General features: G+C 42.8%; 1 protein-coding gene across 9 annotated transcripts; it reads right to left on the bottom strand.

Moving 5' to 3' along the window:
• Window positions 1-55,740: 55,740 nt before the first annotated feature.
• Window positions 55,741-109,277, bottom strand: tjp1a (tight junction protein 1a). Of its 9 annotated transcripts, none has more exons than XM_078282646.1 (30): window positions 108,898-109,277; window positions 88,600-88,656; window positions 87,301-87,425; window positions 86,967-87,069; window positions 86,402-86,729; window positions 85,543-85,649; window positions 84,603-84,771; window positions 84,286-84,421; window positions 79,615-79,754; window positions 78,744-78,849; window positions 78,161-78,311; window positions 76,524-76,632; window positions 76,155-76,374; window positions 74,127-74,311; window positions 73,320-73,415; window positions 71,798-71,824; window positions 68,843-68,925; window positions 67,796-68,006; window positions 66,417-66,517; window positions 65,871-66,221; window positions 64,663-64,920; window positions 62,506-63,354; window positions 62,204-62,286; window positions 61,754-61,930; window positions 61,217-61,326; window positions 60,782-61,041; window positions 60,038-60,192; window positions 59,727-59,944; window positions 58,804-58,947; window positions 55,741-56,153 (listed from the first exon to the last, which is right to left on the bottom strand). In XM_078282646.1, exons 1-30 carry the CDS (start codon window positions 108,919-108,921, stop codon window positions 56,059-56,061), a joined length of 5,178 nt encoding a protein of 1,725 aa, XP_078138772.1. In that variant the 5' UTR covers window positions 108,922-109,277; the 3' UTR covers window positions 55,741-56,058. The 9 variants fall into 9 exon arrangements, with proteins under 9 accessions (XP_078138772.1, XP_078138789.1, XP_078138793.1 ...); XM_078282663.1 differs by having other exon boundaries at window positions 58,843-58,947; XM_078282667.1 differs by having other exon boundaries at window positions 58,864-58,947.
• Between the last annotated feature and the right edge of the window lie 25,597 nt (window positions 109,278-134,874).

Below are 134,874 nucleotides of genomic sequence, written 5' to 3'. Positions count from 1 at the left end.
AAACAAGTGTGTGATTTCTACTCTGACATGATAGGACACTAGTGAGAAACACTTGTGGGTATATCACTTTAGATACACATTACAATGATATGCATGACATCTAATAGTTCAAGAAAAAGTCACTTGAATATATGAGTTGGCAAGAATCAATGGCTTCAAGAGAAACCCTTTGTAGATTTGTTGGATGACTTTGTTTACTACCAGTCACAGCTGGCACATTAATCTCAAGGGAGCTCTCCTTTATTCATCACCACAAACAATCAATTCAAGGCAAATAAAAAACAACCTGAGCTCTGGTTCATTCACTCTCAGGGCCTTAAGCCTCACATTTCCTCCTTTTGATGATAAAGACATAGTGAAAGGTGATGTTGCTGATCATGTAACTGGTGTGTTGGACTAACTGCATGTTCATCTGAGATATTCGCCTGTGTATCCTTCGCCTTTTTGTGAGGATGGATGAATCAGCATCCTGCCTCTATCCCCAATAGAGGCAGGACGCTGATTCAAACATCCATACACTCACAAAAAAACAGCATGCAGACACGAACGCATGCATGCACACACTCAAACTCACACATTCATGAGCACAAACATATCCACACACACACACAAACACACCCACACTTCCCTAGGCACACCTTCAGTCAATAGCAGCAAACAAGCTACTCTCCAAACTTCACCTCCCCATTTGCCATCTTAATAACAGAGGGAGCAGAGAATCCCAGGACAGCCATATTCCTCATAACTGTGCTCCATGTGTTTCCTCCTGAAGGCAAAGGGAAAGTCAGAAGTCTGCTCAAGGTGGTCTCCCTCCCCGGCCGTCCCGCACTGGGTGATTTTTCCGCAGCCCAGCCGAGCCTGTTGGTGCTGTGAGGCAGTGGCAGCAGTCACGCTGCAGTATCAACTCACTCAGCTGTGAAATATGGCTGACATGATTGTGTGCAAACCACAATTACTGCTAAAGTCCCTGACAAGAGACCACAGAGCACTAGGTGTTCAGTCAACTATGGAATATGAACTGGTGAACCCTGCATGTAATGCCTCTATTTGCGCAAAACACAATCACTGCAATGTCACACATAGTTCTAACTGTTTGCTATAGAAAGAGATTGGCATCAATGTGACGGAGGCAGAGGGGAGCAGAGCGGAGCCTATTTGTGTTGTTAACAATAACTGGAGAACAGCTCCGGGAAAAGCAGGAAATGAAGGGAAATGTACAGCACCATTTCGCTTGTGGTCTGAATGCCTACATTTCTCTGCAGCTATGTTTTCATTATTATTGTATGTGCTATTACTGTGGCACTTGAAACTTTGGGAGAGTTTATTTTTTGAGAGCAATTTTGGTACTAAACAGGATAAGAAATAGGGAAATGTTTTTCTCCATTCTAAAAACGTGTGTGTGTGTGTGTGTGTGTGTGTGTGTGCAGGTAAGTCACAGATAATGTGGGTGAATTCACATCATGGGTGATTGGGGTTGGATTCACCATGAGTTGCTACATTATTCCATCACATGTTATAGCTTCAGGACACAATATTCTGTCATTATGCTAAATCATATATTTTAATGGTTAGATTTGCACCTACCTGTATTCAGTGCTGTAGCTACTGGCCACGGATGAACCGTTTTTGCTTAGAGTAGATTTTCCCCACACAGTGGCCTCAATCTTTAATTGGATTATGGTACTTTCTCATAAAAAAAACTGCTTGCACCTCCTTCTTGCTTTGTTTGAAGAATTCTTTTACTTTTAAAATGAAGCTTTTAACACAGGGAGAGACAGTATGTGACAGTATGTGACAGCTAAACGTGAGCCTTTCATATAATTTTTATGTTTTACTGTACCATTTTAACGCTAATTTAAACTGAAGAGGGACAGGAAGGATTTGGGAGAGAGAGGAAGGATGACATGCAACAAAGGTCCCAGGCCGGATTCGGACCCAGAACTGAGCCTCCAGACTGCCCTAAGCACAGGAACAGGCGGTTATGAATGAATGAATAAATGAATGAAGTAAAAGGTCTGTATTTTGAGCCCCATGCATTATGAAATCTGCACAAGGCTCAAAGCTAAAATTTATATTTAACTAGTGGCTATGAGCACAGGCAACACTGAGAACAACAGAAGAGACCAGAGGGACAGATTCATCGGCTTGATCACTGTGTTCATCAGGGCTGGGACCGGACTCTCTCCCTGTCTGGCAATTATCTTGCTCTTTCTGGGAACTGGCAAAATGCAGCTCATCAGCCTGACATATAAAACTTGTTTACAGATGATGGGCATATAAATAACAGCATTAATAACTTCTAGATTATCATATTTGTACAAAAACAATAACTTTGTTTGTTTGCCTGATATCTCAGTTTGTGTGTGTGTGTGTGTTAAAGTGGTTAGCACATGTGCTGGTTGTGATATATGCACCCTACCAGATGGCGGTGGTTTCTGCAGTCTTATGTGTGGATGTGTGGCTTATCGTCTTGGGGGAGCTGATATTTGCTAATGATGGAGGATGGAAAATTTCTTTACTTACTTCCCGTCAAGACACACCCAGCATTAAATGTTCCAAAAGTAAAAACAAAAAAATACAGCAGCAGTAATGATCATCTTTGCATTATACACACACACATAAACACGCATGCACACAGAAAATGGAAATACAGAGGCAAAAAAATCTTCTTACATGTGCACTGCGTTATGCCCCATGTCACCCCCCCCCCCCCCCCCCCCCCCCCCCCCACAACACACGGCATATTTATGAACAACACTATAAATTATCCGCTCTGAGACCATTATGATCAAAAGACCACCAAAACACTGACGCCTAAAAGCTGCAGTTTCTCATCATTGTGCTTTGTTTCCTATTACCTAGTCATGAATTAAAGATTTGAGCCTCAGAGGGCATGATGGTGGTGGGAGTGGAGAGCAGAGGATATTCCCTTGTCATGCTCACAAATATCCACACAGGCCAAGCTTTTTGTGACCCCAGAAGGATTCTTAAATATTCCCTAAAATGTACTTTGTACCTCACTGGTACCTGTTTGTGTTAAATCTAACACCACATTGCACAATTATAATTTTGTGGCTAGGTTAAATTACTTCCTAGAAGTCATAAATAAAACATTAAAAAGAGTATGTGGTTTGATGAGGATACATGGAAATAACCAAGGGAATGGGGGACGGACTTCAAAAGTGATTTAAAATTAGGAGGCACTGAATCCAGCGTTCTCTGGGGTCAGCAGTCAGGGGCCCAAAGCAATAAGATATGCCACTTATAGCTGAGCCAGGCTCTGAAATACAGTGTGTAAACACATGCACACATGTGCACGCACACACACACACACAGACACAGACACACACAACACACACACACCAATCCCTGCTGAAACACTGGCCACAGAGCAAGGAACTGAGGCTGCTAATGGGCTAATTTCACTCCTAATTAGAGGATTAATTTGTCCATTTAGGTCTGTATGAGAACTGCTCAACTAGCAGAGGGCAAAACTGGGCTGGGTGCAGCCAACACACTGCCTCTGTGCTGGTCCGATTCACCGCTTTTAAACCACTTTTAATTATATAAACGATAAAAAATGGCACTCCCAAACAAACACACAAACACAATTTTGATTTTTTGTTGTTGTTGTATTGTTTGATTATCAATCTCTGTTCCTGCATCAGTCAGATGTCTGTTTCTCTGTCTCAATCAGCCAGTGAGTCATCTCTCTCTCTCTCTCTCTCTCTCTCTCTCTCTCTCTCTCTCTCTCTCTCTCTCTCTCCCTCCCTCCCTCTCTCATCTGCTACAGTAATATTTACGGCTTGTCAGGGTCACAGGATTGTCACACAGAGGGCCTCATAAACCCTTTCTCTGCTGTCCTGCTGTCCTCTCTCATCCTAATGGAAAGTCCTGGGGTATGATGTGAATGTACCGTCGCTGTGCATTGTTAGTTAGGTGTGTGTGTGTGTGTGTGTGTGATAGGGCACAGGAGGCCCGCAGTTAAAAGGGGCAGCTGCTGCCCTCATGACCGCACAGTGGACAGTGTGTGTGTGTCTGATAAGCAGGCATCAGTGTAGAGCTGTGAACAGATCTGCCCCGGTGCTCGGGGAGATTTATCCCCAGGAAGTCTTCAGCCATCAGCATGTCACTGAAATGTTATTGTAAATCACACACACACACTTACAATCCTACTGCTAGGAGTCACTAGCCTAGCTTTGACTAACTTGTCATAAAATATGCAGGTCACTACTCTTTATATTACCCCATATTGCCTTTTCAAGCAAGTCTAGTGAAAGAGTCAGGCAGTGTTTGGTTGCTTCACTCCAGAATAAAAAATCTTAGCTTACCTACATAACTTTATGCGTCAGGGTTGCCTTGGTGACTACGGACTATTATTTGACAGACACTGCAGCCATTTTATTGGTGCCACAAAAAGCTTTTCTGCCTGCTAAATACCTTGGTGTACACGTTCATTTGATAAATGGAATCACTAGATTGAGTTCAGTGCAGTCAAGAACTCTCAGAGAAAGTTGCTGAGAAAACATTATAGCAAATAAAGTAGTGATTCTGAAGCAAATGGGCTCGAATAAAAGCAGACGGAAAAGAACGAGTAGACTATTTGTATCTTTGTTTGTATTGTATTTGTATTTGGCTCTTTGTATCGAATTCACCGTGCCAAGTGGAAGTCAGGTCCACCGTAACACAAAGGCAGACGCACACACACACACACACACACACACACAAATACTGAAGCATTCTAATGACTGTCACTGCATAGAAAGACAGTCATGTTGTGTTTTTTTAATCATCGCCTATACATACGGCTGTGTGTGTGTGTGTGTGTCAGCGCATGTGTATGTGTATGTATGCAGCTGTCTAGAGCACCTATACAGTAGGAGATAGCTGTAGAGACGGTGATAAATGGTCACTGTAGAGGAATACGAGGGCAATGACAGAGGGCACTAGAACATGATGCCAGGCTCTAACCAGAAGAGCATTATCTTTATGGATCAGACTTGAAATATTGTATTTACAGAGGAGTGTCCCGGCCGGGCCAGAGAGATGAGCGCATCCCTCGGATCAGGCCAGGAACACGCCCTGGGTCCGACTTGTCACCGCAAAGGTTAATGGATGCAGCGGGGAGTCGCACCACTGTGAAGCGGCTGTGATGTGATGGTGGAGATGCTGCACCAGCCCTCTCCGTCCACTTTTTTTTAGCTAACAACGCAAAATAGATGCATTTAGGAAGCTCTGGTCATGGCTATTGTTTCTGAAAGATTTATCGTGAGCTAGTGCTTGGTGAAAACATACTAAGCTTTAAAGGGGAATGCCGCCCATTCTCAATCGTAAAATATGTCTTTCTCTACCCTTCAGAGAGTATTATAATCATCTATCTATCTATCTATCTATCTATGTGATCTACTGTAAGACATGAACCTGAGATTTGAAAGCGAAGTGAGAAATTAATTGAGTGTGTACAATTGAGGCAAATAGTTCTTACAGTAAGTGCTATTTGTTTTGCAAAAGAAAAAGCAATTATGTCTCATGAAGATCCAATGCTGTATGTGCCGAGGCAGACAGCCGTGCACGTCTCGCCGCCACCAAGGTAATGTTCATTTATTTATTTTTATATTCACTTTTTCACCCCACCTTTTTGCATCTTTCAATGTCTGAAGTTGGAAATCTGTGAAACTGAACTCCCTCCGCCTTAAACTTTTGACAGTCGGTTTGTTGTTGTTCTCGCGGTCGATGTCATTTCCATCCTCAACCGTACAGTGTAGCAGTGAAACAGAGAAAGAAAGACATTTTATTTCTGAAAATGGGCGGCATTCCCCTTTAAGCACTCTTGGGAACGTACAACCGTGTCTCATTTCCATTGAAAACAATAAGAAAAAGAACTCCGGCTCTGAAAAGAGAGCTTCCCGGCAGCCTTAGTATTCTCAAGGCGTACAGTATAGGTCAAGCACGAGCTGGCACTGAGATAAACCTATCCTCCGTGGCTCGGTTGATTAATGCATCAAGGTGGAAGGCAAGAGCAGCCATGGACTTGAATTCATTTACTGACATTACTGACAGTAATTCAATGCACAACGAAAGACTTCTAGGTTATGGAGAGTATGATAAACAACTCACTCAAAGAAAAATACTTCCCCCGGCTCTGCTCGTTCCACATGCTCCAAGCGGCCGCCTACATCCAGCTCCCAACTGCAGTGCTGGACTTCAAGGATACAGGGAAGGCACCCTGCATCATTCAGGACCGTGGTTCAGCTGCACATCCTCGCTCCCCCCCTGCGCTCTAACGCTACTGGACAACTTCCACTCGTCTCCCTCTGGAAATATGACCATAGCTCCAACTGCAGGAGTGCAGCTTGTTCCACCTTAGTCAAGACTGCTGTCCCTCTCTCTTCTTCAGATCTGCTCATGCTATACTGTTAATAATTGTTAATTCAGTATGGCATAAATAGTGTTTTCTGTTTATAAATGAAACAAAAGACTTTCAATAAATGATACAAAAAGACTGCAAAAAAAAAGTCTATCTTAACCAGTGTTGGGGGTTACTCGTTACCACAAAAAAGTACTCTGATTACTCCAACGCGTTACTTTGTAACACGTTACCCCCAACACTGGTTAAGATAGATTTAAGATAGACAAGTTGATTTGTATTGGAATCAAGTGAAATCATCTAACCCCATTGGCAGATTTTGTTCACTTATTTTAAAAAACGATTTTAGGACTCAATAGTAGACTAAAAGACTTGTTAAGATGAAGATTTGCAGTGAAGAATGTAGAACTACAGCTGATGTTATTGTGCCACTGACTACAATGACTTGACTTTTAACGAAATTCGTCTGTTGAAGTTTGTCTTGCTAGGAACATCAACAAACAACACAGCAACAAACAGTCCAGGCATCCTGTGCCAGATATGCTGCCGACTACCAGACGTTTTGGTGTCTCCTGACAGGTCAACCAAGGACTTACTGCTCTGTGTCTCTGTCTCTCTCTCTCATTGTCTCTCTCTCTCTCTCTCTCTCTCCCTCTCTTTCTCTGAACACATAATCCATCACAGTCACAAACAGCATAGCATTGCAGCCTGTCTTGTCTTTCCCCGGCTCCGAGTATTAGAGCTGATAAGGGTAAATTTGCTGTAGTATTAACACAGCAGACTGGACTGGATACAAAATTACATTGTTATTTCAGACAGGGTGAAGGAAGAGGATTTACTTCAAACACTGTCACAGTGTATTATCTCATTGCAGTGAGCACCTGCTACACATCAATACATCTTTTTTTGGGGGGAGTTTACAAGGAAAGTTTGGGGTGGAGAGAAGTTCATATTCTACACATCTACTCTCCCCACAATGGTGCACACTTTTAACCACAGCGCCCCAAACCTATTTTTCCACCCTGGCATGAAAACTCACATCAAATCTCCTACCATCCACACACTGCACTCGGTGTCGAGGGCTGACTTCACTCCACCGCGCCAGAGCCAAAGATGTTGCACAGTCTATAGCCTTTTCTATTTATACCTTCTATCCTTCTCACTCGTATTCCAAAAATCTCAAAATATTGAAATATTGTTAAAATGACAGGCTTATTTTAATATTTTACAGTTTGTTAATCGTTAACTGTCCAACATTTAAGATTAGCCCCTCGGCTCTCTATTAAACACATCAAAGAGACCCATCCCGATTAAGTCAGCCAAGAGAACTAAACATCTAGTCTTTCAGCCGAATACACTTACTTAAACCGTTTGAAATAATGCAAACCCCAATTATTATGAATCACGACGCAGTGCGTGGCCACCCACAGTTGGCAGATGGGTCGGTACAGTGGTGCCAGGCCTGAAAGAGTCCAGCTGGTGTATTAGTCACCTGCCAGTCAGTGCTGGGTCGAGGCCAGAGACAGAAAGCTCGCTTGTCAGGACAGAACGCTGCATGCTACAGTAGCAGCAGCACAAACCGTATCAGATATTATCTCTTGGATCTCGCTAAAGCCAGGAAACAGGGGCCATGGACCCCGTATTGGGGGTAACGTGTTACAAAGTAATGTGTTACTGCATTACTTTTTCCTGTAATGGAGTAAAGTAAGGCATTACTGTTCCAGTTCCAGTAATCACACTACAGTTACTGATCTAACACAGTGATTTTCAACCTTTTTCATGTCAAGGACCCTAATTTAGTCCACATCACGGACCCCCATTTGATGAGATTTTGTCTCTCTGGCCCAAAACTGAGAATATTTTTATTGTTAGATATGATTTTGTCCAGAACTCCATGACTATCTGTATTGTAGGTAGAGAGATATCAGTGAAACTATGATCAAAACTGTCATTCTTCTACATTCTCTAATTGTATTAACTTCTATGAAATAATGCTGAAGTTTAACAATTCATCAGTTTGCTGGGGACCACCCCCTCAAGGACCCCTGGTGGTCCCCGGACCCCATGTTGAGAACCACTGATCTAACAGACAGGTTGTTACTTGCATTTGTTGCATTCTTTATCCTCTTTAACCTCTTTACTGGCGTGATATCTATCGAAAGATTCCCCTCAGTCTTATCCTGCCTTCAAGTCATGTCGGAAATATCACAATAGTAGAGCGAGCATGAACGAGGCAGAAAAAGTTGGAATTTAATGCTGTAGGCTCTATCGTTATTAAACCTTAAAACAAAGGTTTTGTTTCTGTCACTATGTAGATACTTCGACTGGTAATGTGGGCTTAGGTCTGCAATATTTATTGGCCCAATGAACGCAAGTAAGCCTAGCACAATCCTTTTTAGAGTGTAACGCAAAAGTAATGTAATGAGTCGTGTAACTAATTACTTTTCTCAGGGAGTAATAAGTAGAGTTATGTGTATTTTATTACTTTTTTCCAGTAACGACCCCAACACTGCCATGGACTGACACAAATGTCTCTGCACACTAGTAGACTAGTAGGCATAGACTATTCCCTTATTAGTCATGCTTATTAAGGAGAGATAGAGGTAAGAGGATTTAACTCTTATACAGTGCACAATGTATGACCAATTTCTCCTCATACCTAAATGATGGAATATTTCCTTTGATCCCCAAGAACATGAATGTCTCGGATCTCCTTCTCTAGTCTATAGGTGCACAAAGGGGAAACGGAGAACGGGGAAAAAGGAGAGAGTATAGAGAATAGGGATGTGAAGGGAGAGGATGGAGATACGTGTAGCAGGTGGCAAGGCGTTAAAGAGAGTGAGATGATGAGTGATACACAGTGAGAGGAGAAGGGGGTACACACTGTGGTAAAAGCAGTAGAAATGAGGCGGGATTATTTATGACATTAAGAGAGCATGAAATGGATTGGAGGGGGGCGGGGAGGGGCAGTGGTGATAGTTAGCATGATGTCTCCTTTCTCAGTGGAAATTAACATGGGACCCCCCCCCCACCCAAATCCATAGAGGTGTACGGGTTAATAATCCACTACCATCCCCTGCTCTTCTCTCCCTCCAAGAATGACGGAGAGAGAGAGAGAAACAGTGAGAGAGAAAAAGAGAGAGAGAGAGAGAGAGAGAGAGAGAGAGAATTGGATTTTAAAAAGCTCATTTATTGACCTCTTCATCTTACAAATCCATTCAGAAACCAGTGCATAAGTCACTGTAAGCAGCATTTAGATTGCACTTCCTCCACCCATAAGTAAAAAGCAAAACGAAAACACAACCAGAGAAAGAGAGAGAGACAGAGAGGGAGAGAGAGAGAGAGAGTGTGTGTGTGAGAGAGAGAGAGAGGGAGAGCGAGACCTGTGTCATGTCATGTCATGTCATGACATGTGTCTCTGGATTTCTTTTCATAGTACAAAGGAGGAAAAAAAAAAAAAGGAATAAGGTAAAAATAAATAACAGATATAAATAAGTGATATGCTGTCATCTATCCTCCGTCGAGTCCCACTGAACCTCGCAGAGCAAGAGGAATCACAAATTCAAACAGTGGCTCTAAGGTCATGCTGCTGCTGCTGCTGTTATGTATGAGGACAATGCATGGCTGAACACTTTTGTCTACCTCTATCTACACTTCCCAATGCATCAGCAGCGGGGCCGCACACACACACACACACACACACACAAATACTCACACACGTAAGGGGAGTATGAGCTACACCATGCGCTACATGACAGTCGATTTAAGGTTTTCAGGCTCTATTATGGAGGACGATTACTGCCTGCAACCCTTGGGAAGGAGAGAGACATTCCACCGCTGGGATGTGAAACAACGCTGCAAGACCAAGTCTAACATCCTGTGATCTGAGTTCAGAGAGTACTGCATACATGACAGCCAAAGGTTTCTACCCAGAGTGTTATTACGTGTGTTTGAACTGAGCAACAGCTCAATGGGTTTTCATCTGCTCACACAGAGACAGGAAAAGTGAAAACTGCTAAGACTTCTAACTGACTTTGGGTCCTGTAGTTTCCAGGTCAGTGGCTGTGAAAACACGAGACACCGGAGTTGTGATCCAGTGGTTTTATCACACTCTGAACATGCCCCAAAGCTGGAAACACATTCACGGACAGTTACGGTTTCTAGGCCTGTCAACCCACAAGTGTGACCGGCAACAAGGTTTAGACTTACCAGCACATTGTAAGATCATGTTAGCGTGCTGAGATGGGACCTAAGCACTTACACAAGTTGCAGATATCACTAAGTACTGTAAGTGATCGTTTTTTCATCATTAAATAAGTAATAATTTGGACATTGTTTGACGTTCTGCCTTAACAAGAGGACAATGCAAGAATAACAAGAAACGCTGATCCTAAAACTTCAATCCTATACAGCAAATAGTTTCAAACAATATAGTTTGAAACTCCTCTATAGTTTCCAACCAATCTGATTGGTTAAAGACACATTCCTGTCATGTTAATAATGTCTGTATAGCGCTGATCTTTATCAAAAATGGAATTGCTTCTCTGTTGTGGTAATCAGGGAGTTAGTTAGCAATCTTTTTTTCTTTCTCATGTATGAATACTACTCTGAAGATCACACCTAGTCGCTTCATCATACCCATTATCATCGTAAAGAACGCCCTCTTGGGTATCATTGCTATCTTTGGGGCTGTCAGATTAGCAGTGGAGAGTGGGCGGCCTGAGGATACTCACCACAAGAGAGAGCGGTCTTTTCCATGACACCACCCCTATCAGTCCAGACAGCAGCACCTGGGATGGGAAACACAGAACAGATACTGTAAATGTTGAGTGATACGGACAAGTGTGTGAAAATACAGACAAGCACACATTCATACAGAGTCTGTTCTTGTGTTTGCATTAATACACACAAACACAACACAAAAAGCACACAGATATCAAACATTTGTATACGTTATGGCCATGTCGCCTATCCAAAATCGTAAAGTTTTGTCTCACGAATATAGCAAAACTGCTGTCAAAACCTGGCTTGGCTTTCAATATGGGGATCACTTCTCTTTCGGTTTCTCTGACAAATACAACCTGATTCAAAGGATCATCCTCTGCATGATGGATTATGTTGACATAATATACAGATCAGGTGGTAATTGTGGCCTTCTTTAGTGGTTCGATCCACTCTGCCATCAGGTTTGTCACCAGTGCTGCATACAAGATTCACCGCTGGAAATAATTTCTCTGTAAAATGGCTCTTCGCTCTTCTTACCTGCTGAAATATTCACTGACTCACTCTTTATAATCCACTAATATAATTCACACTCATTTATTACTTCACTAACTTCTTATAAGCGGCATTCACCTCTTACATTACCTGATCTTCCACACACATCCTGTTCAACATCCCCAAAGCGAACAACCTCTCAGGTCACTTCTCATTTCATTTGGCTGCTGCCAGTGATTGAAATGAGCTGCAAAGGCTGCAGAAAAGTGGACACTTTCATCTCAGTGTCAACTCCATGGACATGCTGTTTTATACTTCTTCTAAGACCGCCAGCAGTAACTATGACTAACACGAGTCCCAGTCTAGCCAGTAAACAACATTTTTCAACAACTGATGGTAAGTGAAAATATAAAAACAACAACAACTGAGTTGTTTTTTATCTTGCTAGGAAATAGGAATAGAAATGCAAATGCAACATCAAAATGTTTCCACAGTGCGCAAATAAATGGTATTAACTGATATTATCATAACTGCAGCTGTACATTGTATGATGGAATAGTTACTCTATGTATTTTGTCTATCTAAAAACAATGAGTGAAGCTTTGTTTTTGTATAATAACACGGCCTGTTTTCCCATCTAGTGTAGACAGGGGATTGTATTTTAGAGTATGTTGATGTCATTTATAGACATGCACTGGTCTCCACTCTTAAGCTAGATTCTGTCTACCATTTGTTTCTGCCTATGGTATGGTATGGTATAGTATGGTATGGTATGGTATGGTATGGTATGGTATGGTATAGTATGGTATGGTATGGTATGGTATGGTATAGTATGGTATGGTATGGTATAGTATGGTATGGTATGGTATGGTATGGTATGGTATGGTATGGTATAGTATGGTATGGTATGGTATGGTATGGTATAGTATGGTATGGTATGGTATGGTATGGTATGGTATGGTATAGTATGGTATGGTATGGTATAGTATGGTATGGTATGGTATGGTATAGTATGGTATGGTATGGTATGGTAGTTTTTTTTTATATCAAAAAGTGGGCTGGTCATCTCTTTATGTGAGAAGCGATTAGGTCAGTTTTTGCTTTATATCATAATATGAAGCTCTTCTGTAAAAGATACCCTCATAAGTCGTTTATTGGCCGGAGAGCTGGACTGCCTGGTGCTCCAGGTTTGTCACGTTAGCGCTGACCTGGGATAGACTGCTTTTAGATTTTGTGCTCCATTTACCTGGAACCGAATACACTGAAGCTTGAAGCTTTGGTTGAGATGAGGCAATTCAGGAATCTGATGGAGAACCTGATTCATTTCAAATGTGACTGTTTTGATTCATTTAATGTTTTAATTGATGATTGTAAATATTGATTGCACCTTTCTCTTTTTTGTGTTTCTCTCTATGCGTGTAAACTCTGGCATAAGATGGCCCCATCCCTCTTTGTGTTTTCTGGGTATCAAATAACGTTAAATGAAAAAATGAAAAATCTCAATGCATGGATTTTTATGGCTTCATTATGTCTGTATCTGTGCATTAGTGTTGCAGATGTGCCCACGTCGTCTCGGGACTTGCCATGCTGCCTGCAGCTTGGTTCTATCTTGTTGTACCGTCTGTTGTTTCCCAACTGTGGTTACTCATACTCCTATCTATTATTGATCAATGCCCCTGGATTGATACTTCATTTCAATCCAAACAACTCCACCTCAAAAGGTATTTCTTTTTTTGCATATTTGCCAGGATGTCATTGTAAACAGCAGTTGTTTTTTTAATTGACCGGCCTGACATACCTGGCAGGATCAAAAAAAAAAACCACACACAGGCAGAAAACATGTATTGGTTTTCTCAGCATGGCTCACCGGGGCGTGGTGCTGCATTTTCACAGTGTCTGCATGGTGTGAACTCACGTATCATCAGAATGCATGTGAACAAAGGGTACTCATAGCCTCCGGCGCTCTATTCCTCCATGGTCCCTCTCTGCCTTTCACCCTCCTTCACCCTCCATTAGACACCAACACTAACCCTCCCCGTTTCCCCCATCTTGCCTCCCTCCTTCCCTCTCTTCTCTTCACTGACTTTCTTGATATCTACCTTCTCTCTCTCTCTCTCTCTCTCTGTGTCTTTTGCCATCTTTCCTTTCCCAATCTCTCCCCTGTATATCTCACGCCGTCTCTGTCTCCGTTTCTTGCTCCCACTCTGCTCGCCCACTCAGCCACTGTCTCAGTATATTCCTGCACTTTCACACTCGCTTTCACTCTCTTTCCAAGCCTTCTCCTTTTCCTTCTTGTTTCTCTTTCCCTCTTTTTCCACTTTCCACTCACCACTCAATTTTCCCACTTCTTCACTCACTCTGATACCCACAGGAACAGAAAAGTCAATATTTCATTTAAGCACACACACTCATGTACACACACACACTCACACACACGCATGCACAAACATGCACAGTACACAAGCATGGATGCATGCTTGTGCATATACACACAAACACAAACACACTTTATTTGGTAGAAGTTTGGGAAGCCAAATAAATATAAACCAGGATTAACTATGGAAATATGGTGGATAAGTGTATTAAATAAGTTTATTTCACACTGTGTTCCTGATTTCAGATTAGAGGCTGAGTGGAGGCAGACTAGCACATCAATTACTATTCAGATCTACAGGATTAACATTATTTTGTTTCATCTAAACTAGCTCAGAGGATTGGTGACGGTAGATTAGGAAGCAAAGGAAAGTAGAGCAGCAGAAATTAACACACATAACAAGTCCTTGCTCAATCTCAGATCCAAATAGAGACAGGCACACAGAGGCACACACACAGACACAGACACAGACACACACACACACACACACACACACACACACACACACACACACATTGTGCACATGTACTTACATGCACTTATATACAACCAGAATTTCTCATTTTTACGTGTTTAGCATCAGCTGCTGCCTTGCTGCTGCAGTAAATCTGCATCTCCACTCAAACTCCCATCAAAATAAAGAAGCAAAATAAAACCATATTACAAAGACAGTGTGTATTCCAATCCATGTAACTGGTTTCTTGCTTGGCAAGCATGAAACCAACGCTAGACAGATTTTAGCGTTTCAGGTGCGTAAAGAAAGGCACCTACAACATGACTTAAGTCAGAGTCAGGATCTGCGTATGCGATTGTGAACACGCCACAATTTACATATTCATCACCGCATCTTGCAATAGGACTGGTATCCCCACATGTATCTGTGAAGTGTAACAACTTAAGTCAATGTCTGAATCAGGCCTAAAGCTGTCAAGATGTCATGTCTTGTCCTGCCCTATCTTATTATCTCCCATTTTGAAGCATGGACCACCATCACTTTTCACAACTGGTCATACTAGTGAAGTATTACGCAATTTCAATCAGGAAGACTACCTAAATCATTCATTCATTCATTCATGCTTTCTCTTTACCCAATCAGAGTTGGCGAACACTTTCCCTCTTTTTCCAGAGAACCAATCAGAGTTAGCCGTCCCTCTCTTTTTCAAAGAGCCAATCATCTAAGTGACGGGAGTATAAACACGTCATCTGCTACGCTGTTGTGCTTCTCTCAGATCTGTGCTGTATGCTGCTGTCATTCCAGTCGCTGTGCTTTCTTTCGTCCCTCCTCCCAGTCTCCATCATGTTTCGTGAATAAAGTTTTTCATTTGAGCATTCATCCTAGTCTCTCCTGGTTTAAATACTTGACTCTGCATTCTGTCGCAACATAAAGTGAGACAAAGATTGAAGAAAGAGATACATACAACTTACAAGCGTATTTTTCCTTCAGCCATGCCATATATTGTATGAATCAATTGACGGATGAATGATCATTGCTGCTGCAGTAGTGACGCAGGACAGATGCAGGATACTCTAACTGAAAGGCAGGGAACTTTTCAAAGAACCTCTCTCTCTTCTCCTGACTTTTCCCTCACAGCATCCTGTTCCTCCACCTCTGGCAGCTTTGCCACTATGCAGCGCATGTCTGTGTGACCATGCATGTGTATGTGAAAGTCTGTGTGTGTGTGTGTGTGTGTGTGTGTGTGTGTGTGTGTGTGTGTGTGTGTGTGTGAGCGCCAGTGTGTGTGTATGTCTGTCTGTGCTCTAAGGAGAAGTGATATGAAGGCAGGAACCATGTGAAAGCTTTATGTCAATCAGTGGAGGCTTTTCCTCTTGGCTGCTCTCTGAACAGGATTAACATGCAACACTTAGCAGCATTAGTCACCGAGACCTGGGTAGCTGATCAGCTGACATTTCAGACCTATAGACTGATGGTCAGTATAGTATTGGTAAAACACACGCACACGCACACGCACACGCACACACACACGCACACACACACATATGTATGTACGCACAGATGCACGCACCCAATTAGCTCAAACCAATACTATACTCTATAGGAGCAAGTTATACAAACATCCATCTTAACAAGTCATGTAGTCTCATATTCAGCCTTCAAATATTACTAGACAAAAATTCTAAGATGAGATAACTCTAGAAATGAGTGTCAATATCTTGAAACAATTCAGAATAAGGCAGATCACTGCACTACTATCAAGAAAATGACACTTGATTCTACAAAATTCTTGAAACAAGTTGATTTGTATTGGAAGCAAGTGAAATTATCAAACCCCAATGGCAGATTTTTTTCACTTATTTTAAGAAAATTACGATTTTAGGACTCAATAACAGACTAAATGACTTGTTAAGATGGAGATTTTTTTGCAGTGTACGAATACCAGTGAATATCATAATATAATGAATGATGCTTCAACATCATATTGTTATGTGGAACCATGAAGATACTCTCTCTGTGTCTCTGATACACACACATCCACATACACAGCCACACAGAGACACACACACACACAGAGAGAGAGAGAGCAATGACACATCTGTTAATGAAATGGAGAGATAAAAGCAAGGTCTGGCTTTTCACAGGAATGGATCAGATGGGTCAGTGTCACAAACATGAAAGAATGCATTATTCTGATACTCTGACAGTGACAATTAACAACCACACACACACACACACACACACACACACACACACACACACACTTAATGACTTGCAGAGGCAACATGCCACTTAAAGCCCACCACAAAGCAAACATTTGAGATTGCAACAATTTACAATTCACTTTTTACAGTTCAACAACTTATTTCAAAGGCAGTGTGATAAGGTAAAAGGCGAAACTCAAGCTGCTTTTTGACAGACAAAGCCAAGTAAGCCCTGCTAGATCCCTTGATGGGAATGTCATTTACTCAGAAGCCCACTAAGCGGCAGTTCTGTCTAGCGGCCCCTGCTAATTCCACACACACACCACAAAAAAAAAAAAAACATTCACAACCAAATACACACCTTCACTAGAACAGATTCCCAACCAGCCTATGACTGCAATCATAGACCAAAAAAATACAATTTACTATGGAAGTCATCAGGGAAATAAAACAAGACAAACATTCTGAAAAGTGCAATTTGTGGACAAAAACTAAATAATAGGAGTATTTAATTGGTACTAGATTAGCCACCGATGTACAATAGATATCAGTAAACCAACAAACATCATATTTTGCTGAAGACTTTTGTAAGGTATGAGTTCATGTAAGTAATTAGCCCATTTTTCTTTATTTTTATTGTTACTTTTTAATTTTATTGTTGTAAGGTGATGGGGAGGCTGGTATCTGAGGGGAGCGATAAGAATTTCTTCTTGGCCTTTTGAAAATATGTTCTCCCTCTTTAATATGGGTGTACATACTTTACACTTTGAGATAGCTCTACCACCTATTACCAGTACGACCATTTGCTGCTCACATGCCCATTGTTTATCGCCTCCTCAGACTTAATTGTAGGATTTCATCAAAACTCATTTTGTCTCCTTGTTTTGTTTCTCTTTAACAATAAGAGCATTAAAATACATTTTGCAAAGAGAGCATTGTCTTAAAAAATCAAGAGCTTTTGTTCCCGACTGGCAACTCAAGTTGCAACCCAGTCTTTCTCTTTCTTTGTCTTTATCTCGTATAATAACTTACATGCATGCTTTGCTTGTACTATAAATAGTTTGCCAAGAAGATTACTCATAGCAAGTAAGTAATAGTGTCAGAAATCCATATGAAAGTTGTCAGCAGCAGAGGGTTGATGTGTTTTATCATAGGCTGAGTGGATGTTGCAGCATCAATTGTGCTATGGTGAGATTCACATTTTGCACACTGGCTGCAGTGAATCCCTCTGAGCTCTACTGCTGTTACATGTAGCCTCATTGCTGCCTAAAAAATTGAAATAATTGACAGGAAAGTAGCTGAAAAACAAAAGCCATTTAAAAGCTATTGCCTTAGGATCATTACCAGCTTTATCCAACAGTCAGGATTACATTTTAAATCCTATTTATTTGGCAACATTGTGAGCTTCTTTTCTCTGCGTATAGGCACAAATTCTTTCGGTGGTACAGAGTATCAGATAGTAGACTACTGGCTTACATTCACATCTAGTTAATATTAACTAGTTGGCTGCCTAACATGCATGCATGTACTGTAGGTTTGCTCTGTTAAATGACATTAGCTAGGTAGCTTCATGATGCCTCAGTAACACAATATGGCAATTCAAATGGCTCAGGTAACATCATTTAAAAGTTCTATTAGACAAACACAGGAGAGTCTGACAGTACTTGGTATGTTCAGTGCATACCTCAGTTTTGAGATTATGGTTTGCAATTTTTTCACCACATGAAAAAGGTTGCTGCTAATGTAAATATATTTTTTGTATTTGGTAAAGCAAACATAAATGTCTAATTTTAGCATTTTCACCTTTCAAATAGGTAGATCTATCAACACATTTCAAACTTTGGATTTATTGAAGATGTTACAGTTGATATGAAATTCCCTTTGAGAAGCCTTTACTCTGAGTTTTGAACACAACCAGATGCTTATTTAGGATTTACTGTTTACCTCTGTATTCCATGCTTCAGAGAGCACATATGAGTTTTTAGCAGCTCAACTGATTTGATATAGAATGCAGGAATACCCTTATCAGGCTAAGTTAAAAGAATATATCTTTTGACAAAGCTACCCATTGTTTATGTACTTTGTTGTTTTATCTATTCAAAGAGCTTTCAGGAATGTGAGGTGGCATTTTTGAATAAGCAAGCAAGCGAAGGCAATTCCACTAAACACGTTGCGTTGAATCGCTGTCAGTATCACGTTAATGTGACACTCTAGTTGTTCCACAGAGAGCGTTGTTTTGAAAGAGGAGCAGAGGGTAGCTTTGGTTATTTGTTACGTGCACCAATGTAAACAAAAGCTGAGATCAAACAAATTACATTACTGCCAGAAACTCCAACCTGACTAGCATAGTAGGTTACAATTATCTGCTTTTTAGAAAATGCTTGTCACTTTGAAAAATAGATATTGTATTCTTTTTTTTAAATGAACATCATAGCCTATGAAAATTGCCTTTCATTGTATGATATGATTTGTTGAGTCAATACACTAGAAAACAACCACTATCAACTTTATTTCCCATTACTTCAATGGACTATATGAGGATGAGTTTGCAGCCATCGAGTTTGAACCTCAGCAATTTTTGAGCATGGAACGGCTTTCATCAGTTTCAAAGGAATCGTTCCCTCGATGGCTGATGGCTGATGGTAATGTCTGCGGCTCAATGGCTGTAGTGGAGATTGTGGTGAGGTTAGATTCTGCACACACTATTTTCAGTGGTGTATGACAGTGAAACGTGCCCACCCACGATATAGCCAGCGATTGGTTTAGCCATAGCATTAGCTTGTCGTTTTTTGGTTGTTGTTCTTTTCAAATCACAAATAATGATTAACCCAAATATTGCTTATGTGTTTGTGCATCCTAACCTGAGGCTGATGTTCCTGTCAATGGCAGATGCAACATTAGTTCTGTCTAATTTTATTTTTTTTTTAAATATTCATTGGGCTAATGGGATTTTCACTGACAGTGAGAATTACTTATTTACAATTAAGCAGACAGGCCACATGGGACGGCAGTCTGTGCCACTCCTGACCTCCTCTTGTATTCTGTCAGTGATAGTCTTGAAGCTTGAACACCAGTGTCACCCCTGTGCACACCCTTTGTGTGTGTGTGTGTGTGTGTGTGTGTGTGTGTGAGCGCGTGTGCATGCATGTGTGTGTGTGTGAGGTGATTACATTAGCTTCCTACAGATATCGGCTCATCACACAGAGAAGGCACCCTGCAGTCACTTGGCCTCTGTACGGTTCACTACACATATAACACAAATGTCCACACTCATGCACACACGTCTCTTCCTAGTGCTGATCTCTGACAGACAGATGTGATACCAATTAAGCTAATTCAAAATCACGCAGTGTATTATTTGTACCAGAGGAGCGATTTATCTCCATTGCATAGGCATAGAGAACAAAATATGCAGTACTGCCAGTATACTGTAAATACTCAATTGGTGGAAATTTCTTAATTTATAATATAAAAATCATTCAAATTCAGATCAGTAGGGTCTTTGGACATTTGTACTTTTTTTTAACCCTTTGAAAAGGTATGAGCATCACAACACCGTTAGCAGAACCAGGCTTTGTCCAGATCTACAGATCTCACTCTTACATTAATGTAGAGATACTAAGGTTTCCTATTATATCAAATGTCATGCAAGCTAAGAGGGAAATGTAGATAACAAGGGAAATATGCATGACAATGACCAGTGATGCAGGTTAAGGTGTTTTTAGCACCATTAAAGCTTTTGAATATGAAACTGAAGGGGAAATTACATTTACAACCTTTGGCCTGACATTTTTTTGTATTTCAATAAACCAATAATTTTCCCCCCGAAAACTCCATTTCCAAGGGGAATAGATAAACAAGGTCCTACTCTATATCCATAGAAAAGACTTCCACAATCACCAGGCAGTGAAGGTGTTTATGACTCCATACAACTGATAACCAAACAGATACGCAAGTGCTGAAACTGCTATGGATTCTACCTAAATTACAGGCTTGACCTATTCTTATTCATTTATGCATGGCGCCAATCAAAGAAGCCATTACCGAGAGTGAGGGTTTAGAAAGCAGGCCGTTTCTCAAACATCGTCACAGCCAAGATGGATGGAGCCAGTGTGGTTGCCGTGGTAACCACGAACTGGCCATTTGCCAAGACCCATAATGATTTCCCATCAGCTGCTGCACTGAGAGCAGCAGGGACCCTCACTGGTTCAGACGCTTGTATATGACACAAGAACCTTCTGTAACCTCATCACACAACAGCACACATGCATGCATGCTCACACACACACACACACACACTTCTGTAGATATTACACACTCACACACACTTTTGTAGACATCACACACTTATACAGAGTCCCTGTCTTGTAATAAATTCCATGGTAAAACCTAACATTGGAGCCTAAAAAGAGCTATTTCCATGTGATGTAGATATTTCTTTCACATCTCCTTGACTATAACAGATACACACAATAAGATAAAGACCTCCCCATCATACACACACAGACACATAATGCACAAACTGTCTGTAAAACCCCTCTCAGTCAGTTCCTCTGCTGCTTTGTTCTCTTTCAAGTGAAACCGTTCCTTTCATGTCCTTTCACTCTTGGTTTATGTTGGACAAGAGAAAAAAGTCTTCCTACAGAGACAGCCTCTCTCTCCCAAAGCGCCTTCTCCTCTCCAGTCTTTTAGCACACCGTAATCTCACAGTGTGTCAAAGCATACGTGTGTGAGTGTGTGTGCATGTGTGTGGTTCTATGTTTCAAGCTCTGTGTGTGTGTGCGTGTGTGTTCCTGCCTCTACGTGCTGGCATGTGTAAATCTGCAGAATATAGCTGAGCCACTATCCTGAGCTGAACAGAGTGTGTCAGGGGAAACTTACCGTCCTGGCCTTTAATGAAATGGAGCGCTGCTGATTAAATGGGTGTCTAAAAGGGAGCTCTCTTTTAAAAGGGGCTGACACTGGAATTGACGTCTGCTCCATGTGAGTGTTTGGCGGAAGATCTTTTACTGTATCTCCTGCTCAGTCAGCTGCAGAGAGGTCATTCGCAAAATATGGCAAAATATCAAGCCAGCTTTTAGTGAGACCAGCGCTGATTGAGATTGTCATTCAAGGTGTCTAAGTCTTGGATCAGCAAAATGGTCTTCTCTATACAGCTTGAGAGACTACGCTGTAGCAAGTAAGGCACTCAGGCACTGATAAAACATTTCAGAAGATCTGGGGCCCAATTATTAATCACATAAATACAGCAGAATAAGAGGCTGCCTCCCTGCTATTTGATTGAACTTATTTTCTGCTTTACGTGAATCATTCCTCATAGTATTATATAGGCTGACATCTTGGTTGTGGTTTAGTCTGGCTGCGTTGATTTATTTTTTAATTTTTTTTTAGCTGTTTATTTATTTACTTCTTTTTTTCTCTCTCTTTCGTTGTTGCTTGATTGTTTTATTAATTGCCTTCTACATGTGTCCATAGCCAGGTCATTTATTTTTGCATATTCCTATGCATTTTCTTTTTTACTTTGGCTCATGTGTTACAATATTCTTGAAAATAAAAAAATATATATATACCGTATAAGGTGTCTAAGTCTTGCTTATAAGAAGGAAAAGGCCTGCCTTGTGTCTGGTTCCATGAGGCCCCGTCACATTCACATTCCACTTGAAAAACACAATCTAAAATATGATGATACTCCAACATTGGCATAACAGGCAAGTTCAGAGAAGGGCAGAAAATGAACAACCTTAACATGGATATGATGGAATTTGATACGTCACCTTGTGTTTCACCTTGTAGAACATTTCTTTGTGCTAGTGTGTGTGTGTGTGTATGTGTGTGTGTGTGTGCATGTGTGTGTGTGCATGTAGATGTTCCCAAATGAAAGAGAGATGAAGGTGAGCAGGAGCATCAGGGGAGCTGCTGCACTCCTGATGCTTGCGTGACAATTTCTGCTGTGACCTTCAAACCACCTTTCCTGGCCATGAGTATGCGGTAAAAGATGTGTGTGTGTGTGTGTGTGTGTGTGTGTGTGTGTGTGTGTGCTTGTATGTGTGTGTGTGTGTGTGTGTGTGTGTGTGTGCTTGTATGAGTGTGTGTGTGTGTGTGTGTGTGTGTGTGTGTGTATGTGTGTGCATGTACTGTATATGTCCATGTGCATGTGACCTGTCTTCCCCACCAAGCCTGAGACACAGCGTACATACAAGAGAACACTGCAGGTATCAATGAGGCATTTAGCACTGATGTGTGTGTTGGTCCATGGAGGCTCTGCGCTGCAGCCTGTGTACCTGTGTGTGTGTGTGTGTGTGTGTGTGTGAAGCTTAAGGAAACACAGCTAAAGGACACATGCAGCAGGCCTCTCTGTGTTCCTGGTCAACAACACCAATCCTCCCTAAACCCCCCTTTTCTTTCCTTACATCCGTTTTCCTACTATTCCCCTGTTTTCTCCACCCACCACCCCCCGCTTCTCCCTCCCAACCCCTCCCCCACCTCGTACATCACTCCTCTTTGGAGCGCAGCACTAGCAGCGGCACCTAGCCGCCGTTGCCATGGAAACTAGTGGAACAACAGCAGGTTGGCTGCTGTTGCCTGGGGGCGTGGCGTCTCAGCCGCCTCGTACTCTACTCTCCTTCTCTTCCCCCTCCTCCCCTCACTCCTCTCCTTCCTCTCGTGGAGCCTCTCTTGTACCTGCTACATCTCTGTCCTAGTGTATCCAGCTGAATCAATGTCATCATACTTCAGCAATATCATACGACAGGGAGCGCTGTATCGGAGTTACCGGCACTGGGTGTGCTGCAGTCATGGGAATCAGGCTGCGGGCTGATATAACATGACTTGGAGTATGTTATAGCTTTTATACAACGTTTACAACATGTTTACAATTCACATTAAGCAAAGATACAAGCTTTAGGTTTCAATTTAACAAATATATTTTGGCCCTCTACCAATAATAATAATAATAATAATAATAATAATAACTGATTACATTTATATAGCGCTTTTCTAAGTACTCAAATCGCTTCACATATCGGGGGGGGTGGGGGGGGACTCAACTCATCCACCACCGGTGTATAGCACCCACCTGTTTCCCAGTTGCTAAGCAATAAACATCCTCGCTTGCTTCTTTACATTCCAATATAAACAAGACGGAGTGATATGGCACAAGTTCATATACTGCGGTCATAAGCACAAATGGAATCTCATCCAATTACAGTGCCCGGTTGGAAACAAATGTTGTATAAAGGGAAGTATTGGACGCAGCTACTTCACCACTCTAAACCTGAAAGTAGGCACTGAGGAGAGATGTTATCCAAGAACAAAACAATCACCAGCGAGCACCATCACTATCATCATTATCATCTTCATCAGTAAATAGGAGGGGAGTCTCTGGGAGGGGAGTGATGAATATGATAACAGTTGTTTGATGCTTATGCTTCTCTGCTTGGTCGGTGACAATGTGCTTCCGGCAAATTTTCATTCCAGACGCACTGATTGAAAGGAGAAAGGAGGGTCTGGGGAGGGTGTAGTGGTAAAAAAAAAACAACACATAACCCATGACCTGTTCCTCTGCATCTCAAACATCATGAGAAAAGAGCTGACCGGATTGGCTGGGAGTCCAGATAGTCTAAAGGTCCAATGTCCAGAGAGAGAGAGAGAGAGAGAGAGGGAGAGGGAGAGAGAGAGAGAGAGAGAGAGAGAGAGAGAGAGAGAGAGAGAGAGAGAACAGAGAGGAGAAAGAAAGAGACTGAGCCATGCTCAATTACTCCCTGGGTCCTCTTTGGCTTAGATCGCAATCAAACTCTCTCCGTATCTTGCACAGAGGCCTGTCACACACGCACACACACACACACACACACACACACACCAACAGGCAGACTCACACACACACAACACACACAGACACACACAATTACACATGGACAGCCACTCTTCATTTCACCAGGACTTTTCTTTGATGCCGTGACAAATGAATATAGCATACGGAAAAAAAATTGCACCAATGTTTCCCTTTCAATTATCCAGATATCTCTGCACTGCGGGACCTCGCTCGCAGCATCAGTGGAATGAAATTCGAGGCATGACAGAATCAATGTCACATTCTACTGTAAATTCCTCCGAGCAGAGAACAGGAGGAGGACAGAATGCAACAGATTATTTATATGTATATGTATATATTGTGACTGGTCCTTGTATCTAGAACCATGGGATAAGAGAAGTGATTGGTTCCTAAATAATTGGGTCCAACTCCCAGCTGTGTATTAACTCTGCCCTTGTGTATATTACCAAATTGAACCTGTATAGCTCAAAAGCTCTGAAGAAGGCTCTGTGCAGAAACACGTAAGCGTTTTTCTATTGTGATGTGAGCCAAATAAATAAGTGAAATGTTAGTATTTTGTCCTCCTTGACTTGGAAATTTGAGATGTGCTACCTTTTCATATTTTTTAGATTCTTTATATGTTTAGAGAGGTGTAGTAGAGTCATAGTTACTGTGTATTAGTGAGGTCCAGAGGCTCTGGGTTTATCCAAATTGCCCACAGATGATGTACATGTGCAAGTGTCCCTGTTTGCGTCCTGATGCTACAATATATTGCTGTGCTGGAGACCGGGTTTTGTTTTCCATAGCTCACTTTGAGTGCCAGTGATCAAAGAGTGACGAGGGTTGACACTTGTTGCTACACTTCAGAGCCTAGTAACCATTGAAAATGATATAACACGCTCTAGGGTCATGCATACAATTCAGTTCACTTCAAGGTGCTTTGTTGGCACAAAATACAAAGCAAAGTCAACAAATTCAAATGACAGTAATCAAACTTGGCCACATGACAGTGACAATGAACAGTAAATATACAATTGATATGCAAATACGACAATTAATTATCTCATGCATACACTGTATATGTGTGTATGCATGAGTATTAGTGTCTGTGTCAATGTGTGTGTGCGTGTGTGTGTGTGTGTGTGTGTGTGTGTGCACGAGTGTGTGCGTGCACGAGAGAGAGAGGGGGAGCATTGATTTGTATTATGCTGGAACTTAGTTTCCTTGAAGCTGAGTTGTTGTGACAGTTACTGTTGGAACTGACCCGACACACTGAGGTCACACAAACTGTAGATGCACACAACTCACACACTGGGGGATGTGTGTGTGTGTGCGTGTGTGTGTGTGTGTGTGTGTGTGTCTATGAGCATGAATGTGATTGAGAGAGAGCCAGAGAGATAGAAGGAAAGAGAAACAGAGAGGGGAAGCATTGATTTATACGAAACTTAGTGCCTGAACTTCTGGCTAGAACTTCTGCAGAAAGTTCTGACGGGCAATTTTGAGCATCAGTGGTCGTAATTCAGAAGTAAAGGGCCAAGGTCTTCAACAGAGTGCAGCAGCAAGCCAGCCAGACATCTATTCTGGATACGGCTGCAGTGACACCAACAGCTGAATCAGGCTTTCAGTCCTGTGCTGACAGGATAATCTAGCCCCGCAGCCAGCCAGCTTTGACAGGAGTTAGAGAGAGAGGGTGTCTGCATGTTTGTGTGTATGCGTATGTAAGTGTGTGTGTGTGTGTGTGTGTGTGTGTGTTTGAGAGAGAGAGGGTTGGTGGCTGGGTGGGCCGTGGGTGGCTGGGTGGGGTGTAAATTGTATCCTCTCATCTACATCAGTCTGCCTCTTTCAGAATGAGGCCATTGCCACAGAATCTGAGAAAATACCCCCTATCTGATTCATGGCTATATGCTTCAAACTCCCTCTAATAAATACCTTATAGTGGGCATAAGATCATGTTTTGATGTCCCCATGTTGCCCTGTAAACACACACTACCACTTAAATGCAAATTCGGAGCTAGACTGATTCTAAAAACAGCTGAACAATCAGGGGTTACACACTGAACAGATACGCAAAGGCTATCAGATCTGAAAGCTTTCCATCTGCCGTGAACTCTCCATCCCCTAATGAGGCCGTCTCATCAGAGGCTTCATTCTTATTCTTATTGTTAGTGGGGAAGATAGCAAAAAAAGAAAAAAAAAGAAAGAAAGCTGTCTCTCTCCACAGCAGCCCCGGCCACAAACTCTGTAAGTCATTAGAACAAACTGCTCAGAAAAACAGCAAACTGTCATTCACAGGGAAGGGGTTGAGCGACACGAAGCAATTAACGCTGAGAAAAGGCCTCAGTGGATGATTATAACCATGCATTGCATTCTGTTCCTTTCTAATTTCTCACAAAGAAACACACACACACACACTCACATAAGATGATAGATCTTTGTGAAATACAGCGATGAGTGCTCAGTGACTTATCCCAAGCTTGTTTAGCTAAGCTCATTCTAAGTGCCACCAGTCATGGATTCAAAGAAATTAACTAGGGTGACACTTCAAGGAAAGCTGATGCATTTCAGATGTGCATTCACTACTATTTCTGGGCACGAAATTCCCACAACAGAGTAAACACCATCTAAATAGTGACGACTGTACTGAGCTGAGGCAGCTGGCATCCGTTGGTTTGTATAACCGTGATTAAAGCCACAGGCCGTGCCACTGTGACTCAGCTTTAATCAGTCAACCAGGTCTTTATGAGTGTAGATGTGCGGTGTGCTGGTTACACTCCATTATAGGTAATTGCTTATACGCTGTAGCCGAAGCTGGAAGCCAATCTTCGGGTCTTGCCGTCCTCCTCTGCGTACTAATTCTACCTGTGAGACATTCGAGTTCTCCCTCCATCTATACTTTCATAAAAGACGGCTGTTTAAATGATATTTCCCCGCAAAGTCTTTTCCCAACTCAGCTCCTGCCACTGGGTAATGTTCTCGCTTACATATCAGCCGGGCGCTGTGGCCTGGGGTTGAGAGGAGTTCACATGGTGGGACCTTACACGAGGTTTGAAGAGAAGGGAAGAGACAGGCGGCGGCACCCACAAGGCATTTACAACTACCGCTTCGCCTCTTCTCTCATCTTCTCACTTCTCCTCTCTCCTCCTTCCCTCGCCTCCCCGTAAAGCTATTTAGACAGCTCAGTCCTGAATGTCCCGGGATGGTTTCAGTTCAGCACAATGACTTAAGAATATAGCTCAAGCCAAGTGGTTTAATATTCCTGCAGTGTGAATGAGGATGAGGTTTATGCAGTGGAACTGATCCTTCCTCCTTGCTTGCCATATTTACATGGCGAAAAAGTGAAAACATAATCGCTTATGACAGTGAGCAAGCGTGTATGTCTGTGTGTGTGTGTGTGTGTGTGTATCACCGATGAGTGTGATTGTGCTTCTTCATGCATGTATTAATGAAAGTGTAGTTAAGTTGTTTTTCCTGCAGTAATATCATAGCCACTACCTATGGCAACCATCGCTTAATGTGCTCATTGAGTTCATCTGGATTAGGATTTCACGCTATTTCAGAAGCTATTTTCCTGAGCAGTCAAATTGATTAGTTCTAAGAGAGATTTTGCACCTGGGTAGGCTGTTTCCATGCTTAAGGCTGTTTGATCTTCACACAACCATTTATAGACATGAACACGTGGCTGTTTATATATGACGATGATTCATATCTTCTCGCCTCTGTGGCAAATTAGATGCACATATACTGTAGGTATACTCCCCTGGTTAATCACACTTATCTATATGTCTGCCTATAGCATTAATTTCTCTAATACCAAACATTTTGACTCCACACTTTTTAACCTAATCTAGATTCTGGACCTTCATCTCCTGGCCTATTTGTAAAGCCAATGGCCATCTATTGATTTCAGAAAGGCTGTATACATTGCAGAGTCATGTTTTACATTATCACATAAATTAAAGCAGCGGTCGGCAAGTTTGAAGGAAAAAAGGAAGACTAATGCACTTCACCCCTCTCTTAATTTCACAGGCAAAGAGACAAGTCACATGGGAAAATGTCATTTTCACATGGGAAATTTTACATGTTCACATATGGAAACCAATATGTGACCAAAAATCACACGTGCTTTGAATTCACATGATGGTTTTCACATATGTTTTTTGTAAGGGGCTAACTAGAGCGGCTTTAAAAAGGTTGTCTAGGATCAGCAGATTCATTTTCCCTTGCATATGACCACACCTCTGACAGGCATAAGGGCTCAAATCCTTTATACTGCCACAAGTAGCCTCACTGAGAGCACTGCATATATGCATGTTTAGAGAGTAGGTGGTTGTTGTGTTTTATTCTGTTATATTATTTAGTTTGGGTTAAATCAGTGGGAAGAGACGGAGACAACAACCCTGCACTTAAGACATGACTTGGTTGTGCTATTGTAGTGTGACATGGTTTATGGGGCTTGGGAAAGATCTTTTTGGTGGGTTTGGTGTTTGGTTTTGTCTTAACATGGGAAATTCCAAACCAGAAGTGGCAATCTTTAGACTCATGCCCTTAATTTTGAAATATTGTCATCTAATTCAAGCCTGGCCACCCCAAACCATTTAGTATGCATATTTTAAGAGAGGCACATAATATACACTTCAAAGATACAAGCCATACCTCTCAGTTTTACCCAAATTTACACAGAAAACTGTCTCAATTATCAGAAAATCCAACAACATTCAATTACTTTTAGTCACAATAATCACAAAGAAACAACCATTGGGACTGGTATAGTGAGACAGACTGTAAATGATCTACAATGCAGACACAGAGAAAAGAGAGAGTGGTTTTTTTGTACTAGTTTTCACGCGTCACTCTGACTGAGGAGGCTGTGAGGCGTTTCCCAGCCCTCTCATTACCAGAATGGTTGTATGACAACGCCCCGGAAAGGCATGTATCACACTAATGAACATGCTCAGCCTCTTATGACCACAGTTGTCAACAACACATTCATCATTTCATCAATGAAAGCATAAGAGCACTGCTGACTCCCATCTCATAAAAGTTGGCTAAAATGCTTTTTTTTTTTTCACAGGACCAGTAATTGCAGCATCTTATTATGCAGTGTTATAATCCTCAAAAATGTGTTACAGTTGGAAGAAAGTGAGGAATGCAAGTAAGAGTAAGAATTGGTAGAGCGAGATTATCTTAAATGAGTTGTCTCAATATCTTCTAATTCAAATCACTTACACTCTCATTGCAAAACATTAAATAGTATAACTGACAATTCATCTTACTACACCAGGGTTAGAAATTAACTTTTTTTCAGGGGTTATTGTTTGGCCCCTTGATCTGATTTTTAGGGGCCGAAATAAAACATTTGCATTGCATATGGGCAAGTAAACACTGAATTTGTAGAATGATTTAGATTTGTTTTATTTTAAATTATAATATACCACATGTCCCACACACTTCTTTGCCACCACTGAAATCTCACAGCAGGCCACACCAGTCCATCTTCCTCCTCCATTGTCTTTTTACGATACTGGTTGTTTTATTTTTTGTTGACACAGTGGTTTGTGTGGAGTCTGCATTTTCTTCCACTGCCGGCTGTGTGGTGCCAACATTTTCAGGCTGTGTGCTTGGTTGTTTTCTGATCAGAAAATGCTCCATTTTTCTTGTCCAGAATGCACTGGAAAGAATCCCCTGGTCTTAGGCTCTTACTAATCATGTACAGTGGCCCACAGGGAACAAAAGTCACATTCACGTGAATTTTTGACAACTCAATGAAAAAAATGAAATCCAGAAAAGGGTAGACTACTAATTACTGAGGCCTTTTGTTTTTTGCTTCCTCATTTTTATTTTACAGGCATGTAATGAACTTTCAAAGGCATTTTTGCCCCAAGCCCACATTAATTTCTGAACTACATTACCTGCAAAAATGCCTGAATAAGGTATTATTGAGCGTATGGTAGAGCTCAGCTGACTTGCAAAGCTCTGTATTTTAGTATGAGAACATCTGCATTCTGTCCACCAACACACAGAAAAAAATGCTACTGGCATGGATGATAGATTATCCTCCCTGTCTCCATCTGAACAAGGCCAGTATCCCACCTACAGGAGGATGTCCAGATTAATTATTGCACAAAACTTGAATAATTAATTAGCTAACATGCTACTGCTACTGGGATGTTGTGCAAAGCAGAATTGCATGTTGCAAATTGCCACACTTGTATAAACATGAAGAGGATTTGCGTCCACACACTGACAATCAGCATAACAGAATAACTGGTCAACAGTGACAGACAAATATCACCAAAACAAAACAGTTCTTTAGGTGGTGGGAAACTTAAGTCTCATGCAAGCAGTGCCTTCAAAGTGTTTTGCATGACTTTTTTTTAGTTTACACTTTCAATTAGGTCAGAAAACTTTAGTTGGGGCCCGGAGGGGTTTATACTGTAGGCAGACTCACCTAACCATTTCAGCCTATAAGCATCAGTTCAATGAATCACACATTCACAGAAACACAGAAGGAACTAAGCACTGTGCAATGGACCAACACAAAACCTAAACCCCCTCAATTTATCAAAGTGGCCCCACAAATCAATGTGGATTACTTTGGGAGAAAGCATTACTCGTGTGGCTTCCATTTCCATTACCACACACAGCAATATTGGCCTTTTGGGAGGCTGCTGTAATTTTGTCTATTGATCAAAACACAGACAAAGATCACATCGCCGTATCTTAGTTTAGGCAATAACTGAAATACTGAGAAAATTCAATCGCTTGAAAAACCAAGACCATCATCTCTGTGTGGATAATAGCATACACAAGCACACACACACACACACAGACACAAGCACACACCAACACAGACACCTACACTTACACACGGGCACACACACACGCACACACACCATCCCCTACACACACATGCGGGCCCGGGTCACACAATCACATTACCTTAGAGGTCACAACAGATACAGGTAACATATTGTCAAGTAATAAAGGGATTATCCCTGTAATCCAAATGGTGACAGCAGTGTGTGTGACCTTGTCTGATATCTACAGTATGTCCGTCGTTCTGCAATGATGAGAAAACTTGATGCAGCTTCTATCAATCCGTATGAGAACTTCAGATAATCCGAACAATTCATATATATATACACCCTTCACTTCACAGCTTCTGTAGGGGTTTTGCAGGTGTCTGTTCAAAAGCCTGGGATACAACTGGCTTTAGAAGCAAGGGAGGGAAAACTAAACTGCTAATCACCGTCTAAAGCCAGGAGCCGTATTGAGTACACATGAGTCTAACATTCGGCATCTTGAGGTTTACTATAACCACTATAACGGTGGATGCACAACACATTTTCTTTTCCCAAATATTAGCTGCTTGCCATTCCAGACAGATTTTCACGATCAGGTTGGTTTGAAAAAGCAGATTTCTATCCCAAACAGCATTGTTTGGGACTGTCTGCTTAGGGCTGAATTTGATTAAGTTCATTACTGATACCGTTCGTTTGCTTTGGTCCGAACCATAGTTGAAAAGTTTACCTTGTAACATTTTTGTATTTGGTTAGTTTAGGTTCATACTATATGGATCAACTGTTGAATAACAAACAACATACTCATAAAACTATATGTTTTAGGTCGTTTCCTGTAGTTGGTACGATTATGTTCTCACTTCTAACAAACCGCACTACAGTCTGTTTGGAAGCGGATCAAGACCCGCTTTGATTGAACCGGTCCAAACATGCTTGGTGTGAATGCACCCTAAACACCCTCAGGCCTGACCCTCCTACGGGTCCGGCCTGCTGGAAGGTGACTGGCTGTCTGACTGGACTGAGAGACCTTAGCACCATGCAGCCTTGGATGAAAAGGAGTGATTAACACAGTCAACGCCACATAAAGAGAATCGATGCAATGAGTTGAAAGGACAGGTAGCCTTCTTGTTGCTCGCTGGAGACCAGGGTTCAATAAAAAAAACACCGCTCTGTTCTCTGTGTGTGTGTGTGTGTGTGTGTGTGTGTGTGTGTGTGTGGACGCCAGCCTCAGCTGACCTTGGAGAGCGACACAGCAGGGCGTTAGAGACAGACACAAACTGTGAAGCAGGATGCTAATAATGGGAGTCCTGTCAACACTTCTCCTTACTCCCTCCTGCTCTTTCTCTCCGACACACATTCTCTCCCCAAAACAGCATGGATACTCAATGTCACCCCTAAACATTTCTTGCAGTTTTAAGAAGGAATAAATACGACACATGCGGCCGCCATTTGTATCAACATGAGGCATCAAACATCAACAGAAGCGTGTTGCCAAAGATAAGATGCTGTTTCACTTGTTTCTTTCTTGCTTCGCGTGTGCGTTTAAACATTTGCACCGCCTCCACCTCTCCCACACTGCAGATACGCAGAAAAAAAAAAAGCAGAAATGGGCATAAGTGACAAATAACTGTGGCGCAGGCAGAAGAAGGCCCGTCCTGTCCCCTGGGTCAGCCCTCCTGTCCGGGGCAACACCAGCCTGTCCATCAATGTCACTTGCTATCTCCCTTTTTTTTCTTCAATCTGTTGCTAAAACATGCTGTACGTCTCTCCCTAGAAACACAGAAAGGGGGAAATATGCTGGAGGGGAAGTGAGTGACACGCGCACATGTGCACACCCACACTAGGGACACACACACACACACCAAATCAATACATCTCCACCCACACCCCACCTCCATCACAATAAGCTGTCACACACACACATACACACAGAATGCAGCAACAAAAGCTTTAGGATCTAAAGTGTTTGTCTGTGTCAAGGGAGTGAGCAGAGGTCTTTTCGTTGTGTAATTTGTCCTGTTGGTCGCCTAATTAAACGTGCTGAAGCATGATTGTTCCGTGTTCTGTGATGTCATGGGACTCTCAAGCGACCTGTTAATGCCTCCCATGTGATTTTTGAACAGGCTATAGTCAGGTGAGGGAAGAGGAGAGCGTGTAAGATTCAGAAAGAGATGACAGAACGATGCAAACTCTTATTCCCCTCATATACTCAAAAAGATAAACCTTGCACAATTTTGCATGGGATGGAAATATGACAGGATATTCACTTTTTCACATTTTCAAAGGATTGCTTTCCTTCCATGTTTGAAGCTCCCTTTCACTGTGTACAACACACAGGTTTTATATATATATATATATTTTTTTAACCCTAGCTGTTCAAAGACACGTTGTCATCCCTCTTTTGACACACACACACACGCACATATACAGTCTCATCAAACATGCTTCAAGGTCTCCTTTCATGTGTTTTGATGCAGTGTCTCACTTCTAACGAAAACGCGACCCAATTTGATCAGCAGCACTGCGTTGCTGGGGGCAACCAACAAGGCCCTCCCCGACATCATCGGTGAATAAGCCATAGCAGGGACATGGTGGGTGGGGGAGTAGGGGGAGCAGGGGGGCGAGGAACAGAGGAAAGAGACAGACAGAAAATTGGGGATTGAAAAAGAGTGAGTCATAGAAAAAAACTGGCAGGGGGTGTAGAATTCAGATGGGGAAACAAGCTGGCCTCACACACATTAGTCAGTCCGGTCTGGCCCTTTTCCATGTTCTGCAGAAAGTAGAAGCCTTGGCTGATGAGCCCTAATTGCTGAAGAAGAACTTTGGCTGCCATATTAAAGCCAAATGTCACAGAATTTCACTGATGTTTGTGGGCTGGGGAGCTTACTTGTACTGCACCTCTCTCTGCCTCTCTCTCTCTCTCTCTCTCTCTCTCTCCTAAACACATACTGTGTACACACAAACATACATACACATGTTGCCAAACTAGAGTTGTCAAAACAATGTTTTTGTCCGCCAGTGCCAGCTAATGAGAAGGATGCAGCGGCACGGGGCAAGGCCAAACTCATTACTCCACAGAAGCTGGGCTGTAATTGACTTCATCTAAAACATTTCACTCTCTTTTCCCCGCTCCTTTTATAGAAGTCAGTCAGTCTCTCCAACCCTTTGTTGTTCCTTTGCTTTCATATTTCCTGTTCAGTCTCGCAGTCCATTCTTCCCTCGTTCCACCCGACACCCCTCTCCAAACGCTGATCCTAATATGGTACAAGCTCTTCCTCTGTCCCTTCTTACGCTCGCTCCTCTCTGTGATCCCTCGTTCAGCTGCGTCTTTCCTCAAAGCTTGCTTTAGTAGGCGACAGAGACACCCCCCCCACACACACACACACACACACACACACAAACACACACACATATACACACACAACTCCCTGGAATGATGCTGACTGGCAAGAAGCCATAGTAACTGTCTCTGGTTGCCATAGTAACCAACCTTGACGAGGTCCCAATCAAAGTCGACAATGAAGCGGAACAACAATAGTGTTTCTATTTTCCCCATTATAGATCATTTGTCATCGTAGCAAAATACTCTCATTTCCATCCTACCTGGATAAATAGCTTTTTTTTGGAAGAATACAGCAAAGATCAATGCATAGTGGTTTCCCTGTGGGTGTAAAGCAGCAAGTGTAGTATTAGCAATGTATTAAATTCTGTGGGACGGCAGGCAAGATATTGTGCTGTAGGAGTGCACCATTCAGTATACATGTCTGTAAAAATACATTATTAATCTTGCTGTTTTTTTTTTTATTATCCTGAGGCTACTTTGGGGATCATCGTTATCCTACTCTACACTCCCCAATCCCCTATGCCTATTAAACTGTTTGGATGTCCCTTCAAGGGTAAGGTTCTTGATTAATTGATCATTTGCCTCTAATCTGTATCAGAAGTTTTCATAGCACGTAATGTAAATCATTCTGTTATTTATTTTCGATGGCCATTTGGGCATTTCCTCATCAAGAGAGCAGTGGCAGACAGCATTACAGACTCATAACAACACCGATTCAACAGATTGTGTTAAACACGATTTATTATAATGAAACACAGCCAAGTGGACAGCATGAAGAAATTAAAGTTTTGTTACTGTGTACAAGTATAAGCAAAGTATTTAGGATTTAAAATTAGGAGTTAAAATTTTGGATATAGCTTGCTGACAGAAATTTAAGGTTGATGTCATTGTCAGGAGAGAACAAATAGGTGAAACGGCAATAAATTTCAACCTGTCATTAGCAAACTTTACAGTCAGATCACCTGCACTGTGATTCCCTACCAGACTTGATCACCCTTTCTCTTCCATCTGCCGGCACATAAAGGAAAGTAAATGGACCGAGTCAAACATGTGACACCACCCACAGTTGATACCTCACCGTTCTGCAGGTCACCACCTCCGCATTCAGCCATCCAGAAAAAAATAACTAGATCTGTGGAAAGTCTCAAAGCATCAAGAACAGCAGAACTGTTTTGAGGTTGATGCCTCTGTGTTGCCTGGTGACAGAAGCTAAGTGTAAGGCTCCTATACTGAGAAAAAAAGTTGAGTCAGACCTAAGTGGATTGTCAGTGTGAAAGGGTGTACCTGTGAATTAGCCAATATGTTATTGTATATGCATTATGTATTTCTTTCTAATTGCATGGAAATGGGAAAGATAGGCCTATAGTTTATACTGTACATGTGTAAAAGGTTGAAGGGGCGGTGTAGCCTAATTAAAGTGAGCCATGACTCATCAGGGGGCGGGCCAGAGTGATTCAAGGGAGGTGCGGAGACATGTGGGAGGAGCGGTGGTCAATCTCTGGGAAAAGACTCTGGGTCCTTCTCAACATGTGTTCTTGTGCATTCTTGTGTCATCCATAAAGCATTTAATGTAATAGCCTACTTAACGGCCAAAGCACACTTATAAAACAAAAGAACAAGGATGGAGGACAGATAAAGAGTTTACTTGCCAACCAAAGATGCATCAGATGGTGAGGTGGCCAACGAGAATGAATGGAAAGCCCCAAGATTAATTGCGAGAATGATGCATCACGTCCAACCAGCACTACAGTCTATAGCACAAAGCCGGGTGAATCAGCTGGGAAAATTAACACCTGAGTGTCTTAATTGATGATGCGACCTCAAGCACACACAGTCTTCTCTCCAAGACAACTTGGGAAGGATTTGATAATCACCTTCTTAGTCTTTCCTACCATCTCTCTAGCTCTCTCTCTCCTTTCCTACTATAGCATGTCAGATATGCAAAATGATGCTTTCGTGTTAATATTTTATTGAAAAAAAAAAATAGCCGATACAACAATTTTGCTGTACAGCCAAGATGGAGGCTCTTGAGGGAGGCGGGGCCTTCCCACAGTGCGAACTCTACTGCCATAGAGCTGCCAAAAAGAATGAAAGAATGAGACTATAGCAAAACCTAAAATGCCAACTCAGACTACATATACAACATATATATTGTATTTCATATTCATACACAGACACATGCACACAACCATGCATGCATTGGTGCAGCCTACATAGACACACACGCACACACACGCACACACACGCACACACACGTATACACACATACACACATACACACACATACACACAGATGGCTGCAGTTTTTATGCAGAAGGCTCTCTGGCTCTGGTCCTCCAATACTACTCACATTAGGTGGATATTGATCAGTCCACAAAAAAGCACATATACAGCATATTTTTAGTATTAGCATTTTAGCGCTATGGTAGTGATGGAGACCTGCATGTTTGGAATGGATTCCAAAAGAGTTTGAAAAGTAGAAAGAGTTAGGCGGTGTGGTTCTGTTCAGCGCCTGAGGAGCCCCAAGGAGCAAAAGAGTACACAAGAGTTTTATTGAGGATAAAGGTTTCTAAAAGGAATATGCACTTTAATTAGTTCATCAAAGCATGGAGTGAACAAGCCATTTTAATTCTAAAGCCTTGTCCAGACAGGATTAGTTTTACTGGAGGGGGTCAGCTAATGTAATTTTCATTGGCGTAATTCAGTGATTTTTAGTCCAGTGCTGAACAAAGTTCATTTTGATTATTACAGGACAAGAAAGTAGTGGTAATAGTTACAGGACAAATAACTTTATGTTTTGTAGCAACACATTCTCTGTTAGTTCTATTACCATCTGAACTGGAGAGTCTATATTTAATGCAAATTACAAATAACTTTGTGATTTTTTTTTTTTTTTTAATACCTACCATTCTTGGCTTTGTGAAGCATTCAGAATTTGATCACACAAAAAATGGTGAGTTGTGTATTGTCATTGACAATGTTTTATCTATGTTGAGAAGTGTGCAGAGGTAGTGTGTCGTATTTCTGAAAACCAAACACGTATTCCTAAGCAATTTTGGGAAATGCAAGTATAATAGATTTATTTTATGTGGCTCATTCACTGAAATGAGGGATGTGCAATGTAAAGGATTACCCACGTTGTCCTGTAATGCTAATCCCATCCGGACAGGCTTAAGTCTACTGTCATTGTTAATGGCAACATGATTGAAAAAATGCATTAATTGGTATATGCTCCGGGGTCCGGGGTTCAAATTCAGAATCAGACAATATATCAATAACCATAATGGATCACTGTTAAATGGATGGCTTATTATGTCTAAAGTGTAACGAGCCAACAAACACTCGCAACTTTAACAGGTTTTTATTTCTTATTTTGTTATGTATGAAGGAGATAGGATGGGACATGCACACAAGACCTCTTCGAAATGTGTTTCTGTTTATCCTTTACCACTGCTAAGGTCCTTCGAGGAGGACAAATCATAAAACGTTCCTCTATGGTCGTGACAGACATGTGCACTCTGCTGAAATCCAAAAGGGCACTGCCACAAGCATGCAGACTCCTAAAGCGATGACTGAAACACAGGATCCTACAGAGACGCACACTCCAGGGACAGGGACGGGCAGTGAGTCGAATCAAAAAGAGTGTGGATTATGAGAGAGAGGAGCAGGGGGAGGGGGGAGGAGAGGGGTGGGGGGGTTGCTAACCAAGCTGAAGCAATGCCAAGAGAAACAGTGAGAGCTGGAGCGCAGCACGGAGCTGAAATATCAACCTCAGGGTGGAGCCGGGGGCTGGGGAGCTGCAGAGAAGCCTGCTGCCCCCACACTAAGCAAACAGAGACAGATGCCTCCACCCCCCTGCAGCCCAGGACGGAGATCAGCAGGACCGTCCCTCTCTCCGTCTCCTCTCTCCTTTTTTCAGCACAAATCCTTTTCATCCTCTCCTTCTTCTTCTCCCTTCAGCGCTCACATTTTATCAGTCTGAGCATGTCCTCCGTCGCTTTCGCTTAAAACATTTTTTTTTTAAATTACCAAACAAAAAGACTTAAAAAATTTAGTAAAGACTTCTGAATTAAGGGAAACCATTGAATGCCACAATTCAAATATATTATTCCTAGGACCCAACACAGTTCAGGATAAATGAGCATTCAGTACTGTCCACCTTAGCCAAGAAACAGGGAAAAAAAGGATTTGTTTTTCCCCAAAATCTGTGATGCCATACATACTAATGCACACCTGCAGAGAGAATGGATAAAGAAAGATGCAAAAGGTGGCTATGATAGCACCTAAAATGATTTTTCTAAGGATATGCGTACATTTTCTTGTTCTGAACAGATTGTAGCAGCACTGTAAGCACTATATATTATGTAATAATGACATAAAGTGAAGGTCAATCCTGGCTGCACATGGATATAACATCACAGATCAGAACCATGGCTATGTTCTCATACACCAACTGGACTATCAAAGGCCATATGAATAACTTATGTAAATTCAAGAATTGAGTGTTATTCCCCTTTAAATTAAGATTTTGTCACTGTCAGGGCGATTTCAAGGCTACTACGGGTAATTTTCTGAAAACTGCAATTATTCTGTGGCGTCATTGCGAGTAATGCGTTGTGACAGGCTAATGGTATTGTCCAGGATGTCCCGAGGAGTGGGAGGGACTCAAAAACTACAAAGGAGATGTGCCAGGAAAGGGAGAATGAGACAGAGACCGACAGAGACGGGGGGAAAGACAGAGAAGCGGAAGCAAAAGAGAAAAAGCAGACAGGCCGATGCTACACAGAGGAATCCAACCTAAACTGTATGGAGAAAATAAGCGCTCCAGTCTTGCCTCTTCCCGAGGCTTTGCTCTCATTAAACTCCCGCCAAGGTTCCTCTAAAAGGCAGATATGTTATGTCAGATCAATCAGTTCGGTTCTTTCTTCTCCACCGCTCCACCGTCCCGACTCTCTCTTTTTCCCCTTCTCTCTCTCTCTCTTTCTCTCACACAAACACACACACATACACCCACAAAGTCTTTGGAAAACTTCCAGTACAGACAGAGATGAACTATATGGCTTGTCTCCCTGTTACCAATCCCATCTGCATTGATTAAATAACATGTATATCAGGAACCCACAAGGAAATATATCATTCAGGCTATTATCAATGAAAAATGACTTTAAGATTATCCTGTTGGATTCCACTGAGAGCGAATGGGGACTACATTACCGGGTGACAAATTTGAACACTCTTTGGCATTACATTGTGTGTGTGTGTGTGTGTGTGTGTGTGTGTGTGTGTGTGTGTGTGTGTGTGTGTTGTCTGTACTGAAAAAGCATCACTGCCTCTGACACGGTGACCTTCTGCACACCATTAACTGCTGTTAAAGGCTTGACCTACGACCCGGAGAATTTGTCCTAAGGCTCATTTTTTCCAACCGGCAAGATTTTACCTTGTTAGCCTCTGTTACTTCTCATTATATTTTGTACCCTGTGGAATTTCTCACTGTATTTATAATAAAAAACAAAAGCACAAACACAAGACCAGAAACTGCATTGTTATGCTGCTGAGTTAAGATTCCAGCAGCACACAGTGTTTATGTAAGAGCTAAAACACCTCTCAGGGCTTCTTGAGCTCTTTGTTTTTCCTTCTTGCGGCCCGACTAACATCCTAAACCACTTTCAGCGCGCTGGTCGGCTGCTTTCAGAGGGAGTGGGGGAGAGCAGCAGAGAACAACATTTAAAAAGAAATTCTTTCAGAGCAAAGAAGTGATGCTACATGTTCTTTCTTGTTTGCCTTCCTTTTGTCAAAGAGGTGTACCTGTGGCCTTGAGTTCAGAGGATGTAGCACTGTGCCTCTCTGAAGAGCAGCGGTAAGAGTTTAGTGGAGCGGGCTGACAGAGGGAACAGAGACAGCTTAACTCCCTATAATGAGCGCTCACCTGTATATCTGCACCTGTGTATCTGTCTGTATCTTGTGGTCTGTTTTCAAACAGATAGAGAACGGGATGTACAGTATACTACCAGCCTCCATGTCTCAAACATACAAGCTTATCGCTGTTGTCATGTGAAAACCCTCTAACTCCCAATTTAAACGATTTTTATGTTTTCACTTCAACTGAAGGATTACATGCTTCTCTGTGGGTTGAGAACATTTTCCAGCCTCTTGGGCTTATGAAACCCTTTCAAAACCCACTGAACAATGTCAAAATACATTGTTATCAAGATCAAAACAAAGCTGCTTTTCTTAGTTCCTGAAAAAAATTGATATTTTGGAGACACACTCAACAGCAACGTTTCGCGTAGACACCAAAGAGAGCAATGTAAACTCCAACATACACTCCTCCATAGGCATAGGCACACACCCTCCCTAGCCTACCAAACTACACACACACACACACACACACACATAAAAGCACCATCCAACACATCCCAGTTGCTAATCATAGTACAAAGGGAGGTTCCAGTCAGCAGGCGTTTCCATTGATCTGCCATAGTAGGCAGCAGGGAGGGACAACAGTCAGCTTTGTTACATCAGGAGGAAGTTACAGCTCAATAGCAGGTTCAGTATAGAACGCATCAATAAAGCTCCATCTGTCTGTCTGTGAACACCGGACACTGGTATCAAGCCTTCACACTCAGCCAGCCTGGTGATTACAGCTAACGGCTTGTTCCAGCATGCCATTTAAGTTCTCTGTTTCTAAAACCTCTGTAAACATCCTCGCCACAGCCGCCGCCACCGCCAGGACGAGGGAGTGGATGTCTGTCACTTCACTGGAGAGGAAAACTCTCCATTCAGTCCAGAGAACAGATGAGTCCACATCGTAAAGCCTCCCTTTCCTCTAGGATTTGACGGGAACAAAGTTGAATGAAAAATGTAAACACAGGTGCCGTGCGAGCGTGTCTTTGTGCATGCATGTGCGTGTATCTGTGTCAATGCAACACACTGTCTACAATAAAAATATCTAATTCTCATAACAATGAGTCGCCTCTGGCCTCCGCCCCCACACTATCTCATTCTCTTCTGTGATCTGTCTGCGCTGGTGTCCTCTCTCCCCATGAGCTCAGTTCAACCCTGCTGGCCTTTTCTATTCAGGATTCTGCAGGCAGACCCGCTGGCGGCCTGGTTGAGGCTGTTTGTAAAGAAGTGCAGCATCAAGCATTCTGTCAGACAGCCTGGTGTTATCCGGGGCTGAGGGTCACAATAACACACAGGCGCGCTACAAGCGGCACCAGACGTCGCAAAGAAAAGGAGTATTTATGGGAGAGATTTGGATGTATGCACGTACAGTTTGTCATGTATTCCAAATATATGACAATTTCCCCAAACACGTGTACAAAAACGACGACGCGGTGTCTGTCTCTCTTTCTCTCCCTCTTCTCCCAAAGTGCAATTCCACAGTGCAGAAGCCTCAGCCACAGCAGTAAAGAGTCAGCTCTGGTATGAAATAGCATCCAAAAAGAGGGTAAATACTCTGCTTTCATCACACATCAGGCTCTTCAAAGACCAAGATGATGCATAATGGAAGCAGTTTGTGTGTGTGCATGTGTGTGTGTGTGTGTGTGTGTGTGTGTGTGTGTGTGTGCACGCGGGCATGAATAGGTGTTTTTGATCATTCTGGGGTTTTTAAGATTATTTTCACAGCATTTTTGCTTTATTAGGCAGAACGTAGTGAAGAGTGACAGGACAGAGGGGAATGCATGCGACAGAAGGACTTGAACCCATGGCGCTACAAGAACACGGCGTACACCAAAGAGGTTCGGATCATCCTGTTTCCAGTGTTGAACAGCCTAGCGGGTAGATCAATGTGATGGGAGAAATTAGGAATGAGCACCCCATGAATATCAGAGAGACTACAAGTGGATGGAGGAAATAGAGGAGCAGGCAAGACAGAGAGTCTGGATGTAACAGCAAGGCACATCTAGAACGGGAATTGACTATTAGAGGCTCTCTGTAACACTGGTGTGCCTGTTTGTGGAGTGAAGTGGTAGCAAGGACAAACTGTTCTTTCCACCATTATGGCACTCACTGGTAGCACTGTAGTGGGAGCAGGACGCACTGGAGGGTCCTTGAAGTAATGACTAGCAGCAGGCTGAGTGCCTACTTACTTATTATGGGAAGGTGCAGCAGGAAAGTGAATTACTACTGTTCAATGACACCTGGGGACAGACCCGGCTCTGAAACTACATGACATCATCACATCGCGAACCTGCTTTAAAGACAAGACAAAAGTGAGGTCACTGTGTTGATGATTGATCAGCATGGCCAATGCTAAACCAGCGGCAGGTCAAATAAAAATGAAAGTAAACAGAGGTCTAATGATTGATGGGAATCCATCTAATTAGTGGATCAATATCAGATTTAAAACAGGCTGGTCTGGCCGTGAGTGGTCTGAGAGCCTGTCTGCTGACCACGCTCCCCATTTAATCTGAGCAGACTAAATGAGTAAACTGGCTGAGGAGCCACATCCTTTATTGGCAACGAGGAATAAATGGTTGCATAAAGAACAAAAAGCCAGGTTGAGCTGAGCCCACAACACTCAACATGTGTTGAGTCCAAGAATAATCCTGTGTCCCCTTGCTTAGAACTGGATGGCCATTAAATGATAATAATAACTTGATTTTTATAGCACCATTCATACATAGAATGCAACTCAAAGTGCTTGGACAAAATCATAAATACAAGCAAGAGTAAGACAGAATTTGTCTGGTAAAATGACGAAAGAAAGAAAGATAAAAATAGGTAAATAAGGATAATACTCCAGTGTAGCAACAAATCTCTATACTTATACGACTTATCAATCGGCGTTTTGGAACATAGGAATGAACCTCTGTGTACCTTAAAGGGGTCATACTGACAGGAACGACACATGATAAGATACTGTAGCTGTCTGACAGATTAATAATGACATTGTGTAATGTTGCTGTAACTTGAATGTCATATCATAAAATCTAAAGACTAGTTTTCTTCTTTACTGGGTGTCAAATAGCATGTGAGAGGAGGATTACCTCTGTATTTCTTGTATTATTATATTTTATTTATTGGTTTATTTGGCAGGGACAATGCAGCTTTTCATTGTTACAGGTTAGAAAACATGAAACAGATGCACTGCATGCCGGGTTTCTAGCTAAAGCTAATTTCCAACCTATATCCCTGGTTAGGCTTTGGATCTTTACCAAAGAAGGTATATTAATGCAGTAGCTCTTTACACAGATGTTATAGAATAAAATCATACATTTGCTCCCACACTTAACATTGTAGATTCTCCCTCTGAAAACAGCAGCCTATGCTAAAAACTGCAGTACTAGTATTTTCATCTCACAGATTGTACCAGCCATACTATCTCCCAAGCCCTCTGGTATCAAAAGCCACATCTCAGCACACTGACTGAATGAATTTTATGTGAGCCCAGCCTGAGAGAGCCCAGCATGGGTAATTTTCCAATTAGTATGCAGAAAATTAAATCCAAAGGAAAGGCTCATGCAAACTTCCATGGATGGCACCATAGTCTGCCACCCAAGGGACTGGAATTACTTAATTCAAATATAAATCAATGTGTATCCAAGCTTTAAAAGACGTTCATTTACAATATTCAATCCATTTAGTGCAACAAAGTATCATATTACAATAACTTATAGCATTCAGATTGAACACTTTTATTTAACAATAAAAAGCTGAAATGATGTCAGGCTGTTCATGCATTATTTAAAAATTACTATCTTTTTCATTGGTCCTGAAATTATTGCTTTTTCCATTCTTTTTGTAAGATCGTACTAAAATTGCTCCCTAGAAATCTGCTTCACAGCCACTTGACACGGGGGTGACGGGCAAAACTTGATGGACTCTTAACTGTAGACAAAGTTCATTCTGAAGGCAGAAAAAGATTGTTGATTCAATGTAATAAAGTTAACACTAAAGTTTCTCTATTTACTTTCGTAATTATATGAGTCATGATTGGCTCTTAGTCATAATTGGCTCATACACAGGCAGGAAATTTTGATAGAAAAGCCCTTCAGTGTGCCTCTGAGAACAACAACCCCATCTATATTCAATTCATTCATATTCAACAGATAAAATGCCCTTTCATCAAAATGATGACGTTATCCAAACCAACAGTGGCAGACTACACTGTGAACTATGTGTGTATATAAATGATAAATGTAAATGCGATTATAGACAAGTCAAGAAATCGTCATATTTCCTGACAGCTCTGCAGTATAAGGCCTGTTGCCAGGTTACTATATTCGCTTTCTAAACCAATTAATTAATGCTCATTCACAATCATCATTTATAATCCTCTGCTACAAAAAAGAAATAAAAGTCATCACCCAGCAACTAAACACTGGGGACGGTACAAGCCGCAACCAATTTTAAAATCAAAGACCATCAACTAAAAATAAATGAATTGAAATGAATCAATGAAAAAGCCTATATTTCAGATTATTGTTTATATATAGCAATTACGACATTGAAATGTTTTGTCTGCCGATCTCCATATGAAATGGCCTGTTGCCACCAATTTTGGGGGGAGATAAATAAAGTAGTGACCAATCATCCCATGGTGTAAATGCAGCATGAATTATTTTTTGTACTTCTTGCACAAATATCAAGATAAAGCATTTTGCTGCAGCATGTAGGAGCTGCTCTCTGCACTGCGTGGTGACTGTAGCATCTTTAAAAGTATTATAGCATATTGAGGGTCCAGAGGCAAAATATTTCAACCAAAATCATTTATTGTGAGAAGCTAAATACCATTTTCTAGAGGCACACTCCTGCACTGGATGAGATAAAAAAAAAAAAAGAGGGGGTTCTGCTGATCTGTGGACCCCCTCCCCTTCTGTATGGTCCTAACCCATCACTATGCTTCCAGTCTCCAGAGGGCCATGCTCACATATTCATAGAGCAAAAATTATTCTCAGTTATTCTATTTAGCTCTTTAGTGCTGTCTAAAAACTTGGCCTTGGCCAGGGAAACACTTAAGTTCCTCCAAGTGTCTCTGTGAAGAATCAAGTGTCTAGTCAGAAATGTAAGGACTCAAGCCCCCCCCCCCCAAACACACACACACACAAACACACAGCACTTGCATGCCCAGGTGAACACGCACTACAGTGACAGTCCCAGTCTAGCACCAGGCGCTGCTCTCTGCCGGCCCGCTCATCCCCAAAGGAGCAGTAGAGCCCATGCAGATGTCTGGCCAATACCCAGCAGGACCCAATACATGACATTCCCATCGATACCCCTCCCTTTACACACACACAAACAATCACACACACACACAAACCCACCATATGTACAGACCTAGACAGAAAGAGCTTGAGGGCTCCTCCCAATATGCTCCCACGCCACCACAAGCCCCCCAACCAAACTGCTTTTGAGCCTTCTGCAATTCAAACACACACACACACAAATGCACACACACACACACACGCACAAATGCACACTAGGGGAGATTAGTGTAGAATCTGCTGACGGCTGAAGCTTGAAATGCGGCAGAGAGAGCAGCCTCGCAGCAAGCCCGCAAGAATACCGTCTTAAGCCGTCTTCGCTACAGCACAGTCTGTGGACTTGGGGTATTGGAGTACTACTTTAGAGACCCTAAACATGAAATTCTCAACGCTCCTCTTCTTGCCCACAACCAGAAGAGTAGGGGGGGAGGAGAGGGTGTATGTGGGGGGGGGGGGGGGGAGGGGGGGGGGGGGGGGGGCTGCAAATCCTGCTCTAGAGCTCTCTAGTCTCCAGAGCCTGTGTCTAATTAATGCTCTTCGAGGAGAGGAGACAAGAGAAGAGGGGAGGAGAGAGGAGAGGAGAGGAGAGGAGAGGAGAGGAGAGGAGAGGAAGAGGAGAGGAAGAGGAAGAGGAGAGGAAGAGGAGAGGAGAGGAGAGGAGACAGGGAGAGAGGATGAAATGAAGCTTTGCATCCTCTCTGGCGCGGTTTGAGGTATAAAGGGTGATTCTGTAGAGATACAATGAGAAAAAGAGAAAGAACATAGTTTGAATTTCTAGATGATGTCAGCACCAGCTCCTTTTGAGGTATTTACATATTCCTAATATAAGTCTTCAGTCTGCATGAGAGAATGAAGAGAGAGAGAGAGAGGGAGAGGGAGAGAGACAGAGAGGGAGAGAGTGTGTGTGTGTGTGTGCGTCTGAGTGTGTGTGTCTGTGAGTGTGCGTGTTTTTGCATGTGCGTGCTTGTATGTATGTGTGTGTGTGTGTGTGTGTGTGTGTGTGTGTGTGTCCGTTCGGATGCTTGGATCCGTTCCGAGCTTAATTCATGGAGATGGGAGGTGGACGGTAATTTGTTCTGCATGTCAGCTGCTGACAGCTGCAGCGGCCCTTTGGCTCAGTCGGCCGCGTAGCCTCATTTATTCACCAAACCCAGCACGGCGGCGTGATTCACACACACACACACACACACACACACACACACACACACACACACACACACCTCCCGGCCCCGGCACCGAGCCCCACGGCAAGCAGGTAAACCCGTCCAAGACAGCAGAGAAGAAGCTGTGATGTGCCTCATTCAGCCTGTGGGTCTGAGCATCATCGTCAGTCCCTCGGCGGAGCTCCACCTCATCTTTTGTCACCAGTGTTATGTCTGCAGGATGCGATTACGGCTCTCTGCGTGTTAGCCAAGCTGAAGAGCTACAGCAGGGGTGTGGGATGGGTACGAGCTTTGGTTTGGGCGTGAGAGAGAGCAAGAGATACATAAGATTAGTCTCTGTCGGCCTGGCGCATTTATGTGTGTGTGTGTGTGTGTGCGCGCGTGCGTGCGATAAATTAATATGCTGTCAAACACATGACTCTGAACATCAAAGCTGGGAAAAAATGTCTGTTTGGACTGTGGAGAATTGGGATGAGGGAGACAGAACGATTGATATGCGCAAGATTGAGGTGGGACATATCTGTCTGTGTGTGTGTGTGTGTGTGTGTGTGTGTGTGTGTGTGTGTGTAGGAGGGAAGCCCAGGCAGAGCTCAGACGTGATTGCTCTATGTAGGAAGCAAAGATTACGCCTTCTTTCTCAGCGACCGTGATGAGCTCCCACAATTTCCCGTCATCAAACGGGGATCTTTAATGACTTCATACTGTGACCACACACTCACACACACATGAAAAGAGTATGCACGCAGACACATACACACACACACGTAGGCGGGCAGGAGGAGGGGTTGTTGTCAGCTTAGTTTACCCCCATGGCAGGTAACACTGGCTACGTTTACATGCACAGAGAATTAGCCGGTTTTATTGGCTTACTCCCGGCATGTAAACAAAGCCACTGTCAGTTGGTTTTGTAATGTGGCTGTCAGAATGCGATTCATGATGTCATATCCACAACCTGCATGCACACACACACACACACACACACACACACACACACACACACACCCAAGACCCCCACTCTGCAGCCTGCTGTGGTCCAAGCTCTTTGTGTTTGGATGCTGACGGGGCAGAGAGCCATCACTGTGTGTGTGTGTGTGTGTGTGTGTGTGTGTGTGTGCGTGTGTGTGTGTGTGTGTGTGCGTCTTGTGTCTGTGCCTAGTGGAGATGGATGTGGAAGAAAAGAAGAGACTAGTGATTTGGGGATTGGCAAAAATAAAACCTACAGCAGTACTACATTACAACCACTGTGTATGAATAAGTAAAGACACAACACATCAGCACACACAGCGCGGGCCTCATCCACATGTAAATATTGAGACACAGCGATTCAACTTTTACAACAGATACTCAGCATAGTGAATGGATGCTTCGCTGTGACTTGGGGCATGTTTTTTTTTGCTTTTAACATTATAAATGTAAATCTCCACACCTTGACTACAAATTTGGTGAGGGAGTGACGGCAGGCAAGATACCATCATGACGACTATCAAACGCTCGCTCTCTCTCTCTCTCTCTCACTCACACACACACACACACACACACACACAGAGCGTGGGAGAGAACACTTTCAGTCTCCGAAATAAGTGATAATATGTTGTTTCTACAGAGCTTTTTATGTAAAAATACACCCATCTTATCCACCTAAATCACAAAGCAGGGCTACAGAGAAATGTTGGTTATGTTCACTTCTCCACCCACCGGACGTGGTGAATCAAAACTTAAGCGCGAAATCCAAACTCCTAAACAGCAGTGAGCAAGCGCTCTGTTCAGAGAAAGCTGGACTGTGTAGCTTTAAAGCTGTTATTGATAACCCAGCCATAAAGTTGACAAAGCAGTCAACTACATTCTACATACTGTATCCTATGTAAACAACACGGTTTAAAAATGTTAGTCTTTCAACTGGGAATGGCATTGGACTACATGTGAACCTAGAAGTCAGAATGTTTCATCATATCATTACCAACCTTTCACCTTTCTTGTAATATAGCCATTTACAGAAATTGTCACAGACAGGATAAAAGGGAGAAATGAAGGAACACTAAGAGGGAAGGGCTTCTAACACTTAATCCTCCACATCTGATAGCACATTGTGCATCTTCTTAAATACTCATCTAATTTCTATTGGAGGCCCGCTCTCATCCAAAATTGCCTTTTTTGCACACTACTTGTGCTCTCCCTTCAGGCTGTAATAATGCCTGTTCCTTCACAGCAGATATGCCAACCCTCGTTTAATTAATAAAGCTGGAAAATGTACCTTTTAGAAACTAGAAACTCTTTACCCTGGCAAATGCAGATATATCAATGCAATAGCTAGGGGTTGTGTGCGATTACTGATTTCTACTTGTCATCAAATCTTTACACCGTCTATTCAACCAGCCATGGGACACATATTGTCTTTTACATATAAATATTATGCAAAAAACATCATCATTATTTTAAAACTGCCCCTAAAACAACTTCTCAGTTATTTTATTCAGCATAAATCCAACCCCAACACTGCTGTTTTGCTTGCTGATAAATGAAACAAACATCCCAAATTCAGTCTGTTTCACACAACACAGACACAGCACAGTGTAGCCTGTCGTAGAGGATAGTTCTCCAGTCAAATCAACTGCTAAATACCTTTTCAATAACTAAAAATGGTGCATTTATAAGCTGACACTCCAAATCTAAAACAGGACTCCGGTGTCAGAAGTATGAAGAGCACTTTTCGAAAATCTAAATTTTTCGCAGCTCACATGTCGTACAACAATGCTTGATTGCTAATTTTGTAGAGGTTAAACTCATTCAACAGAGTTCAGTGTGTTTTAGCGTTCTCAACTTTACAAATAGTGATTTCCACTGTCTGTTTGCTGGTGGGCAGCTCACTCCAAACACCGTGAGTCCCCAGATGGAGAACAGGCCTCAACTGCATTACCTGGGTTTTGGCACCACTGTAACTGATGGTTCCCAGCTGCTGGCAAGCACTTTGTTTTCAGCACCTGATTCAGCCTGGCTCAAACTACAAAACCTCTGTTCAGCAGCATTGTTTGCCCCTCCAAAAAATATTGTCTTCCCGGATTTGGCACGTAATAAGAATTCATCTCCAGTAGCAATGAAGGCATATTTCAATTTCTGGGTAAACCTACACCAAAGAGCAATAAACCAGAACACACATCTGCATCTGTCAGACCTAATGTGCAATAACAGTAATGCTTCCCAATGTCTGGGTCAGACTCGGGGCATGAAGTTGCATCGTGTTTGTTGCTCTCCCAACTCACATAAGTTATAGAATAAAGAATAAGAATAAAATACAGCAGGCTAGAGGGTTGGCAGCCTTAAAACAAAGCACATGCTGTTGGTTTATCCTACACAATCAAAATACATTTGGGACACAAAAGATCATATTAAAAATGTGCAGTGAAAAACACTAGAGTATAGCTAGTATGTTAAATTAGCCTTAGGCATTGATCAAGAATGTGATTTGACCTATGAACTTTCACCCTGCGGTTATTTACTATTCCCCTGGAACTATACACTCCCACACAAACACACGCTCTCTCTCTCTCTCTCTCTCTCTCTCTCTCTCTCTCTCACACACACACACACACCACACACACATGCACTTAAACACACACACACACACACACACAGATGGCCCTTGTGCCAAAGACCTCCCATCACCCCTGCACTCTGCCCCAGTGCCTCTATAATTAATGGACCAGCCCTGCTCCATGCACTGACTGGGTCTCTGGCAGGAAATCAAGGAAGTGTGCACTCATAAATATTTACAGCTACCACCATGAAAATTTCACGTCTAGAAAAACACCATGTCTCAAAGATGATTTTATTTTCTCCAGTATAGTACTGTACAAAGGGGAGCGTTGTATATTTAACACACATCCCTACTGTCTCTCTCTCTCTCTCTCTCTCTCTCTCTCTCTCTCTCTCTCTCTCTCTCTGTGTGTGTGTGTGTGTCACTGTGATCAGCATTACAGTACATGTGGTGTTCCCACCATCCATCCGGGCACCACTGGCTCTGGCATCCCACAACTAATTCAACGTGCAGCCTGAGATTGGCCTGTCTGTCTCCACTAAAATTGTGGCAGTTATGGAAATATATTGAAAGATATTGAATCTGAAAAGAAAAACGCATTTCTTGTTCTCGCAATCTCACGCCAATTGCCTTATCTGTGCTTGCTGAGACAAATAAAGGCACGACTGGATCTTGTTTGAACGCAAAAGCAACTACTATTCTGCACGGAAAAATCACTATAATATTCCTATAGGGATTTCTACTGAGTCTATGGTACTCAGTAGTTTGTTTATAGTGAACTAATCGTACTTGATGGTATTTTTCTGTTTCATACGGCATCATAACATTCCTATGTTCCTATAATATTCCCAGCGGGAGCCTACTTATGTTTATATACTGTCTTATGTTATACAATTTTTCTTTAGGGGGTGAAAACTGAGATAAAACTGATTCGTGCCAGCAATAATATTGAATCGGGCATATACTCACAGAGAAACCTGCCCAGAAGGGACAGGAGTGCCTGACTCGGGGTGATGTAGTGAGAGCGAGAGCTGCGAAGCTGACGGCCAGGATGAGACTTCCCAGGACCATCTGAGAGACTCCCAGGGCCAGCATGATCCTGGTCCGGGTCCTGAACTCCCTCAGTCTGGACAGGCTGCGGGACAGCGACGCCGGGCTCAGGGACCCGGGGCCACCGCGGGGCAAAGCGTTCACCGGCATCGCCACTCAAGGGTGTTACCAACCGGACGAATGACAAAAGCAACTGCTGATAAAGAAGAGCAATAACATCCAAGAAGCAGAATCGGAGTGACGGAGGTGTGTTGCAGCCCGCAGCGCGCACGTACAAAGCGATTTAATTCGGGTCACTGTCCGGTGTGAATGTTCCGCAGAAGAGTCCCCATCAATTAAGATCCGTACAGTCTCTCCAATTGGAGATGCGTAACCATCGGATGTGCTGCTGCAGAGGTGAGAAGAAAGGTGAGGAGAGAATGGACTGGACGAGGCACCGAATATTTACCATAGCAGATCCACAGAGCAAAGCGCACATATGTTCAAGTCGAAATGAACAGAAGAAATCTCCAGAAAACGACCCATTCCTCAAAAGTCACGGCGAGAGAGAGAGAGAAAAAAACGCATCATCCCGCTGTCATCCAGTCTTGCACCACTGTCATGCTTTGCCTCTGCAGGCTTTTCAAACAACTCAAGTCGAGAGATGATGCCTGGGAGAGCTTGTGTAGGCTGTTAGACGCGTTTAGGTGAAGCCTGTTCCTTGAAGAAAACTGAGAGCAAACGTCCAAACGGCTGAAATGAACCTGAATCCTGCAGCCTGAGTGTCTGAATATCCACAGTCTCAGTGGCTATCCTTTTCTTTCAGAGGCACCAACTGGGGTTTTCACAGACGACAGCAGATCTAGCAGCCTGCATGGACACATTAGCCAGGCTCTCCTGTGGGGGAGATGCACACTGCGTATTGGAGATGTGCCACTCAGCGCGTCTATGGCGGCTGTGGCTGGGCTTCTTTTACTACGATGGCGCACAGAGCCATGAGGGGAGGTGGGCACTTACTATCCGTAGATTACTGATAGGAAACATCAAAGAGCTGCTGTGCATGTGATTTGTTACCGCCAGTGATGTGGTGGTAACTGGAAACGTGGGGGAAACTATGACCTTCCAGTCGAGGATCATCATAAGCCAAACAAATACACACACAAATCAATTATCGTTTCATAAAAGCATGAATTTATGCTTTTTCTTTCTTCTTATAACTTACATCAGTTTGATGCTCACTGTGTTGTAGCTTTACACTATGAATTTGTGTCAAGATTTCTGTCAGCCTAACAAAGTGGATAAAATCCATTCCGCAGTTAAAAGGGGGGTAAACTGAGATGAGGCAGGCCGACCCTCTGCCACATCGCTCATTTAGGCTGAGCGTGCCAACAGAATGGGTTTTTACTAAAAAGAGCAATTAGGCTACTGTAGATTTAACTAATCCTGAACTCGTTCCGATCGTTAGAGCCGCGGAAGCCTCAGCCGCAGCAGCATGCAGCACCTCAACACCGAGTGCATGCGTCTCTTCTTCATTAGGCATATGGGCTCTGCAACACTGCTACTAATTTGACCTCCACGGACTAAGTTGAATGCACCTCTACAGTCCATAGTAGTAAAAGTAGTTCCACACGTTGAGGTCCATTTGCCTGAGGAGCTCCCGATAATTAGATTTGGCCCATGGCTTCTTTATCAGGGAATAGCCGATCTGGCCATCTTTAGATTTGCTTTAGTCTATAGAATAGTTAGGCTATAGTCTGCAGCCTGTCTTACATTTTGATGACCACCCGTATTAACAATAAGACTATTTTGTCTTACGCTTTCCCCTGCGAAGGACTGTCTTGTAATAAATTTTAAAGGATCATTATACAGAAATAACAACAAACCTATAAGTTCCTACAGGAATATCACTGCAATCCCACTAGTGAGTTATCATTACTTTAGTAGGCCATATTCAATTTTTTCTCCTCTTTCCCCATCAAGAAGCATTTTGCCGCTTGCCAGGCAGTCATTGTAAATAGGTATCTGCTCTTAATTTACTTGCCAGGATAAAAAGAGGTTAAAAAGAAACTAAGTAGCCGACCAGATAGGCTTACACTACCAGTCCATATCGAAAATATTATAGTAGCCTATTATGGTGATTTTCTGGCCTTGTCAACGAGCACGAGCCCACTATGAAAAACACTGCTGAAGGACTTTTGTATTTCTGACCTTGTGCAGATTTAGAGCTCACTTGCGCCGCCTAGCGGCGGAAACTGGTACTTGGTGCTGCGGTGTCCCCAAATAAAATGAAATGTACAATCAACCAGCCTTCTCACATTGCTAATTAAGAATCATTTAATTAAGAGTCAACTTAAGAATATTCTTGTTATACACTTATACTCCATATAAGAATATAATAATCTTATATGGAGTTACAGTTTAGCTGTGATATTTGAATAGTATTCTCCTAAAATGAATTCTAGCTTTACTGTTTTTTTTTTTTTGTGGGCCTAAAGGGAATTTGTGATAAAGTAATGGAGATAAAGGAGAGAAACCAAAGGAAATGGTATTGTAGCTCACAGTCCAAACAAACACCCACAGCTCCCCCACTTACAACAAGATAAATGACAGCACAGTTCACTCTCTGAGGAAATAAAACTTCCTTAATGTAGACGAACAGCCTTTACTTTAAAAATGATTTTATTCATTAATACAGTGGTATACTTAAAATTGTGTCGCAGAGGAGAAAAAAAAGTCAGCCACACGTGAAGAGCTAATATCCAATTAAAGCAGTGTTATATCTAAAAATAAAATAGTACTGGTGTGCCATACATAATATATTGTCTATTAGTACAAAAATACATTTAAGGGCACACAATACAGCATCCAGTATCACAAATCAATGAGGGGGACACTTTCAGAGCACACCCTTTTAAAAGAACATGTTTTAAATGTATTTAACCCAAGCACTTTCCTGTTCAGTAAATAACCATAAAAAGACCTTTTGTGACCATTATATAGTGTGAATATATTGGTAGAAAAGGTGGATATATTACTGCTAGGTTACAAGTTCCAAGGCTCGAGGGTATATCCAGAATACAAAGATAACCATGTTCACTTTCTTCCACTTTTTAAAACATGTTTTCTCTAAGTTTTATACAAAAAACAAAGACATACAAAAAGTTCATTTACAAACAAAGAACCAAGGCAATATGCTAGCTTTATTTACAGCCACTTCTTTTTGTTTTTCTTTTGTTTTTCTGAAGTAATATGCATAGCAGATAAAGAGAGCATACCTTTGTTATCCTTTATCAACTGTTCTTGTGTGCTAAACCCAAGTTCATTTATACAGTGGGTTCACAAAATGGCAAAAGAAAACAAACTTCATTTTACCATAATTTATCATAACTTAGATTTTTTTTCTTACTGAAAAAGTGAATAATCTGCAGATAAGGCATCACTGCTTATTTGTGTTGTGAGAGTGCAAGAGTGCACAAAGAGAGAGAGAGAGAGAGAGAGAGAGAGAGAGAGAGAGAGAGAGAGAGAGAGAGAGAGAGAGAGAGAGAGAGAGAGAGAGAGAGAGAGAGAGAGAGAGAGAGAGAGAGAGAGAGAGAGAGAGAGAGAGAGAGAGACGTGAGGAAGGAACTGAGCAGGTTTCTGGACCTGAGTAAAGCACATGCATAGATCTCCCTCAGGCTGGAAGGAGAGTCGTGGTACTCAGTAAGAAATAAACCTACAGGATATTGCTGTAGGGAAGGAGGGAGGGAAGGGAGGAAGGAAGCAAGGATAGAAGGAAGGATAGAAGGAAGGAAGGAAGAACCATTCAAGAAGCGTGCTGCTTGGCTTCATATCCAGCTCACGTTATGCCAACACCTTCATAGCAACATATCTGCAACGGATACTTAACAAACATTACCGTCATTGGTTAAATCTTTAATCTTTACCGACCATCATCGCAGGCTGCCTCACCTCAGTCTCAAACCTTCATGAAAATTCCCTCAATGAGAAGTAATGTGGAACAATGTGACGATATACAGTTATGGTCAGTCAGTCAGAACTGTAACATAACAGATGTAGACTGGTAATTTGATTCATAGTAAAATTTCAGTAAATTGAAAATTATATCTATACTACTATATATACTGTATGCATATATAGCATAAATACACCTACATGAATTTTAGGTATGTACTTCCATGGTACAGCCTCAAAACCCATCCATCCATTTATATTGATGTAAAGATGACGTTAATAAACGTTGGCATATAATATCGTGTGTTTATTCCTCAGTGGCATAGGGCATGAATTCCATCAATGGTTAGAGAGTTTTTAAGTGTTCGATTTTATGTCAAAACTTCAAAAGGGGGGGAAGAGTTTGCAACGATAAGCATCATCAGTGTCTTGCCTTCTTCCATGGGTGCAGTAAACAGCGCTGGCTGAATCTTCTTCATATTTCATTGTGTGGTGTGTATGTGTGTGTGTGTGTGTACATGTGTGTGCAGGTGGAGGAGTCCATCCTCTTCATTTTATCCCCCATGGTTTGACATTCAGTAACATCACACCTGCTGGCCTGTCCTTAAAAGTGGTCAATGAGCACAGAAACACAGTTGGCTCCCACCAGGTAGTTGGGATCCCCGGGGAGAGACTTGTTCTGCCAGCTTTTTGGGTCACCTGGAGACAGACAGAGGACTGTGAGTGATAACAGCATGCAGCGCAAAGCATTCTGTGTAAAAGGCAAAGCCACAACGTGTTTTATATGCACTTTTAATTGCCAATCTCCATAAACTGTTTGCACTGTGGGTTGACTACTAAATCTACATTAAAATCTATTGTACTAGTAAGACATGAACTATTACTCTCATTTGAAAATGGCAATGACCCCATAATCATATCTTTGTCTACAAGCCATATATACTGTGTGATTATGGCCCATATCCAAGCATCATAATATAGAGATTGGTAAAAACAATTTCATATTTTTATTACGTCTCCCTGGCCTCTTGTTGATTGTAAATTAAACCTCTCTTCACTGCGAGGACTGAGTTTAATTACAATTCGAAATTTACAGGCCTGTGCCAAGAAGAAAGTTCCAGCAAGGAGTATCTCTGATTAACTATATTACTGTATATTACAACATATTAACAGCCTCCTCACTGAAGTTCAGTGTCAATCTTTGAAATCCCAAATCCTTAATTTTGACCATGTTCCCATTTGTTAACATCTCATCAAGAGATACAGTGTAATTTGATATATGATATTCATATAGCTTTAAGATACAGCAAATGCATCATCCAACATCTGAGCAGTTTTATGTGATTTTCAGATCAAATTCTGTAGAAAAATTCAAGAGTTCTTTACAGTCTTAACAGAACTGGTAGTCTTCCCAATGAGCTGAATTGTATCAGTGGCTCTAACCTCAGCCTATACATTAACACACTGATCTACAGAACATTCATATCTAACTCAAAACAGATGGAAGAGAGGCAATAAGATGAGAGGAGAGACGTAGAGGCGGGGGGAAGGAGAAGGAGAGAAGTGAAGGGAGAGGAGAACCGCAGAAGGGACAGGAGGAAGCTGGAGAGTGGCCTTGTTTGACAATAAGAGGATTACGACGCAGCCTGATAATCCTCCCACAATTCAGCAGGACAACAGAGTGGGCTGCCATCTCTTTCAGCCCTTCAAGTCTCATCCTTAAAATGAGGCTAATTAACAGCTAATCCTGACCACTGCCAAAATTACCACTGTTTAAGGAGAGAGGGAGTGAGAGGGACAGTATTAAGAAAGAGAAAAGGGGAAAGAGAGAGATACATTTAATCAATTCTGTGGAAGACTTCTTTATCAGCCGAGGGTCTTCCTCTAATGCTACAGTTTGCTTGGCCCAATAAAATTATAGATTAAATGTTTTTGTTCAGGATTGAAAAGGAAAAGGTAGTAGCTATGCCTTTTGCTTGTTTTGATTTCTATTAAGATGCTACCTATAGGATTTTGTCTTTAATATATTGCCGCAGAAGTGGTCTTGATGATGGATTCGAATGTTAAATAATAAAGTGACTGTCAAGCAGTAGTCCCAGTGTTCTGCTTTGTGGTTTTGCTTGGTCCTTTGTGGAAACTACTTCAATCGGTCACTAACTGCTTGAAATCTCTTCTGGCATACCTGGCAAGTCTCACCTCAAAAGCAGCAGGTGAGGGGGAAATGAAATACGAAGTAACTCACAGGGGCAGACAATAGAAAATGGCACCAGTGGTTGTTATTCCAATTTATGGCAATAACAAAAGGAGAGAAAATCCCTACACAGTCTTCCTTTAAGGCATAATCTAGTCAAGATCGAGTATTCCGGATTATCAGGTCAAAAATTCGGAGTAACCGATTAACTGTAGTCAGCAAAGTGAATATTTACTGCCAGTGGAGTGATAGTATTTTGAAGAGATTTCCCTGCACTCTCTGCCAAGAGCCCCTCCAGCCTTTGAGAGGTGTGAATGGTTCGCTCATTTGCATACTTCTGCTCCGCTTTTGTTCAGAGCAGAGATGGGTATCCAATTTCGCAACCACACTCATTTTTCCTGTAAACAAACTACTAAGACCAGGGACAAAACTAATTTTCTTGTCACCTCAAAGCTACTTTGAAAGAAGAAATAATGCATTTTTAACAAGGTAGCTAAATTTAGATCACTATTTTTTGTCTTGTTAAAAAATAACATTACCTTGTTTTCCGTTTCATTTGCAGAATAAGGAAAGACAGTATTGATTATGACAGTGTCCCACTGTCAGGAGGATCTATAAAAGCTGTTCTTCAGGTCAAGGTTTGGGTGGCTATGTGAGAAAAATCACTTGTAGCAGAGGAGCATGCACTATGAGTTCTACTTGATGGAATGACAGCATTGTACGGCCAAGCAGCTGGGGCATGCATGTTTAATGAAATCACTAAAACGTGTTGAGGTGACTCAGAAGTGAAAAACAAGAGAGAAATACTGCAACTTCAGCATGTAAAAGCCATGAGGAGAGACTTTGATCTGAACACCACATAAAGTAAACCAGTGGAAGATGAGAAAATAGGTAGGTGAGTTAATAAGTATAAATGAATGATGAAAATGAATCAAACCAAAATCATATGAATGAAAAAGACAGATTTTCCCCTAGATTGATTTTCAGACAGAGAGCAAAGTGATCAAAGTATCGAGTCCTCATATTTGTCAGCTGAGACTCTCATTAGGGAACAAACCAAAACTAGGGGAAAAACTGATTAAACAGCGACCCACAACCCTCAATTTGTCACACAGCCAGCCCAAAAGACCCCAAAAGAACAGAGAGAGGACAGCATACCCGACGAGGAGTCGGAGGATTTTAGAGCAAAAGACCAACCATCAGGGGTCATTGACGCACAGTGAGGTAAGCGCAGCTCCACAGGCTTCAGGAACTTGAGGCCGTGAGGTCCACACATCACCAGGGGGCTGAGCAGAGTCTCTCCTGAAAACACATGAACACAGGACAGAGTGACAGTTGTACACTCATTAAAGGATGTATAAAATCACACATGCAAGCAGGCGTTAAATACACTCCCCCCCCCCCCCCCCCAAGGTGCTCGTAGGCCGCTGGTCCTCAATGGGTGGAGCATAGCACTACATCTGCTGCACTATGTGGATGGGGGATGAAGTTGGATGTACTATAGCAGGTAGGGGTTACTTGACTCGATAGAATAGCTCTTTTGTTACTTTTTAATGTGACATCCTGCCCTGACAATGAAACACTGAAGTCCTATCAGTAAAACAAAAGCTAAAAGAAACAAACAGTGAGAAAACTGTGAGACTGTTTAATGTGACTTTATAAGGATCCAACAGGGTTCCAAGACTCACTTGGACAATTCAAGGACTTTTCAGTGACTTTCATAGTCCTGTTTGGTGAAATTCAAGAAGACATGACATTGGTCAGAAGTAGACCTCATACAGACTCAAGTCAAGTCAATGCTGATGAAATCCTTATGAAATCCTTCATTTTTAAACTGCAGACATACATAACCGAGTTTTCCTCAGGAAATAAAAGCGTTGATCCAGAGAGCCGAGGCATACTGATGAATTTGGGTGTTATATTTTAATTAAAAAATCATATACTTTCAAGCCCATCTACTCATTTTCAAAAATATTTAAGGCCTTATTTTATTTTTCTCAAATCCATTTTCAAGGCCCGTGGGAACCCTGATCCAATGAATCTGCTGGTTTCTCCATTCACTCCATCTCTTGACATGTTACCTTTCTCTTTGTCGAGCGGAGGCAGGATGCTGTTGTCTCGGCAGACCTTGAAGTAGATCTCCTGCTCCACGCCGTCGGGGATGGCGCCCTGCGGGATGATAATGCTGACACCCGTCTCGATGGAGCTCAGCACGCCGCCGTTACAGTTGAAGATCCCTCGCGCGGTTGCCACCACTGTATGGCCTTCGTCGTCATCGTCGTCGTCCAGGGCACTGGGGCTGGGAGACAGAGACCGTTACAGTCAAATATTCCACAGAAGACCTTGGATTTAATTTCTGTGGTCAGAGTGAGAGCTGTGGCTGTGTTGTTACCTCACAGGAATGGCCTTAGGCACCGCGTTGATGTTGTTGTGCTGGTATTTGGAGCGGTGGTCCATAGTGCGAGTGAAAGTGTCCAGGCCGCTGTCCTGGTCCGTGTTCTGGGGCTGTGGGGGGACCTGAGGCTTCACTGGGCTGGGGCTCGGACCCTGTTCCAATCACAACACAGTTAGCTATTAGTCTGTATGCATATTGTGACAGGAATTTATCTCTGCTTTGCTCTCAGCAACCACCGTCCTCGTCCCCTTAGGCAGCGGCCATACTGATCCATCAGAAAATGGAGAGAATTATACAGTAGGTACAGTAAGGCTTTGCTCATTATGGTGCTACTTCATAGTAGCAAAGTAGAAAAAGACAATAGTATAAATTAAATGGAAAACCTATAATCATCCCAATGTTATACCCGGCTTTCTGGGTTTTATCTTTTTTTGTTTGTACCGTTGTCTCTGTGTCTGCCACTATTTTTTTCAAAACAAAACATAAGAACGCCTCTAAATTGGCGATAGGGATGGTGACTAATCCTTCCGTCCAGAAAGGTTCAACTGGGTTGGAGACGGACGCATCATCAGCCCTGTCCCGACAACGGACAGCTCTTGAAAATTAATTGAAATGAACGTACACTGACAGACACAACGGATCAGTGTGGCTGCCACCTTATTCATTTGAGTCTCTTTAAACAGCTGCACTAAAATGACTGCTGGCAAAATTTCAGTCAATGTTAACCGCAAGGCTGCCTACCTTTGGAGCCAACTCTGGTTTGTCATTGGGCAGCAGGTTGTGGTTGAATTTGGGACTGTCGAACTTGCGCTCGAAAGGCCTGGCAGAGGTGGTGTAGGGCTTGGGGACGTAGCGGTTGTAGCTGGAGGCTGGCGGGGCTCCGGTACCACCGGTCGTCTTGGGAGGCTGCTCGCTGGTGCCGTTCACCGGAGACTTCTCAGGGAAACTCTTGTGAGGCAGGAAGTTGGTCTGGACAGTGTCCTCTCGCGCCGGAGGCTTGGCTGTGGGAGAACCATGAGGATCAGCCAATGAACTCAATGTGTTGGTGAGTGTTTGTCGTGTGTTAAAATATATACATTAATGTTGGTGTACACAGTTGAGAGAGTGAATTATCAGTACACAAGAAATATTTAATCCTGACCATAACCTTTTTTGATGCAAGGACATTAACCTTACCTTCAGGTGAGGTGGGTTTGGGCAGTGTGGCTGGTGGGAGAGGAGGGGTCACCTGGGGAATCGGTTCGTATCTCTTCTCCACTGGACTTACTTTCTCCATTGATTCCGTCCTGTAGCATGAGACCAAAGCCGTCACACACCATTTTGCATAAACTCAAATTGTATAAATGACTTAACAAATGAACATAAAAAGCATTAAAAGTTTTGTATTGAAAATGACACTTAATATTCTCACACTGTACATTCTTAGGGGGAAAAGCCAAAGAAGTTTCCAGAAAGCTAATTGACATTTATACTATGCATTCATAATGTCTTCCCCAAAATCCACTCTAACTGAATATATTTTCAGTTTTCAATGCCAAGAAGCAAAAAATCATAATGCCCAGAGGATTTACAGGTAAATGGTTTCATATAATTATAATTAATAATGTGGCAAAACAGTATGGACACAGTTTAACAGATGCACACTGAAGTGCACCCACATGCAAGTGTGTGTGTGTGTGTGTGTGTGTGTGTGTGTGTGGCACGAGCTTTTACCTGGGGTAGTTGTAGCCAGGCTGTGCTTGTGGCTGTGGTTTGTTGGGGCCAGTCTGGAGCCTGTCGAAGTAAGACAGCTGTTTCCTGTAGTACTCCTCGTCCTCATCAGGATCGTAATGGTTGGAACGCACAATGTCATCGGCCACCTTGGGTTGAGGCTTCTGCGGCTCCGGGGCTCTGGGGTGAGAGTGACGGGGCAGTAGAGGAGGGAAAGAAAGACAAAGTCAGAAAGGTCAAAAAATAAGGTGGAGGTGGCAAGAGCAGACCTGAACAGGAGAAAAATTATACATTTGGAGTTTGTAATGACATGAAATTGATATGGCCAAAATGAATGGGCTTAAGCACAATGGGTAATTGTGTGATGTTACAGTGACTAGTTACAGTGTACAGATAGTTGTACTCTGAGATGTCAGGGGGACTTCGGTAACAGCACTAGAACCGGTGGCTTACCTGAAGGTCTTCTCCTGATCCAGGTTGCTCAGAGAGTTAGCTTTGGGGATTCCTCCACCTGGCTTCACAGGCAAATCAGCTGCCTATAGTAACAAAACACAACAGACATTATCAGTAGGAGAAAAAGAAGCCCTGACTGACCTGAATGTGTATTTCTAAAGTGCCCCCTTTCTCTATGTGGTTAAGTCATTGCTAGGTAAACTCATGTAAAAGCTAATTAAGTAGTAACTGCTGTAATTGAGTAGGCGACCCTGGAAGCATTCAGCATCAATTATAAATGTCTGCAGAGCCAAGTCATTTACCCTGTTCCCTGATGCATCCCCGGCCTCTCTGGCTCGGTCCACAGACACAGAGCGCTTGTTCTCAAACATCTTGACCCGGGTCAGGACCGACTGTGGCCGCATGGCCGGGTCGTCCTCCTGCTGCTCCTCTCTGGGCGGAGCTGGGAGAGGCTTGGGGGCGTCGCCGGGGGAAGGTGAGGGAGCCTCTGCTTTGGGAGGCGGTGTGTGGCTGGGCTCAGAGTTTACAGGAGTGGTGTCATACTGCTGGGGTTTGTAGCCTCTGTGTTGCGGTGGAGGTCCCTGGTTGTAGGCGGGCCGCTGGGCAGCGGGCTCCGGGGAGCGGGTGGCTGGGGGGTAGGCGGCCGGGAGAGGCTCCTGGTCATAGCGCGGTCGCAGGTCGTAACCCGGACCAGGAGGCGGGGGCTCGTCGTAACGAACGGGCGCGGGACCTGCCGGTTTACCGTAACGAGGCCGTCCGTCGAAGCCCTGCTGAGGTGGGGGTTCGTCGTAGCGCTGAGGAGGGCTGTACTGGCGGTCGAGGCCGTCGCTGTAGGGCAGGCGGGGGTCGTAGCCCTGGGGGGCGGCAGTAGAGGGAGGCTGATTGTAGGGGTTCCACTGCTGCTGGTCGTAGTGAGGCACGCTGTTCTCGTAGGGCAGGTGAGAGTCATAGTTGCGGTACTTTGGTTCCAGGTAGCCGCCTCCGCTGCTGACACCGCTGCTGCTGACGTCATAGCGACTGGGCGGGTGGTCGTAATCTCTGTACGGCTGCTGGTCGGGGAGGTACGCCGGCTGTGGGTCGTAAGTCACAGGCTTCATGCCATGACTGATTCTCCCTGCGCTGTCCGTGCTGTACGGATCCTTCTGAAACATCTAACGAAAAAAAAAAAAAAAAAAACATAGAAGAGGAAGGTTAACAACTAGGTAGGATCCACCACCAACATACTGTACAGACATTAAATGTAATATAAAATAACTGCACATACAAAATCAGGTAAAGGATGGCAAAAGGAGAGTATTAAAACGAGTCCGTGAAATTAATTGCAGAAGAGGAAAAGAGAAGGGAAAGACCTGAAATAGAGAAACTGAGAGGGAGGGGTTACTGGTCAGATTGTATACAAGAAAAAACAGCAACCTCAGCAACAGCCAAACGCACATTAGAGCTTAGTACACATCACAACATACCACTTGAACTTTAACACTCAAATAAAAAAATAAAAAAAAGATTAACAAAGTTGATAAAATAAATAGAATAAAACAAAACAATGGGATCCATTTTTCTTGTCTCAATTCACACATGCTATGTGGAAATTGTATAGCAAACAGTACTGTTAAATTACATACAGAAGGTGTATCAATAATTTAGAGTATCTTTTTAATACTACAAGTCACCCTTGTTCCTTGTGACTTTGTATTTATTCATATCTGTGCACCACTGCATGTTGATTTACAAAGAAAATGTCACCCACTGTCTTGGTGCAATTATATGACAACTTAAATATCTGCAATAATATTTAACTTTACAAGCACATATCCATTGTACAAACTAAACCATATTTAAAATCCTGATATTTGAGAAGTAACCATCCAACCAACCATTAGTTATCCATCCAAATTTGAAGAATGTTCCTGTTTAACTGTTCTTGGTTACATGGCTACATTTCAAATGCAGGAATAAACGTAGATAAAATGGCAGAAAATGTAACAGCTGCTTTTGAAAGAAAATGGTCCATTCAGTCTGCTTTAACCGATACACCACAAACAGATCTACTTCTAGTGGTTAACAGACGACGAGTCAAACATGTTGCAGCCATGCAAAGAGGGTAAGCAACAGTGAGAGAGAGCCTCAGGATCTCCACTGCTCTTCTACATGTAGGCATACCAAGACAGCCATCACCTCCAAGCCCACTGTTGTTTACCAGCGTTTGCTCGCACTCTGGCACGTGCACACACACACTCGCGCACACACTCACACACACACACACACACACATCTCTGTCTCTTTTGGGCAGCATTGTGGTCAGCAGACATGCAGGGCGGAAGGAGAGAGAGAGAAGCGTGGCAGCAGGAGGTAGGTAGGTAGACAGGCAGCGGCAGCAGCACAGGAGATCAGCCAGGTCAGACCGAGCTGAACTGAACTGGGCCAGGTCACGGAGGGTCCGGTGACGGTCAGATGGATACCTTTGGTTCTGAACTGGGCAGTCCGGACTGTAGAGGTTCTGGTGTGACGCTCTGAGGGGCTAGCTCAGGGGTGGGCCTCCTAAGTGAGCCAGCCTCGGGGCTGGGGCTGGGGCTTGGCTGGCTGTGGGGAGCTGCGGGAGCCTCCTCAGGGCTCAAACCCCCTACAGTGTTTACAGTGACGTCGACAGCAGGGGGCGCTGTCTCAGCCAGGGGCTCAGGCTGCTGGGGGATGCTAGGGATGGCAGCGGCCTCTGCTTTCTGTGAAGTGGTTCAGAAACGTTTAATAACACGCGCTGACACACTAGGGTGCAGTGCTAACAAGTGCTACTACCTTCACAGCCCCTCTGCAATGTTCTGCTCCTCTCTTGTGCCTACAGGTTACACTGAATAAAACAGCCAATCACCCGCCTCCATACTTAGCAGTAGATGTGGATCAACCAATGGCATGTGAGGGTTAGGAATTAGTAGCATGACAAGTTTTCATTGTTAGTGTATACTGATTTGATTTTAATTCTAGGGTTGCAATACAGTGATTAGCTTTTTTTTTTTTTTTTTGGCTTTTTTTTTGTTCATTAACACATCATCAGAAGACAAACTTTTAGGTTTGGATATCACGATGGCCAATCGAGTTTTGATAAATACATTTTACAGGAATACTGGATTAACACTGGCATTTCCAACATGCACATAATACTTTCTGGTGTCACATCATCAGTCCCAATCACAGGTGAAACAACGGTAACTAGGAAGTGCACATAGGTGAGTATTGGTACAGACACTTAGACAAACATATAAGTTTCTTCTCCCCGTGAGAACAGCAGCAACAGTCACACCAATAAGACAGCTTGTGGTAATACGGAGTACAATAGTAACAGTCAAGCTTATTATCAAGTTCTTCTCCTTTTCAAAAATAAAAAACACACACGCTCACAGACATCAATCAACAAACAGATATAGGCAAACAAACAAATAAATAAATAAATATAATAAATATAGATTATATATATATAATATATATATTCCGATAAATACTTGGCAACACAAGTTTCCACTTTCCCACTGGTGTCGTTGATTTCGCAATAGTAGATAGACAGAACAATAACTGTTTTAAAAAAAAGGTGGTTTCAATAGCGCCTCCAGAAAACCCTTCTAACGCACACCACGGCCTCCAGACAACAGGGCAGACGTACAGCTCTCAGAAACGCTACCTGCTGCGGCGCTGGTGCCTTGAACCCAGCCGGATCGATGCGGTTCAGGGGGTCCGGCTGCACCGTGTGCTGGTAGCCAGCGTAGCCGGGCGGCTCCTGGATGACGGGCGGGTCCTCGCGCACGGGCTCAGAGGAGCGGGTGATGGCAGGTTCCGAGGGGGGACCCACGTCGTCGTTCAGCGTTTCGTCCAGCTCCTGGTCGGTGTAGGCTCCGCCCTCCGTGTCCGTGTCCTCGTAGTCGGAGGTGTGGCGGCTGTCGGTGCTGTACATGGAGTACTCGCTGCCCGGCGCCGACAGGTAGGACAGGCGGTCGTCGTGGATGTCCAGGTCGTCCTCGGGAGCCCCGTCAGCCTGGAGGGGGGGGAGAGAGAGAGAGAGTAGAGAGAGATAAAGAGAAAGAAAAAGAGAAAAAGAAAGAGAAAGAGAAGGAGAGATCGATCACTATTCTGAATTATGGAATACAATCCGATACATTGCTTGACTGTGTACCTGTGTGTGTGTGTGTGTGTGTGTGTGTGTGTGTGTGTGTGTGTGTGTCTACTTTACCTTGCCCTCTGAAACCCACACCAGCTGGTTCTGCTGCTGCTGGATAATCTCCTTCAGCGCTCCATACCAACCATCGTTCATGTTGTTCATGTTAATAGTTGCTGAACACACAGAGAAGGGTGGCAGAACAGAAAAATAACATCTCTCTAATCAATGCAAAGAACCACAAAGGAACACATTAATTATTCAATAAACAATTAACTACTAACACAGCACCATAATTAAGGATAACCGTAAAAACAAGGCATCAGTTTCTTGATGAAATTACCTTTCAGACTACAGGAGCATCAAGTACCATTTTTTCCAGTTCTAAAAATAATAATTATAACACTATATTATGTGGTCTTATTTTGCTAAAAGCTTTGAAATGTAAAGAAAGATAACATTATATTAATATTATTACTCGCCGTCAAGATATTATTACTATCATTAATCAAAATCCATTAAATTGAGAGTAAAGCCACTGAAAGGAAAGAAGAGACAAGGAAAACCTGCTGAGACGAGTGTGACAAGCTGATGTATTAACTGTCACTGACCAACACTTAAAATTTACCGTGACAAGTGACAAGAGTCTTCTCTCTGTCGTGACTGGAGGGAAAATTAACACACACACACACACACACACACAGGTGTCCACACACAAAATTGTGTTCGCCTGATTGACCTCACACACAGGTAATATTTCCCCCTCTGGCATGCTGTGCACAAAACCCTTTTCCACTGTAGGACGGATTAGAATAGAGCTATGCAGGGATCCAACACATACAGAAGACAAATAGAGGCGAGGCGTGAAAGGCTCACACCAGAACAATGGATGGTTAAATTGGAAAAACAGAAAGCTATGGAAAAGTAGAATGGATACTAGGTGGAAGACACATAGCAAATAACAGTGGATAGAAATGCAGAACTAGAGAGAGGTACAGATGTAGCTCTTTGTGAAATGGGATTTGAGAAGTGGCGGTTGGGTGGAAGTTTTTGTAAAGAGTTTGTGTATTCTAGGTAGAGTGGATGTGTGCAGAGCAGAATGCTCTCTGGGGCCGCTCTAATGTCTTTATCGCTAACAGAGGCTCTTAAAGCAGGGTCATGCCACACCACGTCTCCTCACTGGAACAGAGCATGCTGGGAATGTCTAAATGTGGGTGTAGGTGTGGGAGGGTGCTCCTGTGGGAGGGCCAGCGCCAAACAAGCTTTTGTAACGAGTCTGACAGAACAGGGCCAGGCGCAACAAGGCTACTCTAGCCGCAGCCTCCGACACTGCAGCACTCAACTGTCAACTGCCTGTGGTTTGAAATCTCTCTTTGCCCCCTGTGTGAAATCCCTCCCACTCTTCTCCCTGCCTCTGGCGCACCCATCTCGCCTCTCCCTCCCACTGGACTCACTGGTGAAGAGGTGGTGATTGTTCTTCCTCAGTTTGAGGGCTCGTTCATAGAGCTTCCTGGCACTCTTCCTGGACTCAGGGCAGAGGCGGGTCCTCATGTTCTTGACGCCCTGCTTGGTGTCTGGATTGAGGAACACCACAATCGGATACCACTGGGCGTAGTTCAGACGGTCCACCGCGTTAGGAGTGATGTCCAGCACTGCATGCTTGTCCTTCGCACAAAGAAAATAGAAAACATGTTAGAAATACACGGATGCGCATTTGCAGCATGTTTGCATTCCATGTATTGAGCATACAGAGTTTTTGTTGCCGTGGAAGCCAAGGACCATCAAGTGTAAAGCAATGTAATGGCAACCAACAGCATAATAATGTTGTTTTCAAATATTGTATACAACAGAGCTTGAACCCTTGCAAGAGGTACACTACCAGTCAAAAGTTTGGACACACCATATTTTTATTTATTTTTACTATTTTCCACATTTTAGAATAATAGTAAAGACATCAAAACTATGAAATAACACAAATAGACTTATGCAGTGACCAAAAAAGTGTTAAACAAATCAAAACTATCTTATATTTTAGATTCAAAGTAGATTTAAAGTAGCCACCCTTTGCCTTGAAGAAAGAAATTCATACATAGGCATCGACTTCACTAGTTATATTTGTCAAAAAAACAAAACAAATTTCAAGCATTTAAGCATAAGCCGTTAGATCAAAATGGCTTTAAGATAATGAAAAACAAAGTACATTCAATCAGGTGTGTCCAAACCTTTGACTGGTAGTGTAATCAAGTGAAAATGTGACAGTACAATCTGCCCTTCACCACTTTGCTAAGGTTTATGCTCCTACTAGCATTAATGAAGGCTGTGCACTAGGGGGCAGCAGTGAGCTGTACAAACCATCGTGGCTCGCTGCCATGTTTTCTTGTCCATAACAAATCTGTCAGAAGATGTTTTTATCTCTGTCTGTTGTGCGTGTAGGTGAGTGTGTGTGTGTGTGTGTGTGTGTGTGTGTGTGTGTGTGCGTGCGTGTGTCTAGCTTCACTCACGCGGTCAATGATCTGTTTGATGGTGTGCAGGCGTATGATGCCGGAGCTTTTCTGGTCGGTTCCTGCATCCCTGGGTTCACTCTCTACAGAAGACCAATGGACAGCGTTACTGCGTCACGTCAACACAAGAGACATTCAACACTAAACACAGTCTGTGCCCCATATAGACATCCTTGTAGTGTGCAGTTGTCAACTCCCATAAATAGAGTTATAAGTACAGGATTATAATCTATGTACAGGAGAGGACAAGTGTACGTTTATGAAGAACAGGGTAGATAATAAAGACAAAATGGAGATTCTAGCCAATTCATGCAATAGCCATTAAGTCATTTGGGGAAGTTTAGGGAAAATGAAATACAAGTGTATAATGAATGTGCACGTGCAACTGCATATAACACAGTAACAGTATAATTGTAGTGCAGGAAATGTGTTACATGTGAAGCATTGACATGAAATATTATGCACATTCAAGAGCAGGGGGGTCATTTGAGATTATGAGAATACAGGGTCACTGTAAACCTCAGGGATTTAAGCAAGGATGTGTAGAGGGGTTCATGATTCACACAAAGATAGGCAATGATTCTCTGCCTAGAAACACAAGGTACAAGGGAGGGCAGCCATCTCACCAGGTTATTATGTATACTAATGCCTCAAACACATCATAGGGCCAGGAAAATCATCATTTATAACATACTGCTACTGCTACTACTAATAATAACATACTAATGCTAATATCCATAACATTCAGAAATTACCAGTTTTAAAAAGAGCAGATAATTATAGCCATGCGACAATTCAGGGGTTCAAGCTTATGCAGCAATGTTAAAGATTCAATGCTGTCATTCAATACTGTCCCAGTCACTATGGAACTTGAAACACCGAGTTTGATAGTGATAGGGACATCCATCCATGAGATTGTGACACTTATGACCTTTATACATCCATTTTTAGCATTGACATTATTGGGAATGGCTGAACACAAAGTGCCATTGTTCAACGCTCGTGAACACACACACACACACACACACACACACACACACACACACAGACACACACACATACACACCCTTAAAAGCTTTGATTGAAATTTGGCATCCAAGTTGTATACGAAGTGTCATAGTGGTACTGCAATCCCACTCTGAATGAAAAGCCTTTATGTGACAGGCCACACAATCCAATCACAACTAAATTTCATACACTGATTAATTTTTGACCCAGCGCTTGCTTGAACCCAATTTCTAAACATTTGGTGACAATTTTGACACCCTGTATAGATAAATTTAAAAATGCCTTAAGACGCACAATATAGTCAGTTTTATAATAGGCCAAGGGCACTCCATAAGTTCATGGTTAACAGCAGTCACTGATTGGGTTAACATATGGCTGACTGTTTCATCTCAGTTCATGAGTGCTATGTGCCAAGTCTGGTGTTGGTAGGTTAACATTTAAAAAAAATAAATAAATAAATAAAAAGCCTTGGGGAAATAATGTTTTCTCAAAAAAAAATCAATGGTGTAAAAAAATCCATCTTTGAGGGTCAGAATTTTATAGAGTAAGAATAACTGGATGGGTGCAACAAGCATCAGGATCATATGGCAATTTGTGCGAGATAAAGCCTTATAAACTGTTGAACTTCAACCTTTGATTACAGGGCCTCCAGCTGGCCAGTTAATGTCATTGTTGTGCTGCCACCTTCTCTATAGTTTTTTAGAAAGTGGCATCTCATGGCCAATTGGGAAAACAAATTGGGTGGAAAAATGCATTTAAACCCATTGAAGCCCTACTAATTTCAGCATTCCCAGTCCATATATTTTCATTACTTGTTCCTACCATAAATAAGAGGTCTGTAATGAGCTCCTTATGGTTTTCCAAATTGAATGGACAAGGGGCTTGGGAAACGATCTAAAAACTTCACGCAACTCAATTTCAATGGCATAGTGACTGCGCAGGTGCACATGCTGCCCAGCTGTCGTTCTACATGATGCAGCCTCCTTTTAAGAGGGGAATACCACTGAATTCAACATCACTAAATTCATCAAATTATTCCTGTGCCCAGGAAGGGTCGGTCTATATTAATCAACATCCACTACTCTCTTCCATAGCTAGGAACAAGAGAAGAGTTTGTCCTGTCCCCTAATGTGATACTGTGATACGTGATATCACACTGATGCACAGCTCCTTAGAGAATGAATTGTACGGTAAAAATTAGAAGATGTAGGAGATGATCATCATAACTAAACAAAAAAACAAACAAAAAAAAGTTTATATTATTGAATCACAGACATGCATTGTCTTATAGTGCAACGGTCATTTGTCCACCTTCACATGTTCCCAAACATATCAGACCTGTCCCAGATGTGAATGTGTGCAGCTCCCAGATCAGATAAACTAGCAAATCTCTGAATGTTGCAAATGTAATCTATATTAATAGAGTGGTGCACAGGATCTGCTGCAGTAGATGCATTTTCGTTGATCATGTTATTTTTGTTTACCAAAGTCATATGCCATTTTAGTGAATGATTACCAAATTTAAGAAACATCTTCATCAAAAAACCTAAATTTAGAAATGGTGTGTAAATGAACACTGTAATAGCATAACCATAATAAAGCTTACATGGATGTTCAAATATTCCTCAAAAACAGTCTCCAATTCACTACCTGTGCAGCAGTATGATATCACAGTCGTAGGTCTCTGGTGTCTAGTTTTGGAAGAGCTGTTGTCATGTTTAAATATACTGATAGGACTGTTGCAGGCCATTATAATGGCAAATGTCAATTCCTCTTAAATTGAGTGCTATTCCCCTTTAAGCTAGAACGAGGCAATAGATACTGTTTAAACACATCTACAGATTAGGCCACCAAACCAGCCAACACTAGCTTATTGATTGGGTATCTGTCATTCACTGACTGAATTAAAACAAAACAAAAAAAAAGTTGATGCACTAGGTGACATACTTTCCCCTCCTTGTTGTTGCTGTGTTTCTGAAAAGAAAATACAGTTACACAGACATCATTGGAGGTACGTAAATAAACATCAAGGAATGGAATTACTTCATATGTGTGTGTGTGTGTGTGTGTGTGTGTGTGTGTGTGTGTGTGTGTGTCTGTGCACTTAAGATAATTGAAATTCAATACTGGGTGTTAAGATGAACACTACGTATCAAAGAAGCTCTTAATTCCTTGAAGTAGGAGGAGGAAGATGAGGACTCTTAGGATAAAATCAAAAGTACTGTGAAGCTGTGCTTAAAATGTGAAATAGAGAGAGATATAAAGAGAGAGAAAAACGAGAGAGAAGGTAGAGTTTAGATGGAGAGGAAATTATAGGCACAATCTGACTAACTCTAAAACTGATTTAATATGAAAAAAAATTGGGAATGTGTAGTAGCATTTTGCAGCTAAGCAGGATGTGATTTGGTTTAAAAGAAGAAAAAAAAAACTTTCATGGGAAGATATTTTTTGAGTGAGGGTGGAGAGATTGCTCAGCATCAAATGGAATATTGGTATTTGCTGGGCTTTAAGCTAAAAGATGGTGTGCAATTTAAGCTATTTGTCTATTTTCAGAGGAAGAGAAAGAACTGAAACTACCAAAATACACTAACCGTACATAGCCTCTTATAACAATGTGTTAATTTAGTGTCTTGACCTGTGTAATGGAGAGTCTTGTATCCTATAGACTAGACTAAAAATGTCACAAACCTGCATGTTTTTCCAAATGTGTAAATAATAATGCCAATAAAATAAATAAAATAATAAATTAAAAGTTTGCTTTTCTTCAATGCATACATACACATGGCAGATGAAGACAATAGCGACTTGATAGTACAGGACAGCGTGGCATTTCTCATGATTTAGGATTTTAATTCCATAGATTTAAATAAGATTTTCACATCATTTTTAATCAACAATGAGAGAAGTTGGATGGTAAACCCTGGTATCAAAACTGACTTTCTGTGACAAGCCAGTCAAATTAGTAGCCAAGCTAATAATATCATTCTCATAGCTGTGACCTCCCTCCACTCACGACTTTCCCTGCAACTTAAGCTACAAGTAAAGTAGAAAAGTGCATTTCTGACATGATCAGGTTGCACACAAACCTGTAGAGTTACATTCAGCGTCTGAAAATGTAGGTTACAAAATGGAAGCACTGATCCATCAGTGAGTTCACCATCTATTGGCTGCTGGCCGCTACAGAGAATATTGATGGAAGCTGAGCAGTCCAACAACCCTCACCTTGGCAAATAAACCATGTCCATGTCAGATATAGATTTTTATGAAAAACAAAGGCATCCCTCACCACCACCACCACCATCAGAACTCAAATGCAAATCACACCCGGCTGCTATATATACATTTAGAGAGAAAGTGACAAATGAACAAGAGCTGGAAATGTTACTCACCAGTCTGCTACGAATCCATGACTCAGGACACAAAAAATGAACACATGGGGACAGAGGGAGACTGGTACTTTACTACTTACTTGCAAGTTCAAAAACGTCTGGCTCCTCCCTGGCCAGTTTCTCTCTGGCCACGTCTGCTATGGGCCCAAAGATGACCACAGGCCTCAGGAACCCAGCTGTTCACCAACAAGACCATGTCACGGAGGTTAACAAGGACCAAACATATTAAAAACGTCCAAACACGACATTAATTAGTCTATATATTATCATATTATTTTAAAAATTACAATAAACAATCGTAGCAGCAACTTTAACTGCATAAGATCGACACAGTTGCATTAAACAGCAAAGCCACACACACCACAAAGCATAGACAGACACAGAGAGGTGGGGCAAAGTCAGACAAACTCACCAGTGGAGTACACACTCATCCACTGCTCACAGATTCCATCCACAAAATCTTAACATCTACACTACCAGTCAAAAGTTTGGACACACCTCATTGAATGCATTATGTTTTTCATTATCTTAAAGCAATTTTGATCTAAACGCTTATGCTTAAATGCTTCAAATTTGTTTCTTAGACAAATATAAATAGTGAAGTTGATGCCTATTTTTGACTAGTAGTGTATTTTGTATTTTTGCCTGTCATGATGTCAATCTAAACATGACCATGTCCTTGTAAATGGATTTCACAATAGTATGAATTCCTAACTGTTTAATGCTTATAGGCATAAAGAAAAGCTGGAAGGAACACTAGCCAGTTAGCGCAAGTACCGGGAAGGACCTTGTGTATCTATTGGCTATATGGTTGAAGGCTGTCTACTATTTGGTAAAATCTTGACCAACAATAGTACTGTTAGTCAAGATGGCCTGTGTGCTCCTACCTTCCCTCAGCACCACCCTCTCATAGGCGGGGAACTTGGTCTGAACCGGCTGGGCTGACAGGTCCTCCCTGCTCTTCCGTAAGTTCCTCTTGGAGCTGCGCAAGCCGCGGAATCGCCAGAAGTCCGCCCTGTCGCCGCCTGGCGTTTTGGGGAGGGTGTACTGCACACTGGATAGCTGCTCGGCTCTGGGACAGAGAGGGGAGGAGGGAGGTCAGCTGTCTGGACTTCAATTAAAACTGCAAGCAAGGCCACTTCTTAGGTAAGCAGTTGTGTGACAGAATTTGACACCACTCAGTGTAGCTCAGGCAGTCAGCATGGCTCTTACAACAGTGTAGTTAAAAGCAGTGTTTGTAAAAGTGTTTTGGAACAGAAAGCCAATGTAATGTATTGTAAGGCCTTTGTCCTGTGCTGGCTGTTAGGCTTGGCCAACTGGATTGTGGAATAATTGCCATCACTTATTGACAGGAAGCTGATGATGCTATCAAGCGATTTTACATGGATTAAAATTTATGTTTAGGCTAAAATGTTGTCTTGAAGACTAGTATAATTTAATTTATAGCCCATCATTCATGTTATGAGAAGCCTAGTATCTCCCCTTAGGAAAATAATGGTGTCAGCATTTGGGTAGCCAGAAACCAAAGACTTCAAATAATTTTTTTACCCACGATATTGACAATTGAGGATTCATTGATAAACATATTTCACAGATGTTCAAGTGGGCATAAATAACAGAGACTAAGGTGAAACTTGAAAGTGAAATGACAGGTTTATTTAGGCAGGACTGGCATGCTTACCACCATTTCAATCGTGCACACCTTGAATTTCTGAAAATTTGTGAAAAGGTTGCGCCTTTCGTTGACCTGTTGTCTAAAATCCATGCAATTAGATGCCATGTTTAATATGGTCCATTATTTTACCAATTTTGGGAGACTTGAGAATTGTTTTTTAATGAGGGAAAGCAGAGATTTTCCTTTTCCCCACCAGGGACAGCCACATCTGTTCAGTTACACTGTCTTGCATTTAACAGAAAAAAATAAAAGGAGAGCAAACACAGGTGTAACATAATTATGTGAGAAAATATGTATGTATTGAATAGGCTATAAAAGGGTACGTCAGCACTTTCCTATATGAATGAAAGCCATCTAGCGAGCAGCGTGCACAAAAAATAAGATATCCAACCCTTTGCACACTTCTAATAGAATAGAATAGAATAGAACTAATAGAGTGCAAAACTGCCTAAAAAAAGTTTGCTGAACAACACTAATGGCGATTAGCAACAGTGATGGAGGCAATGGGGCCTGACCAGGCTGAGCATAATATTTGATAAATATTTTAAAAAACTTTATTATTGTTGGTTTCTGAGTGTGATTTCATGGGATATATGATGTTTTGCCTATGAACAGATGCCTTGGCAAAGCCAGAGGTTTAACCTGGCAGAAGACTGACTTGTGGTATATTTCACAATGACGTTAATCTGTGTGATAAAAACGCATGTGGCATGTGGAAGGCTGGTATGTTATGAGTGTTATGAGGCGATGTCTTTTCTGTCAGCAGCGCGGTGAGGAATCTCTCTGTAAACATTGCCAGAGGCTGCTGAAGGCAGTAGAGACAGGCCTAGATAGCACATGGCTGTTGGCTAGATCATGCTGTATAATACATATCCTCAGACAGACAGGCTGGGCTATTGTTTTTTTTGCCAAGTCCTCACAGGCTTCATACAGTAGACGCCTTTTAACGCTAGTGTGTAGCTGAAGCCTGGGATGAGCTAAACATACCCTAGTTTATACAGCCTACCAGTTTATCGTGTCTGTATAGAATTTATCCTGACAACAACAGAGTCTTTTCTTCAGAAATAACAGATTTTAATGCAAAAAAGATGTGTAAAATAAAGTCGATTAAATTGATGAGTAGAATGGAAGCAATTTGCCCTCTAAGCCTCCCTTGCTACTCTCTGATCCAACCCTCCACTCTTGCACATTCACAAAGCGCCAGAACAAGCTGTATTGGTGCAAACTGAGACTATTTTACCTGTTCTTGTTGGGGATGATGCCCCTCTCCACCTCCTGATGGTTCTTGCCGATGCGGATTGCCAACCAGGAGCCTAGTTTGCCGTTGTAGAGTGTGTCTACCACGCGGAACACCTCGCCCTTGTTAAAGCTCAGCCCGTACGGTGACTCTTTCTCATATTCGAAATGGGTCCGAATGTAGAAGGAGTCGCCCACGTCCGATTCCACTATCCTCCGGTACACTGGAGATAAAGGAGCACAAGATGATGACATGAATGAGATGATGACAACCTTCTAGCATCAGTGCATGTGCTGGCATTCAGGATCTTTGATGTGTGTTACACTACTGATGGACACATCACGGTGCAATAAGTCAAATATCGTCTCTCACCATCCTTCTTCTTCTGAGCCAGGATGGTAACCTCCTCTCCTCTGGGGAGATCCAGCAGAAACAGCACAGCCTCCTCCCGAATGATGTTAGCAAAGTCCACATTGTTCACCTACAGATGCAGAACAAGGGAGACAGAAGGAGTCAGGATGGTTACATGCCTTATTAATAAAGCACTGTGATCAAACGTTTGGCTATGTATAGATACAAAGTCAACATGAGAAACAGAGGAATTCAGAACTACAGTGTAATCACCATTGTGTAGCAATGCAGAAATGGGCGGTAAAGTACCCTATTAATACGCTCTGAGATCAAAAGTTTCTTCATATTTACACGCAGTGAGCTCTGATGTGAAATCTAATTTGATGCAAAACTGCTTGTTTACAAAGCTACTTATTGGAGAACACTAAAAACTGCAGAAGCTACCGCCCATTTTATTTCTCAGATAATGAGAGGAACAGAAATTTCTCCCTCAACAGAAGCAGGCGAGTCTACTCCCCCCCTCTCCCCACCCCATTACCTCCTCCTCTCCTGCTGCTGTCCCAAACACAATAACCACTGTTTATTGACTCTGCTTGAGGGGCAGCAGGGGAACCAGAAACACATGGTCTGAATCATTGAACCTCAGAAAGACACCTTTATCCTTCCCAGAAACTAGAGGGCTTGACGTCTTTATCTCCACTAGCACACCATGACCAACAGGAAACAACCTAAAGATGGAAAACAATGTCCTGGAAGTCTCGAGGTGTGTTTGTACAGTGGGGAGGACACAGGCACAAAGAAGTCCTCACATAACACCGTGACCCTCGCTGTGGAGCGGGAGGAAGACTTTAGACTTCGTATCCTCATTAACGGAAGGACAGAAGGGAATGGAGGGCTTCATTAATCGGATAAATGTGGTGTAATAAATGTTAATGTCACACGGGAAAACACAGCCTCTTTGTTAGTTGCACAGCCTCTGTTACCCACTGAACGTCAAGCTATCCCTTTGCTTCGGCGGAAGACACTGGGTTACAGTATTAAACACTGCAGGTGTAATACTTGATTGTTATATAAACACGTCAGAATGGATCCAAGCCTGACATCAAGAGGGTTTCCATCAACAATGTTACTCTAGTGTCCAGTGAAACAGAGACGCAACTGTGCGAGGTTAGGGCGCAAGAATGACCTCCATTGTGTGTTTGCTTAGAAACAAGGGGAGGTTTGACACTAGGCAGGGCTTGGGAATGACTCATAGACTGACAGATACATTGTACTCCATTCCCAAGATCTCATTACAGCAATAAAACTATTGTGACCACACATGGCTAAGGGATCACATAGTTTCACAATAGATTATCCAAGATAGTGTGGGCAGCTATGGCTTGTCTATTTTGACAATAACACCAGATGTTCTTCCCACTTTCATACATGTGTTATGAAAAATAAGGATATGGAAAAAAGCACAAATGGTGACTACTTTCAAGAAACAGAAAGCCTGAATGACCTTCGACGGAAAAACAAGTGCATAAATACAAACAGCTGAGAAGCTAGATATAATACAAGAACAATACACTGCAATTCCAAGGCATTCAAATGAAGTGATCAGCTTTAGCCACAGTAAATCTAAATGTTTAGAGGAGTCATGGAGTGTTGAATACCCTGAGAATCTGGTCTCCCTCCTCTAGCCCCTCCTTGGCCGCAGGGCTGTCCTCCAAAACTCCTGCCACAAAAATGCCCACGTCGTTCCCTCCTGCCAGCCGTAGGCCGACACTCTCTCCCTTCTTAAACTTCACCAGCTTCATACTCGGCCTGGAGGAGAACACAAATCGACAGATTGAATCAAATCAGATTTATCAAAGACAAAGATTCTGAGAGACAAAAAGAGAGACTGACATTCAAGCAAGCAGAGTGTCTGTTGAGTATGTTTATATAACTCCCATTTGTTATGTTCCTATTTATGTTTATTTTTCTTTGTTGTATCTTCCTACTACTTGCTGCTTCAACGACCCATTTTCCACCGCCGATCATTAAAGTTTAAATTTATCTCCATGCACACAGACAGAAAGACCAACACATATTCCTCTACTGTCACTTACAAAGGTAGCATCATAATCCTGCTAATATGAGAACTAGCTGCTCTATGGCACTGACACTGCTAGGTTTGGGGTCTGATTCCCGCTGGAGCCACGGTGTGTGTGTGTGTGTGTGTGTGTGTGTGTGTGTGTGTGCACTCATGTGTACCTGAGGATGCTGTCATCATGAGCGGCGCTGGGCACAGGAGCGTCAGAGGGGCTGACTGGTAGGTCCACGTCAGGCTGACCAGGCTGGGCATAAACTGGCTTTGGTTCTGTCACCAATACAAGCACAACAGTCACACACTCATAGTGCACACAAGGGAACAAGTACAGATTCTGTACAGTACCACATCGCTTTTGTAATTTTGCAAGCTCCAGCAGTTAGATAAATGCTGTCTAACTTCGAAAACCCATTGTCAAAGTGAAAACAGCAGCCATAATCCACGTCAGACAAAGTTGTGAATTGTAACCTAAATGTTCTACCGGTTGGTAGATATTTATTTTGTAATAGTATACACTAGTATCCCTCAGATATTGACACGAGCAGTAAAAGACATAGCCAGCAGACTAGTTATTTCTGAGGATTGTGTGAAAAAAAAAAATTTTTGCAGTTAATTTAATAGAACATTAAGTTCCAATTATTAATTAGATACTGCTCAATAAACAACAAACATGATTTGTAAAAAAATATGTTTTCAAGTGCAATAAACCGTGATGAAGTTTGACAGCACATAGGTATAAAGGAGTGAAGTGTCTCACCCCTGACTGACTGATTGAGTTTGTCTTTTAACACCCACAGCATGTAGTAACAGCACAGTGGGAAAAAAGACTAGAACAAGTACACTGTGAATTAAACCGGTACACAGACTGAGCCTTAGCCAAAATCTCTTGGCTATGAGACCTACACTGTCCCCACTGTATCGAGGTGACTGAGATGGAGAAAGTATCAAGGGTGCTGAGCACAGAGACAAGGGGAAAAGAACACAGTAATCCCTAGAGGTGAGGCCTGATGTGTTGAAGTGCAGACGGTTGCGTACCAGGCAGCGGGGGTAACTGTTTGTCGTCTCTGGAGCTGGCCTGGTCACTGGCCTGTGACAAGATGCCATCGTCTGAGCCTTTGACTGGTGTGGACATGCCCCCCGGCTTGGACAGGCGATCCTCATCCCGACTTCTATGGCTGAAATAAATATCACACAAGACAATTCAGTATGGGTGTACAGTAGACGCTATCCGCAAGGACAATTTAAAAATAGGAGAAAGAGAGGGCGTGTTTTTTTTTGCCTCTCCACAGGGCAACCAGTGGTGTTTTCAGTTATGTTAATTACTGCTATAAGAAGGATAACTGAATGCACAAAAGTCTAAATATTGTTACAATACCAAAACAATGCATTCCTTAAAAGGGCTCCAGCAATAGAGCTGACTTCACTGTGCATACGAATCACCTCCTGCTGTGTCCACTCCACTGTGATATGTGTGTGAGAATGAAGGACAAAGAATGCAGTAATGTATGCGTGTGTACTGTAAGTGTCTGTGTGTGGGTGTCTGCCATTGCAAGACCTACAGTATCTTCTAATGACATCATCAGGAAGACGCAGATGCTAAAAAGAACCCAAGGGGAAATAGTATGGGCCACGGAATGCGTGATAAGGGCACAGGGGCAGAAAATTGGACGGGAAAACAATAAGCAGTTAAAAGGAGGATGTGTGGCTCTGTCAAAAAGACCAGGCGCACTACCTACCAGTTTAGAACTCATTGGCCTTTTCACCTCTATTGTGGTGGAGTTTTTTAAATTGTGTGGTCTACACAATATAGACAGTATGTCAGTGGCAAACCACACTCCTGACCAGAAACTGATATCAACTTCTATTGTAGCAGACGGGGTTTATAAATGTTTTGATTATCAAATTCACATTCTTCTTTAAGACTGATCTAGCTTTACATTTGCTTAACCATACAGCAACATGTCCAAGAAAAGCACACAAATGGAAAGGGTTTCTGGATATGGAAAGAAAAAAAAAAAAGCTGAAAATGAGACCAAGTCTCCCAACATAAACTCTTCATTTAGGATACTTTTCAGTCCAAGTTCCTGTTTAACCTGGATAAAATAAACAAGGAATAGATGGTGTGTGTGTGTGTCTAACAGTGTAGAAAACGCTCTGTTCTGCTGCTTAAAACAATGGTTGAATTCCAGTCTGGTCACATGACCGCCTGCTGGCACAGTACTTGAGCTGTATTCAGAAGCTTTTGTAAAAGAATGTGAAGGTGCAGCCTGTGCCACCATCTTGCTCTCAGACCAGACTAGGCAACTTCTCTCACGCCCGTTCTCTTATTCTTGCACATGGAAAGATACAGTGCATGGAAATTTTTTTGTCAGCACCCATATTCGCACAGTAAAACACACACGCACACGCACAGCAAATGGATAGCTTGCACGTCCCAAAATGACAGCCTGACACTTGAGGTTAAACTTGTTAGTTGTGCAGCTGCTGACCTTGTTTAAACTCCACCACAGGATGGCCTTTCCTAAAAGCTCCTCAATTTATCCCACAACTCTCACTATAATTCAGTGGCACACATGGAGTTGATCTGTGCAATTTTGTACAACATCAGCAGGGTCAGCAGCAGAGTGGCCTGTTTGAGAGTTTGTTGTGGAGGGAGGGATAATGAGAGCTGCAGCCTGAGGATGAATAACAACAGAATTCTAATACGAGAGAGAGAGAGAGAGAGAGAGAGGCAAAGGGGTAGAGCAGTAGAGAGAGTGAGAGAGAGAGGGGCAGAGAGAGGCAGAGAGAGAGAGGGGCAGAGTGAGAGGGAGAGAGAGGCAGAGAGAGAGGGAGAGAGAGAGGGGCAGAGTGAGAGAGAGAGCTAGCGTGTTGTGGCCTAAATCTGTTGTGGCTTGCTCAGGACAGAATGGTGCTAAAAAAAGGCTACACACTGACAAACACCATTTGACAGACCCCTTTGTTCAATCCCCTCGCTTTTTAAGACATTCTTACAGTGCGTTTGCGCAGGAGAGAGTTAGAGTGAGAGCAAGAAACATGTGGCTGCAAAGAGATACAAAACTGATGCAAAAGATAGTTCTACCTCACCAGCTATCCCTATGTACAGGGATTGTATAAAAACACCATGTAACAGTCCCATGCCCTATAATTGCATCTCTTTATTAGTGTGTTATACACACTGCAATATCTCAAACTATTACCATTTAACCACAGAACTAAATGGACTTCACAAAACTGACTAGATATACCAACATCTCTTTGCAAACTAAAAATAGGAAAAAGGAAAGAAAAAATGTCCAGATGTAAAATTCTAATCTCTTACAGACATCTAACAGTTAAAGACGCAATAAATAAAAGAGAAATCCTGCAAATTAAAAACCCTTTTAAAAAGACACAAAAATAAATTACTCACACAAATGTCTCTGTTAGTTGGACCATGACGCTTAGTAAGAGGATTGTGAGTTTAATTCCCTGAAAGACAACATAGACAGCCTTTTGCCCATGCAGTAAGTGTGCTCACTGGGAGACACTTTGGATGAAGGGCGTTTTTGATGACCTAGTGCATTCAAAAACATGGAACAGTGTCGTGTCCTGGGGACGGGGGGAAAGAATGCCACTAAGTCCTGCAGCCAATCAGGTTGTGAGAACCATCTGGCTCAGGGCAAAGCTCTGTGGGAAGTATGTCAAATTCCTTCTTCCCCTCCTAAATTGGAAGATAGTAAATGCATTCTCTTACATCATAGTATAGGGCCGGGCCGACTGCTACCTCCTCGGTTATTGCTAAGGCAAGAACCACACAAATATTAGCTATGACTACTTTCTTGACAACTCATGTGCTTACCAGACTTACCAGACTTGTTTCACTTGTTATTCTCACATCCAGACAGATACACACACAAGGAACTCAGCGATTCAACACCCAAATCAACATTTTGGTCCAGAGGGATGACAGAGGGAGATGAAGCAGAAATGGAAAGAGAGAACTAAAATACTACACTGATAGATGCTCAAAACACAAACATACTGCCAGTTTATCAGAGGAATACAGTCACTTACATTGAAAGTAATCTGTGCAAGAGTGAACCTGCCTTCGTCCTGCATTGAGACAAGTATGGTTACTCCACAGTTTGCGACATAATGCTGTTGGTCTGATGAATGGCAGTACTGAAGGTTAATCCGTATCATGACAGGCAAGCAACTAGGAAGCTAGACAGCTAAACTAGCAACAGCGCTCTGAACTAAAATTCAGCATCTACAGGGGATGATGGAAGGACGGGGTCTAGGCAAAATCTCTACTAACAAGTCTCATTAGGACTTAAATGTGTAACCCACATTTCAGCTAAATGTGGGTTACAGTACCTGATACCACAGCTGAAAAACTCAGTTACAGTGAGACATTTTGCACTGTCAGCTCCAACTCTTAGACACTGGCATCCAGAACAGGTGCTTGAAGGCACCAAGCCCCATAGGTGGATCTGAGTCACAAGTCACTGTTCCCCATCCCCCACCCGTACCTCACAGTATCCAGCCTAACTACTGTAGTTACTGTGATCAGAAACCAGCAGCCTTTTCTAGCTTTCTCTCTCTCTGGTGTCAACGCAGCCAATAACAGCCTGTCCCCAAAACTGACAAGCCTGTCTCACTCCCCAATCCTGTTCACCTGGCTTCAGGTCTCCAAGAGCTGTCCAGTCATCCACTAGTCATCTAGCCCCATTCAATCAGCTCAGTCTCTCATTCCTGCCCAGCAAGCTTACAGCGCCCCAGCTCCGCCCAGTCTGAGCTGTCAGGGCACCTCATTTAATTTGTCTACCTCTAGCTCTTCTTGTGCCATCTATCTGGCTGTCAGCTACAGGAAGCTATGCAGCCGCTAAACTACTACAAACTCAAATTGTCTTGCAGCTGCAAGGAAGCTAACTTACTGTGTTCTCCAACTGGTAAAGGGAAAAAAAGAGTAAGAAAAAAATAACAAAGAGGGGGAGAAAGAGAGACAGCATGGGAATTAGCATGAAATGAAAGAATGGCACGCTGTCTAGAGTATTTACAGCAGATAATAGCTATCAAAATTGCATTACATTCATCCATATGCATCATAAAATATAGAGCTTTTATCCAGTGGTGATGATTTACCCACGTCCACCAGGCAGCTCTTTTTATGCAAGTAGCACCAAACTGATGCCCATGGGAATTGCTAGTCGTGACTCCTGCTGTTGCTATGCGACTACAGAAAACCAGTTTGAAGCATGGCGTTCCTTTGCTTAAAAATTTTATATTTTTAACATCTAGCGCTCCACTTCCTGAGCGCTTAAGAGTGGACATGCAGCCTTATAGACTCTTATAGTGTCTTATAGTGTTTCTCTATGTTACTGTACAGAAAATGGGTAAATGAACTAGTATCCCTTCTAAACAAGACCTTTGTCCAACTGGAGATGGATCAATGTCCTCGCTCCTCTCCCCTCTTCTCCCGGAGAAAGGCATTATTGGAACTCAGTGATGGCTCCAGAGGGAGCATGATGGTTTATGCATGCTGTGTCTTTATCTATTGATTTATGCATTAGGGGAGCAGAGTACTTACTCAGCACATGTGGGTTTGAAGAAGATGTATGAAGCTGCAGTGGTGAGAGTAAGGATGTATGACTGTGGCACATATGACAGCCGTGCGCCATCACCAGATTTGTGATGAGATGTGCGTATGTGTACTTCACTTACCTGCCATTACTGATCTGACGAGGCGAGTGACGGAGAAGGTCCGACGTCTCGGGCCTGTCAGGCGAACGTGATCGACTGCCTCGCCCGTGGGATCGATTGGAATGGTCTGATGTCAGTGAATGTATTTCTGAAATGTCTGTGAAATTGACGTTGATTAAGTTATGACATTTGGTCAATGATGGCGCCAAAATTACAAGAAAATCAATTTTCACTATGATTAAAATAATCTCTACTCAGCACTAAAAAACAGACATGCAATCATGTAAACAGACGCCTGCCCCATCCTACAAGGCAACGCTGAAAGTCTGTTATCTCACCATCTCTGTCAGAGTTATTGGCGGATGGGATGCTGTCATCCAGGTCAGGAATGTTGAGCAGTGTGGCTCGCTCGTCTCTCTGCACCACCATCTTCAACTTGCCCTTTGACCTCTCAATCAGCTTTTTAGCATCTATCAGTGATAGGTTCTCTGTAACAGTGCCATTGATCTGGTGGAGGAAGGGGAGTGGGTTAGCACAAGAATTAAACAGACACATGTACTCATCACTGCACACTTGCTGTGCACGGTGCATGCTTTTGAGAACAAGATCACGGCAAAGCAAAGAGGAATTGCGACTGGCCTAGTTCTCCCTCACATTAACAATAATGATGTCTTGAAGAGAAGTAGTAGAGGCTAAAAAGAAGTTTAAAAATGTATAATATAATTAGGCACATGTTTTACAATGCTTTTAGTGCTGTCAGAGACAGAGAGAGCTTAGATGTATCATATATATTGTATAAAGTAAAGCCACCTATCCTCATTCAAATATTTATTTTTGTTGGTCTCTGTCCTGCAATGACATTTCAACTAGAAAATGGTACTTCCTCTCTTCAGAAATGAATTTTGAGTGTATTTCCTTGAGGTGGAGGAGAGTTTTTCCCCATCGGTGACTAAGTGGCCAGGAACAAAGGAATAATGGAATGTGTGGTATTCCTGCCGGTGGGCCGGCATACTAATGAACTGTGACCTCACTCTGCGAGACGCTTTCAGCAACACACAGATTACCACAGCGGACTGATGAAATTTGGTAAAAGGTATTCATAACTCTCCCTTCTCTTCCACCCCCACTTCCTCCTTCCAATCCTTTCTCTCCAGCTACTTCTTTGTATCTTTATCTCACCAATTCATTTCCCCTTGACTTTCTTCCACCCACTTTACTAACCCCTGCCTCGCCCACAGACAGCCACACGTAAACACTCTTCTCTCACTCTTCTCTCACCTTGAGTACAACGTCTCCCTCCTGGATGTTTCCATCCCTAGCGGCAAGGCTCTCGGGAGAGATGTCCTTCACGAAGATGTGGCTGGCCAACCGCAGCCCATATTCTGCTTTCAGAGTTGATAAGAACAACAAAGCAATTTTAACAGGGCAAATCAAATTACAGACCCTTTGGTTCATTACAAATTAGACAGACTGTAGTGCGACTCTCATCTTAAGTAAATCCATGACTTGTAGTGACGTCAGTGTTTTGTTGATGTCTCCATATTGACTCCCAAAACAACGTTCCATTATAACCACACACCGTACAACAAGCGAGCATGAACAAGCTAATGGAAAAAGTGAAAAAGTAAACTCCCCAATCTGTCATTTCATGATATATAGGCTACATACTTTATATCCTTTTCACAATCCGTCTCCGTATTTGGGTGAAAGCCTGAAGGCATACAAAAGTTTCAATGCATTTTGGTATTTCACTTCAGGGTGGGTGAACTATCCAAAAGCACTTATTCTTCAAGAGAAAAAGTTGTTCCTGATTACCAGGCAGGTAAGATAATGTTATGTTTATAAACAGTTGGCACTATGTCACATCTCTCTTTATCAGTGGGAGAACAATGTAATTTCCATCCTAACACTATTTAAAATAGTTATGGTAGGCACGAGAGTCAATTTGGGATTCAATATGGTAGCATCAACAGAACAGTAACGTCACTGCAAGCCATGGATTTTTATTGCATGTGGTATTTCAAATAACACCAAGTGAATATTATTCTGCAAGAAACGCAGTATATTTTCTGTTGAAATGGTGCTAACTGTAATACACATAGTCAAATCAGCGGTGCTCGGACATTGTGGTGCCCACCTTCATTCTTGCGGGACTTGACGAGGGTGACCTTAGCAGGCCTGGGTGGGGCGGAGGAGGCTTGTGAGCGGCGATCGGAGCGCGGTGAGATGCTCCTCTCCCGCGAGGCACTGTGATCCCGCCTGCCGCTGTTGCTCCGCTCGCGTTCGTGACGCCTGCCGGTGCCCGTGCCTCCGCTCGCTCCGCCGCAGGCACTTTGGCCGCCGTGGCCGCTGTGCTGGTCATAGCCGTCGTCCTCATCACTGTCCTCTTCCTCATGCTCCGACATAGTCTCCCTGTCCCCTGGCCGGGAAACAGGGATCTGCACTTTCCTTTTCCTACGGATAGTCTGCGAACAGAGAGGGAGGTTAGAGTGTTAAAGGGGCAAAACTTCTTTTTGCACGATCTATACACAACAGTATCAATAATGGAGCACAAATTAGCCCAAAACAGCATATTGAGCAAAGACACTATCCTGAAGCAACTGAATACTGATCCTGAGATCATGCTCGGTAGCATCAGGTTTCACTGTGTATCCCATTCACACAAATTCAGGCTTGGTAAATAACTCCAGTGTGAAACTTACTATCTTTGCATTTTTGCCACTCTTGCGGAGCTGCTGCACAGCGTATGCGTGCTCTACATTGTCCATAGAGACGGCATTGACCATCACCACACGGTCATTTTCTCTGAAAGAAAAGGATTCACAATGGGTAAGCTATTGTCAAAATCTATGTGAAGCTATGAAACGCATAGCAGTATGGCAGATGCATATAATCACGTACTCATGACAATAAATATTAAACATTAACATTTATGCGTATTGCAAACAGAGAATAAAATGGAACCAGGGGAAAATATTACATAGGAGCCTATTTTAACTAGTTTTATTAAGACACTTATATGTGTCAGAGACTTACTGTAGCAGGCCTTCTGCAGGTCCTCCTTTCAACACATCAGAGATCACAATGGATGTCTCTCCACTCTGGAAATGAGGGTTGTCTCGCCCACCTGAGATGGCAATGCCAAAGCCAAACCCTGGAGCCTACACACACACACACACACACACACACAATCAGCAGACTGACTTAACATAATTGGCAGAAACATTAGTAGACTAGGTCTGTCTTTGTCTCAAGTGTTACTGTAAACAAAAACAGCCTAATAGCACCTTTACTGCAGAGTTATAAGTGAAACTGTTATTAGAGTGTAGCAGTGTAATGTGTTAAAGAAAGAAGGGCATGAAAGACTAGACTATATGTACTATTGACAATAGAGGGTCATCCAATAACAAAGCAAACCACTTGCAGGTTATTTCCCTAATTTTGAGTACTGCTAGTCTCTCCATACTGTAAGTGCCAGGAGGTTTCCATGGTGAAGGTTGTTGTGTTTTTGTGTAGACAGCAGGGGAGCCAGCCATGTGATGCAAGTGGCTAATCTTACAACCACAACAACGCAGCAGAGCAGCAAGGCTGAGAACCGCAGCCCACACTGGGCCGCTACTTCAGCCTCAATAAAGCCGCTACTAATTAGATTACAGCAAGCAGGCCAGTCTAGACAGGTACTCTACACAATCCCATAGCACAAGAACACCAACCCACCACAGTTTACTCTGATTCAGGGCTGAAGAATACTGAGAAAGTCAATGTATCGACAAGTAAGCCAATGACTATTCGTTTCAGCTGTCTTTAGGAGGAATATAGGTGCAGTGATCGTTAACCTAATGATCAGAAGAGGCAATCAGTGGATCACGCCTTCCTTAATCCATAGCCATTGAGGATGGGACACGCAATCTCTCTTACAATTACACGTGATTATACAGGGCAAAAAGCATGAGGACAAAACTATCATTCTCCTCTTTCCCTAGACTTGTGTAAAGGAAAAGAGTAGGTTGCCAACAGGAAGGAAGTGGAAAGAAGTAGAGAGGACGTGGACGCTGATTTCTGTCTTCAGCCTAGTTTCCTGCCATCTGGGTTCCCTGACTATTGTTCCAGTACCACACATCCTGCTGCTGCAGCTGGCCCTCCCAACACAGAGAGGGAGAGAGAGGGATGGGCCGAGGAGAGTAAAAAAGGAGGGAGCAGGGAGGAAAGAGAGAGAGAGAGAGAGGCACACAGGACATATTGTAGGATTAGGATGTGAGAGAGACAGACAGAGAGGGAAAAGACAAAAGAGAGAAGAAGGGGGAAAGTGGATTAAAGAAAGTTGTAAACACTCACCCTGTGAAGGGTCACTGTGTGCTGTTCCCATATGACGGTTTCCTCCATCGCGGCACTCTGCAACACAAGACAGCAGGAGGCAAAGGGTCAGTATCAAAAGGCAACACTATTTTACAAGTTGAGGTATTTACACAGAGGGTGAACAGCCTATGAAATGCATCATGTTGCTATGCAGGATATTATGCGAGAGGCCATGGGTTACAGTTATATTATGTCAGCTAGGAAGTGTTTATCAGGTATTTTACTGCAGGCATAAAAACTGCTCTGAACTTGACTCAACCAATCAGAACTGATTGGTTGAGTCACAGTTTTCATATTATGAAAACAGGCTCTCCTGCAGCACGCAATATTAGGTACATGCTTGAATTTGTACGCATACACAAATGACTTCAGATTATAGTCTACTAAAATTCTGCACAACAAAACATTCATTATAAGCTCTGGATAAGAGTGCCAGCCTGAAATGTCACATGTAAAGTAAGTGTCTCCATATCCAGCACAGTTTCAGCTTGTGCCAACATGAGCCAATTGCTGTGCGGTTACCTATGAAGTAGATCCTAAAATCGCTCATTTGCACAACTGTGAGTCCCGGTGTCCCAAAACTCCACATGTGCAAACATTATGAATGCCAGCTGCACATGAGTAAAAGGCCAGCAGAGATTAACCGTGGTTTCCAAGAGTGAGTGAACATTCCTATAAAAAGCTGGGTCATCTGAGAGGGCTGGAGAAGTTCATAAGCACAGAAGACATCTACCTGCTCCTCTGACCTGCCACACTGGATTAAGCTAATGCTAAGCAGGCTTCTTCTGCCTCCACTCTGTCTCTTATTCAGTTATGTCCAACTTGGCCCAGGTTTCTCTTTACACAAGATTTATCTTTTGGTGCAGGCTTTCTTCTTTTAATCAGTGTATCTTCCAGTCTGTCAATCTCTATCTTTTACTCACCAGTGCTGCCTACTCCACACTAGTTGCGGAAATCACCAAAGAACTCCCAGTATGATATGATCACAATATAATAATTTCTTTATTATTAGAGCTTTGCCATATATTTCAATTCATTATTCTGTTTTTCCTTTTCAGTTGTGTGCTATAAAAACCCGAAACAAGCCCATTAGGACAAAATAAATTCACAAGGTCTTTACGACTTCATCACAATTTCACAGACCACTGTTTTAATTTTCAAGAACATTGATTCATTTCATACTATATAGTCTTTCACTGTATGGAAATACAATGAACAGCAGGGTGGCATAGCAAGTAGGGAGCCTGTCCTGCAATTGGGAGTCAGCAAACTGGGGCGAGCAAAAAGAGAATTTCTCCTTCGGGGATCAATAGAATGTAAATTAAAACAAAAAACATTCAGCATTGTAGAGGAAAGCACCACGACATAATAAAGCAGCAATTTCTTCCCGTTTCCCCTTCTTCTCACGACCAAACTTGGTCCCCAGCTTTAAAATTACAGCTCTACTCTGCGTCCCTCCAGCTGATGAAGCAACGCTGCTGCCCTGTCTGCCTGCCTTCGGGGAGTAATGGTACAGCTGTCCGCTGCAGAGTGCTGAGCACAGCCCAATGTGGGAGGGGAAGGAAGACACATAAACACTAAACACGCAGCAGAGTGCTCATCCACCAGACCTTCTATAATCAGCTTTTTAAAATAATACACCATGCCATCAGTTCACCCCGTCATCATCATCATTATAATCTCCCTCTCTCGCCCCTTAATCATCATCCTTAACCTCCAAACCATCTCACCTGTCATCTTCAGCACCATCACGATCATTATTGTCATCATCTTCCCTTTTCCTAAATATACAGTTCATGGTAGGTTCATATTACAGTATTGCTGACCGTCTATGGTGAGGAGACAGACCCACAGACAGCTGATAGTGATAGAGTGTCTGCTGTTTGCCGACATGCCCAGACACAGAATGGACGGCTGGGAATGGAGAGCTGATTGGCCGCAAAGAGGGTTCCTTCTTTTCTTAGATCCTTACATTTATCTAAAAAGAATTAAATTTAGGCCAATGTGCCTAAATGATTTTCAAAGAAGTCAACAAGTCCCTTTGAATTGGCAGATGACAACTGACATTCAACATGGGATACCATAGCAGCAAAGTGTGGAGACACCATGAGTGGCGTTTTAGAGAGACAGTTGAGAAGCAGGGTGTGGACAGTAGTGGTGTTATTAATAAGTGACACTGCATAGCCTGAAATACCGGCCCATGGCCCTGTAGCCTAAACTGCGCTCCACAGGTCTCTAAATCCGAAGCTTTTGATTCATCAAGACAGTTGTTTTCTCCTTTCATTCCTATGCAATGTGTGACAATGAATCAGTTGGCCTGAACCTCCAGCTCTATAAAGCACACACAGTTAACCCTTTGACCCTGATTTCCATGGTAGCTCTGTGTGGATGTTATTTATGTCCATAATTGGCGCAGAGGGCTTGTGTGTCCCCCTCTCCCCTCCCCTGTCTGCCCCTTCAACTCCCACAGTCATGCCACTATTGTGTGAGGGGACCTGACCCATTTAACTACTGCTATCCCCCCCCCCCCGCCCCGCCCCGCCCCGCCGCCTCCTTCTCTCTCTTCCCAAACACATACATTCCTCTGGAGCGTTTTGTCAGGATGAGGGTCATACATTCATCCATCCGTTCATCCATTCATTCATCCAACAGTCCAGGCAGACAGAGGGGGGGTAAGCCATGAGAAACAACAGCATGTTGGGGTCATGTGACCAGGCGGTCCGGCAGGCAGGTGGCCTTGTCCTTGAACTATGGGGTGACGTTAAGAGGCGGGGAGGAGGAACAGAGCAAGGCCGTGGGTGCCTTATATAGGCTACATATACCATGGGACAGGATACATAAAACTGTGGCAGATGACATGTTAAAGACCTTGATATGTTCCCTTTTTCTCTACTCTGTCTCTTTCATTCTCATCCACAAACACACACACACACACACACACAGACACACACATACGCGATCAATGTTAACCATTAAACTAAACGCCTAGACCCTTTCAAAAGCAAGCTGAGACAATGAACAGGAATTGTAAACCTTTTCTGTAAAAATACACATTTCACTCCACCAAATCCCAGCCCTTGGAAAACATGCACACGGAAGTCCAGCTGTGGGCCCAGATGTTGCCCATGCAAATGCATGCATGCACACTCACACACACACTACACACAACACACACATCATCCATTATCAGCTTCTCTTTGGCCTTGCTAGGGAGGGTTTATGTGCAGGGTGTATGAGCCATAAGGGTGTAGGCCAGATTGCACCAGCAATAGGCCATAGGTGAGGTATGAGTCATAACAGAGATAGGAGACTGGAGACTAATATATTGTTTCAAATTAGAATTAGAAACATTTGCGTGTGCAATTACGTGTTGTGAATTAAGTGTGTTTCCCTTCAAATGTGCTGTATACCATGCATGTTGGTGGCAATTTCCATCAGATTAAAAGGGCTGACGGGCATTTATTTTATTACCCCCATTGTTGCTTGGTTTCATTTTAATAAATTAAACAACTGAACATAATATCACACTCACGGATGATTTCAATGGTGAAAAGGAATGGGAGGAAAGGAACAGGAGTGAAAGCCCTACTGTAAGGCATGCCTGTGCGGGTTATGGTGTTAAAAGTTTCAAGTGAATGACAGAGATACAGTAAGAAGGATGGTTGTGACCGAGGTATGCTATGAATCCTCACAGGTTGTTTTTTTATGAATCTACATACAGGCTATAGGGCTTAAGACAGATAGGAGTGAAGCATCTCAGGTAAATCGGTGACAGCCAAAGAAGGGTAAGGAGAGAGTGCCTGTCTGTTTCTTCAGCTGGCGATAATGTTTACTCCGCTGGGACTAAAGCTCCGTCTCTCAGATGAGATTATGATAGTAATTAATCACCGCGATGTGGAGCAGCGATTAACGGGCTGGCTGAGTGAGTGTGAGGTATGAGCAGGGTAGAGAACGGACAGCGAGAGAGCAGAAGTCAGGTCTTAGCCTGCTGACTTTATTGAACCAGACATGAGGATAAAAAAAAAAAAAAAAAAACAACTACGGAGAGCAAGGCATCTGCAAGCTCTAGTGCTGGGGAAACAAACAGGTCATTGACCGGGACACTATGCCACTGGGATATAAGGCCTATAAGAGATATCAGAGCAATATCAACCACTTTTATAGAGTGATTTCCTGTGTTCTGTGGCGTGGATGAATGAAAACCATTGTTGTAGTCTCATCTTCCACAAGTGGAAATCCATACAGTGGAATATCTCAGTCGACTGTGCAGAACAGATCTTACCCACTGTAGCTCAGTGTCCAGTGGCAACACAGCTATCTCATGTACTGTGTTACAGGAACATTCCAGATCGTACAAAAACAAAGATCACAGAACATTTGGGGCCAAAACAAGCATCACCAGGAGAACACAAGTGTCCGTCTCATTTTCTAGAGGAAAAAAAACACGGGCACAAAAGAGGACAAAAAATGAGGGTTATCTATTAAGTCACAGAGTTGTGTAAAACAATGGTGTGCTTGATGTTGCGCGAACTGACGGCAGCCTAGTGTATTTATACATTCACATTAGTCAGGCTTGAGCTCTGGCCAGCAAGGCCCTGGGCTGGGAAACAAAAGAGCAGGCATCGAAACACACATGCGTGTACACGTGCACGCACACACACACACAGCCATGATCTGACACTACAGGGCCTCTTTGTTCAAGCTGCAGCCAGCCTGGCTCGGCCCAGCTCAGCCCATCATAGCACACAGTCCAGTACAGATGATAACGGCTCACTCAGGCCCTTCAAAGGCTAAGACCAGTCCGGTTCTTCAGGGCATACCGACGGACAGACTGGCAAAATTACTAACTAAATGGACAATAATAACCTGCTGCAGAAAGCTATGATAAATAGGGTCAGGTCAGATAGTCTTCTGTGCGTGCCTCTCATACTCTCTGTCTCATCTACAATATTCACCTAGAAGCGATACAAACTGTGTACACACTGCCGTCGACTCAAGCATCTGGGAAGTGGAAGTCCATCCATTTTGCAACCAAATGAAACTTGGCTGATGGAGCACCACTGAACTTTTGGGAGATATCGGCCATCAAAAGCCAATCAGATTTTTGTGCCTCCTTGTTCGCCACCCAATCAAAACAGTTCTGTGAAATAAATATTCGACCCGCCTTGACAAAACAGATGAAATGTTGATTTTAGCTATCCAAGGCTAACTTTCCACATGCTTTGAAATTTCAACTGGAAAGACTTTAGATATAAACTCATGAAAAACAATGTGCAGAGAACAATTGTGTCTTTTGTTGGAGTCATTCGTTTTGAAATGTTAGAAAGTTTGTGTTCTCTGGCGGAACAGCCAGTTAAATTTCATCAGGGCTAAAACAAAGTCGTTGCACATCTTTTTATGTGAATGTTTTCATATTTTACTTTAGTATTCAAGAATTCATTGTTAAGATTTGTTTATTTATCTTGGAAAATTTTCGTAGCCGCATGAGACCAGTTCAAAGCTACAGCTGGGACGATCCTGACCGGCCACAAACTATTGAAGCTGGGCGACACAGTGGCCAATTTGAATGGCAGTGTGCACACACACACACACACACACACACACACACACACACACACACACACACACACACAGACACATAACTACCTCTAGTTTTTTTCATCAAACAGAATGAACTAAAGCAAAAAAAAATCTAAGGAAAGCACCAAACCAACAGGTGACAATGAGATCATCCTTTGATGACTGATGTCATGAGCTGACAGGAAGGGTAAAAGAGGGAGTACAATACAAGCTTTCTGTTGGTCAGTGTATCAGTGATGACCTGTAGTCCAACAGTCCATTACTCACCTCCTCCCATCATCTAACACAGGCATTCCACAGGAATGTTTCATACAGTGGGCGTATCAAACACACACAAAAGCTAGAGTGCAGGACTTGAGAAAAATAGATGGGGAAAAAGGGGGAGAAGAAGAAAGGAGGGAGGAATAGGTCAGAGCTGACATTTCTGCCATCAAGTGCCAACAATTCACAATTCATTTCAGGTTAATGTAAGGCAAAAAAAAAAGAAACACTCAGCAATGGACCAGCAACATGTGCCTATACGACAGCTTGTATGAGGTGAAACCCTCACAGAGCTTTAGGTCAGTGTGTCTGCTCCGCTCTGATAGCCCCAGGCAGGAAGTAAGCAAGAGCAGCCACAGGAAAACACTCCACTTCCTGTTTGCAGGAAATAGCTTCAGCTTCCACAGAAATCCCTGTGCAGCGTATTGAAAATTCCTGACTAGTAGGCTATAGCTTAGGCTACCTCATCTTACAACCTCCAACCAAAAGAAGCTCTCAAACACACACACACACACACATCAGATTTAGAGGGCATGTGGCCTCAGCATTAAAGTAGATGTGATCTTAAATGTTAGAAAGATTAATATATTTCACTGTTATTTTACTCAAATACACTAAGGTCAAAATGATCCCTTGTTTTTTTTCTCCATAGCCATCAGGCATTCCTGTAAACATACATACACACAGAAACACACAATAATACACAGACACGCAAACACATGCACACTCACTGATTCACTCCCTCAGTCAGAAATACTCACAATAGTGAGGGGTAAAAACTCAACTCTTGCTCACACGCACTGACACACACACACACACACACAGAGTGAATCCATCTTAAACACACTAATCCTTTAACAGTGGGTTCAGAGGAGCGGTGAGCTCTTGCTCCAGCAGCGCTGCATTGCTACAACTGACAGCTCCCATGACTCTCTCTGGTGAACTATAGAGGGGTCAAACCACTGCAGCAAAACACCTGGGACAGCTGTGCTTTTTTACAGACACATGCATGCGCATACACAAACACACACACAAACAAACTAGATATCCCAAATGCCTTATAGGTCAATGCTGCTGGAATTACACATGCTCCAGGGAGATAGGATAAATCTTGAGCCTTTAGCAGATTCCAGTAGAGCATTTTTGACCCCAAGCATGGGGACTGGAGAAGAGTCATGAGGGGACACAGAAGACTCGGTGAAGATGGAGAGGATGAAACTATGGCGGACTGAAAGCAGAGGGGTTCTGAAGCAGAAGAGCAGTCTATATAATGGCCATTTTTTTCTGAGCAGTCAATTCTATCAGCTCAACAATACAGTGATGATGCTCGGCTTTCTTCTCTTTTCTGATCAGGCTCACAAATTACAATCTTTCATTTTGACCAAATTAAAATGACCTGTCACGTTTCATCATCATCTCAGTCTGAAAGCATGTGCTATGATGCTTGAAAAAACATAAGGGAGGAGGAGGAATAAAAAAAACTGTATTGAAAGATATTTAATTCGGTTAAGCGGTTCATGGCTATCAGTCCATTAACAGAATGCCCTCTCATTGGAGGAGAGGAGAGGAGAGAAGAGAAGAGAAGAGGTCAGATCACACCAAGGACCAATATAAGACTAACCAATTAGAAAGGATCAACACTGAGACTAGCAACACCCACAGTATCACCATCCTACACCAGCAGCTCTCCCTGTCACTGGGGTAATTGCATCCATAGTAACCATATCTCCCCTCTTGCTGGATCCCAGAGGAAGAGTGCAGCAATACACTCAAAAAACACATAATTAGACACACACATACACGCTGTGTCTGGAGGGCAAGCACTCATCGGCAAAAATGCATGAAAGCAGCTCATGCAAGCTTTTACATTCTGTCTTCCAAATCAGCATGTGCTGTACTATCCTGTGTGGTGTACGTAAACAAACACAACAAAATATCTGGCATCACCTTTAGGGTTCAGCAGATGACTCCAGCTGTAGCAGGTTGTGACTGCGATGGGAGGGGAGAGGACTGCATGTGTGTGTACGCACACGTGAGCGTGAAGATGAGGGCAACTAGCCAATAGGCAGATGATGATGATGATGATGATAATGCAGAGCCTCAGTCAGCAATGATATGCTTTTGTGCTGACACACTCAAAAATGCTTAAGTTAATTAGTCTCAAACAGCAGCTCTATTCTGTCATACAGCACCCTGAAAACCCCCTCACTCACGACACAACACTCAACACGACATACAGGACGCAACATAAACACACACATAAACACACACACACACACACACACACACACACACACACCTCTAACTCTGAAAACTATCTGACACAGAGTCACTGCTATAATAGTGAGGGTAGGAATAAAATACAAAACCTATAATCCTGGCTTTTGGATTAAAACGTTAATCTGAACCATGTTTCCCTCGGAAGTCCATTGCTGCTGTCTCATGAAAGCAGACGGCCGGCATAGATGGACGGACGGATGGATGGATGGAGGGACGGAGGGATGGGTGAACTGGAAAAGACTGTCAAGTCAGCCAGCATGATTGTGCTGGGAACATCCATGAACACATGCTTCTAACAGTCTGTCTTGCAGCTACAGTATGACCACTGCCAACTCGTTACTTGGTCCATGTGGCACAATTTAATGATTCTGTTTCATTTGCTCGAGATGATACGGCAGCCTGTCAGACTTCTGTAATGCCTGTGACGCCTACGCACAAAATCAACCCTGTAAAATAAATTAAACATTAATAAAATCATAGCTTCCTCTGCGGACTCTAACCTACTGTTCTCTATATAATCCTCATAGACTTATTCAAGGGTGTATTTTTATCTATAAGGCCGTTGTGGGTCTGCATCCTGGTTATTTGTGCCCTTATATCTCTACAAAATTAGAATTAGGCAAACATGCTTTATATATTCTGCTCCCTCTACATGAAACTCACTGCAAAATTATGAGCCGGTCTCTCCTGGTGAGTTTCATGTTTATGGATACTCTGGCAGACATAATAAGGGGCTGTCTATGGTTTGTTTAGTTAAGATTTAAATAGGTTTGACCCATGATCCTGCTGGTTTTATATTGGATTACTGCCTGTTCGAGTGCAAATACAGAAAATTGTACTTGATTGTACTGTATTCTGCTTTTATATACTGTTAAAAAAAAGAGATTTTTGATCTCAATGGGAATACCTGGATAAATAAAGGTTAGACATAACCATAAAGTAAATGTATTATCAGTTGAGTGGAATGAGAGCTTCACTGGGGCCTTTGGGTCAGGTGCTGGCCCTGGAAAAATGAGGATTATTTCCACTAAGCACAGTGCAGCTGATGTGCAGCGGGCTGTCCACTGCCGTCCACTGACCCAGACACACAGCTAGGCTAGGCTAGCACCTCATGCACAGCTTATCCAGCAGCAAAGTCATCCCAACTCAACCACACTAACCGTCTTCTGCCTAGAGAGACAAGCAGAGTGTCGAGGTCACAGAGGAGAGTGGTAACTTCTGGTGGGATTCTGACTTTCCACTCTCTACCATCCTTCCCCTCCGGTTCAGCCTAAACTGTTTGTTTCTCACCAAGTTCAAAGCTTCAAACAGCCTCTAGGACAGCGGTTCTCAACCTCGGGGCCCCCTCAGGGAATCATGAGATGATTTTTTGGGGCCGCAAGATGATTTACGGACAATGAAAGAACATATTTCTAATGTATGAATATATTATGTCTTTAATCTTCCTGAAATATTTTTTCTTCCTGTGAAACAATGAATATTCCCCTCCTTCCTGTAATAATTAATTAACTGAAATAACATAAGAAGGGGTAAAATTTGGTTGATGTCGCATCCACATTAGAAGAAGAAATTGCTTAATTTTAAGGGGTAAAGGGCAAAAAAAGGTTGAGAAACACATCTCTAGGGTGCTCAGGAAAGCATAAATTAAAACCTTTCTATATAAAATACAAATAGAGTTCAGCAATACTTATTTACACAAAACATGCCTCTATATCTGGATTTCATAACCCTGAAAAGGTAGACCTAATAGACCTATGCTATAAAGACACATAGGTTATACACCTTTGTTATTTTCCATTGTTCTCTCAGCCTGGCTGTATACAAGTACACATTCATACAAACATACAAACACACACACACACACACACACACACCTTCTTCCGCCGCATGAACTTTGTTTTTGTGTCTTTGGCAACAAAGTGCAGGCCATATATATGTATACGTATAGGGATTATGTGTGATTGTGCATGTGCAGATGTATGTGTGTATCTATAGATCATGTCAAAATGTACCTCATCTCAAAATGTGTAAAAAGAATTGCTGTAAAATCAAAAATAATGTAAAAACAAAGTGCTATATGTCCTCCAAAGCAGGGGGGTGGTGGAGGGGTTAAATAAAAAAACAAAAAACAAATAAAAAAATAAAAAAAAGTACAGGCCAGGACAGTGAGGACGATAACCAGACCCACCACAGGAACCTTTGGATTCAGCCAATCACTGCACACACAGCTATCAGTATTCGCACTCTACCCCTCCCAACACACACACACACACTAAAGGAATGTGCAGATAAGGAGGCACGGCCCAACTCTCTCACTCTCTGCCTGTTTCTCATTCCAAATGCTCTCTCTCTCTCTCTCTCTCTCTCTCTCTCTCTCTCTCTCTCTCTCTCTCTCTCTCTCTCTCTCTCTCTCTCTCTCTCTCTCTCTCTCTCTCTCTCTCTCTCTCTCTCTCTCTCTCTCTCTCTCTCTCTCTCTCTCTCTCTCTCTCTCTCTCTCTCTCTCTCTCTCTCTCTCTCTCTCTCTCTCTCTCTCCCTCTCCCTCCCCGTCTCTCTCTCTCTCTCTCTGTCTCAATCTCCCTCTCTGTTTATCTCGGTTTCTATATTGCGGCTTGTCTCCTTTTTCCCCTCTGTCTCCTCCTATCTGAAAAAGCATTGAGCACATAATGAAAGCAAGGCCACAGACCAGCATAGCTGAATTGCTTCTATGTGACTGGAGCAGTTTCAATTCAATCAGAGAACCAAAAACCACAAGAAGTGTCAATGATGTAAAACACTTACTGGTAAAGCTATAATGAACTGGCCCTGGAAGTCCAACTTCGATTACAATTTAGCAAGTGAGCATGAAGAGGCTGTTAAGAGGAGGTAAAGCTTGTAACACCGTGTTGCAGGCATGCTGGTGCTGGTAAACATCGAGAAACTAAACCCAAACAGTGTTTCTAGCTAAAGAGCTCCATGTTACATTAGAGCTGGGTTTCACAGCAACGAAACACACTGAACCACATGGGCAGACGGGCACAGTAGCATATACACACACACGCCCACGTAAACACACAGATATTAAAACAAAGGGGACGTTCAGCAGGGGGTCCTTGAGGCTGTTCATGTTTGCCTACCTCCACAGTACACACAGGATAACCAACATTAGCCACGACCAACAAGGACAAATGTAGACAGTTTGGTCAGTCACATTGCAACCAAAAGCATAAAATATGATGATGATGAAAGCAGCACTAGCATCCTAAATATTTGACTGTTACAACATGAACTTGGGGCAGGCGGTTGGACTTTAACACAACAGTAACAACACCGTGTCTTTTCAAACTTCAAGCTGCACAACATAACTCAAACTACGCAATTCTGAACCACAACTCATAGTCTGCCGAGTCACATGGTGCCACTAAAACAAGAGGCCAAGCCCACTCAACGGCATTCCCAAGCCTTCTGAGGACTTTGCTACAATAGGCATGTTGTGGGCCAGCATCTATAGTGAATTAATGAGTTACTGTTGGAGCAACCATTTTCCCAGCACTTAACTGGCAACACAATTACCATTCCCAGAGAGATGAGAGACAGGGTGGGGAGGGTGCATGTATACTTCCTCGAGATGCACAAGCATAGAAAGATATTACATAAATGATTTCTAATGACATCTACAAAGAACTCGTCACCAGCCCTGCCTGGAGAGGAAGCTTAGACCCTCCAGTGCAGTTAATGAACTAATTACAATGTGGAGAGGAATGGAAAGTTGTTGCAAATCTGTAATGAGGCCTGATCAGTTACTGTTATTCAGTAGTGTACAGTATGTAAGTGAATGAACATCATTGCTCTGCTTCCAGAGGGCTGGCAACTTTAGGCTAGAGCAAAGAAAGAAACACATCCATACTAAACTCGGATGTTGAGAGGAGACACAGAGAGAGTGTGTGTGTGTGTGTGTGTGTGTGAGACAGAGAGCGTTATCAGTGACAGGAAGGCGATGTTTGATTCTTTATACTAACTGCATGTACTGTGGGTCATTGTCGACAGTAAGATTCTTGGATTGTATAAACAAGATAATGTAGGTAACAAAACGCCAAAGGCCAATGTTCTGGACTCTTTCCATTGGGGAATACCATTAGCCTACATTAAAAACGTCTGCACATACTTATACCATTATATATTGTTATTGCTTATGAGATCATTGGTTTCCATAACATTTAAAAAAGGGCTAGAGCTAACCAACTTGCAAAGCAGAAAATAGCAGGTTTAGGATTTGCAGTGATGATGACAGTTCTCATGAGAGCACTGTAAACAACACAGCTTTGACTCTCAGGGGTTTATGCAAAGGGTTGCCTTTCCTCTACACTACAAGAGAGAGAGAAAGAGAAGGAGAGAGGGGGAGAGATGGAGAGATAGGGAGCTGTAGAGATAAACAGAGAGAATGGGCAGTAACAGGGAAAGAAGATAAGGAATAACACAAACTACAGTCAGAGTTGTTTATGGAAGAGACAATTATAAAATGACTGGGCTATCTTTTCCAAAGGGGGGGTGGCAGGGGGTAGTACATGACAGAGTGGCTTGAGGGGACAGAAACCACAGCACCACACCTCACACATATGTATGCTCATGCACACACACCAAAGCAACACAGCACGGTCACAGGAGAGAGTGACTGTAGTAAAGGAAAGGAACAGCAGCAACAGCTGAGGCTGATCCAGTGTGATGTGGAGAGGCAAGACAAATTTGAACGTGCGCACATGCACACAGGAAAGGATGATCATTTGGAAAAGGAAAAACACGCATGGAGATCAGCCCTAGAAGATATTGACTTCATCCCAATGGGCGTCTGAAAGGAGCGAATCCACTGGTCAAGAGGAATTCATATATGTGGCCGATTTACACACCCATGCAATGTGCTCTGCTCTATATGTAACGTCAAAGTGTCGGTGGTGATTAATCCTCATCTACTACCTCATTCTACTCCAGCAGTAGACACAGTCTGCCACAGGCCAGTAACTCTCTGTTCCCTGAGAGCAAGAGACAGAGCTGCACTCTGACACCATGAGGGATAAGGAAATAAACAAACAGCATTCTCTTTTATATGACCAGCAAATATCATAAATCTGAAACCTCAACAGAAGAATACAAACTGCGATAGCTATTAGATGAGAACATTTAGTAGACTGCTCTACTCTGGTGGGTAAACAAATTCCAGCCTATCCTCATAACAAGGACAGCTAGTGACAAAAAATGATGAACTGGTTCCTTATGTTTATTTTATTGGGTTCCTCTTCATGGTTCAATACTATTTACATGGCCATATAGTATGATCTATAAGCAACATTAAAATATTAGACACTTTCAGATTTTGTCAATTGCCAGTTGTTTTTCTGTCTGTTTTCTGTCTGTTTTTTCTTTGCATCTTTTTGTCATCCTGAAAATTAACCTCCTCATGCCAATGAACACAGAGAGAGAGAGAAGCAGAGAGAGAGACAGACCAAGAGAGAGAGAGAGGGAGAGAAAAGAGAGGCAGTGTGTGAAGGCATGTAGGGCAACAAGCCTTGGGATGAATCTGTTCCAGCCTCTTTTTCTCTACCCTAACCAGCTGAGCCACGGCTGCCACATGCACTCACTCTCGTGCTCTCTCTCCCCCCTTTTTCCCTCTCTCTCTCCTCTCCTTTCCTTTCCTCTCTCCCTCTCTCTCTCTCTCACACACACACACAAAACACCCTGTGTCAAATCCCTTGTGCCTGTAGTGGGGATGATAAATCCCTGCAGAGACCTGCCCTGCCCTGCCCTGCCAAAAAGGATGGAAGGCTGGCTTGGCCTATCCTGGCTGCTTGATGGGGAACAAGGGACTAGCCAAGACGACACACAGGGTCAGACGTCTCCATCCAAACAATCAAAAACATCAAAGGTGAGTGAAAGATGGTGGATTAGACTCCATCAGTCCACCTCTAATATGTCATTGCAAACAAAAGTAGGAATCAAGCTTATAGTAACAGGGCTACTCCAGGTCTGGTCCTCTGAGGGAGCGCCAAGGTACAGCTCTAGACTCCTGCAGCTCCATACCAAAGTCCAGCCACACAGATGATAGGACAAGGGAGTGGGGGACATCCTGGCTAGACTAAGGGAATTTACTCCACTCTCTTCTGTTCTTTGCCTTTGAATGAAATCAAAAATAAAAAAGCTTCTGTGCTATGTAAAGTGCAAAAGCCCAAGAGCTATAATGCCGTGATTATGGGTGAGAGAGGCAGTCTTTTTAAGATCTGCCATGTGACTCAGATTATAGCCAGTGCATCTCTCCCTCCCTCCCACTCTTTCCTTTCTCCATTTCACCCCTCCAACACACACACACACACACACACACACACTCACACCACCCTCTCCCTGTTCAAAAGGCATTTTCTATTTTCCCTCTCTTTCTCCCTGCTCTATCCACCTGCCTCCTGCTGTGCGTTTCTGCCCTGGATTTCCCTCCAGAGATGAAAGGATAAGCAGGTCAGATATCCTTGATAGCTGACGCCCTTCGGTTTCCACTGATTGCACCAAAACAACACAACCCAAACAGCTGTTTTCCCTCAACTTTTTATCTCTACTCTGAAAACAGACTATGTTTCAATAACAAGGAGCTCAGTTTCGCTTTTTTTCAGTTTGCTATTACAGTCTGTTGACTTCTCTTTTTAGAAGCCCATAAACAATTGAAGTTAGCTTCCTCCCGTTAAGAGACAGGTGTATTGAATCTGGGCGTATGGACATAATCATATTTTTGTGTTGAGCTCACTTTGTGTGTGTGTATGTGTTTGTGGCGTGTATGTGTGTGTGTGTGTGTGTGTGTGTGTGTGTGTGTGTGTGTGTGTGTTACAAGCCAATACACCATTACATTACATGCTCCACCACCCTCTGATAGCTGTTACGGCAGATGCTAGGCCTAAAATATTGATTTTAATCAAGTAACTTGCATGAACGCATACTTGTGTGAAGCTGAAATATGGCATCGGGCAGTTGCATCTTTCTAAAAAAAAAAAAAAGAGTGATGTCCCATTCTGTTTAGCACAGACAGACTCTAACAATGTTCAGAGAGTTGGTTTGGGAAATCTTAATCAAGTCCACTGCAGTACAGGAGAAGTGCATCAGAGCAGGAAGAAAGGGAGGGCAAGGGTTATATGGGAGAGGGATGGCACACCAGAGTCTTCCCAGTTTTTCTTTTATCTAGCAAGATAAGCACAGCCATTCTGAGCCATGTGAGCCACTCTGAGCCAGTCTCCATTAATAGCCATCTTGCCCAATTCATCCTCCAGGATCCACAAGCAAAACAAATCAAGGTCTGTAGTAGCCCTTGTGCTTCAGTTCCAGGCTCGACGTCCTGGGCAGTTGGACAGCTCCGGGGGCGTTGCCAACAGTGGAAAGAGGACTATTATTTACATTTCCCTCTATGATGGATATGGTGAAACAGAATAAATATTAGATCACACGGAAGCATAAAATAAATATACATGGATTTAAGTACTTAAATGTATTCTCTGAATGGTAATCGACACAGAGTGGAGTAAGGCCCGGATGCAGGCGGTCTCGTGCCAGGGACCCAGATAGGTTAGAGCCAGGGATAAAGTAAATGAAATTCTGGAGTCCAGCTGAACCAAAAGGCCTCAGGCTGCTGTTGTCCATATGGAGCAACTGGCAACCCTCTCAGCTTATACACAGAGAGGTCAGCTTACACCTGCTCTCCTCAAGGGCTGGGAGGTCTTCCTCTAAATCAAAGACCTACAATCAAAGACCAGTCTGTTGGTGTGAGAGGGTGTAAGGGACGGAGCGTGTCTGCTGCTGGGTGTATGGGTGCGTCTCCTATCCCTTTTCATTTCAGGTTGTGGCTGCGGCTGGGCAGTGTCAGCATCCTTTTTGGTCCCTGACTCTTCCTCCCTCCTTGTGTCTGGCGGTGACCCACACAGCGCTGATGTCCCTTCGCTGTGTGTCGTTCTCATGATGACGACAATGACGATGGTGACTGAGACGGTGTTGATGTCCCCGCGCCGGTTGTGGATGTCCGCCCCAGTGTTCATATTCTGTTTATTCTGTCTATTTTATTTATGTTCCATTTGTTGTCAATATTTAATCATCGTCTGCCCACTCTCGGCAGATATTGCATGCCTGACTGTCCTGGAAGGGGGATCCGTCTCTGTGAAGCCCTTCCTACGGTTTCTTCCATTTTTTTTTGTGCTAAAGAGGTTTTTGTGGGAGTTTTTCCTTGTTCTCATTCAAGGTTCAAAGATGGCGGGTGTTGTTTTCCGTTTTACATTAATTGCGTTAAAATGTGGGCATACGAAGCCCTTTTGAGACTGTGATTAAGGGCTACACAAATAAATCTGACTTGACCTGACTCTCCCTGTGCGAGTCACCACTACATGAGGAGAAATCGAAAAGAATATATATTACAGAGGATTGGAGACCTGCTTTGAGGCCTGCTACAGTGACTACAAGACCTCAACTGCTCCATGCTGCTCTCCGTTTATCAGGAGCCACATCAGCAATGAGTCTCGAAAAAGGACATGGACAGGCAGCCAAGGACACAGAGAACAAAAACACCACCTCTCCTCTCCTCTCTCTAGCACTTGGTCCTCTAATTGCATTTCCCTCCTTCACTGATGTAAATGGAGATGTGTAATCATCAAAGCAAAACAGAAGCCGTCCCGGGCCGGCTGCGCAGCTCCAATTAATGGAACCTTCTCCATCCACAATTAGGAGAGCAAGCACGAGGAACTGCATGCGCACAAACACGTTTTTCACTTATTTCAGTCTGCCTTCTCAAAACACACGTCTAAAGGCTACAGGGAGTGCTGATGCTCTAAATTATGTTTTCTTCTTTGTGTTGCATTCACAAGAACAAGCAGGAGAGAATGAAGGCCACAGAGGAGGAATGAGGACAGAATTTAATGTAGTGAAGAAGAGTTAATGTCCTCATTTTAATGCAAGAGGCATTCAGTGGATTAATGTGGTTTTCAAACAGCTTTGGAAACGTTGGCAACCAGCAAGACTTCTTTCCTCCTCCTTGGTGTTCAAGCAAAAGCAGAAAGATCTGCTCACAGCAACACTTCCGCCTCCAAGTAGCAATTAACAAGCAAGGTCCCTTTAAACTATTATTTTGTAGTGTAGTTTTATCATAAAAAACTTAAGGGCAAGCAATAACTTAGATTAGGTTAGAAAAAAGTTATTTCATTCAGGCCCCATTTTTTGTTTCTGCCAAATGATATTACATGGCAGCCTCATACTGACTGTAACACTAACCCAATGGCATAGTATGAGTCACAGTATATTAGTAGTATAGTATTCTGCAATAACAGCATTTTTGACCTCTGACACATGAGGTCAACACACCCAGATGTTCCTCTATTCCTGACAGACAGCATCACAACACTTACTGAAACACCCTTTATTACCGTCTATCATTCTCTGCAGTTTTACTTAGTATGTGACTCACATTGCTGGTATATGTATTTATCACAGCTCATCAGGTGGGAGTTATTACATGGGCAGTGAGAGTCAAAACGCAGAGAGTGCGCTAATGCACTGGTAGGCAAGTGGTATGTGTTTTCACAGATTATTTCTGACATTACCCATAGCAAAGTTGCATGCATGACGGAGTCTATTACCGCAGCATCTAGTTAGGGCAGCTCTGGATGGCCGGTTAGAGGCAGGGGAAGACTAGGATGCTTAATGTGGCCTCTGTCTCTGAGCTGTTAGCTAATCATGCAGTGACCCCTGAATAACAGCCACTAAGTCTTATGTGTGAAAGGTGAACACAGCTCTACCAGGCTATATCTGTCCCATAATTAAAGTGTAGGCTGATCATTAATGCTGATCAAGAAAATTGATTAATTCAACCTGAGAGGCCGGGGCAATGTTGACACCAGAGGAGTTTAGAGGCACTTATACATGTTGGCCTCGTCGTTGGAGAGACCGTCTTGTAACCAGACCACAGATTCAATCCTTCAATCCCCTCAACAGCAAACGTGTCTATCAACGGTTATGTGTTCTGCCGAAGTGTCCGTGAGCAAGACACTGAACTTCTACCTGCTTGCTTTGGATCAGAGCAGCAGCTAAAATAATGAAAATATTAACGCTAGGTTTCTATATGAAAGAAATGCCACTTTAGAAATAGGTGAGTGTATTAGGGTTACACCAATATATGCTGCCACTGAATAGGTGCAGTGGGTCACCCTGCCTTGAAGAGCTGCTAAGCCACCTAAAAGAATTTCATTATTATGGGTTTCAATGCAAAATATTATGACACATGGTCTAAATGCTGTTTCGGAGGAGTTTACACCCTGCTATGAATAAAATTATGGGGGAAACATTGAATACCTGTAATTTTTGTCACAGAAATTGTCAAACGTAATGATACTGAATATCAGCACAGCACAGCACAAAATATCAGCTATCAGCGACTTCAGTATAAAATATTGGGCCTTCAAAAATCCATATTTGTCAAACCCTAGTGTGAAAGGTTGGATATTAACTGACACAAGTAGCCTTTCTATCACTGAAAAATGATGAGTTGCATAAAGGAGACAGCAATACATTAGCTGAACAGTACAACTAAAATTTCTTAAAACAATAGAAAGCATATAAAATGATCTATTACCAACTACAGACTACAGTAACCAAAAAGTTTTACGTCACAGCATCACCAAAGCGCATACAGCATAACGTCACCAGCTGACATGGCAGAGATGGTTTCGTTTAAACTGGAACAACCGACCAAACCTGAATATCACCGCCTCAGTTAAATAAACACAACGCATTCCTCGCTTGTCAAACAGGAAAAAGCCTCGCCATAGGAAGTGACTGTCCTGGACGTGCCGCATGAAAATATTTCGGCTATTGTGGCTCTAATATGAGGATTGACCCAGTTAAAACACTCCCTGAAGTATCCACTGTTACTCTGCTTGTACTGAGACATCAGCTATTATCAAAGTTAATGCAAATAACAAAGTATCGTTGCCACATGCTGCAAGTTAGAGGTCACTAACTCATGAAGCCTACAGTATATGCTGCCGAGCTTTCTGCTGCCAGTCTACACCTGACCTGACCCAGTTTTCTCTAAATTCTGCAGGCTTATGTTGCAAGGACTGCTTCATTGGTGGCGTGCAATAATACCCACTATGAAAAAAAAGAAAGAAAGAAAAACTAGAAACTGCGCAATACTTCGCTCGTGCAGTAAACCTGAGTGGACAGTAAACAAGAACAGCTGTTAACAATGCTATGGACGATGACAACTAATATCGGGTCCATTAGGCCAGTGGTTCCCAAACAGGGCTCCAGGGACCTTAGGGGGTACTTGATAGGGGTCCCAGGGCGTCCAGCGAAATGAGAAATAATTTAATTTCAATATCGTCCCATTCACTTTAAGTTGGCACAATGACAGAGTGTGTAAGGATGTTTTGATTACAGGTTACACTTGCTCCATTGTTATCATCCTACCAATACTAATACTTTTTTTTCCTGCCAAATAATAACTGACCAAAAGAAAAAACTTGGGATATTTCAATAATATGGGATTCCACAGGATAAAATCTGATCAAATGGGGGTCCGTGGTCTAATGCATATCTATTTGGGGGTCTTTGACATGAAAAAAAAAAAGTTTGGGATCCCTTGCATTAGGATATGGCAGAGTCTTTGCATTACAAGCCCAAAAATATTCGCGATTCATAGGGATTTCCAACCACTGCTGCAATAAAATCACAAGATTATGACCCCCGACATCAACAGGTTGTCTGCTCTATCTGGGGTGCGCTCTGAGTTTATAGCCTGCTATATGCACACGACTGGGTGACTTACTCTACTATCACCTACTACTTGTCAATAATAACAACCAGAATAAGCCAAACTGCTTATTTTAAAGTCTTATACAGTGCAAACAGCCTGACTTGCTATAGGCTACATTACTGGGTATAGATTTCAGAATACACCCCCCCTCCACACACACACACACACACACCACCACCACCAATGGCAGTGCAATGGTCTACAAAGTTATACAGCCTATCCTATGGGTTTAACTCATCACATCTCCTAATTTAGCTAAATTTACATAGGCGTATTCCAAACTAGCCAGCAGCAATAGAGAGAACAAAACACTTTCACTTGTATTTCGCTCCGCCAGCTAGCTAACGTTACCCACCTTGTTTGAAGCTTTGGCAGACATGTTCCACTCCTGCTCCGCTTCAAAAGTGTCAAGTTAAAAAAAAGTTTTTTTGAATTATCTCTTGAGATGAGTGCGCTAATTTCTTTCCTCTTGAATTTCGCCCAGCTGCCGCCACGCCGGGCTGCGTTGTTATTTTATTCTATCCAGGACGACGGGAAACATGACACGAAAAGGCGTGTGGAAAGTCCAAAGTTCATTATCTTATCTTCAGCGGATGAAACGTTACTCCAGATACATAGCGAGTCATGGAAGGTGTTCAAGTTGAAATAAGCGACTAAAACGCCTTGTTGTAGTGTTTCCTCTAACTGCTGGGTGAAAAGTTGGGAAGAGTAGGCATCACTTGGTCGGTAGATCCAGTAAACTGCAATGGCAGGCTTTGTAAACCTCTCCCTGTTCTCGCCTCTCGGAGCAACGGCCGTGTCTGTCCGGAGCGGACCATTGCACCTACGTAGGGGTGGACGACCGGGTAAAAACGGGGGCATTGCTAATATACCCCCATAAAACCCCTCGGAATTAACGATTATAATAGATATCGACACTACTGCATTTGGTTATTAATCAACTTATTCACTCCCTCCTCTCTATCTATTTTTACGATGGCTAAAAAAAGTGGGCGCCCCTGTTTTCCCGGGAAATAAACTGCCCGGGATACAATTGTAAAGAGCGGAGAGGCGATGCCGCTGTCCCTGCTGATGCTGAATGCTCACTTTCACCGTGTGGTGATGGGCTGTGTTGTGTTGGTATGCTGGTGTACGCGAGTAGCCCTGCTGCAATATAATATAATATTCAAGTGTGAACATAGAGGTGGAAAAAAAATCACAGCTTCTATTCTGTTGAGATGTTTTGACTATCCTCTACCAAATCCAATGCAAAGGAGGAAACAGTGTATTATTAAAAGCATGCTACATGAAGCCTGGCTTAAGAATAAAACAGAGTGAACAGAATATTGATTTAGGGAGATGGTAAATTAGTTCAATAGCAAATGAGAAAGCCAATTTCCCTTCCCTCGCTGTTTGTGCAGGTCCAGGTTGTTTTGGGGTAGTGCATCTTGTAATTTGGAAAAAAAAATAGAAAAAGAGGGAATGAACAAACCAGATAGCTCTGGAATTTGTATTTCTTTATATAAAGTCTCTAAGCAATTTAAATCGGCAAAGTGGTTGTGGTTGATAAGCCACCTCACAGGAAACCACTCATGCCATTCAGTCAACTTCCTATGACTTCCCAAACCAAACCCCACCCACAGGATGCAACAATCTGAGTTTGTATTGTTTCAAAGTTAACAACTTCTGTTTCTTGCATGGAGCAGCAAACATGACATGCAACAGAAAAGCGGGCCATAGGAGTAACGCACAAAATGATGAAACCATGTGACATGCAGCCCTCTATGCAGTGTCCATATGTTAATGTGAGCAGTTAATTAGGTAACTCTGAACCAACAACTCATATTTATTCTAGCATCTTTGCACTCTGCACCATTGCACTATTGCCCTAGTGTTGTTTACGTTGTACATAGTAGTTAAATGTTTAGGTTTTACCTCTGTTCATCTTGTTGTCCTTGTTTTTAGCTATATATTTATTCTGTGTAAGTACATTGAGAGCAACGAAAAACCGGAGTCAAATTCCTTGTATGTGTACATACTTGGCCAATAAAGCTGATTCTGATTCTGAATGCACGGTTACACCCTATCTTTTCCAATCAAAGCAGCTCTCTAATGATTCCTTCCTTTTTGTCCTTCTTGTACAACTGCGGGCTGGAGGGGCGTGGCAGCCCTGTAGGTGGTCCTAGGGTTAATTCCCACCAGACATAATCCTGTGAGGCGAAAATACAGCCAGTCAGGAGAAGCAGACAGGGCTTGAAGGTTGCAAGCAGAGGATGACCTCCAGAAGAGCCAGGTCGCTCTTAGAAGAGGATCAACACAGATGAACAACTCTAAAACCTACAGCCGTGCTTCAGCCAGGGAGACATACACCCATGGCCCTGCTTGGACCGAGTATCCTTTTAAAAAAAAAAAAAAAAAAAAAAAAAAGAAGACATTGACTGGAAGGGTTAGGGTTAGGGTTCACCACAGGGGTTCACCACAATCTCTTGAAATAAAAATGCATGGGAAAAATGCAGTGCAGTTGAGTACACAAAACAGAGCAAAGAAACCCAAGACTAACCAATGTGAAACATGCTATAAAGATGAATGATTACGTACGAGTATAGATGCAAAGCGCTCGCCCCTTCTGAAGCTCCTTAAACTCCTGTCAGGATCCATCAGTGAGGATATCAGGATGTTCAACATGCTCTCTCAAGTGTCAGCAGATGCTAATTTGCAATCCAAATAATCAAATTGGAGCTAAAAAAAATACAGCTAATCACCGTTAAAAGACGCAATAAAGAGAAGCTTTGTCCTGCTGCTCGCTCCTCACCCTCATCCAAACCCGTGATGGCATCTCTGATGCTCTAACAGAGAAGAGCGCCGCATTAGTGACACTCCAGAGTGATCGAAGCTATCTTTGTCCTGTGCGCTTCACACACCAACGGGCAGACATGCACACACACACACACACACACACCTCTTTAGGGCAACAGACAGCTTCAGACCTCAGGTGCGCTCATGGAAGAGCAAGCACATGGAAAACATAGGTGAATATACAGGCCCATGTTTGGTAAGAGCACATCACAGGGGTCAGTCACCCCCGATTCCCCTGCAGAGAAAAGACTAATGTACAGTGAAACAGCATAAAGCGCACATCCTGAAAATGTAAAGCTCACTGAGACACACACATAAATAAAAAAACACACACACACACACACACACACACACACACAATCACGTGATCGTGATTAGAGAAGAATTCGAGGGTGATCTGACACAACTGTTTCTCATTGGTGGAAGTTCATAGGTGGATGCTGTTTCCCTGTCTTCATCTGTCCTGAGTTTGGCGTCTGCGATAGCCTGTGTGATCCTCCCTGGGCTCTGTTGTTGACTCAGGGCATTCCTGCCTCGCAGCTCCAGCAGAGGACTGACTCTTTGTTTCCACAGCTAACGAGAACCGTCTGAAGACGCAGGGATCAAACCAGCGGGGAGTTCTTCTAACAGTCCTTATCATATTACCACAGGACAGGTATACACAGATAAATAAAGGTGCGAACTTGAACCGAAAATGGTTCTTCGGAGTGATGCCATAGACGAATCGTTTCTGGTTCCACAAAGAACCTTTCAGACCAAGGTTCTTTAAAGAACAAGTTCTGCACTCCTTTGCTTAGACACTTGCATTGTGTTTTTGTTTATCTGCCCTCATTTGTAATTGCACAATATATACTATGGAGGGGTTTGGTTATTTTCCACATTTATGCCATCACCCACCATCCAATAACTAAGAATTAAGAACCTTTTAATAAAATGGTCTTGAAAGGTTCTTTGTGGAACCAGAAGTCTATGGTTTCACTCCGAAGAACCATTTCCGGTTCCAGTTCGCACCTTTATTTTTCTGTGTGTACAGTAAGGCTGGACCCAGAAGCCGTTCATCTGGAGGTAATCTACTTTTTGGAGCGCGGGTAAAAACTATTTTTGTAGCTGTTGTTTTATCAGTTTGGAATAATACAACATACAATAGAGGAAACAATTTAAAAAATAATTTTCATCAGGATTTCACCATGAGAAACATTCACACGGGGAATGTTAATCTATTCAGTGAAAGCCATGAAGGGTTGTGGTGTAACCCGCTAATCATCACTAAACAAATGTCTCACATCTCTGCTTAAGAGGCCAACTGTTTGTGACCAGATTAGTATCATATGACAGGATTAGTAAGCATCTCTCGAATTTAGCCCCTACCTTACAGGTCATTGTTGAGGCTTGCGGAGACTCAAATAGAAAACACAAATCTGGTTTCGGGGATTTTCAAGAAACATGGACTTTAATAAGCCTCAGACATGGCCAAAGCTTTTAACCTCTGCTTTACCTTCGCCATATCAGCTTAAATATCAGCTGTGCAAACACACTCCCCTGACTGCTGCCTGGGCTTTTCACAAGGTGCAAATAAGACTGACAGGGCGAGGGGTGTACACGCATATCCTTCTTATAATAACTTAGGTCTCCGTCCTGTGAGAGCGCCTCTAAACCTGATGCTCCACTAAACCTGTCAACTGTTTCCAGTCGTGTGGTTCCTCTGTTCCACATCCAGTAATTGCACAGCCGATTCATCAATCACTTCCTACCAGACCATAAGCGCACCACTGGTTTACAGCAGCAGATGTTTTTGTCTCTGCCTAAACTGACAGCTACAGTATGGCCACATATTGATCAGTGCAATAAAGAGGTTTGGACAGATAAAAGGATTAGCTGTTATGAAATAGAGCACGCTGATTAGATAGCCTTGCCTTCAATTGAAAGACAAAATGGCATCAAAAATGCATTGCCATCATAAAGCAGCTGTAGTTAATTGTAAGCATACCAAAGCACATATTTCTGTGAACGCTCCGGAAAACAGCACTTTTTAAAAAGTAGTATAAAAATGCGGTTTTCACACAATTAAAAGTCTCTCATTATTGGAGTCAGTCATCCAGCTATTGTCAGTTCTTACCCAGTTAATTTGTTCCCTCTCACTGCTCTTTGCTTCTGTTCAAATGACTGCTGAAATGTGCTGTTCAAGAAAAGTTAAAGAACAACCAAAGCAGTAAATGAGTTTGTCGATGACTTTGTAGATTCAAGGCAAAAATGACCGCAGACCAACTTTCATGTGAGAAATTAGAAAAGTCTGAAGTGCTCTTATTTGAAGAGGAACTCTTAGTTCCACTTAGTTCTGGTGATGAAGAGAACTTCAGGCTTTTGTACGACTAAATTTACCACGGTGGGTCTTTAATCACTGATAGTGAACCGGGCTACTTTTCATCTTCTGGAGGCATTAACTCCAAGTGGCAGCCTGTGATCAACCAACCCCCCCAAAAATTCTGCCTCTCTCTCTCTTTCCCTTTTTCTCTCTCTATCTCTTCTCAATGGACAAGGTTTACAGAGCCTTTTATAGCCAGGCACCAAGACTATACTGCGGTGAACCTGACTGAACTCCATTCTGCCTCTCAGTGGCACAAGTAGCTTAACAAGTAATGGCCCAAGTTGCAGAGACCCCAAGCAGGTCTACTTCAAATCCCACTACTTTCTTCCCTCTATGATTACTTTCTCAATAAAGAAAACTGTTCTGGCAGCTATTCTACTTTACAGAGCCAACTTGAATCTTTTTTCTGGGTTTTTTTGTGCAATATGAGACGCACACCCAGTTAGAGTCAATATACTGGATAAATCAAGAGAAGAAGAGTGGAGAGGAAAACCTGGTCGTCTCTCCGGTTAACTCTGCCGTTCATCCACGTGACGCTGTGACCCCATTGTTTGCTACAGAATGAGAGAGCAAATTGAAAACATTGCAAATCCCAAGACACATTACTGAATCTAGTGGAGGGGAGGAGGCAGTAAATACTTGATGAAAAACAATGCAACCTTTTCCCTCGTTGTTGTTGTGATATTTGGAGACAATGCTAATGGAACTTAAGTTAGTGCCAGTCTCATTCATTTATAAGGATAAATTTAGCCAAGTTATTACAATGTGTCTGTGCTGTGCCAGTGTGTCATGCAGTTCACAACACAGAGGGGAGGGACAGACTGTTCTTCAATGTTTCATATCACACTCTGGGCATAATCATGTTCTCTTCTATTCTGTGATAACGGTCCACTCTCTCAGACTGATTACTATTATCTAGCAAGTAGGCAGTAGCAGGCCTGGAAAATGATTCATTTAAATGAATTACAGTTTAGGGACACAAATAAAGTCAGAGAGAGAGATTTTTGGTGTAAGAGGAAAAAAACAATGTGTGTTTTTGTTGTTAAAGATATGTGTCAAATAAAATGGAACCAAGTTACATTTAAATATAACTTAAATGACAGGTGTGTACATGCAAATATTGGCCTCTATGCTTATTCCTTGTTCCTTTGAGGCAAGATGTTTGAGTAGTAGGAGTGAATCTTGGAAAATTATAATGTAGGGATAATACAGCTTAGTTTGCATTTGAAATTGACACAATCAGGTGAACAATGCTCAGTTAGTTGACATTTGCTGGATTTTCGCAAAGTGGATGTGAGCTCATGTGACCTTTCATTACACCAAATTGTAACCAAGCCGAACAATGTCAAACAGATATGAGATGGACATGAAAAGACTTTGTGTCAGCAGTCTGAACTCACAGTTGCTCTCATATAATCCGATCTTTAAGATCACATTGTAAATGGTAATTCTAATTTCAGTCTAAATTTCTTATCTTTTAAGTTCTTAAGTTAAGTTATCTTTTAAACTCTCAGGGTCGCACTGCCAACGAATCTCTTCATTATAATGTAACATCATAAATGATGATAGTGGGGAACACCAAATGAGGGGATTTCCTTTTGTAGTTGAAGGATGAGGGAATTTCCTTTTGTAGCTGTATGGCTAGACAGCAGTTGAGAGAGTAGGAAAGGAGAGATAGGAAAGGAGAGGTAGGAAAGGAGAGAGGGAACAGCACCTGACACAGGTTCTGAGCTGCACTCAAACCAACGATGTGGCAAGCATATGATGCACACATCACTCCACAGCAGGCTGCTCCTGAAAGCTTCCCCTCACAGACACGCATGCTTGCACACACATTTATAGGTGCAGAGAAACACACATGCACACACACACACACACACACACACACACACACACACACTGCAATCCTTGTGGTATACCTCATCTTCCACCTACTCAATTCTGCTTGGCACTGCAGCCTCAGCAGAGATGATGTGTGGGGTGCTAAAACAGGAAACCCCCCATTTAACCACATATTTCTGTACAGACCTTTCATAAATAAAAGAAGAAAACTGAACTCCTAGCCTTCGGTTTTCTGGAAGCCACAAAAAACACCAAAGTAACTAGGAGGATTTGTCTTCTGTGAAAAAGGACTTTTCTTTTTTCAATCCTCATGGGTGTGTGGGTCCTTCCAGAATAACATGCTGCTGCTGCTATCAGCAAATGGCACGGTGAGGCGGCATTCACATGGACATTTGGCCTCGCTTAAATTCACAGACAAGTATGCGCTGGAACCACCTAGGTTGTGTTGTTGTGGGCGGGTCTCCAAACCTTTTGAAGCAGTCTGTACAAATGTCATTGGCTGATGAAGTCCGTTAGCGGATGACCTTTACCTGCGCTCCCTCAAAATTTCAACTAGTTTAAACTTTTCTGATGTACCGAATTGCGATATTTTCATGCGCTACACTACGTCAATCCATGTCATCAGTCAGTGTATAGGGCTCATTGAAATACATCGGGTGTTGTCTGTTTTTTCACATGGGCCTAACAGACAAAAACAGACATAAAAAACATTACTACCAGTGGCACATTATCAATCACACATCAGCATATCCGCATTAGCATAATACAAACTCATGCAGCACATGCACATGCACAGCCATGAAGCTGCACTGTAACTTATAACAGTTTTATGTGTCACATGAGACAGAGTAAGAGAGGGTGTAATAAAAGCAGCAGTCAAACTGTCTGGGCAGCACTTACAGTAGTTGTCCACTTCAGACTATAATAACAGTGTAGAAATACAATTGTTACAAGTTTTGCTGATGGGACCTTACAGCTTAGGTGGATAATCTGCTCTCTCTGCACCAAAACACTATGAATCACAACCTCACACTATAATCCATAGCTGTGGACATAAACAGATATATGCTAGAGGGGTTGGCTCAAGCCAGGGAGGGGATTATAGAGTCACCCTACACTTATTCCTTACAGGGTATCGGCAGTTGTGTGCGTGTGCAAGTGCTAGCATGTCTGCGTCTGGGTCTACAAGTGTGAATGTCCGTGCATAGCGTGAGTCTAGGGCTTAGTGAATACTGTACAGATGCTGCCTGGCTCCAGAGCTGCCAGGCTGACATTGAGAGACAGAATTATGTCCTGGTCACTCGAACAGCTGCAGCTCAAGTTACAGTGTCGACAGCGAACAGCAGGCGTTAAAGTGACATTTGACACATAAGTGGCATGTAATTGAATTTCAGCGAGGAGTGAAGATTTACAAGTCTAATGCAGGGAGGAACTGTGGATTTCAGGCTGCCACATTCTGGGAAGACAATTAACTTGTGTCACTGAAGATTTATTCTGCACCCGCTCCAGCAGCGCAGCCACATCTCGACCTAAAACAAAACGCTTTTGCCTGGACGCGATAAGAAAACCGCTATCTAAAAGCGTTTATCTTAGAAGGGATAAGGCTCATTCCACCTTGTGCTGATTGTAATTTAGGAACTGTCTGAGGGTCTGCTGTAGTTAATTTTTATTTTCACCTGGAGAGAAACGCAAAGGGTTCAGAGAGTCGTATGTGTACTTACTTCAAAGGTGAAGGGGGAAGGGCGGATCTAGGAAGGACAAGGTCACTGCGATGAACAAGGGCATTCACTATAGGTCCTTTGTGTGTGTGTGTGTGTGTGTCTGAAGTCTCAGTCCAAATGTTCCAAATCAATGAGGCACACCAAAAAAAAATGTTAATGTTGCTAACATTGATTTAATTGATTTTATTAGTTAGGCCTAATGGACACTTCAATCTCCTTTCATGGACATTAGGACAACAACCTTTCAAACTGAGCCCATTTAAAGTACAATAACACAAGTTATTGTACTAGCAACACCAGTTGCTAATCTAACCTAGATACAAAAAGGAACAAACAGTCTTCCAGTTTGAGTGCGTTTTGTTCTGATTTTGTTACTTGAAACCACAGAGAGAATTTTCTCACTGTGCGTTCACATTACGGGCCACAAAAGCTACAAAACAGTCTGGCATACCAAGCTACATTGTTGCCGACGGAGAAGCAAAGTGTTGGCCAGGTGGTCGTTGGCGTTTCATGTCATCATCAGGTTGCGTACACCAAATAAAATGTCATACTGTGATAACTTTGTTTTTGTCTCGTTTTTATTTTATTTGTCAAATAATTGTTCTTTTTAATTGAAATAATTAATCAAGTAAATAATAATAAAGTAAATATAACGACCCTACTGTTCCCTCTTCTCTGGCCGGTTCGTGCTTCACAGTGTCATCAGAGTGTGGAAAACAGTTGAAGCTAAACTTCAATTTCTAGCTGCACACGCCCGACACACAGCAACACTTTACGCGCTTCGTGTTGCGGGCTTCCATTGAAAATGAATGACTTGCTGTTGCTTTGTAGCCCGTAATCTGAACGCACCGTTACAGTCATGAAGCTGTGGAGACAGTAGACTCAATCAGTTTCACAGACTGTTAAATGTTTCATATTATTGTGGAGAATTCCGGTTGAGATAGTTGAGAACAGACTGGTCCACTTTGATAACGAGACCCCAAGCTAGTGCACATGGCTTCCAACGTGTCATCATTTCAGCCCAGTGATCATTAGATACCCATGCGGCATTGAACAGATTTGATTCTGAATAAAATGTTTGAGCGACAGCAGCGGCTCAGAGCGGGTCGAAAAACCCAGAGGATGCAGATGTACGGCTGAGGAGGTCGCCGGGCGTCATCCTGCACAACACAGAACCGTGGGAAACACTGCTGTGGTCTGTCTGAGACACTGAGATGACAACAGCTCTTCACGGCAGACATTATTACAGACAGGCCGTGCCACCAAAACTTTATCGAGCATGTAGTGAATAATGTAGCAAATGAGATAGAGAGGAGAGGAGAGGAGAGGAAAGGGCAAGGGGGGAGAGGAAAGAAGAGATGAGACAAAGGGAGAGGAGAGAAGAGGAGAGGAGAAAAGAGTAAAAGAGAGTGGAAGAGAGGAGAGGAGGAAAAGAAAGGAAAGATGAGAGGAAAGGGGAGGGAGGGGAGAGAGGAGAGAAGAGGAGAGGAGAAAAGGGTAAAAGAGAGTGGAGGAGAGGAGAGGAGGAGGAAAGGAAAGATTAGAGGAAAGGAAAGGGGAAGGGGAGGGAGGGGAGAGAGGAGAGAAGAGGAGAGGAGAAAAGGGTAAAAGAGAGTGGAGGAGAGATGAAGGGCGAGAGGAATATCTTGCAGGGGCAAAGGAAAGGAAAGGAAAGGAAAAGAAAGGGGAAGATGAGAGAGGAGGAAGGAAAAAGAGGAGGAGAGGAGAAAAGGAGAAAAGAGAGGGGAGGAGAGGTGAAGGGGGAGAGGAAAGCAGATGATAAGAGAAAAGAAACAAGGAGGTGGCAAGAAGGGAGAGGACAGGAGGAGATAAGAGAAGAGAAGAAGAGAGGAGAGAAAGAGGGGTCGAGCTGAGCTGATACTCAAAGGAACCACAAAGGAACTCTACGCTGAATGACAGAATGTTTTAACTCCGCTGAACGCCTTGTTGGCCTGAATAAAGGCCAGCGTGCATCTCAACCCCCGGCGGTGACTCTTCCCATGGTACTGCCTGTTACCGCTACATTCCAACACCATGAGGCCGCTCACACTGGGCAAAAGAGTGGAAAGAGGAGGGCCTTCCACAGAAAACGGGCACAGGCGCTCCACGCTCCGGGAGAGGTTAAACACTTTCACGTAGGAAAGTGCCTGTCAGAGGAAGAGTGGCTGTAATTCTGTAAACTAAATCGAGTTAACTCCGAAGGGAAAGCGGCGGCTTGGTGTCGAGCAGTAAATGTGATTTAATGGTTTGGGGCGATAACGACAGATAATGTGATTTCCGGTAAACTGTCGCGATGGTTATTGGCAGATAATATCAGAGATGGGGTCAATCAGGGAAAACGAGAATACAGAGAGCGGGGCGTACAGCCAACAGCAGCCTTTATCTCATTTACTGTCGCTCTCCTTCTAATTTCTTGTTTGCTGTTATCTGTTCTTTATAAGAGTGAGGCAGTATGATGTATTCTAAGTGTTTGGTTGATATATAGAGTAGGATATACTGTATGTACAAGCTCTGACCTGTAATAACTAAAATAGCCTTCAATAAAGCCTGACTTTAAATTCAACTCCCTCTCTCTCTCTCTCTGTCTCTCTCTCTCACTCTCCCTCTTTCTCAATTCAATTCAATTCAATGTGCTTTATTGGCATGAAAGTTCACAGACAATATTGCCAAAGCATCAAGATGAATATCAGTCTAGGTGTGCGTGTGTGTGTGTGTGTGTGTGTGTGTGTGTGTGTGTGTGTGTGTGTGTGTGTGTTCTCTCTTTCTCTCTCTCTCTCACTCTCTCCCCTCAGTGAGAAAAATGCTCCAGCATCTTGCATTTTAAGGCAGTTCATTTGACAAAAAGCTTTGTTGCATTAGCATCTCTCTGACTCTGATTCTCTCTCTCTATCTCTCTCTCTCTCTCTATCCCTCTCTCTCTGTCTCTCTCTCCCCTCAGTGAGTAAAATGCTCCAGCATCTTGCATTTTAAGGCAGTTCATTTGACAAAAAGCTTTGGCATCTCTCTCCCTCTCTCTCTCTCTTTAGCATCTCTATGACTCTGATTCTCTCTCTCTCTCCCTTTGTCTGTGTGACAACTGAACTCCACTGAAATATGCCTCTCCGCTGCCACTTGACACACTCTATCCTATGCGTGTGACATCATATGCTCCTCCCACGAAGACACGACCCAATAAGAAGAGGATGTTGTGTTTTTGGTGGAAAGGAGAAACAGGAGAGGCGGCGGAGGATGCGAAGCCACAGCCAGCCAGCCACTACAGAGGAGGAGGATGGAGCCGGCAGCCACAGGGGCGGCTCCAGGCCCGGCGGTGACGAGATGCGATGGGACCTCGACCCTGCAGAAGCCCCAGCCAGTGTGTTAGCTAACTAATCCTCTAGCCGTCCAGTGCCAGGATCCAGACTCATCAGCTTTGGTGTTCTCTTGTCAGACTCATTTTTATAACGTCCCACCGGTCAATTCTAACCACTAATGCCCAACACAACGGCCCCTAATGCCAAGTGATTACGGAGTGCTGTTTTAGCACATTTGTCGCCTGAAAAGAGAGAAAGAGCCACAAGGCAGTGGGTCGGCTCCCTGCTCAAAGGGCCAGCCTGATGAACTCAGCAGAAAAGGAGCCGCCCTGAAAGCCAGTCTAAGCCATCTATCTCGGGGTGGGCACCGGGGGGGAGGGAGGGGAGGGCGGGGGGACGGCTGGGGTTGGGTCAGGGCTGAGCCGGGAGGTGGGCAGGACGTGCATGCGTGTGGTGCAGGGATTTACAGTGCCCTATCCCAGATACAGTTCCTGTGTCCTCATATGTGGAGAGAGATAAAAAATGCACATCCGGTCCTTTCCCGGCATGCCAGACAGAGAGATGTGATGGACTAGAGGAATAATGCAATCACAGTATTTATTCACTCGATAGCAGACAAATTTCAGGTTGCATAATACTAATCCATCCACTAAGAGGGCAAAAACAAAATTGTTTTTGACCGATAATAGGTGAATAGGTCTTTCTGTTGCTCCATCTATTTGTTAAATGACTGTTTCTCTCACTCTGGATATTATCATATAATCGTGGCATCAAAAATTCATACCCACAGGTTTTCCTGGTGCCTCAATTGGCTTAAGCGTATACCATGTAACCGCAATGTCCTAGGTTAAAATCTGGCCCGGGACTTTTGTCATATGTCATCCCCCGCTCTCTCACCTAATCTTTCCTGTCTCTCGCTACTGTCAACTGACTAGTAAAGACAAAAACTGAAAGAAAGAAAAATCATACAACTCTCCATATAGACAGTCTAGGTGTATGGCTTTGCTTCACTGCCATTAGTCTACATAGTTTGCGTAGAGATGTTATCTGCTTCTGTTTGCCTGCAGCTCTGGTATCACCTGGGGCCTCCCGTGTTAAACAAGCACCTAACCATGTGACATGTACAGTAAACAGCATATGGAAACGGCACTGCTGGGAGAAAACAACACCAGAGGCTTGACACCAAGTCAAATAAAACTACTAGCACTGGAGCTGCTAAGCCAAACCAAAGTCAACCACACAGGACAAAGCTGAAGAAGTGTGGGTTACTCATCTACGATTACAGTTATTAGAGCAATGTTGAAAACCATGGGAAGGTATACTGTGGGTTCACCACAGTTGGATACACACAGCAGGACAGTTCAATGAAGTTACCAGAGACACAAATGGATGCAAATGGAGCAAGAATACTGTACACAAAAGATGGTTTCTGGAAAAACAAACAGCTATATGAACACACACCTTGCACCTAGTGTGTGTGTGTGTGTGTGTGTGTATGTGTGAACATACACCTTGCATGTGTTGTTAAACTATCAGTACCTATTAGCCAAGTCAAATCCCTTGTGCACCCATCGTACTTGGTGAATAAAAGTGATTCTGATTCTGCTATGAACTTGATTTTCCAAGACAAAAATGTACTTGTCTGATCTGAAACCAAGGGGTAAAAAAAATCTGTCAAGTTTGGCTTAAGGCGTATGGTGAGACCGAAAAACAAGCATATGGCCTCATCGCTGTCCATCCACTGCGTGCAGCTAATGAAACATGCATATCTTTAATTACAGAGTGTATCAGAGGGAACATTATGCAGACCACAGCTACAAGGCTGTGATTAGTTCTGTTGTCATGCTGTTAGTCAGTGTGTAAATGTGCAAGAGCAGCAGTCCCGCGGGAAGGTCAGACCTTGTGACACACTGGGACTCTGCAGGACAACGCCGTTTTATACCAGAATCTGCATGAATCACAGTAGTTAACCCTGGAGTCAGAGACTAGAGGGACTGACGGATGGAGGGAGGGATGGATAGATAGAGAGAGAAAGAGATGAGCTGTATGTTGCCTCTCAAGTAAATACAGAAAGAACAACCTCTAGCCATTGTACTGGTTTGATGCGACTTCAATCATCAATGTTCACCTACACTTCAACACAAATAGCAGCGATGGCTGAATACATTGCTTAGTTGTAAGTTAAGCCACATTTAGCAAAATCCAATCCAATTTGAAGAAAATTCAGGTTGCAGATAATATTCAAGTGTCTCAAAATACATTATATTTTATAGAGTAAGCCTTGTCCCAAGCATCCACAACAGGAATAGCAAAAGGATGAAAATAATCCTCTTTTTATTTCTATATAGGCTACAGGACATTATGCATGGACGAGATTAAATGGCGAATTTCACACTGAAATCCTTTCAGTGGCAAGTTCACACTGTATACTCTAGATAGAAGCTTTGTTGGACTGAGCTGCCTGTGTGGTTCAGCCTAAAGAAAGACTGGCCATTATGTATTATCTTTATGCAAATAGATGCATTTTTTCTAGCACCTTAAAAAAAAGTTAAGTTACATCTTGCTAGCCCTCTTTTTCTAGTAGTGGCAGTAAACATTTTCTTTGGTTGGACTAATGTCAGTATCAAAATTCAGAAGAAAAAAAATAAAAAATTGATCCATAATTTTTTTGTAATTTTTTTGTCCTCTGTCATTCTCTGTCATCCTGTTTTTTTTTCTTTGTCTCTTTTGACATTTTTTATAAGTCCCCTGGGTAAAGTCTGATGTTTTTTTGTTTGCATCAGTTTTATATGTGTACATAAATCTACTGTCACCATCCCATAGCCTACAACACATAGGCACAAGATGGATGAAATCAGCCAGACCACAGATATAAGATGTAAGTATTCGCTTATCATCAAAACACTGAATTAATGTGATTTTTCTGAGTTCAAACTATAGACTACAGTACATTCACTGTCTCCCACTTGTACTACATGTCAAGTACTGCACAGGAGGATCAACAAAAAGACATGTCCTTTGGTCTTACAATAAACACCTACCTTCAAAAAACATCTACTTTCCTCTTTCTCCAGCAGACAATAACATTTACACATGCCCAGTATGAATTACACAGCAAACATCCACAGCTAAAACAACATCAAACAACCCAACAAAATAAAACCAGTCTTCCAAGCTGTAACTTTAAAAAAAAAAGACATTTGCTTAGCCCTGTGCTATTTACTCAATATCTCCTCTTCTCTCACCGTACACCTGAACATTCACACTAGCATGCATGCACACGCACTCACCAGACATGTGTGCATGTATGCCTGCACACAGTTTGACTCCAACTATGGTAAACCCAGAGTGGTGCGTTTGGTTTGCCCTGTGTATGTGTCCCTCCGCACGCACGAGCAGTATGCGGCTCAGTGCGTCCGCCTGTGTAAGTATGTGAGTGTCGAGCCTCAGCAGCACACGCTGCGGACTGAGAGCAGAGCAAACCTGGTGTGACATCTATGAAGGCCGTGAGATAATCTACATGACACTGCCACTGATAGGAGCGGAGATATTGATTTAAAAAGCAGCAGCTCTAAAATTAGATTCCTGTGCATTCCGTTTGGGCCAGAGGCATGCACCTCTCTGGTAATCTAAGCCCGTGGGCAGGACGCTGTGTAATGATCAAAGCTTTGATGATGGACACCCCCCACTCTAATAGTCCCGAATGAAGTCGACCTAACAACAGCGGGGGGCCCCCGGCCTGACCTTCCCTTCCCTTCTTCCCTCCATCCTCTCTCCCTGTGATAACAGAGACATTCCTGAGCTCATTCCCTGCCTCGCCGCAAGCCTCTCCCTTAATTCCAGTGGAGTGTGTGGAATGTTGGACTGGAGAGCGGAGCAGGCCAGGCGGTCGGAGGGGAACGGACGAGAGGAAATGAACGACATTAAGAAGCTGAGTTCTGTTATGGCTGCTGGTGGTTGAAGCACCTGCAGGCCTGCAGCAGGATGGGCCAACACACATGCACACACACACACACACACACACACATGCACGCAAGCACAGCACATCTGCCATACAATGTGCAAATCTGGAGCAAGCCTATCCATATGTAGCTGTGTAGTTGGATTAACCATGTAAGTGAATCAGAGAGCTGGATTACAGGAGATGATGGGATTTCTTGAACAGGCAGATCAGACAAGGTCTGATCAATGTACTGCTACAATCCCAATTCAGCAACAAATTACTCAAAAAAAACAAATGTCGAGGAATCACAGAGGCAGGCAGTAACAACTACACACAGATATGGGAACTGTTGGTATGAATAAATTCAAAATTTTACTTACAAACTTATCATAGTCTTTCTTTTATTTGATATATGACCTCTTCTGTGACGTACTGTACCTGCACCGTGGCTTTGGATGCCTGCATAGCCTTACGTTTTTAATCTCTACTTTGACTGTAAGACTATCCTGATCTCTATCTATCACCCTCAGCCACTCAAACAGAAAATGAGCAAAATGAGCAAATTCCAGAAAGTTAGAGGCCGGGGTATTAAGAGTCTGGTCAACTTCCCATGGCGAGAGGGTGAGAGAGAGAGAGAGAGAGAGGGGGGGGGGGGGGGGGGAGAAAGACAGACAAGAGACAGAGAGAAATAGAAGTTGTCACGGGACATGATGATACAAACCACATGATGAAAAAAAGACAAACCATGTGAAGATCAAAAACAGAGAGATTGGACAATATTACGATCTCAAAAGAGAAGGAACGCTCAGCTCCGGGCGTTACAGCAAGAAGCAGAGTGAGGGGCGGAAAAAAAAGATGAAGGGCAAAACAAATCAGACAGAGTGATGTACTGCACTGCAGTGGAGTCAGACCGGGACCATAAATCTCCACCACTCCTCTATACTTCTGGAAATCAATTCTCTCCATCGGTTGCTGCTTTATTTATGGGTCACCATTAGGGATAAACCATCAGCGGCTATGATGACTGAACTGCTGTTACAGAGAGGTGGAGCTGGGGTGTGTGTGTGTGTGTGTGTGTGTGTGTGTGGGAGGGGGAGGGAGGGCGGGGGGTGTCACCAATACATCCAGCTGCCTCCCCTGAGAACCAAATAAGCAACAGCATTTAAGAATCCACGCTACAAATCTTAACCCTTTCAAACCATGCAGGCTATTCATCACCCTGCTGGACAGTGCCTTTAGACACCCTCTGCATCCCAAAATACCCCTTTGCACCCATCTATTAGTAACTGTAGCTGCATCTTGTTCAATTATTGGATCAAAATCTCTCTGTAGCCTTAAACAGCTCACATTATTTTCACTTTAATCTCCAAGATAGAGAGCAGGGGATTGATTAGGTATTGAGGGAGCTGTACGCAAACAGGAGATGCTTCCTTGTCCACACAGTTTTGTTACTGACAAAATAGATGACTATCAGTGTGTGTGTGTGCATGTGTATGTACACACACACGCACACAGTCCCTTTGGACACCCCCTGCATCCAAAAATAACCCCTTGCGCCCATCTATTAGTAACTGTAGCTGCATCTTGTTCAAGTATTGGATCGAAATCTCTCCATAGCCTTAAACAGCTCGCATTATTTTCATCTTTAATTTATCTTTTATTTCCAAGATAGCGACCAGGGGATTGATTTGGTATTGAGGGAGCGGTAAGCAAGCAGGGGATGTTTCCTCCTCCACGCAATTTTGCTACTGACAAAACGGATGACTATCAGTGTGTGTGTGTGTGTGTGTGTGTGTGTTTGTGTGCAAGGACATGCGTGAGTGTGTGTGACTGACTGACAGTCCTCCTGACGTCTCTCCAAGATTGCGACTCCTCACGCAGAGAGGAGAGGATCCAAAACGACAACGTCACAGAGTGGTGAAGTCACATTTCCTGCACCTGTGACTTCACTGCGGTCTTGTGACCTCTCTGTCGACCTCGTTCAGTACCGCTCCGTGTGTCTTCCTCTCTGCCCAGCTTGTCTTGGCGGTTGTATGTCTCCCTTCTATTCCCTACCTGTTATGTCTACCCACCTCGCCTGCCTGCCTGTCTGTCTATCTGTCTGTACGTCTGCCAGCCTGCTTCAGGACTAAGGAGGCCCGGGCAGCTTTATTAAAAGAAAACAAGGCTGGATGCAAGGATATGAGGACAGTTAATCCGCTGGCAGCCCCACTGAGGCCCTGTCTGTGGGAGCTTCCACTGAAAACAAGCCAGAAATATATACTGTCTATGGGTGACTTAAGTGTACAGAACCCGTCTGACTGTTCTCTCTGCTCAAAGCGGGGCGGATTGTGAAGAAATACACAAACTGCCATCTTTATTCTTTGCATTGCCGCTGCACTGACAACTCAGTACAGCTGGCACCAGGTAGACCATGTTCAGGATGTTAAGGAGGCAGAAGGAAGCCCAGCTTACATGGGAAATAGAATAGAATAGAATAGAATAGAATAGAGCATTGCTTTTGCCAGTTTCTTGCAGGCTCCAGGAGAAGTGAGAGGCACTGACCCATGGATGACAAAGCCCTATCACCTGACTGATCACTCATCCCCCCTCTGCCCCCCCCCCTCTGCAATCTCCTCTGCTCTCTCTCTCTCTCTCTCTCTCTCTTTAATAAAATGTCTCCTAGCTAAGATGTGACACTGCCTCATAAATATGAGCAGGCACACACTGGGGAATTCATATCTCCCTTTTCTGTTCTATCAGAGCAAAAACATCAGAACATTTTGTTCTTTTTTGTCCAAACTCCCACAGCTCGCTTCAACAAACATCTCTGAACAACCTTACACTCTCATTTCAAGGGTTTGGCTGATTTTTGGCTCCAGCGGCAACATTCCGAATTCACCTGCCAATATTTTTTTTTTTTTTTTGGTTATGGTGTGGAGAAAAACTGACATTTCCTTGCACCACTCACTCCTATATACCTTTCAGCTAAAAAAAAAAAGAAAAAAAGCATGACCAGCTCTGATGGCTGATGTCTTTCCATTTGAATATCAATTAAAATCGTAATTTGTAAATTTAATTGTGGATTTATGGTAATTTGCAACCTGAGATAATCAGTAGATAAGAGCCAAAAAAAAATTTATATTGGCAAATATTTGTCAATATTGCCAAGGTCCAGACGAATCTATTTGGCACTACTGATTTCTGGGCACGCTCTGTCTGTGTGCCCATCTCTCTCTTTCACACTTTCTCTCGCTCTTGCTCTCTCTCTTTCCCACTCTCTCTCTCTCTGATGCTACACAGATACCACTCTGCTTGGCAGCGAGATCCCCTGTGGCACTTTTTGGACTGTCGATTTCAGTTAATTAAATCTTCTGGCATCTGCTCTGCCCACGAAATCGCAGAGGGAGCCACGCTAGGCGTAGGCGTCAACACAAGACCTGAAGGAAGTTTTAGTACAAGTATGATTTACATATTTTAGCCAAGCCAGCCACTGAAATTCCTGCTGTGGCTTATTTAAATTCAGTATGACTGTAATAATGCACAATATACTACTATACATGTAAAAGCGTCCATCAAAAGGAAGGAATTAATCGTTTCATGTCGACTCTCTGATCATTCTGTACCTCTCTCTCTCTCTCTCTCTCTCTCTCTCTCTCTCTCTCTTTCTCTCTCCATCTGAACAGTCACTTCCCAGACAAACGTTTTGAAAGGGCTTCAAACATATTCAAGAGAAACACTTTGGAGAGAGAAGTGTAAGGTATGACACATTTCCACTTATTGTGAAGAGTAAAAGCATGCTCTCCCACTGGGGCAGTTAAAATGGAGATGAGTGCTGAGTGGGTCAGTTGTCCTCTCCTCGGCGATGTTAGGATCTTTGGTGGTGAAACTCTGCCATCTGCAGGACAAAGACTCTCAGTGATTTGTTTTTCAGTAAGGGCTGACTGAAGATCTTCTGCGCTCTGAAAATCTTTTCAGTGTAGCAGAGGCACAAGTAGCGGCCAGGCAGGTGTACTGCACAAAATTTAAGAAAAAGGGTAAATAGTTCATGTGTTGTAGCCTAGGTATATTTGTTATCTAAAGATAAAGGGAGAGTACTGGTAGATATATATTTGTTCCAAGACCTTGTGTTCCTTTTTTGAGTCCTGGAGTAAATGTGCTAAGAGTATAAGACAGTTATGAACCTCAATAACACAAACCCTCTACGTTAAAGCTTCCCAAATAAACAATAATCAATAAATAAATGATGTTAAGCTTAACTTTGAGGTAGTTTGTGATGGTTAATTGCAGTATGATACTGGGACAGCAGAGTGTAATGGTTGCATGAGTTTAACTGTTCAAAAATAGTCAAATATGTTTTCTGTGTTTTAACAAATCAAAACAAAATTGAAAAACATCTCCATTGGTGCTCTCTTACTTAATACAGTACATTACATGATGAGGAGTAGCGAAAAATGGAATAAAAGGTCAATTTATTTTATAATAAATATAATTTATTACTTATTCATTCATTTATATAAAGGAATTTATCTAGCATAAATGCATACATCTTTCCCATAAATAAGATATTCAAATAACTGACAGCAATTATTCAAACAGGTTTATGCCTTCTTAAATCCATGTCTTATAAATCTTCAGGTAATTGACAGTTGGATGTGACCTTTAACCCCACAGCTTTGACCCCAGCGGTCACTTTGTGTCCCTGTGCTGTGGAAGTCAATCGGTACATAATGCTGACTCATTCTCCTCAAGGAAAAAATGCACTTGCTTCCCCGCTTTCACTTATTTTTCAAATACTGTGTAGGGCTATGGTTCCCAAACTGAAGTCTGGGGACCCCCAGGAGTCCTTGAGCAGGTTCTAGGGAGTCCACAGCAAAATGAGCAATAGATTTATCTCACTCACTAAACATTAGCACAATGATGTCATGTATAACGATGTGTCATCAAGTTTCCCTCTCCCCACTGTTATCGCCCCACCTACTGTATAGACAGTTATATAATTCTGTAAAAGGTCACATCTAACAACAAACATCACAGATGGGGTCTTTGGGACAAAATTATATCAAATGGGTGTTGCTGATCTAATGTAGATCTATTGGTATAAATAAGATGAAAAACTGCAATCATTCAGTATTTTCCCTCAATTTAAAAATGAAGAGAAATAACATGGGGCCCATTAATGTCCATTAACTCCTTGATATCTGAATCAAAATAAGACTTAGCGTCCAACTGGTCAGTTTGTGAATATAGGTCCCGTCCTTTGGTTCCTCAGCCTTAAATGATGAAAATGTTCAGTCAGCGAGAGGCACAGGCAATCTCTCCCTAGTTTAATGGACTTGGGCGGAGGGGCCATCACAGCCGAGCAAAACTGTGAGCTGAGTACATCCCTCAGTAGGTAGCATCCTGAAATAGCAACCTTGATCCTAATGGTGCACAGCACAGCCCCTGGCTGCTGATGAATTCATCCTGAGAGCCCCCCTGTCCCCGGGCAAGTCGTCCTCCTGAGGCACGCACACACACAAAGACGTGGACACAGACACACACACACACAGTGACAGACAGAAAGACACATACACACACACACACACACACACACACTCACACACACACACATCCCCATGCACCCGTCGGCTCTGATTAACCCATTTCCTCTTGTTTTTCTTTCTCAGTTTTTCCTTCCCTTGCTTTACTCTTCTCTGCAGACAGACACCACAAAGCCGGGTCGCAGGGCATCATGACTTCCCCAGGGGCGTCTCACTTTACAAAGTTTCACATTTCTGGTGGTCAATTTAGTTCAGAGGGAAAGTAAAAGTCAAATGTGAAATGAGAGCCCCTGGAGGTGCCTGCATGGAGGGAAAGGTACACAGGCAGACGGGCGGGCACATGCACAAGAGATACCTTTCTGTTGAGTAGATTGACATTGCTTAGAGAGGGCAACAGCACAGGCAAAAACGCAGTACGGGGAAGGAGATGGTACTTTGTGTACTAGGCAGGCACTGCCATGGACTTGACACAGACATCCCATGGGTACAAATTATATTTATTTTTAAAAAAGGACCATATCTCATTATTTATCATCTGCCTAATGTACCTGACTTAGCCAAACAAGCTGTTCTTTCAGCACAGTGTGGTAAAATGCTACAGTACAGAAATTATTCATATAATCATAGAAAATACCTACTTATTGGTATTATTATATGGTATATTTCCTCTGCTTGGTGTAAATTTCAGCTATCATAGCAAGGGAAGACTACATGTCAGAAATGGGGAGTGAGTGTGTACAGCATGTGTGTGTGTGTGTGTGTGTGTGTGTGTGTGTGTGTGTGTATGGGAGAGAGAGAGGTATGGTTTCACAGTTATAATAGTGTTCATTTTTGCACTATTTTTAGTCACATTTTAGTTATTTAATGAATTATTTGTTTTTTGTTGGACTATTTCCAGTCTATGATTTGGCTATTTCAGTCATTTTTTCACCCTCTTTCATTCGTATAATGTCTATATTGGCTGTAACAGGCCCGTTCAAACCTGCAGCATATAGAGTAGAGTAGATATTCTTCAAAGTTTTAAACAGTTTTCAGAATCTCTCTGTGCTTGGGTACATGGGACATGTATGTATGTGTGTGAGAGGTGGACAATATTCATTCATGTTCTCCCTCTAAAGGGAAACAAATGACCATAACAGCTTCATTAAACAGAATGCCCATTAGTCCTCTGAAATGTTAGCATGACAAAAACGCAAAATCATTTTAGTCGAGTCGGTCTTTGTAGTTCATGCTGTCTAGTTGTCATCAAGACTTAGCTATGTCTAACTAATTCATTATGTCTTAGTTATGTCTAAAATTTAGTTATAATGAAGTGAATCTGAAATGCTGCTTTATTAGCGGGTGAGGATAAAAATTAACTGAACTAAAATGTATTTGGTAATTTTGGTTGATGACGCACCATTAACTGTTGAGAAGCGATGGATGAGAATATTGGATAAGATATGGAAAGCACTCTGACTCTCCGTTGTGCTGACATCGTGTTGAGATGGCCAGCCATAAATATTGTGAGGAAGTCTTGCAATCAGGCATCATTCACAATCATAACACTAATCCTGACGTTAATCCCAAAAGTGGCAGATGAAAGAGCATTCTCAAAATTTAGCCATGTAAGCATAGCACATTGGCTAAATAACAGATGATAGAAATTCAATGTTACACTTATTAGTCATTAGTCATTCCTTGATACAAAGGCGGCATGTAGTTAGAGCTTGGCATGGATGGAAGAGCATGCAAATCAAATGGTTCAGCTAAACATAGCCCCGTTTTGGAGCTAGAATAAATTACAGTGAGACGTTTCTCCAACAGATTCACTAAAATAGGAATACTAATCTAATAATAATGCTAATAAAAATCCAATACAACTGCACACTACAACCTGCTTCCTTGCTCTGCCCTCTCATCTTACAAGCTGCCCATCCAGATTACCTTTAACCTATGCATATTATCACCCCAACCTCCCACTCTCTGGGCAAGAAATGGTGTTGCCATGGAAACAGAGGAGAAGGCCTAAATCCCGAGCCGAGAATCCATCCCATCTAGTTAGACACAGCTGCCACGGCTAAGAGAGGTAGAACCTGTTAAAGTAATAAATTAGCCTGATCTCCTCTTTCACAATCCAACACACCTTAGTCATGACCCAATTATGTGAGTGACATCTCAGGGTTTCCTCTGTAATCATTTAGCAGCGGTGCGCAAACCCCAGCAAAAAACAGAAAATGGGAAATTAAAAACAGCAATATCATTTAGCCTAATTTAACTCAAAACCACAGAGTGTTGCATTCCTAATGGTTGGGATTGCTTTTTAGTGTGCTAAATTATTCAAAGAAAACCGTTTTTAGCGCTGCACCAGAAGTAGAGCTGGGACCAAAACAGGGATTGATGTGAAATCAAAACTAAAATTACTTCAAAACACCACTGCTACAGAAAATCACAGAGGAATCACTGCATCTCAGCCATTGTGTAATAAAAAACAATCTCTGAGGCTGAAATTGTCTATTGCATGTCCAAGCTATGCATTTTATGTTACATCTTCCTTCTTGGGCTCGTCTGATGCTCAAACTTGGTTAAATTCACTGTGGCTACATTAATGCTCATCTGGCACAGCTAACGAAACAGAAGCTCAACAGTGGCTTCCCATGGGAGAGAAATCACGAGCCCTTGTTGCAACATGGGGCTTCTCGCCTGTTGGGATGGCTGTGGGGTCAGCTGGTCTGTTTTGATCAATACAATTAATTCCGCTGGTCCGTTAAGTAAACACTGCAGGGCAAGCGTTGCGCTGAATGTTATTTCTTGGATATAGCCGGTATCCTACGCCGTCTTGAACAAAACATATGTGGAAGAACTCAAATAATCATCATGGGCAAACATGTACACAAAGCGCATGAAGGTGAGAGCAATAGGTCAACTCTAACCAGCTGTAGCATACTAAATCAATACAGAGCAGGGTGGGGCTGAGCTTGTGGCCCATACGAGAAAAACAACATCAATATTGCCGCTTTTCTTCAATCAATCTCTCCCTCATTCTGCTCCCTTTTAATTTTCTTCTCGCCCATCTCTCCACGGCGTTCCCCTCTTTCCCCCCACTCGTCCTTTCTCCTCCTGCCCTCCAGTAACTCCCTCCATGCCTCCTCTCTTGCCCTCCTCCATCCTCCTGTCCCTGCTGGAGAAATGCTGACCTGCAGACTCCCTAATGTGACCAATCAATACCTCACAGAGGACAGAAGACCGCCTGACATACTAATATGAAGACACACGTCCGTAATGTATGCGGCCAGGCGTCCCTTCACCCCTCCTCCCAGCGTCTCACACATACAGTACGCACACACACACACTGAAATCCGAGTATGATTGATTATATAATTTCACGTGGACTGTTCCATATGACCCTGCGTTAAATCTCACCGCCTTCTCACTTACAGGCTGCTGTTGTGGATATCATAGATCAGCGCTCCATCTATCTATAGAAGCGGCATTGATCCTGCCTGCCCTTCCTTCGTGACATTACAAATGCATAGCGCCGCGGGACGAGCGAAGATGAAGGCCAGGGAGCACGCCATTATGCAGGGGCCCTGTGAGAGATGGTGGTGTCTTTTAACAGCTAATGAATCGCTCCAATCAGAATTAAAGCAATAGGGAAACTCAAAGCCCTAGCCTATAGATTTTCTGCTGGTTAATGGCGGATGCAATTAAAGAGAAACTTCATAGGCTGTCTTTGATGGAGGGCATATGATCATGAATCCACAACATCCAGTTGAAGTGATCAAAGTCCATGAGTTTCACGTTATATAAAGTAATAAAGTGCATGGAAGCATGTTCCTAGTCAAAGACACAAGACTATCTTTAACTATTCCTTAATATTTTTAATGCTATTCCTTGTTTTTCTGCCTTTTTGTAAAACTCTGCTTTTAAATAAGTGTTATATTCATAAGGTTTAAAATCAGTAGTAGTAGTAGTAGCAGTTGTAGCTGTAGTAGCAGTATAGCAACATATCAAAGCTATTGTTGGGCAACGGTTAATGATGGCCCTACTGGGAATCTGACACAGCAGCATTTTGTTTTGCAGCAGAATTTAATCTGATAGGGAATATTCTGTAGGGAAATGTAGTTAAGAGTAGATCCATGGCTGCGCAGCAGACTGGTGGCACCTCATCATGTCTGAATCCTTTTAGGAGAGATAAGTATCCATCGTGGACACAAGGGCGGGGCCACATCCGTTATCATACTGTGATTAGGGAATCCTCTGGTGGAGATACTCAAAAGTTGATTTTCTTTTTGATATGAAAGGGTTTTTATTTGGCAGAGTAAATTATACAGGCAGAGTTTATGAATCTGTTTAAATATTTTGACCAAAACAACAACAAAAATAATAATCATAATAATAAATTAGTTGAACAATTTACTTATTCACTAATATATTAGTAGTAGTAGTAGTAGTATATTTTTAGTATTATCATTATTGTGGCTGTTGTTATTATTATGACAACAGTAGCCTGAGGTTTTGTTACTCTTTGTTCCACACAGAAACTGGCATGACAATATGAAATAAATAAATTGCATACATACATATTATGTACAACATGCTTGTCCCTGGTTTTCTGTATCACTGACATTAATCTGTGCGTTAGTGCTGCCACTAGAGGCAGGTAGGGACAGAGCAGGGCAGCTGGTCAGCTGACTCCATGTGCAGCTTTCCTCATATTGTGTCATATAGGCACAGGAGTCATGCATACTCACACAGCCCCACTGTGTGTGTGTGTGTGTGTGTGTGTGTGCTGGAGGTTACAGTACCACCCTGCAGTCAAGACACCTGACTGC

The sequence above is a fragment of the Centroberyx gerrardi genome, chromosome 1 (genome assembly GCF_048128805.1).
Source record: "Centroberyx gerrardi isolate f3 chromosome 1, fCenGer3.hap1.cur.20231027, whole genome shotgun sequence".
NCBI classification, from domain to species: domain Eukaryota; kingdom Metazoa; phylum Chordata; class Actinopteri; order Beryciformes; family Berycidae; genus Centroberyx; species Centroberyx gerrardi.
The sequence above is the reverse complement of the archived record's forward strand: the minus strand, read 5'-3'. Positions and strand labels throughout refer to the sequence as shown.

Coding starts and splice junctions, on each gene's coding strand:
- tjp1a (XM_078282646.1), bottom strand. CDS start 108,921: ATGTCTGCCAAAGCTTCAAACAAG. Junction 73,416..74,126: donor GAGGGTGGTGCTGAGGGAAG/GTAGGAGCACAC, acceptor GTTGGTGAACAG/CTGGGTTCCTGAGGCCTGTG. Junction 68,926..71,797: donor GCAACAACAAGGAGGGGAAA/GTATGTCACCTA, acceptor GGTCTTCTGTAG/AGAGTGAACCCAGGGATGCA.